A 128,081-nucleotide genomic window follows, 5' to 3' on the forward strand; every position below is an offset into this window, starting at 1 on the left:
TGTCTGAGGCCACATTTGAACCCAGGACTTCGGGTCTCTGGGCCTGGCTCTCAATCCACTGAGCTACCCAGCTGCCCCCTCATCAGGATATCTTGAATAATCAGGAGATCAGTGTCAGAAGATTAAAAAGTACATGATTGGAGGTAAAATGAAAAAAGATTGGAAAGATGAAAGGAGATAGGTTATAAAGAACTTTAAATTCCAAAGCACTTTGTATTTCGTCCTGGAGGCAATAGTGAACCACTAGAGTTTAATAAGTAGAGGTGGTGATATGACTGAACCTCCATTTTAGGAAAGTCTTTTTTTTTTTTAATAAAAACCCTTACCTTCCATCTTGGAGCCAATACTGTGTATTGGCTCCAAGGCAGAAGAGTGGTAAGGGCTAGGCAAAGAGGGTTAAATGACTTGCCCAGGATCACACAACTAAGAAGTGTCTGAGGTCAGATTTGAACCTAGCTCTCACTGAGCCACCCAGATGCCCCAGGAAAGTCATTTGGACAGCAAATGGAGGATGGACTAGAGTAGAAAGACTTGTGGCAGGTAGACCCATCAGTAGGCTACACAATTGTCTGGATATCAGTCTGAGAGTAGTAGCAGTATCCAAGAAGAGAAGAGGAAATATTTGAGAGATGTAGCAAAGGTAAAATCAACAGGTCTTGACAACAAATTAGATTATGGCAGGTAAGAGATAGAGAGGAGTCAAAGATGATACCAATGTTGTGAGCCTAAAGGACTTGGAATGGGGCAGTAGCCTCTATAGTAATAGAGAAGGTGGAGGAGGCAATGGAGATATAGGCAGAAAGGTAAGGAGGTGATATGATAGATAGATAGATAGATAGATAGATAGATAGATAGATAGATAGATAGATAGAGAGAGAGAGAGAGAGACAGACAGACAGACAGACAGAGAGACAGACAGACAGACAGACAGACAGACAGATAAATAGAATAATAGATAACCCTTCAGTTTTTAGTTGTTTGCTACCATAAAAATTGCTATAAATATTTTAGTACAAATAGGTTCTTTACCCTTAGCTTTGATTTCTTTGGGTTACAGACCTAGTAGTGGTATTACTAGGTCAAAGGGCATAGTTTGATGGTTCTTTGGGCATGATTCAAGATTGTTCTACAAAAATCAGAACATAGTTCCACCATATAGATGACCCTTTCTAGGAGTTTAGTCACATAAAGCAGAAAAGATATATCATAGCAGTGATGGAGAGAACAAGAGTTTTTTGATAAGGAGGAGGACATAAGCATGATTCTAGGTATAGAGAAGGGTCTAGTAGACAGAGATATTGTGACTCAATGGGGAAAACAGAAGAGGCACTTTTTTTGAAGGAGACAGGATAGAATGGTACAAGTAGAAGGGTTAGTCTTGGACAGGAGTAAGGCCACCTTTTCGTTTTAGAGAGGGGTAAAGGACAGTAGCAGAAGTTATCTAAATGATATGAAATGAAGAGAGGAAAAGAGAGATCTCTTGTTGAATGAGTTCAAATCTTTCTTTCAACTACAAAGCCACAATCTCAGCTGAGAGGGGAGGGAAAAGGGAACCATGAGAGATTTGACAAGGGATGAAAAGGTCCTAACCTAAAAAATGCTGTGGAGAATGGGATAGCAAGTTGATAAAGAAGTTACAAAAGCATTTTGTAGCAGCAGTAAGGTCTCATTTGAGGCTCTGTACTATAAATATGTAGTAGACCCAATCAGAATGATCATGTGATTTTCCCCCCACATTTGTTCAGCAGCAACTACGTGGGAGTAACGAATGGTGGAAGTGATCCAAGACTGAGGTTTATCAGGGTGAAATCAGTATCATGATAAGGGGGCAAAGAATTCAAGAGAAATCTTGTAGAGCTGAACTGGCTTACAAAGGGGTTACAATGGAGAAAAGAGTAGAGAGTGTCTAGTACAGGGGTAATGTATTAGAGAAGAGAACAATCAAGGGATTGGAGGTCATGGTATTGATCAAGTATAGAGTTTGGTAAGAGAAGGCAGAGAAAGATGGAGAAAGCTAATAGATTATGGTCAGATAAAGGAATTTGGAAATTCTTAAGCACCAAAAGGTGGTGCAATTGTAGGTAATGGCAAGATCAAAGGTATGATAATTTTTGCATTTGGCCAAGGTGAAGTGAAGGAGCAGCTCATGGGACAAAAGTAAATTGAAGAACTGAGTGGCTTGGATGTTTGGGGGGACATTCTAGTATGAAGGCAAAAGTACTGAATTAATTGGGAAAGGCAGGTATTGGACTTGTCAGGTAAGGGACCTAGAGGTCTGTAGACACCAGCTAATCACCAGGAATGTGACCGGGTGACAGACATAAGCAACATGAACCTCAAAGGAGAGCTTACTGAGTGATAGAGGTAGGGGGGAAAGCTGGAAGTAAAAACAGGGAATGAGAAGTGTTCCAACTCACCCATCTTGACTAGTGAGCCAAAGATAATGGGTACAGGTTCAGTCAGGACTGGAAAGGATTGTTCAAGGAGGCTGTGCTGTTGGAGGAATCAGGTCTTGGTAATTGTTAGAAGATGGAAAGGATGGGAGAGGAAATATTTTAGAATGAAGGTAACCATTACCTGTGGAACTGCCTATGCAATGATAGAAAGAATGCTAGGTTGGGAGCTCAGAATAACCTGGGCTTCAATCCTGTCTCTGATGCTTAATAACTCTCTATGACCAAGACACTCAACCTCTCTGAGATTCAACCTTCCAATCTGCAAAATGGAGATAACTATAGTTCCTACATTAGAGGCTCAAATGAAAAAATATATGTAAAATGATTTGTAAAACTCAAAAGTTTTGGGGCAGCTGGGTGGCTCAGTGGATTGAAAATCAGGCCTAGAGATGGGAGGTCCTAGGTTTAAATCTGGCCTCAGACACTTCCCAGCTGTGTGACCCTGGGCAAGTCACTTAAACCCCATTGCCTAGCTCTCACCACTCTTGTGTCTTGGAACCAATACAAAGTATTAACTCCAAGACAGAAAATAAGAGTTTAAAAAAAAAAAACCAAACTCAAAAGTCTGAGAGTTTTTATGGGGAGGTGTGGAGGGAATAAGGAGATCAGACTTGTGATCTCATTGATAAAGTGAACTTTCCCGAGGGAAACTCCTCAGTATGTATTTCAGAGGCTGGTGGCATCAAAATATTAAATAAATATTTGTGAATATTCTATTTTTAATAAATAAACTGTTTTTAATTTTTAAAGGGCAAACCAGTACTTGTTTTAAATTATGTAAACACTTTAGTTTCTTGAATAAATAAATAAAAAGTTAAATGACTTGCTTAGGCCCAGTCAGTTTATGTCAAAGGCAGAATTTGAACCCATGCTATCCCAATACCAAAACTGGCTTTGTGTCCCTTATACCCCAGTTACTGTTACTATTCCAAGAAAATCAGTCCTCAACATTAGGCAGGTTAGGTTGGAAGTTAAGGCAACTTAGTTTCAGTAATGGCAGGTAGGCCTTTTAATGCAATAATTCAAACATGACTAGCATAAACAGAAGACAGTGAGAATGGAGAGGAAAGGATGGAAATGGTAAAGCCACTTCCAAAGATGAATTAACAAGATTTGATGAACCTTTGGATATGGAAAAATAACAAAGTTGAGGCTCTGATAATCAGGTAATTTGGGAAAAGGTGTTGACATTAACAGAAATGGAGATATTGAGAAAAAGAGTTGTTTTGAAAGGGAACGATAAATGCTCATTTTTACCTTGTAGAGAGTCTCAAGTGATAGTAGAACATTTAAGCAGAAATATTCTGTTGGTAGCTAAAAATTTTTAAGTGAAGCTTGGAAAAAAGTGAATAGGACACAAGAAATAGAATTTAAATTTCTTAGCATAAAGGTGAGATTTTTAAGTCATACCTGCCACAGAGAGTGGATAGAAGGAGGAAAGAGAACACCAATTAAGCTTGGAAAATACAGGTAGTGAGTGGGTGGAAGAATTGGAACCAGCAAAAAGAAACACACAGAAAGGAGAGCAATAAGAGAACCAGTATAGTGGAGGAGAAAATATATATATTTTAAAACCCTTAACTTCTGTGTATTGGCTCATAGGTGGAAGAGTGGTAAGGGTGGGCAATGGGGGTCAAGTGACTTGCCTAGGGTCACACAGCTGGGAAGTGTCTGAGGCCTGACCTCCTGTCTCTAGGCCTGACTCTCAATCCACTGGGCTACCCAGCTGCCCCCTTGGAGAAAATATTTTTAAAAGGGAAGAATGATCAATAGAACAGGTGAGTGAAGGAAAATGAGGAGAAAGAGTAAGTCATTGATCTGGCATTGAGTAACTGGTTAACATTAGGAAAATAAATTCATTAAAGGGATGTGGACAGAAATCAATTTGCAGGGATTAAGGGAAGAGTGGTTGGGTAAATGGAGGCAGTAAAAGTGAACTACTCTTTTGAAAAGTTTAACAACAAAAGAAAGAAGAAAAATAGGACAAATGCTGAAGAAAGTTGCAAGATCAAGAGCAGATTTATTCAATATAATATTATAAAATCACAGCTAATATATGATTGCTTGATTTCTCAGTTACAAAATGGCTTCAGTGGCATTTAACATGCCTGATTATAGCACACTCTAATATTGTTTGATTTTTTTTTGAGAGGAGTAAAGGCAAGTTCCATTTATCATAAAATGAGATGAAAACTTCACATTTAAAATCAGCCAGTAACCTCAGGCCACCATTTGTTCTCAAATCTCTCTCCTTTGAAGACAATCAAAGGCTGAACCTCATCTGGTTGACTTTAGCTTTGCATATGTAATAAAAACTTCCCTAATGGGCTTGAGAAATGCCACCTACAGTGTTATGAATAAAAGCCTGAGGTCTGAGTCCCTTCCTGGGACTGGTACATAGGCTTTGAAAGGAATGAGCTATATACAGTACATATCTTTCTGCATGATTTGTTAAGAATGAATTGTGCATATTAAAGTGCCCTTGACTCCACCAAAGTAAGGAATTGAAAAAAAAATTAACAGGTTCCTCATCAGTAAACTATGGTGATCAATGCAATTCTAAAAGCTTAGGTTCTCTTCATGATGCCTTCCCTAGAGTGTGTCTTACTTACAGCAACAGTACTATCTATTGTCCTTCATAATAATACATTTCATTTTCAAAATTATTTTAAATGATACACTTAATGTATATCTCATTTGAATTTTTTTCATTCAAGTGGGCCTTATTAGTATAGTAATTATTAGTATAGTAATTAAATAATTGTAGGAATCAAAAGAATTTTCAGCCCTTTCCTTGCTAGCTATGCCACTAGTGACCTCCAGTCCAGTTTCTTATCCTCTGATACTTATTGCAGGATGGCTCAGAAGTGCTCTTTCCTTTGGAAAGGTGCTCAATAATGTCTCTGTTCCATATTGGCCAAAAAAGAATCCTCTAATTTGGCAGTAATATTTATTTTCCTTTCCCTCTTTTAAATTATTTTAAATTCTGAGCAAATGACAATAAAGCCTTTATAATAATCTGTGAATACCAGAAGATAAATGAATATGGATGGTTAGTGGCTTGGAAAAGGATATAAGATCACAGATTTAGAGCTAAAAAAGAACCTCAGAGGAAATCAAGTCTATGCCTCTCAATTTTACAGGTGAGACACTGAGGTTAAATGACTTGCTCAAGGTCACACAAGTAGTAATGATTAGAAGCAGGATTTGAACTCAGGCAGAACCAGTGCTCTTTCAATTAATCAACAAGCACATATTAATTGTTTGTTATATGTCAAATACTATGCTAAGTGCTAAGGAGGGAGGGAAGGAAGGAAGGATAGATAGATGGATAGATAGTACATTTAAAGATCTTAACCTCTTACTATACCCAAATCAGGAGAGGAATCTTGGCTACGGATTAATAGGTACAGTGCATACTAAGCCTAGGTTCATAAAATCATAATAGAGTATCTCTGACTGTCAAAATTGTACCATATTCCAAAATAGCATCTCCACTGGTACACTAGAACATTGCCTTAAAAAAGACACATATACCATCAACTCTTGAAGTATTATCCATATGATCATTGCAAAAAAGACTAATGCATATTTTTACTACTTGTAGTTTCTACTCCCTTCTGCTTGGTCCCATTGTATTCTCCATGCTTAAAAAGAAGAAAGATATGAGAATCTGCATTGGCAATTCAATTCCTCTGATTTCACCTCTATCCCTAAGGGACCAGGTCCTTAGTTTGATGGAGCCCACTCTGAGTTATGCTGTTACCTAACATAATGTTACAAAAATTCATTACTAAGGAAAATCATAGAGTTTGGGTTATATAGTTTAACATAGTCTAATTACTCAGGAAGACAAAAGAATAGGAGGACCTGGAAAGTAAGCTCAGAAGCTGCTAGGGCTGGGATCCAGAGAATATTTTTGTGGTAAAATGATAGGAAGAGAAGACAATGATGAGGTAGGTTAGGAAACTACACTGAAGAACCTCTAAACTACTCCAGAATTGTAGCTTAATGGGATACAAGCTGAGCATCGCTGCTTTTCAATTCAGGAATTACCACGACTCAGCCGCTTGCTTTGTTTCATGTACTAAGAATAAGAGATAACATGTGGGAGGAAGGAAGGAAACACACATTTGTTAAGCATTTAGTATGTGCCAGGCACTGTAATAAGTTCTGAGGATAAAAATTCAAGGAAAAACATTCCCTGCCTTCAAAGAGATTACCTTCTAATTGGGGCACACACAAAAGATCATTTTAAAAGGATGAGGAAGACTGGATGCACTCATGTAGGAGAATGAGGTTAAAATCCAGAATTCAGGAAAAAGGGCCATGAGGAAAATTTTGGAGCCTGAGGAGAAATTCACCAGTGGAGAGAATTCACCAATGGGAGAAGGGGAAAGGATTTACACAGGGATGTTCCAAGTTGATAAGGACATGGACATAAGGTTAGATGTTTCACTTGTGAGGAAGCCCCAGACACTGAGGAAAACTGATAGGTAAGATAGAATGGTTTAAAACTCCTGGAATCCAGAATTTAGTAAATAAAAGTCAATCTGGTTATAAAGGACAGCCTCAGCCTTTCACTGGTACCCACAACATGGTCAAAGACCCAAAAGAAGACTTACAGAAGGACATAGAAAAGAAATGGCATGAAGAGGGACAACTGGGTTTTGCCCTTCACGGGTGGAAGGAGTGGTCATGTTGATAAGATCACCTATCCATTTAAATATAAGATTCATATCATATTTCTTTTATATGTGTGTGTGTGTGTGAAATATGTAGTTTTACTGAGCTAAAGCAATCTGTGCTTAATAAATGTTTAATGAATTATCTTCTTTACTATTGTGCCTAGGGTTGATCATTCCAGTGGTTTTCCTACTCCTAGCAGAATTAAGCCAAACTGTAATTTTCATTCTTTTGTGTATTTTGTCTCCTCCTTATCTCAAATCACTCAGATGTCTTCCCCCACTATTTCTTCCCTTATCCCTGTCTTGTGTAAAGAGATGACTCTTCTGGTTAAGGCAAGCCTTTTCAAAAAATCACTTTGAATATCCCTAATGTTAAGCACAGGGTCTGACACAGAAAAAGCTTGCAAACAGTAAATGCTCATTGCCTTCCTTTACCAAAACTAATGGGCTAGAATGTGAGAGAGAGAGAGAGAGAGAGAGAGAGAGAGAGAGAGAGAGAGAGAGAGAGAGAGAGAGAGAGAGAGAGAGAGAGAGTATTCCTGAGATAAAAAGCAAAAGGAAAAAGAAAGGGAAAAAAAGAAATCATTTTTCCTGAAAGAGCTTAATGAAGAAATTGATTTGAAGATTTTTTTGCCCCAGGACTCATAAAACCAAGCTTCCTTAACAAGATTTAGCAACAATTCACAGAGGAGAGGACTAATCAGAGATATTTTGTATTATGATTTATTCAATAAGAATCCAAATGTGCATGGGCTATTAGTTATTGAATACATTTATGAAGAGCTGCCCTTCATTTTTACTTTCCTATCAAATATAGGAAAGTGAAATGGAGAGGTAGGTAAAAATTAAGCCTGATGCCATGTAGAGGGGTGACTTTAATTTCTGTGAGTACCATTTGCATTGAAAAAACAAACAAAGGCTATAAATATAAGTAGCCTCTAGAAGCTCTAGAGTTTATGGTTCTATTTAAAGGGAGCCTCAAGTACATCCTAGTTTGTTTCATCAAACCAATGTGTTTATGATATGTAAACTCAACTGGGCCCTCATTTCAGCAAGGTAAAACCATTTATACTTTCCTAATGGATTTGCTATATGACTCACCACAGTGGCTGTTCCAAACCTTTTCATCCTTCCTCCAGCCTATCATGAACCCCTTTTCCCTTACCCTCTCAGGTAAGAACTGAAAAAATTGGGACCATTCACTAGGAACTCCCTTAACTTTCTACTCTTCATCTCACTGCACTCAAATGTCTTCTGGTTTTTTTTTTTCCTTCACATCTCTCACAGGAACAGTTGTCCATTGTCCTTGCTAAGTAAGGTAAGCCCTTATATATGCACCCTAGATTTCATTCTATCCCATCTTCTCTAGCAGATTGCCCCCTCTATCATTCCCCATCCCCTTAATAATTTTCAATATACTGCTATCTACTGGTTGTTTACCTGATGCCTACAAATATATCCATATTTCTCCCACCCTTAAAAAAAGGCCTCTTTTGATTCTACCATTCCTGCTAACTATTTTGCTATATTGTTCTCCTTTTGTAGTTCAATTCTTTGAGAAAGTCAACCATGTTGGGGCCTCCACTTAATCTCCTGTCACTTTCTTCTAAATCTTTTGTATTCTGACCTTATCATTCAACTGATTCCACAATGGATTAGGAAGTTACAAATTATCTCTTAATTGTCAAATCGGTTGGCCTTTCCTCAATCCTCAAAGTTATTAAGCTCTTCATAGTCTTTGATATTGTTGATGACCCTCCTGTCCAAGATATTCTCTTCTCTAGGTTTGTGTAATATTGTTCTAGTGCTTCTGTTCTTTATCTTCCTGATTCTTCTTATTCTCCTTTGCTGCATCTTCATCTGGATCATAGTCACCAATGGTGGATGATGCCCAAGGTTCTGTTTTGGGCACTCTTTTCTTCTCCCTCTCTACCATCTCACTTTAGTAATGTCATCTTCTACCATAGGTTCCATTATTATCTTTGCAGATGATTCCCAGATCTATACAACCAGCCCTAATCTTTCTCCTGAGCCCAAGTTTCACTTCACTAGCTGCCTTTTGGACTCTTAAACTAGAGGCTCCATAGAAATTTCAAAACAGATGTGTTCAAAACAAAACTCATTATATTTCCCAAAAACCTTTCTCCTCTTCCCAAGTTTTATATTACTATCAAGAACATCATCATTCTCCAAGTCACCCATGCTCACAATCTCAGTGTCCTCTGCTCTTTACTGTTACCCACTGTGAAGAGTGAATCAAACTCTCTTTGCCTATCAATCAGGGTCTTTTAAGTTAATCAATCAAAAAAGTTAAGTGCATCTACTTAGTACCTTATAAGTCACTAAGAATGAGAGTTCACAAGTCACTTGCTAGAGTGGATAACAACTCCAGAAGCCACTGTACCCACCCTGGGCAGTGCTAGGCAAATTGAAAGGCTGCGACTGGTTCCCATAAAGTGGGAAAGGGACAGGAAGTGATGTGGAAAAGGGCCTATAAAAAGTCCTAAAATTCCTGTCCAAGGAATTTCTCCTTTGGAGTTCCTCTTCAGAGTCTCTGTTCCTCAGGCCTTCTCCTTTGAACTTCCTTGGAGGTTGGTTCCTTGGGGCTTTTGGACTTCGACTTCGGCTTGGAACTTTGGGGCTTTTGACTAGAGTTTTCAGCTTCAGGACTTCAACTTTCAGCTTTGGAGCTTCTTGGAGTCAGGGACTTTCTTGTTGGATTCACTGCTGCCTCAGTGAGCTTAGCTCACAAAGGATTTTCTGCATTGGGACTTGCCTGGATCCTTCCCAGCTTGCTGAGGAAACAAGGAGATTGGAACTCTGTCACTTCATTTCACCAGATCAGCATTTAGGATAGGATAGGCAGCCTCTTTACCTTTTTCCCTTCCACATTTATCTCATCTTACTAATATTCCAATTAAACAAAATTGTTAAAAGCTGCCAATAGTTTTTCCTGACTGAAGGGATAATAATCGGTGACCACTTTTTATAACTCTCTTATTTAGTCAAAATCCCAATTTAACTATTATACCACCCCACATATCCAGTCTAGTGTAAAATCTTGTTTCTCACTTCACAGTCTCTCTCATATATGTACCCCATCTCTCCACTCACACTCCATTATAGGTCTTCATCACCTCATCCCTGTACTATTGCCATAGCCTCTGAGTTAGTGTACCTACTTCAAGCCTTACCGCACTCCAATCCATCCTTGACTCAGATGCCCAAGTGATCTTCCTAAAGTACAGGTCTGATAGGTTACTCTTCTACTTAGTAGGCTACAATGGCTCCCTATTACCTCAAGAATCAATTATAAAATGTTCTGTTTTGTATTTAAAATCATTAAAATCTTGCCTCTTCCAACATTTCCAGTTTTAATATTTTGCTGTCCTCCATGTAGTCTGTGAACCAATGATAATAGCTTTCTTGGTCCCATTCACATATAATCCATCTCTCATCTTGGTGCCTTTTCTCTTCCTATCCCTTTCTGCACCTGGAATACTATTCCTCCTCATTTCTAACCTCTGGGTACCCTGGCTTTTCTTCAAGTCCCATCTAATGCTCCACCCCCTCCCCACCAATACTTCAACTAGTTAACTAGTACCGTCTAGTACTTTCCCTCTGAAATTGTCTTCCATTAGCACTGTACATATTTTTTATGTATGATTTTTTTTTCAAGTGATCTCCATTAAAACGTGAGCTCATTGAAGGCAATGGTGATGTTCTTGCATTTCTTTGTATTCTCAGCACTTCAAGCCTGGCCCTCATCAATACTTAATGAATGATTATTGATCAACACATTATTTGACCTTTAATTAATTTATACACACAAACACACATATATATTACATATTACATATATAGTGTCTTTCAAGAGTGAATACCTGATTCATCCATTTTACTCAAACGTATTCAATATGGATCCCAGTCCAAGAACTTCTCTTAGTAAATCTTTGCGATTTTTTTTAACATGTTTATTTCCTTAACAAACCTACTGGTAATATCAAAGCCTCTAGTATGTAAAACAAGGAAGTGTAAAAGGATTTTTACGTGAGAATAATTGCTAATTAAAGAACCTTCACTTTGAAAATATAATAGACAGTGCACTTCTCATTGAGCATTTGTGTTCCACTAACCTTTAATTCATTTCCTTATAGGGCTTATTTAAAATAAAACTATCTAAAAGGAAGTAGACATAGTCACTCTGAAAACTGCATGCAGTGTAACCACAAAACATATCCTTTCTCCTTTCCCTACAAAAGTGCTTAGCCAAATCATTCTGTCTCTAAACTAATACAACTTGTCTACATTATCTACAGTTACTCTACATATCATTTCAGTGGTTGTGGAAAGAATTTCTTCTATGTTTAATTTTGACATTGTTGAGATATGATAATGATTACTTATTCCTTAGACCTTATTTTTTCCTCTGCCAGGAAAAACAGGCCATCTTTATGATACCATTCTTGGTGTAGAGCACATATTGCCGGATGGATTGTTTCTCATGTTTGGGGCAGAATATCCTTCATCGGAAGAAATTCTTTGTTGTTTATTTCCCAGAAATCTATGCATGGGTCTAAAGGATGAAGATGTTAGTTGATATGGCCTGTGAGGATCATTTTTTAGGTTAACATCAGAAAGTAAGGGAAATTACATTAGAGAAGATATATTATGACATATTTTGACCCTACACCCTCTAGATCACCAGATCTTTCCATATGTCCTACAGCTGTTAACTGCAATTTGATTTCCCTGAGAGCAGAAACCGTCTTGCTTTTCTATTTGTATCTGGGAATATAGAACAATACTTGGCAAATTCATAACCTTTAAACGTGTAATTTCATTTAACATTATGCTATTAATGCATGATTAACATATTTATTCCTCCCTTTCTACTTTCCTCCCTCTTGCCCTCTGTCCTATCTCCTTTCTTCTCTTCCTTCCTTCTTCCCTTCCTTCTTCCCTCTATGTTTTTAAGGGAGTATTAGTCAGCTTTTTAATTAATCCTATTAACACCCAACATAGTGGGAGACAGTCAAATCACTTATGGTACTAATTCTGAGGATTAGAAAATTAAATTGCTCTGTTTAATTCTTTTCTATACAAATTCAGTTCAAAAATCTACATAATATTGACTTCTTAGCATGGCATCTCCACACTTCCACCATCTCTGCTACTTTTACTAGTTTTCTTTCTCTCATCTGCCAATTTCTAACTTTCATTTCTGGCTATTAGATCCAGTCTATTATCAGTAATTCCAAGAATCTAAGACAAGTTGTTATTAAAAAGAATGTATAGAGTACAGGTGTACAAATTTTTCCAGTTTAACAACTCCACACAGTTAACCCACAAAGTATATAAAGAACTATGCTAGGACCTAGAGATGGAAAGACAAAAATAAAGAAATCTTGTCATCAAAGTGCTTATTTTTCTACTAGAGATATAACATGTATGTAAATGTACAAAAATAAGGTATTTTGAGGTAGAAGAAAACACTGGGAATTCAGAAGAATATTACTTCATGAAGAAGGTGGCACTTGACTTTTTTAACTTTTTAAAACTTTTTTTAATTTTTAATTTTCCAGATTACATGTCTATGCAGTTTTTAATATTTGTTTTCTGACTTTTTGCAATCCATCTTTTCTCTCTCCCTCCCACTCCTCCTCCATCCCCAAGAAGGCAATTAATATGATATAGGTTGTACATATATTCTCACATAGTACATATTTCCCTGCTCATCATGTTGTGAAACAACACTCATATTGCTTATACTATATTTTTTTTGCATTTCTCTAATCAAAAATGATTTAGGGCATTTTTTCATATACTTATAAATAACTTAGATTTCTTCATCTTAAAAATTACCTATATTTTTGACCATTTATCAATTGGGGAATGGTTAGTATTCTCATATATCTGACAAAGTTCTCTATATATTTTAGATAAGAGATCTCTACATAAGAAACTGTATATAATTTTTTTCTCCCAACTTAATGCTTTCCTTTCAATCTTGGCTACATTCATTTTATTTGTACAAATGCTTTTCAATTTAATGTAGTTATAATTTTCCATTTTCCACTTTATAATGCTTTCTATCTCTTCTTTATTCGTAAATTTCTCTCCTATCCATAAATCTGATAGGGATATTTTCCTTGTTCTTCTAATTTGTTTATAATATCTTCCTCTCTATCTAAGTCATGTATCCATTTTGATCTTATCTTGGCAAATAGAAAAAAATATTAATTTATATTTAGTTACTGTTTTCAGTTTTCCCAACAATTTTTGCCTTGGATCTTTATCTTTGCCAAATGAAAGATTACTATAGAGTTTTACAATAGTTTGTTGTATTTCTCTTCTGCATTAACTGTAAAATTTTTGTCTTAATAGATGGTCAATTTCTGTAAAAGTACCATGGACTGCTGAGAAAAAAGTATATTTCAGTTTTCCCCAAAATTTTTGCTTTGGATCTTTATCTTTGTCAAATGCAAGGTTCCTATAGACTTTTACAACTGTTTGTTGTATTTCTATTCTGCATTAGCTATAAAATTTTTGTCTTACTAGATGGTCAATTTCTGTAAAAGTACCATGGACTATTGAGAAAAAAGTATATTTCCTTCCTATACTCATTCAAATCTCTCCATATATCTATCGTATATAGATTAAGATTTTGTTAATTTATTTATCTCCAAAACTTCTTTCTTATTTTTTATTAGATTTATCTGGTTCTGAGCTAAACTTTTAAAGAGATATGATTTTGAGATGAGTAACAATCCTCAAAAGAACACGGAAAAAATCTTGAAAAAGAAAATTTTGAAGAAAAATATGTAACAAGACTAAAGAAATGAAGGCCTAATACAATGAAGAAATATCATAAAGTAAAAGGAAACAAGGAGAAATCTCTATGAGAAAGAAATAACTCTTTAAAAACAGCAACTAGATCTATAGAATTTAGAGACAACTGCAAGGATATTGAGTTTAGTTAATTTAATTAAAGCTCAATAGTTAAAGTTTAATTTAGTTAAAGCTCAATAAAATAATTGATAAAATATAAGGATGGCAATTATGCCTTTTAAAGAAGAATTCTAAAAGATAATGAAGCTAAGCTACTTTGAACAGATGATAGAAAATCTTAATACAGAAATAGATAGGGAAAAAATTAAAAAATTAGAAATTCAGAAATAGGGCAATAAATTATCAGAACAAAATAAGAAGACAACAGTATTCTAAAAGAACTAGATGACTATTGCAGAATGCAAATTATCCCAGAGTCAGATTTGGGATAATCTGAGAGATATCGTCTTTCCAGGGGAACAAAAAAGACATTTAAAAGGGGATTGAGTACCACATTCCAGGAAATCTTTCAAGAAAACTCCTAAAATATCAGAAATAAAGTGCAAAGTATGTATTAATATTATCAAGTGGGTAATTCCCAGTTTAACTCATCCAGACTATATTTTCAAGTTATAGAGTTTCAATTTTAAAGAAAAAATATTACTGTCTAGAGAAAGTAGTTATCATACCAAAGAGCTCCAGAGTACTTTTCTATGGCAATAATAAATCAATTAAGATGTTGGAACAATTCAAAAAAGAAAGGAATAGTCTTGAATTTCCAAATAGCATAACCTACAAAGCAGACCACGTAATTTCCTAATAAAAGATGGATGCTAAAGAGAATCATATATATGTTTAATCTTTTAAGAAAACTATAAAATTAAGGATAGATGGATAGGTAGATGAAAGATCTGGAGAAAAGTGAACATAACAGGTCTGGGTATTCCCTTCCACAAGTAAAGGTTCGAGATGTGAATTGACCAGTAGGAAGGCAGGGTCAGATGTGGCAGCATCTCCAGGGTGAGAAGGCTACTGAGAGGTGGAAAAGTCTGGAGACTCGGATTCAGCTGGTAGAGGGAATAAACAGGACCTTTGCTAAGCACTAGGAATAGAAAGAAAGCAAAAAAAACCCAAAAACCTCTAAGCTCAAGAAACTCACATTCTACTAGGGAGACAACATGAAGTAACAAAGTATGATCAAGAAATACATAAAATAAATGAAGGTGATCTGATGAGGGGAAGAATTAGCTGGCAAAGGCTTCTTACAAGAGATTGGAACTGAATCGATTCTTAAAGAATATTAAGAGGCAGAAATGAGAAGCATAGGAGGTACTCAGGATGAACTGAGATGGGATAGATATTTAGGATATACAGAGAAAGAATGCCATGTTCAAGCATATGCAAGTAGATAAGTGGAACTAGACTAGAGTACTTGTCAGACAGCATATATATAAGGAGGATATACAGGCGACTGGAAAGGTAGGAATGTGGGCAAGTATAGTGCAAAAGGATGCATATCAGCCCTGCAAAGCTTTACTGCAGTTTCTGACAGTTGAAAAGGGTTTAGAATCTTGACGTTAGACAGTTGACCCTGGAGACTCGATGAGAGTAGAAGGGTCAACTGAGCTCTATCTTTGGACTGAAAATATGGCCTATATTCTGCAGCTTTTCTCTTAAAATTTGTTAGCTTAACTATTTCCTTTGGATCTCCCTAACCTTCCCTATTCCCAATCATCATTTTCCTTTCCTGAATTTCTATGAGGTTTTGAAAGGAGGGTGGATCCGGGTGGTAGCTTTCAAACTTGGTAGATTTAGTTTCCCAGTAATCAAATAGGGCTTACCCTTGTTACAAATTATCTCTTGAATCATTGTATCCAACTTTCCTAACCCTATGGGCTACAAAAACCACTTGGGGCTGAGTTAGGCAGGTCCGTTCTCAGTCTCACATTCCTGTCTCCCTCCCCAACCTGAAGCTTTCTCTAGGTGACTGTCAAAGTTACCTTGTATCCCTCCATCCCTTCTGATCAATCCTAAAACTCAATAAACCCTGTTTGTCACTTAATCAAACTTTTGGCTAGTTCATTAGTTGATTGATAAGAGAGGGAGAAGGGGAGAAAGGAATAATATTGTCTCTGGGTCCTGAAGGCAATTGGAGGTGTCCATTTTGGAGGAAGTGTAATCTCAATACTTCCTCTGGACTCTTCCTTTGTGAACCTGAGAAACTGACTAGAAAGCCTTCTAGTCAGTTTCAATCCATTCTTGGCTGGCTCTAACCTTTGTCTGTAGAAGTGCCCTTCCTACTTGAAGGGCTCAGTCTGTTTCCCTTCAGTGTCTTTGTCTCAAACCTGTGTCCCAGTCTGGGTCTCCCAGGCTGTAGCTGCCTGCCCAAAATATCTCATCCTCTCCCTTTCAACTCTTTATACCTCCGTGTTTATATTCCCTAAACTCAGTCATTCCCTTACTTCTCCTACCACCTCAATTTACCACCTTCACCATTGTACCTTCCTTATCCACTTTACTGCCTTAGGGATCCACAAACCTTATCCACAGTGCCTTTTCCCCTATTCACACTACCTTTAGTCCCTTACCTGCCTTATCTGTATTACAACCTTACCTCTGCCTTAATTTCCCTATTACCTTTAGCCTATTCCCTTATTACAACCGGCTTATTACCCCACTAATATTACTCCCCTTATTATACAAGCTACATAGAGTTTTAAATGCCAAACAGGAGACAGTCCATTAAAGTTCTAAAAGATGATTTTGAACAACTGAGTCAAGAAATAACCCTAGAGCTATTATATACAAAGCACACATTTATTTATTCCAACAATGGGTGTGACCTGGATAGAAGTGCCAAAAGAAATTATATTCGAGATTTGAGCAAAAGGAGACCCAAGGAATATGAGTCTGAGCTAAGTGAGGGGTTGGGGTGTGACATGTATGCATTGTTATGTAGAGATGGATGCATGGAATCCCTGCAAAGATACAGGGACAGCCTCACCCAGAATTTCAGGGGACCCCCCTGGAGAACTTTGGGTGAGGGTGCAGTTGAGAAGAGTTGGCAGTTGCTTGGTGGGGGTTGAGGTGAGCAGACTGAGTGCTTACTACTCCAGACTTGGGGGGTTCACCTGAGTGGCCATTGTGGCATAAGCCAGTGTGGTTTCTACTCAGGGGTTAGCCTGTATGTTAGTATTAATCCTCATCAATATCAATATAATAATTATCTAATGATTTAGTGAATTAGATATATAAATTATCTAACAAGAGAGTCAGTTCAGTAGGTGCCTTCACCCCCTTGTGTGAGTGTGTGGGAAGAGCAGCTTCAACCTAATAGATCAGAGTCACCTTTCCTTATTCAAATACCTTCATTAACTACTCTAGTTTTCCTTTTTACTTCTTAATATAAGCTATACCTTCAGAAACTGTGCCTGGAAATTATTTGGGGGAATACTCACAATTCAAGTCTGGACATCTAGTTTGAATCCTGTCAGCTGCCAGTTTTAAGAAGATCATTTATCTCAGTCCTCAACAGTTAGATAACTAGCTTCTACATATTCCTTTATCATGCCTGTGAGGAATATAAATTAAAGAAAGGGAACATCATTGGGGTTCAGCCATAACAGAAACTTACCAGAAGAATCTTAGTCAGTCTCCATTTTCCAACTGAAACATCAACTGTTTAGGGGGAGGGGTTTGAGATCCAGGAGTGACTAACCCCCTCCTTTATCACTGAAACCTGTCAATCAGTGTCTGTGACTTGAAGGTTTACTGGCCCTGACACATTTATCTGCTTCTCCAAATTATCTGTTATTATCATCATAACAGCATGTATATGAAATTATACATGTACTTATATACACATATCCAGATATACACCATATACAGATATTATATATATTGTTTGTAGTTTGTACACTATTGTTTGTTATCTTCTTCATTAGACTTTGAGTTCCTTGAGGTCATAGATTATTTTTGGTCTTTTTTTTACAACACTTACTTTAGTTCCTGGCACATATATGGGAAGAACTTAAATACTTATTAACTAACAGATTGACTAACTAGGAAATTTGTGGCATATGAAAAAAACATAGTAGTTGCACAGAGAACTTATCAACGGAATTTTAATTTTATAGAATTTGTGCAGAAAATAGGAGTAAGGGCAGGTAATGACCACTGTCTTGTAAGAATAGTGTCAGGGGCTCAGAGGTAGCTGTGCTTAGAGAAGAAAGCTGAGGAAAATATAAAGGTTTGTTTGTTTTCTCTTAAGTTACTTTGGGAAAAAAATGAGCAAAGAAGGAATATGTCTGCTGCTCGGAGTTGATGAGATGATGAAAAATGGTAATAGAAAGAAGAAAAAAACTTTAATTATTAATTTTCTTTTCTTTTTTTTCCAAGCCAAATAACCTTTTCACTAGAAGTGACAATAAAATGGATAACAGAGTATCCCCTGGGTTTTGATATCAGAGATAAGTAAGGAATTAGTAAGGTAGAAACTATATGCCCTTGATAAATTAAAGTCACTGAACTTGGATATCTCCAAGAGCTAAACAAACAGGCATATTGGGTTCTTGAACCCCTATCAGTGTAATTTTGAAACAAAATTGCACTCTATGAACTAATTCAAAGTAAAATAAGTAGAAACAGAAAAGCAATATGCACGATGATTAGAAAAATGTAAATGGATAGTACAACAATGATCATAAAAAACCAACAACAACCTGAAACTGAATACTTCATTATGTTAATCAAGCTAGGCCAGGAACAAAAAGTATGAGAAGGGAGGCATGTGCACACCTCTTTACAGAGGTCAAGGATCCTAGGTTTGGAATACTGAACATATAATCAGACTTCTTTTTTTAATAGGCTGATTCGTTTTGTGGAACTTTTTTTTCTTTCTCATCTTTTTATTATTTATGATAAGGAATTAATTTATGACAGTGGATGAAGGAAGGATATAGTAGAAAAATGTAATTTACATAAAAATAGACAGCCATAAATAAAATGTATTTAATAAAAAATCATGGAGGACCAAAGGAGAACAACAATGATCACAGGTTTTTGGTTTGTTTATTTTTAAGGAGAAAATAAAGTCTTCAAACTATCTATCATATATGAGCCTGGACTTAATTTCTGGCAAAATTAAAAATTCTTGAACAGATGGATAAGATTGACACTGAGTTTCTTAAATATGAAAACAATTTTTAAAACTTTAAAAAAAATAATTAAAAAAAAGGCAGGAAAGGGGGGAGAAGAGATTGAAAGGAAAGTTGCTAAAGTTGAAGAAAAAATACAAAAAAGGTTCACCAATGCAGACAAAATAAGAAAAGTGTCAGAAAACAGTTCTTTTATGCTGAATATGTATTCATTCTGGTCTGGTGACCTGAATTTCTCAAAGGCAACCAGGTGTTCTTGTCTTATCTCCATACTTAACTTGGATATCAATCTCTGTTAGCCAGTAAGAAGGAGGGAATGATGGAAAGACATGAAGTCACAATCAGAGAGGAGAAACTCAGAGTTAAAGATCTTGTAGATGGAGTAATTCCAAGTAATGAAAAACTATAAGATTGTTGGTTGGTGACTGAAATGAAATGGAGAAACCACACTGTCATTGAACAGAAGGATCATCATTTCTCAGATGATGGAATCTCAAAAAGGTGAAGCCCTTAGAGGGTAGAAATGGAAGAAAAAAATGTTTAAGAGAGGAAGATTTCAACTTGAAAGAGAAGAAAATAAACATATATGTGATGTCAGATATATATACATATATATCATATATATGTACCATATATTGTGCTGAGTATTTTTTATAAATAGTATCTCATTCAATTATAAAAATTACCTGTGAGGTAAGGGTCAGTATTGTCCTCATTTTACATTTAAGGATACTAAGGCAAACAAGTGAAGTGACTTGTCCAGGGTCACAGTCAGTAAGTATTCAAGGCCAAATTTATGCTCAGTCCCTCTTGATTCTAGGCTCATTACTCTATCCACTGCATCACTAGCTATCTCCACTAGCTTGAAGCTTGATATAAAGAAAAACTTACTAACAATTAGAGATATGCAAAAATGGGCTCCTTTAGGTGGTAATGGCTGCCCTATCACTTGAAATCCTTAAGTAGAAATTCCATAGTCATTTGAGGGGTTAGGAAAACTATACAAGGGATTTCTATTCAAGTACAGTTTGAATTAGATGACTCTGACCCTTTCAATATAAAGATGCTACATACTATATAATACTAAGAAGATGGAAAAAGAAAATGAGATTAAAATAGAATAACTGAAAAAACAAAACATGCTAACATCTGTAGAGAATCATAAGTATATGGCATATAACGCAAATTAAAAGAAAGAGGCAAATAATGGTGGCTGAATAATAATTTGGAAAAGCCAATAGGGAAAGAAGAGTTTATTAATTGTATATATTTGCCCCATCAATCAATCAATGAACATATATTAATCACCTACATGGTACAAGGTACTAGAGATACTAATCCAATGGAAGAAAAAATCTCTGCTCCTAAGAAGCTTATATTCTCCTGAGAAAAACATATATGTAGTTTAAATATAAAGATAATAAATAACAATATGTGCAAAATACAAGGTACTTTGTCAGGAATAACAGTAACAATTGGGAATGGGAGGAGTGATGGAATAAGGAAAGGCTTGAGGCAGAAGATTTGTTTTGAGCAGCATATTAAAGGAAAAGAGATACTCTAACAGTTCACATCTGGCCTCAGGCACTTACTAGCTGACTCTAGCATATTCTCAGAGGAAGTGTCTCACATGAGGTCCTCTCACTTGAATCTTCCATTGGACTTTGGAATCTCTAAGATCTTTTATCTCTTTTCACTAAAGCCAATATCTGTGAGCTGGTTGAGTGGGAAAAATTATCCCTCTAGTTGCCTTCTGCTGTTCCATCTTAATTGCCAAATGTTGTTTCTGTAGCTAGAAAACAAGCTGGGAAAAAAAATGAGAAAGTTCTCTTTCACCTGAAGCCTACCAAATAATCAAAAATATACCTATTTCTATGTGTCTGTACAATAACTATACCCCAATGTCCTAGGATGTTGGACAGGGCACACATGGGAAAAATGCTACAAAGCCATACTCTGCTTTGATCCAATGTTGGCTGGTGGCCTTTTTCCTTTGTGGTAGTAATCACAAGTATTGATGCTCAAGGCATAGGACAGCAGTAAAGCCACATGACCCCAGGACCTCAAAGGAAACACAAACTTACACTTTGTATAATGCCACAGAAAGGAGGCCCAGGGTTTGGTTTTTCACTGCAAATATAAGGGTGGAGTGATTTATTTCCTGAATTCCATCTCACTTAAATTAAATAATAAGATGACCAATCAATAAGTTTCAATAATAATCCTTAAACTAAGTTTGAAAAGTCCTTCAAACTGGAATTTCTTTATTGTTGAAGAATTGTGTTGAATAGGACAAAGAAACTTGGTTTCTTTCCAGTAGTCATCTATAAATTATTGAGAAAAAATCATCTGAGAAATTGGAGCATGTGAGGAAGAACTATCAAAAGGGAAGGGGAGACTTTGGTTTATGCCTTGGCCAGGTCTCTCCCCAGTTCTTTTGAGCATAGAAGGATCTTGCAAGTTTTGCAGAGTTTGAAGAACTTTGGACTTCCCACTGGTGCCATAGCAGCATACTCAGGTCATCTGACAGCCCTATCTGTAGTAGAAACCAAGGACAAATTGAACATAGATTCAATCTCTATAAAGATCCTAGCAAAGAAACTGCACAAAATCTAAGAGGAATTCCTTAAGCACCCATAGGACAAGAGAAAAGGACTTCCAGGAACTAAGGAGCTGTGAGTTAACCCTTTGCCAAATGTATTCCCTAACTAAGCTCACTTTCCTTTGGATTCTATATATAGTTGTGAGAGACCATGTCCAAAGGATGTTTTATACCAATTTGAGAGATATTTTGTACCAATTGTTCTTGCCATACTATCTTAGTAAATTCAATTTTCTAAAAGTTACTTGAGGCTAACTGATGAAATTATTCTTAACTGATAATTTTGAAAAAGTTGATGGGGCTCAAACAATGCCATTAGAGAAAAGACACCCTGATTTCCTAAGAGCATCACAAGATGCCTAAAGAGGGATTATTACCAATTATTGGAAATGTGAAATTTGTCTGGGAATGCAAAAAAAAAAATTAGAGTCAGGATAAAAATGATTAAGGTTTATGTGAGATATATAACTTTATGAAAGTTACTCTTCCTTATGAGGGTGAGAATTGCTATTGTTGCTCTTATGTATATCAAAGTACATGTACATCAAAATAAAACCAAAAATATACAGGAGTGTTCAAGTGGATATTTTATAGTAACACAGGTCATCTTAACACTAGCCTTCATAATGATTCCAATCATTTATATCCTCTAGCATTAATATTTAATTTTTTCATTTTACTAATCTTTTCTGTTCTAGCCCTGAAACTTTTATTAGTCAAAACATTGGATTATAAATGGGTTTGGCATTTTATTGTTTTTGATCCAGCTTAACAATAACTAGAGTACAGGCCACCTCCCACTAACAAATCTCATTATTGATTTTTTTTCCACATCAAGTCTCTTTTCCCTGTCAGGTTTAACTAAACATTTATTTGGACTACCAGAATGGTCTTTGTTGATACTTTAGAGGCCTTTATACTACATGGGAAATGCATTTTGTAGATGCTTGAGGTCTTTTGATGTGTTGTGTTGTCCTCTTATGATAATCCTGGGTTTTTGTAGTATTTAGCACTTATGTGTTCAGGAAGATTAATGAATACCATTAATCAACCCAACTTTGAGCCTGCATCGAGAGAGCCTAGAATAAACACCTTATGTTTCTTTTTTTTTTTTTTTAATCCTTACCTTGTGTCTTAGAATTGATACTGTGTATTGGTTCCAAGGCAGAACAGTGGTAATGGCTAGGCAATGGGAGTTAAGTGACTTGTCCAGGGTCTCCCAGTTAGGAAGTATCTGAGATCAAATTTGAACCTAGGACTTCCCATCTCTGGGGCTGATTCTCAATGCACTGGGCCACCTAGCTGCTCCCTGTTCTGAAGATGGGATTAACTCTACCCTACCCATTTTTAGATTTAATCACCAAAAGTATACACACCCCATTTATCCTCAAGTGGAAGAGGTCTGTGACCCATGTGTACAGTAGTGGGTGATGAATCAGAATCGACTGACTGCCCCCTGGGAAGTCCTAAGCAAAACTTTACCTGTAATTGGTACATGTAAAATGGGAGGAAGGCACAGGAAGTGACAAAAGGAAGAGTCTTTATAAATTTCAAGAACCTCCAGAGAAGAAGGCCTTTTTGCCTTCAATTTGTTCCTAGAGAAGCACTAGCTGAGGACTGAGGACCGCTTTCCCTTAGAACTACCATGTGGGTGAGTGAAAAAGGCTGATTCCCTTCCTTAGCTTCCCTGAGGTACTAGCCTCCAGAGGGGCCCCTCACATGGGAGGAGGCCTTGTGGCTAAAACCCTTGTTAAATTGACCCTAGGTCCTCTGCCTGGGGCTACTGGAGCCTTGTCAGAGTAAGCCAGTGCTTGAGCACATAGTCTAGCTCATTAAGCTAGATCTCTTACTCTGCCCTCTTCTCATTTCTCTACTTTCACTCTATTTTATAAATACATTGCTAATAATCATTTGGAAATAATTAATTTTAATTCTTGGCGACCACACTGATAAATTCAGTCCAACCATAATTTTTACCCTTTTTACACTCTACCTTATGCTTCTTAAAGTAGATATTACAAAGTTCTTTGTGTTTGTTTCCCTCTCAAATTGAGGATATGATGATTCAACTCTGAAGCATGCGGAGCCTTTTTCTCAATGTAATATGATAGTGATTTTTTCCCAATTTAAATGTATTTGTTTGTTATATGATCATGTCAGTGAGTGACAGAAGCTACTTTAGTGATTGTTTGCTTTGCTTTTATTGGACAGAAATTCTACCTATATTTTAGATGGTTTTTGTTTGTTGAAAATATGGATAGAAGTTCTCAATTATCGGAGAGTGAAAATGCTTCCCTAAATGCCCTGAGTTAGCACTAGGTAGTTTAGTGGAAAAACCACTGAGATTTAGAGTCAAAGACCTCTTTTTACTTTTCTTTAATTATGTTTTTCTTTCCCAATTATTTTTAGGGTTTGGTATTGGACAAAATAAATATTAAGGCAAACATTACCTTTGGGAACTTTATCAAACTTTGCTTAGTTGAATTTTTATAACTATGTGTATAATTTTCACACTCACTAAATATGGGAGGTCTGGACCCTCTCCAAAGACTTCATTTTGAGAGTGCTAAGAAGTGTGCCTAAGAAACAATTTCTATTAGCTTCCTCAAATTGATAGAAAGGTATCTGGAATTGAGTCTGTAGTCCATTGTTTCCCAAAGTACTTCAGTCTGATTTGCAAGGAAAGAAAATATTTAATTGGGAAGTGTTAATGTGGAAAAACACAGAAGCACTAAAATGGTCAGAATAACCAAATCTGTAATCAGGTAAGGGACAAGTTAATAATATTTGGCTGCCACAGAGTCAAGTGCTTAAAAACCACAAAAAGCCAAGGGCTCTGGAACTCTGGGAAGTATCTCTGAGAGAATGCACCGCCAAAGATGATTCTTCCAAGACTAACAGAACTTGAGGGTCTTATATACCTTTGGGGGGTACAAGAGCAGGGAAGAATGATTGACTAGCTCTACCTTGGATTCAAGGATGGGAGGAGTCCAGGGCTTGAGTGAAAGGAAAAGGCTGATGCTTTTCACTAACTACAAAAAGATGTTTGCAGCAAGGGGCTTGACTAGCAGGTTAATGTTGATAAACTTTTAAAACTAAACAAAGATACCTAAGAATTGGTTGACTACTAGTCTTATCTAAACTACTAGTCGTATCTAAAGTACCTCAAAGTCTATTGTTCACTTCAGAGGTAGGGTCAGTCAAGTCACTCAGGTCAGTCAGGGGATTCTCCCAAGGAGAGGTCCTTAAGGACAAGTGGCAAAACTTGGGTTTTCCAGAAATAGAGATGACAGAAGAAAGTGGGCTAAGGTCAGAAGAGGGTCTGATCAGTTTAATGCTTTCACACAATCAGTCTAATGAAGCTATAAAGCAAGAGAGTATTCACTAGCACCCTGGTGTGGGGTTAAAAGGAGTCCTTGATGATTCAATAACTGAAATTCAGAGGGTCAGAGTCTTGTCAGAGTAAGAGACTTTCTTTGTGAACTATAAAGACAAGTTGACAGACCGGCTTTCTGTTACTTTCCACAGATCATCCTTCCTACTTCTCCACTTCTCAGATAAACTCCTTGAAAATGCTGTCCACTCACATGGTTTCCAGTTGCTCTGCTCTCATTGTCTTCTAAATCCTCTGTAATTTGACTTCTGACCTCATCACTGAACTGATATGACTCTTTTAACCAGCAAAAATGATCTTTTAATTGTCAGATCTAAAGGCCTTTTCTCATTCTTTGTTATTCTTGACTTCTCTGAAGATTGAGACACTTGTTCAGATTCTTCACCTGTATACTTTATCTCAGGTGTTGTTAATCTGGGCTCTATAGACACTCGAGGAGTTATTGCATAGATTTCATGGGTCCATGAATGTGAATGGGAGAAAAACTACATCTTTATTTCAATATCATTCTATAAAAATGAATTTTGTTTTATACATTTGAAAACATTGTTCTGAAAGTAGTTAGTAGATGGCCCAAAGGGGCCCATGACATGAGAAAAATAAAGAACTTTTATTATATCCTTTCTAGAATTTCATAACCCTATACTTTCTCTGTCTCTGTCTCTGTCTTTGTCTTTCTCTCCTTCTCTCTCCCTCCTTCTCTCTATCCCCCCTCTTCCTTTGTCTGTCACTATCTCTGTCTCTGACTCTCGCTCTCTCTCTCTGTTTTCCTCCTCCTACCTGTCTTACAGAATCTTTTCAATATCCTTTGCTGGATGAACATCCAGTTCGGACACACCAACTATGGGTCTACCCCAGGCTCTGTTGTCTTCTCTTTTCTATCTATAATCTGTCACTTTGTCTTTATTGGCTCCCATAGCTTCAATTATTGTCTCGGTATAAATGATTCCCATATCACCAACTGCCAAATAGACATTTGAAATATGATTATTTCAGTGGTATCTCAAACTCAACACCTTTGAAACATAAATCAATATCTTTCCTCTCAAAACCCACCCCTCTTCCAATTCCCCAATATTATCAAGGTGCCACCATCTTGTCAGTCACCCAGGTTCACAACCTTGGTGTCATCCTTACTCTGTTACTGCATGTATACAATGAGATGCCAATTCTTAATTTGTTTGTCTCCCCAACAGCTCATATACACATTCTTTCTATTCACAAAGTCCCAATCTTAAGCCCTTATCACCTCTTGTCTGTACCATTGCAATAACTTCCTAATTGCTCTCCCTGCTCATAGTCTATTCCCATGCCAAAAGTATTTTTCACACAGCTGCCAAAGTGGTTTTCCTTTAGGACAGGTTTAATCTCCTTGTTCTTACTCCCAACCAGTGAATTCCAGTGGTTCTCCTTTATACCTGGGATTAAATATATATTTCAATTTTTGACCTTTCAAATTCTTTATTACCTGCCTCCCTCCTACTTTCCCAGTCTTTTCATAGATCACTTCTCTCCAATGTACTCTACAATTCATCCATACTAGTCTACTTGTTCCTGAAACAGGAACTTCATCTCTTGTCTTCATACCTTTTTACAGACTCCTCACATGCATAGAGCAGTCTCTCTTTTCTTACGTTTGTCTTTTGGAAAAGCTGATTTTCCTTAATTCTTGGCTCAGTGACCATATTCTACATAACACTTTTCCCACTTCCTCAGCTACTAGTGGTTTTTTCTTAAAGTTATCATTTATCCATTTTATTTGTATTTTTCATATACTTATATATGTGCATATTGTTTCTCCTGTTTGAATATAAACTCTTTTATTTTTTTAATTCTTACTTTCTGTCTTAGAATTAATACTGTGTATTGGTTCCAAGGCAGAAGATCAGTAAGGGCTAGGCAATGGGGGTTAAGTGACTCGCCCAGGGTCACATAGTGAGGAAGTGTCTGAGACCAGATTTGAACGTAGGACCTCTCATTTCTAGGCCTGGCTCTCTATCTACTGAACTACCCAGCTGCCCCCCAAATATAAACTCTTTGAAGGAAGACTTTTACTTTTGTCTTTGAACCCCTAGGACTTATAGCACAGTACCTCATATAGAAGATGTTATAACTCTCTATTTATTGAATGATTTTTATTTCTCAATATCTTCAGGATTTTCTTTTTGCATTTTCCTTAGTGCCTTTTTCAAGAATATAGGAAGAATGTGTAGGGAATTATCATTCTACTCCTGTTCTGAGCATTGTTAATAATATCTCCTACCTGACATTAAGCATTGACCCACCTATTTTGTGGCAACCTTCCTGAATTGCAAAAGTTCTAATCCCCTTCATTATTGGGATCCTTCCTGGCAAACTTACAGTCATCTAATTAACATAGTAGCACCCAGTTCCTTCACACTCTTATCATCAATCAACATACCACCTCCACCCTTTCCTCAGCAAGGCTGATTAAGTATCAGGTCCTGCACAGGGCAAAATCCCTGGTTTAAGGGGCAAAGAAAGAGAACTGCTCAAATCCCGTTCTATCCCCTATATAAATTGTCTTCACACCCCATGTAGCCAAAACTCTGGGACAACTTTTTACTTGAGGGTAACCCAACCCAGTTGTGCTCTTATCCTGCCTCTGCTGTTTCTGGGTATAACTTGTGTGCTGAATAAACTTACTGGCTTGACCTGCTTTGCTTCCTGCCTTCACAATTGTTGTTGTTTCCTTAGCTCCTCCTGGGAATTCTCCTTGACATATTCTCCTGGCTCTGTGTCAGGTAATTCCCCTATCCATTAACTTTCCAAGTAGAGCAAGTGGGACATAGAAGCACATGGAAATCTATTTTGCCAGGGTGACCTAAGAGGGGTCCACCTGAACCCGTAGTTGGTAGCACTCTTTTGTCTTTTTGTTTCCTATACTGAGTGCATCAGAGATTAGAGACCTGAAAGTACTCTTTCCCAGCCCTGGGAAGAAATGGGAGCAGCCTGGGCAGTGATAGAGTGAGTACAGAGGCAAATACATAAATTTCCACTGAGCTTAAGTGGGTAGTTCAGAGATAATGTTCATGAATCTCAAAGTTTTGTGTAGTGAGGGAATAGAATTCTCTAGGTATTGAGATCCAGGAATCTAGCCTTCTAGTGAGGAGAGGAGGAGTTCTTAGATAATAAGAGCTTTGAAGGTTATCTCAAATGTTTTCATTCCTAAATTCGAGAGTTGGAGCATCAACATAGAAGAATAAGCCCTGCACAGTATGCTTCTTGCTGAAGGAATATAATCTATACCATAGCTGGAAGTCTAAAGCCCATTGAGGACAGGAAGCAAGCAAGAGACTTGGACCTTGCCTTCTTCTCCCCCCATTATTATCATGAGTTCCTGGGATAATAAAACTCCAAAAGGAAGCAAATTTCATTTCAGCAGCCATCAAAGTATGTTTGCCTTCAAGAGAAAGTCTAAATCAGAGGGTAGTTCTATGAGTTGAGATGGAATTATATAGAAATTTATGGGGAAAGAGGCACTCATCAAAGTCAAAAGTTTGCCCCTATTTCATTTATTTTCCAGAGAGGGAGTGGATAGGCCTCTCTGCATGCTTAATGTTTTTTTTCTGTATCTTTTATAGGTAGTATAGGGAAGACCTCTGGTATGAGGGCTTGCTAAACTCTTTACTGCTGCCACTCAAGTCTCACCTATGGCCCCAAGAAGCATCCACACTCTGGTAAACCATCTCTGCAGGTGGCCTAAACCGAGTTGAGGGGAGACCTCCAATATGTTGGTGAGTTACAGGGGTATCTACCCCAGGCATGTGAAGATGTCCTCCAGCAGAAGGGGCTGACGAGAATAGAGAAATTTGTTCCAGTGGGCATGAAGGCAGCTGAAGCAGATGCTATGGAGCAGTAAGAACTTGGTTAGACATCAAAGATGCCAAGGTCATCCACTGCATCCCAGCCATCACCAGTCATCCTGACTTTTGTCTTGCCTCTGAACTTTGGTGACTGGAAGAAAGAATGAGGCTGACAACTTTGTGTAACTGTGCCTCACTTAAATCTAATTTATGTAAGAGTCAAAAGATATCACCAGTAGTATCATTTTGGCCTTCCTTGAATATGAAGGACAACAACTAACAAATATTTTATAGGTTCCTCTGAATCCTTTATACTTAATGTATTTTCCAAGAAATGAAATAAAAGATCCTCCATACTTAATCTGTCTGTCACCTTGAACACTTTTATAGAAGCTGGTTTCTTTCACCCATATCTAAGATACATCTAAATACGAGCTATATTTAAATCTTTTCTGAAAGTAACTCTAGTTAGGGCAATTAGTTAAATAGAGAAAATAACTCCTTGAGCCCCCATGATTCAACCCAGTCCATGTGAACCAATCTCTGAGGTAAGGCAATTAGGGAGATAGCTCACAGATTACAACTGAATGAGTTACATATTACATTAGAATGACCATGATAGTCATTGAGACACTGAGGTATAAATGACAGTCATATCTCACTTTTCAAGGCTTTAATTCATCAAATGACCCAATAATGAAGAGAACAGAATAAAGTAATAAGGAAAGGCAACTGCAAAAGCTCAAGTAACTGCTTTGAAAATAAGTCTCTCACATATCATTTCAAACAGCCCAAATAAATAAGTCAGTCAAGAAGCATCTGTTAAGAGCTTATCCCTATGCTAAGAACTGTGCTAAGTGCTATGTATAAAAAAACAAACAAACAAACAAAAAAAACCCAAACCCTGGTCTCTGATCTCAAGAAGTTTGCCTTCTACTGAGGGAGACAATATGCAATCAATTTCAATATATAAAAACTAGGATAAATAGGAAGTAATCAAAAAGTGCTACAAATTCAAATTCATGGTGTCTCCTGATTCATTCATAACAAGGACACCTTGAGAAGCAAAGCAGATAACTGAGTACTGAACTACATAATTTAGGCTCAGACACATCTCTTCTTTAATTATCTGGGTGTTTCCATTGAATTCTGGATTTCAAGAAAAGAGATATAGTCTCACAGTCAGGGAATTTAGTTAAAATAGATTGATAAAGGGTGCAAAAACTACATATGTCATCCTGTGCCTTAGCAACTCAAGTCATTTTTGTTCTAATTAGGAAAATTTCACACCACAAGTAAGGCTTAACCAGCTGCTAACCTTATTATAGAACCATCAGATCTGCTGATGACCTGAGTGGTTCCTTATCATTGTAGTTGACACTCTATTTACTCAGGGTTAAACATCTTTTACCAATAGAACAATTAAGCAAACTCCAACAATATACCACTTAGAAACAAGTCAGATAAGGATGCACAGGGGAATTGAGGTGACTTCTTAACACTTAGTAATTATACCTACAAATTCATAAGTGCTATGACTTAATGTCTTTCTGTCCTCCTTCCTTCCTCCCCCAAGTCTAAACAGACTTCCTCACCTAGGGAATTTTGACATGAATTCCCTCAGTGACCAAAATAGCTCTCTCCTGAGAAAGTGACTGCTACTTGAAAGGAAACTCTAAACTTGGCCAAGAATTTTTAGGGATCCAAAGTAAATGTTGGTTCTCAATTTTTTAATTTAGGAGAAAGAAAAGCAATGGCAATAGATCATGTTGGTACCTCATACTCAATAATCCCAAACCACTCACTGGAAAATGGCCCATCTCTTTAATTCTATTGTTCTCCTGGTGATGTAACACTAAGATTTTTCATATCAAATACCTTTCTTTCTGTTGCCTCAAAAGGTTGGGAAAAAGAATGGGGAAGCAAATGGAAAATCAACCCTGGGGGCAACAAATTCCATCTTCTGTGGGGAAATGATTCTTTTTAATGTTATTTTTTCATCCAACTTTTTTTTTAATTTCTTAAACTTTAACAATAAATTGTCCAGTCTTATGAGTTTAGATCACAAGATTGATGAGACACATAGAGGGAATGAGAGCAATTGAACTAATTGAAGAAAGAGATGTTCTTTCTTTCTTGTTTCACTTTTTGGTGATTTTTGATTACTAGAACTTAGAATATAAATCCTAGCCTGCCAATGAGCCCAGAAAAAGAAAGAGTAAGCCCAGAGCTCAGAGTGGGGCTAGGTATGGACATCTCCAAATGCAACTTTTTAACATTTCATTCAGCTGAGCAACACAGAAGACCCTCCTCACACCCTATTACAAATACAAAATAAATACAAGGTAATTTGAAGGGATTTTAAGAGATGAAGATAAAATTGTATCTGAGATTTACCTACTGTATTTGTCAGTGTGTGCCCTGAAAACTTCATACCAGATGGGCAAAAAGTGATGCTGAAGAAATAGCAAAAAAGTGGGGGAGGGAATGCCAGGTTTCATAGGATAGGAAGGAAAAGATTTTCCCCTTTTTACTTTTTAGCAATAGAAATTAACTTGATAATGAAATAGAGTTAGAGGCTCTATTGGCTGGTGTCCTTATTTTATCACATTCTCCTTGAGGGAAGGGTTTACTTTATATACCATCATAAAGATGCTGGGGGTGAGATTGTGGTCTTTTCCAAAGAATTAATGTCAGGTAATCTCCATGGTGAGGAAACAAGCTTTATTGAGAGATGGAGGAAGGCGATGGAATGTCCCTAGTGATGGGGTGGCCATGTAGATAGTGTAATGCAGGGTTTTTTGCATTGCAATATTAGCCTAGGCAAAGCTGTCAGTTACCCTGGATGGAATCTTGATGATGGCATTCGCCATGGGGAAGGTGCCAACTGGCAGTTGGGCTGAGACTATAAAAGCCCCTGAAAAACCAAACCTGGGTTCTGTTTTCCCCCTGACTTCACCCTATCCACTCATCAACCCCTGGTGGGAGTGGTGAAGGGAGGTGAAGGGAGGTGAAGGGAGGAGGAATCATGGGTAGGAATTTAGGATTGCCTAGACATTAGGACCTTCTTTAAGAGCAACACAACATCATTTATTTTTATTATCAACTAAATTAGCCAGGAGGTCTAATCAACCTTCTTGACCAGAGACAGCTTTGCTATGGCTGAGGGCAGCCAGCCCTTGGCCTGCCAAGACCTGCTTAGGACCTTTGCCAGCATCACCAGCATGACCATAGTAACAGTTTAGTATCACCAAGCCCTCTTACCTTGCCTATTCCTTTCCCAGTTTCAATAAATCCCTTAGCCTTAACCAGAGATTCTTGTGGTTATTCCTTTACCACCAAGGCTAAGGATGGAAGGGAAAGGAGAGAATTCTGAGTGAGGTTGAACCAAACCACCATTGCTGGGGCAGGAAGTTCAAGCACCCACTTCCTGCCGGTCTGCCACCATCCAATAAGAAGCAGTTACCTCAGCAGAGAGGGGCCGGCTGCCTGTCTTCTTAAAGGAGCCTAACAGTTAGCAGTGAAGGTTCACTGGGCACTTAGCTTTCAGGGTTTGGATCCAAACCTCAACCACATTCATTCCCACCTGAGTTTGCTCATCCTCTATAACATCCAACTCAACCTCCTGCTAGACTGGTTACCGGCTCTCGGCCCATTAGTGACCATTACCACCCTCATAACATTTGGCGAGCACAATTAGGCTAAAGACCTACACAGATTAATAACAATTCAAAATAGCTCTGACTAGGATGGTGTTTATTGTCATCAGTTTCTCTCTGCTCCTGTGGTCATTGATGCTGGGAGCCATTGATTTCTGGTTTAAAAAGGTCCCACACGGGGGCAGCTGGGTAGCTCAGTGGATTGAGAGCCAGGCCTAGAGACAGGAGGTCCTAGGTTCAAATCCAGCCTCAGACACTTCCCAGCTGTGTGACTCTGGGCAAGTCACTTGACCCCCATTGCCTACCCTTACCACTCTTCCACCTATGAGTCAATACACAGAAGTTAAGGGTTTAAAAAAAGGTCCCACAATTAATAGGGAATATAACAATAGAAAGGAATGTTGATGGAAAAGCCTGTTGGTGGAAAGACCCTAAGAGGTCCTCAGCAATGCTTTTTATTTTGATTAGTTTCTAAGGAAGGGGTCCTTTATTTGGGCAGTTGTTGCCTGGTTTTTCTAAGGAGCTAATGTCACTTTACCCATGGTTCACTTTGGTCTGGGGGCTTTACCCATGATTCATTCCATTTGCCCAATGGGGGTGGGGGGAAGCAAACCACCATGTAAATGGGATCCTGATGATACATTAAACACCCCAGGGCAATTCTTGGCCAAATTTTGCTTTTTTCTGTGCAGACTCTAAGGAAGGCAGTGAGTGTGGAAATTGAGAATTGTTTGAATGTTGTCCTGTATGACTGGGAAACTGAACCACCTGTACTTGCTATTCAGAGACCCCAACTAAGGACCTAGGTTATGTCTAAAGATTGATGTGAGGATTTATTAGAGAGGTGGCCCCATACTAATCAACTGGTTATTGTTTCTATGTTCTTTTAATTGTTTACAGAAAATTAGCAAGATTTGTGGGACATTTCAGCCTATATCAATAACTATAAAATGTTAAATATATAATAGATTTTTTAAAAACCCTTACCTTTTGTTTTATTATCTATTCTAAGACAGAACAGAAAGGTTCGGCAATTGGGGTTAAGTGACTTATCTAGGATCACACAACTAGGCAGTGTCTAAGGCCAGCTTTGAATCCAAGTCCTCCCAGTCCCACATCTGGCATTCTGCTCTACCCATGGTGCTACTTAGTAGCTCCATATAGTAGATTCTTAATAAAAAATAATAGTTGATATTTATATGAGATAGAGAATTTACAAAGCAATCTATATGCAGCATTCCATTTTATCTTCACAATAATTCTAAAATGCAGAGGCTACCAGGAGTCCCATTTTTCAGATAAGAAAATGGATGCTGAAGTAGGCTTATAATGACTTTCTTGTGGCCATACTTCCTGTTAGTGCCTATGAGAAGATTTGGTATCAGGTCTTTTTGACTTAAAATCACGCTATATGCTAGGCTACCTTACTTGAACTGAATTAAATTACTAATATAGGTGCCTCGCTTCCTAGTTGGATCAAGCTATGATGTTCTGGCATCCATGAATTTTTATATGGTTGCTTGGTTTACATGTTAAACTGAATGAAAAAATTTGATTATAAGATGATTTTAGATCTAACTGATTTGAATATTTTAAGAAAATTGCTTGTATGCAATTATTTTCTTCTTGGATGATTAGAAATACTACCAAAGTGATTTTTTAAAACTTGATTGAAGTTGTGGTTTTATTATTCTGGGTAAAACTAAAATTTTCTTTATTCTATATAATAGTGACATTCAACACATGATCCATTAATTACTGATGACATGGGTCTGGTCTAATATATTTTTAATATTTACAACACGGCAGCAATGTCTCTCTATTTCTGACAAGAAAATAAATTTATGCTCACTTCATTTTTATCATATCAAAAACAATGCCATTCTTTGAATTAATTATAGTAAGGATTAGGCTGTTTTTTTATTGTTTGTGGTAGCAAGAGAGAAAGTAAAATATGTATTATATGAAGATTTTTTGGTCTCATTAAAGTAGTTTGCTGGAAAATACCTTTTAACTATTATAATATGGTAGTTCTCACTCTACCTTCTTAGGCCAAGTCTGTCACATTTTGCTCCACTAAGGGTTTTCAAGTACCCTGAAGGTGTTGAAGAATCTCTCTTCTCTGACACTAGTTCAGACACTCACTGTGCTCCCTCCATTGTGGACCTCAGTTCTATTTAACTATATAATATTGAATTAGCTTTGAAAATGGAATATTTGCTTTATTATATCAGGAAAAAATAGAGAAACATTTTCCCTAGTTCCTCAGAGACATGAACTTTCCTGTGCTATCTCAGTCTGGGGGTTACATTGTGGGGTGGGAATTAAGCTCACAATTTAGCTCAGTTCTTACATAGCATTGGGAAAACCAACCTCCAAGTCCAAAATCTGGAATTGATTTTAGCTTCTGATGGGCTAGAGTGTCAGAAAAAAAAAGACATTCATATCATCTATAAGAGACTTGTCTTGTAACACTTATATTTTAAAGGTTTCTGTCTTTAATTCCTAGTGACCAAAATGACATTTCCAAAAAAAGTAAGTCATTTTCCTTAGGTTATGTTTTCAAAGAATTATAAACTATTCCACCTTTGCTTATTTTGATTTTTCATCTGATAGACAATTTCATAATATGTAACTATACAGTTATTATGCAGGTGTCTTCCTTAATTCCCACTCACTTGCCAGCCAAGGTAAACAATTTTTTCAAAGCCTATTAAGTTCTGGAAGCAGAAAGTCTGGATATATGGGAATCTGCTTTTAGTATTTGATTATCTAGGTAAATCTGTCTCCCTCCACAACTGTTCACATTTTCCACCTTCAATTTCAGTCTTCCATTGCTATACCTGAATTATATGTCATATGGAATTGAAAATTCAAGCCACCCCCACAGGCACCAGATTGCTCCAACTTGATGTGTCAGTGATGCTGTCAGAGTTGGTCCTGGGATCATGATAGAGATAGGCTTTGGGAGCCTGTGCCTCTCTGATGCTCTGAGTAAGTCTGACAGCCAAGTCAATACCAATTGTAGGAAGAGGGCCCTCTACTATTAAAATTCCAATGTGCTTTTCATGACAGCTTGTTAAATCCCCTTCCTCTGATCTCTGAACCTCTTATGACTCAGGGGTCTGGAAAGCCACAAATGACTTTCTCAGTTCTGCAGAACTTGAAAAGTGCATGGGAAACAGAGAAAGCTTATAAACTTCCCCACAGGGATGAAACTAGATTGTTAACTTGCCACCCCTAGAGGTTAAAAAAAAAAAAAAAGCTGCCAGTAAGTTCTTTGTCTGACTTGGCCTTTGATCAAAAAATTGCCTCCTTGGAAGTGGTTGAGGCTTCAGTGAAGTTACTCCTTCTCCAAAGCCAGTAGGAAACCAGAATCAAGGGAAATCCTTTCCTTAACTAGGTTTCTGTTCACATACTCTGCAGGAATCTGTTATTACCGCAGATTCATTCGTTCAATACATTATTGTTTTAAAGTGATCTTTCCAATTGTCCTGGTAAATTCAGAAAAGCTGTAATTATTCTGCTTCATCCAATATTAAACAAATAAACAAAAAATAAGTACCATCAAAACAAAAACATGAAATGATAAAGATATCACAAAAAAAAACCCCAACAATTCACACATTTTACAACTAGTATAACATAAAATTCACTGGAATTATCTGAGATTTCAACCTGGCTTCATCCCCAAATAATTATGTGACTTTTGAGTTTAATATTTTTGCCTTTTCATTTACTAGTCTAAAAAGTGAAGAAAAAAAATTTTTTAAACCATTACCTTCTATCTTAGAATCAGTCCTATGTATTGGTTCCAAGGCAAAAAAGTAGTTAAGGGCTAGGCAATGGAAGTTAAGTGACTTGACCAGGGTCATACAGCTAGGAAGTGTCTGAAGTCAGAAGACAATAATTTTTGTTCTATTTAGTTCACAAAATTGGAGTGAAAATCAAAGAAGATGCTATGAATGAAAATGCCACGGTAAAACAGAGTAAACTTAGTGTTACAAGAAGAAAAAGATCTGAAGTTAATCAAGCAGAACCCAGGGGACATTACATACAGCAACAGAAATATCATTTGAAGAATGACTTGTGTATGTCAACATCCAGAGAAAGAACTGAGAAATAGAAACAAACAAGACATAGTTTTATATATACATATATCTTTTCATCAAATGATGCCTTCTCTAGTGTGAGGAGGGAAGGGAGGAAGAGGGATACCTGGACATTTTAACATAAGAAATAAATTAATTAATTTAAAAGTTAAATAAATACATAAATTATAAACTTCATGTAAAGAAAAAAAGAGCAAAAGAAATTACCATCTAAAAAAGATCTGAGGGCTTTAGTGGATGGCAAACTCAACAGGAGTCAAACACAGGCACAAAAAGCTAATGTGACCTTGAGATATTTAGCTTCTAAAGAATAAGCCAGTAATCTAGAAAGGGAAAAGAGAATAAATATTCGTATAATGTCTAATATGTGCCAGGCACTGTGCTAAAAGTTTTTGCTTTGTTTTTTACAGTTGAAAAAGTTCAGGCATGAAATGAAGAAGGCCTGAAGTAAAGTGGTTCCAGTATCAGAGGAGAAAAAGGAGCCTATTCAAGAGATACTGCAAAGGAAGGTGCAATCAACAGGCCTTAGTCACAGATTGGTGAGAGAGAGTAAAAAGTCAAGGATCGCAATTAGATTGTAAGCCTGAGAGATTGGGAACAAGGTGCTTCTCTCTACCATAATAAGGAAGATGAGTGGGGAGAGAGTTTAGGGAGAAGAAAGTTAATGAGTTTAGTTTTAGACATGTTGAGTTTAAGATGTCTACTTGACATCTAGTTTGAAAAATTTAAAAAGTAATTGAAGATGTGAGATTGGAGGTTGTCAGAGAAGCTGGGGCAAGATAAGTAGATCTGAGAACCATCAGCATAGAGAGAGGGAGCTAATGAAATCACCAAGTAGAGAGAGAAAAGAAATGAAGGATCAGGACAGAACCCTGTGGGACAGCTATGGTTAGAGGGTATGATCTGGAAGAGGAACAATCAACAGCAAAGGAGATGGAGGAGGAGCTAATTAGGTAGGAGGAGAATCAAGAGAGTGTGATATTCTGAAAGTCTAGAAAAAAGAGATTATCAATAAGAAGAGAGGCATCAACAGTGTTAAAGGATGCAGAGAGGTCAAGAAGAATAAAGATTGGGAAAAGGCCATTGTATTTGATAACTAAGAAGTCAATGGTAGCTTTGGAAAAAGCAGTTTCGAGGAATGATACGGTTGGAAGCCAGACTGTAAGGGGTTAAGGAGAGACTGAGAGGAGAGAAAGTTAGGACACTTATTTATAGATAGCCTTTTCAAGGGGTTTAGTCACAAAGCTGAGAGGAGATATAGACACTAGCTAGTGCAGATTTTTCCAAGATGGGGGAAACATAGACATGTTTATAGGCAGTAGGCATGTGTCATTAAACAGGGAGAGATTGAAATAAAATGTTAGAGTAGGGATTACAAAGAGGACAGTCTGTTGGAGAAGACTGGGTAGAATAGGATCACTTGAGCAGAGAGAGGTTTTATTTATCATAAGGAATAAGGCCACCTCAATATGTGAAACAGGAACTAAAGAGGAGATCATGGCAAAAAGCACATGACTGATATGAAATGAAGAAGAGGAGAGAAGAGGGAACTCTTGGTGAATGTCCTCAATTTTTTTTCTATAAAATATAAGGGAAGGATCTCAGTTGAAATGGTGAGGAGAATTAGAGCCATGGGGGGGGGGGGGTGGTTGAGGAGGCATGAAGAGATTTGGAAGGGTCATTCTGGTGAGGGGGATAACAAATTCTTTAGAGTTGTAGAAGGAGTTCCTGGTGCCAGTAAGGGCCCAGTTGAGATTGTGTAACATAAATTTGTAGTGGATCCAGTCAGAAGACTTGTGTGATTTTTCTCTACTCTTGTTCAGTAGCATGTATGTAGGAGTGAAGGTAATAAATGTTGGGATTGCTCCAAGGAAGAAGCTTAGCAGGGCACAACTGGTGAAATGGTATGGGAGCTAAGGATTCAAATGAGAAGGCTAGTGTAGGAATTGAATTGGGTCACCAAAGAGTTAAGATGAGGAAAAGATGAGTGAGTGTCTAATGTAAGGAAGATAGCAGGAGAAAATTGAGGAGTCAAGGGATTGGAAGTTATGATTTAGATGGTGGTGGTAAACCTATGACACATGTACGCATAGCCATTTTCGATGACATGAGGCTGCATGCGGTTGCATACAGAGAATTATGGGGCTGCATGCTGAGGATAAAACATTTGCTGTAGTGTAGTGTAGACACTGTGCACTATAGATGACAATTCTACCTATATTAATTTACCTATTTTGGTTTATTAAATAATTATACTTTTTTGTTATTTAAACTATAAATATTGCAAAATTATGTGTGTTTTTTTCTCGAAGTGACACAACACCTGAGTTATGCCCAGTTTTTTGGTGAATTTTGACACACCAAGCTCAAATGGTTGCCCATCACTGGTTTAGATGAAGAGTAGAATGTGGTAAAGGAAGGCAAAAGGTTAGGTAAATTATAGTCAGATTAGATTTTGGAATTCTTGAACATGGAAAGTGGTACATTTGTGGGTGATGGCAAAATCAAGCATATGACCATCTTTATGCATAGCTGAGATAGGGTAGAGGAGTAGGTCATGGGAAATAAGTAGATGGAAGAACTAAGTGGTTATAGTGTTTAAGGGAGAGTCAATATGCATGTTGAAGTCTCCTAGTATGAAGGTAGGAGTTGAGGAGGAAAAAAAAAAGTGTGAACTATGTATCAGACTCAATGAGGGAAAAAAGAGAGTGACCTAGAGTTCCATAGACAATGGCCACCAGGATTTTGATTGGATGGTAGATATTAATAGCATAATCCTCAAGGGAGGATCAATTAGTGAGTGATGGAGGTAAGGAGAAAAACCTGGAAGAAGAAAGAAGGAGTAAGGAGTATCCCAACTCCTCACCTCAACCAGTGAACCTAGGGGAGTAAATAGAGGTTCCAGTCAGGATTCGAAAGGGTGGACAGGTAGACTATGTCATCAAAGAGGACCCAGTTTTCATTAATATCTGGTAGATGGAAGAAGTGTGAAAGGAAAACATTTAGGATAAAGGGAAGTCTGTTACTTATGGAAAAGGCAAAATGAATAGGGTTGAGTGTCATTTGGTCAGAATTTTGGGGTGTAGGGACTATTGAGAGGGATGAGAATAAGGAACTATATAGTAGCAGGAGGAAATGAGTTTTGGATCATGAGCTATCAGGGTTCCAAATCATTGGAATATTTAGGGTATGACCAGGTGTCAGAATATTCATCATTGTTGTTGATGGTTTTTTGGATTAGTTTTTTTTTTAGGCCCTTACCTTCTGTCTTGGAACCAATATCATGTATTGGTTCCAAGACAGAAGAATAGGAAGGGCTAGGCAATGAGGGTTAATTGATTTGCCCAGGATCACATAGCTAGGAAGTGTCTGAAGCCAGATTTGAACCCAGGACCTCCTGTCTTTCGCCTAGCTCTCAAACCACTGAGTCACCTAGCTGTCCAGAGAATGTTCATCATTGAATGGATTGTGCCACTCCTTTTCCAAAATGAAGCTGGAGCTTGGGCTGGAGACAAGTTCAGTAAGAGATGGAATGCATGGTCAGATGTGAGGTCCTGTTGCATTAATTCTCTTCTCTCCAAAAGGCTGGAGATTAGGCTAGAACTGGACAAAGCAAGAGGTGTGGTTAAACTTGCACAACAAGAGACATTCCCTACTAATTTCTCTCTCTCTCTCTCTCTCTCTCTCTCTCTCTTTATCTCTCTCTCTCTCTCTCTCTCTCTCTCTCTCTCTCTCTCTCTCTCTCTCTCTCTCTCTCTCTCTCTCTCTCTCTCTCTCTCTCGACTGGCATAGCAGGAGATGGGGCACTTAGGTCAAAGGAAAGATTGCTCTTCATCTATGGTTCTCCACATCCCATTTGGAAGACAAAGCTGGCAGCCGGAGGTGGAAGTTGCTTTGTTCTAGTACAGATGAAAGTCATTGCTTTGGGGCAAATGGAAAATAGTTCCTTGCCATGTTTCTTCAGGGGATATGCTGCCCAAGTGGAGATGGAAAATTTTAGATATTCCATGAAGATTTTGTTCCTCTTATCTGAGGAGGCGGGAGATAAGGTGGAGCAGGAAGTAAGACCCTCTGCATAGGGAAAAAGTCACTTTGGGACAGTAGTTCCCAAACTTTTTTGGCCTACTGCCCCCTTTCCAGAAAAAATATTATTTAGCGCCCCCTGTCACATACTATCACCGCCCCCTTACAATTATTCACCACCACAAATGCACCTGTGGCCATCACTGCTTCCCCTGGATGGCTGCAGCACCCACCAGGGGGTGGTGGCACCCACTTTGGGAATTACTGCTTTGGGACAACAAATGTGGAAATGTATTAAATAGCCATTAAGCACCTTCTCAGATTTTAGTCTATGATACTGTGGTCCTACTAAGAAGAATCTTTGATTCTCATCCTACCTATCTTACCTGTGGTTTCTAGAACCTTGGGAACATCACTTATCCTCTGTGACCTTCAATTCCCTTATCTGAAAAAAACTGGATATTATAATACAATACCCACCTACTAAGTTGTTGTAAGAAAAGTGCTTCCTAGAATTTAAAACATGGTATAAATATGAGTTATTATTAACAAGAATGTTCCAAACAGCAGTTTTCTGTTTTTTGTTTTGTTTTGTTTATTCAAGATAATATGACAATGTATAAACAGCTTTGCCAAAAGAACATAATCAAATATGGACTTCTAGGTCATCTAGGTAATTATTAACTTTGATAATAAAACTGTTAAATAATAACTAGCATTTACATAACATATAAGAATTATGGAAAAATTTGAAAAGCACTTCATACATCTTAACTCATTTGATCCTCATAACAGATCTATAAAGGAGGTATTATTATTATCACTATTTTGCAGATGAGGAAACTGAGGCTTAAAGAGATTAAGTGACACAATTACTAAGTGTCACAGGCAAACAGAGGTCTTCTTGATTTCAAGTCCCATACTCTTGTCAGAATCCTAGGAAATTCCATAAGAAACATTCCTCCATCAGCCTCTTCAGGTCTATTTTATTCAGTGGATCCTGAGTCATCTATTCTACAATTTTTTATGTCTATAAAGATAGCATAAGAAATTATGCCAGTGCTTTGCTGAAATCTAGATAAATGATATCTATAGACTTTCCCTTATCTATTAGTCTAGCAGTCCTGTCAAAAAAGGAAATGAGGTTAGTCTGGCTTGACTTGATTGTGATGAAGCTATACATGCTGACTCTTTGTGATAACTGCTGCCCTTTCTACATGTTCCTAAACTATCATTGTAATACATTCTATAATGTTTCTGGGAATCAGAATCAAGCTTCCTAACCTAAAGTCTGTACATGTAACTTTTTCTTTTGTTGAAAACCACGATAACATTTGTCCTCCTGTTTGCCATGACTTTTAAAGGATCATTGACAATGGCTCAACAATCACAATTATTAATTATTTCAGTGCTCTGGATGCATTTTGCCTGGTGTTGGCAACTTAAACCCATGAAGAGTCTCTATTAATCATTTTTGTCCTGACCTTTCTAGCCCCAAAATCACTCACCATGTTAGAAAAAATAAAAGCAATATTAGAACTGAAAAGTTTGGTCTTTTCTCTATATGTCATCTTTGTCCCATTTGCTTGAGCAGGAATACAGTGGAGGACCTATTTCTTTGATCTTCCCCTTGTTTTCTCTAAATAGATAAAATGCTTTTTTGTTGTTGTCCTTTGCATTTCTCACTAACCTCTACTCATATGTGATCTTCAACATACCTGGCATTTTTTTAATTAAACTTGTATATTTCCACAAGACTTTCCACATTTACATGAAGTGCCTTAGAAAGGTTCCTATTTTTATCTCATTGGAATGGTTTCTCATAGACTTTAGAATTTCATTCTCATGGGTTTCCATCTTTCCTAGTGTGATTTACCTTGTAGAGTTTTAGGATAAAGGATCTTACTAAGTCTTTCCCTGGACTTTTTCAAATTTGCTTTTCCCAAATCTGGAGTGCATTTCAAAGTAGACTCACTCAGCTTTCCTTTTCTTCTCTATCATACATTGGGAGATAGAGTAGTCACTTCCTCTAAAGCAGTGGTTCCCAAACTGTTTTGGCCTACCACCCCCTTTCCAGAAAAAACATTACTTAGCTCCCTGGAAATTAAATTTTTTAAAAATTTTAATAGCAATCAATAGGAAAGATAAATGCACCTGTGGCCATCACTACTTCCCCTGGATTGCCGCAGTACCCACCAGGGGGCGGTAGTGCCCATTTTGGGAATCACTGCTCTAAAGGTTCTATTTTTTTTAGCATCATCCAATTTCTTGAAGTTGATAAAAAATAAAGTCCAGAATATTAATTTGTGGTGTCATTTTCACCAACTTTTGAAGGATAAAAGGCTCATTAAGCAAATCAATTTGTATTAGCAACTTTGTTCTGGGAAAAAAAATTCTAACAGATGTCCACAAAATTGAAGTCAACCATTACTGTTCTATCATGTTTCTATACCAGGCTTGTGGTTTAGTACCTCTATTTCTTCCTTTTGTACAAATAGTGTTTAGTATACTTTCATAATAATACCACATTCTATTGATCTTTAACTAAATAGACTCATTATATATATATATTTTACTATTGGTTTTTGGATTTCCTGACATGAACATTTAGTGTCATTTTCCCTGTCACTGCCAACTTATCCTTCTCCACTAAAATATTCACCTCTTCTTCGGGAGACAAAAATCTAGTCATTATTATCATTTCTGCTTCAAAGAACATAACAATCTACTGCTCTGTGACTTCACTCACAATTCCCATAACTGACAAGACTGGTTTTTTTTCTTTGACCACTATTATCTAATGGGTGGGGCAACTAGGTAGTGAAACATATATGGTATTTGGAGTCAGGAAGACCTGAGTTCAAATCTGGCCTCAGATGCTCACTAGATGTGTGACCTGGGATAAGTCACCTATCCCTGTTTTATCTCAGTTTCCTCATTTCTAAAATGAGCTGGAGAAGAAAATGGTAAACCACTCCAGTATCTATGCCAAGAAAACCCCAGATGAGGTCACAAAAAGTCACATACAACTGAGAAATGACTGAATTGAAGTCCAATGGGTGGTATCAGCCTGATAGAGTGTTAGTTCTTTAGGTGAAGGGACCAGATCATTTTTTTTTAAACCCTTGTACTTCGGTGTATTGTCTCATAGGTGGAAGATTGGTAAGGGTGGGCAATGGGGGTCAAGTGACTTGCCCAGGGTCACACAGCTGGGAAGTGGCTGAGGCTGGGTTTGAACCTAGGACCTCCTGTCTCTAGGCCTGACTCTCACTCCACTGAGCTATCCAGCTGTCCCCAGATCATTTTTTTATTGGCATCCTCAGTATATTGCCTGGAAACTAGTAGATGCTTAATAAATTCTGTTTCAATCAATTAATAAACATTTCTGGATTATAGATGATGGTCGATATTATACATATGAAAGTTCTCATGTGAATGTATAAATAATTTTTTTCATATAAAGAATCAAGAATACATGTCCTAGCAGAGTTTGAAAATACTGATTTAAATTCCCTTTTAATGTAGTTAACTACCATGATCAATCAGCAATCTTTCACTGAGCATCATTATGTCTCTGGGATTATGCTAGATACTGTCATATACAAAAACAACAGCAACAATATGACATAATACTAGTCCTCTAGCACCTGAAATCCAATTAGGGAGACAATAATGCATAATAAAATAATAATAATAAAACAAAGAATAAAGAATGACCAAGTACCATTTGATATGTTACACAGAAGTACTCAAAGAGGAAATAGATCCGTGTGGGAAAGAGTAGTTGGGAAACATCTAGAATGTAGTCTGAAATGTACGTTAAAAGATTTCTTGGATTTGAAGAGACAGAGCAAAGGGGAAAGTTGTAAAATGATGGGAAAAATCGTGGGTAAATCCAGAGACATGGAAATTAGTATTTCATGGGAGTTAATGAGGAAAATAATCTACTAGCGAAAAAGGTTATATGTTTTAGATTAGAATCACAGCTTTAGATCTGGGAGAGAAACCAATCCAGCTTTCTAATTTTATAGATGAAGAAACAGACCTAGAGAGGTTAAGTGATTTATTCAAGGTCACACAGGAATTATGACAGATGTGGTCTGGTTATTGAAGACATCTTTTGTGGAAGTAAACATACTAATATTTACTCTTAAATCATTCCTTTAAAAAGTATGGAAACCATCCTCAAAACTTAATTGGTTTAGGAGTTAAAGACTGTGAACATAGATATTATTACTTCAGTATGAAACATCCAAAAAGTTCACTGGCCCCTCTTAGATGCTTTGCTGGAAAACCACCATGGCCAACTCAGACATAGGTGAAATGCTTCTCTATGTCCTCAGCACATCCTTATTGAAAATCCTACACCTTCTTTGCCTAAGCAAGCCTCTTTTTATGAACTGTTGAATGACCTACAAGCACCAGGTTTCATTCCAAAATTAGACCTCATTTTAACTCAAGGGAATGACCTGAGTCAGGCCTAGCCCTAAATAGCTTTAAAAGCTAAGCAGAGACTATTTAGACTTTGATGTTACAGAGCAGACAATAGAAAATCATTGTCGGCTTTTAAATAGGATAACACATGATGAAAGCAATGTTTGTCAAAGATTAATCAAATTGGTGGTGTGTGCATGCTGAATTGTCGACAATCAAAATAAACTGGATATGAGGTGATGTGAACCAGGATCACAGTAGTGACATTTGGAAGGGAGGGAGGAGAAGGGGCAAATCCAGAGAAACTATTATAAGCCCATTAGAATTTTTGCAGAATCTGCAATATTTTTCAGAGCTAAAAAAGGAAGCGTAGAGTCCAAGTTTATAACTATTTCAATGTAACTGATTCCCTTGCTAATATTACATTTTCTATTTTATACATTTAAAAGTATTATTCTGATAAAGGAGTCGCAGGTTGGGACAGCCTGCCAAATGAGACCATGACATAAATATGGTTAAGACCACTTATTCCAGTTTAATTCCCTCATTTTGCAATTGAAGAAACTGAATCATTAGCATTTTATGTAATCTCCAAATCTGACTAGAGCACCAAGTTCAGAAACTAAAATGTCCAAATGCAATGGTGCACATACATATCTTTTAGCTCTTCATTCTGATACTCCTCTTTCCCCTCTTTCCATTCAGTCATTTGGTCTCATTAGGACCTTCCCTGGACATTATAGCCATGGTCTCAGGCCTCCTATTTGGTATTCTCATTCCAAAGCTCTTTCCTAAACCTGCTTAATAGGTGTGTACTTTCTCTTTGTGTGGTTTAGCTTCAGTCCTTCTAAAACTGGTATAGAGATGTGACTTCATGAAGAAGGATTGCCCCAATTTTCAAACACCTTATGTTGCAACACCAGCCAAATTAGTAACTTTTCACTCACACATTTCAAATTCACTTAATCTCTTTATATTAGGAGTAATGGCTTGACCATCTCCAAATCTTCTATCCTTAGTAGGACCTAGTGAAGGGGGTCTCTTTTCCTCATACTTTATACTAAGTTTTTTTTTTTCTCTTTAACTTTAAGACTTAGAATGGAGAAAAAGCTTCCTGTTCCCTGAATCTTATACAGCAACTGGAAGAGGAAATTCCTTGCCCAATTCAAACTAGGAAGGGCAAGGAAGATCAGGTTAAGACATGCAGTTATAGCCTGAGGTACAAGGGAGGGAATTATCTTTGTCATTTCTGTTCTCCTCCCCAATCCCATTACTATTCTAAGGATTTAGAAAGAAAATCTTTCCCTGTTCCATTATTTCTCCTTTTTGCTTAAGCTTTTATAGCTTGCAAGACTGTTGAATGCATAGCCACCTTTTGCTGTTCTGACTCTTCATGACCCTGTGGAAAACTGTATGCCAATGCTGGCAATGGAATTTTCTTGGCAAAGCTACTGGAATGGTCTGTCATTTCCTTTGCTATTGGATTAGATGACTTGCCCAGGGTCACACAGTTTCTAAGTATCTGAGGCTGGATTTGAACTCAGGTCTTCTTGACCTCAGGGCCAGCACTCTATCCACTGAGCCCCCCCCCCTCCACTTGCCTAGTTTTCTATAAGTAACTGCTGTTTCTCACTACATAACTTTAGCTTTTTCAACTGTACTTCACTGTAGTCTGACATTCCCCAACCTGCCCTATAACCTGAAATTTGGTATTTTAGAAATATCAGAAATCCTGGTTAACGAGGTAGCTCTGATGATGCAGTTACTTTGACTCATCATCTTTGCTAACTTTCTCTTTCCTTTTATTTCAATCATTTCTAAAACTACTCCTTAGCAGTCCTGCTATTTGAGTTCTTCTGAGAGAGCCTAGTTTATGCCTTAGGAAAACAGGCCAAGTGATATAGATGAATTAAGTCATACTTCCTCTTCAATTCTCTTTTTCTTCAGCTTTTATGGGATTTTGCATTTGCTATGGCCAAATCCTCTGTGATTGTTAGCCTTTAGAGAATTCCAAGAACAGAAGGGAGATTCTGTTTTTTGGGAGAATGGGCACATTTCATTTCAGGGGCAATCCAAGCCCTAGTGCAGGGGTCGGCAACCTTTTTGGCCGTGAGAGCCATAAACACCAAATTTTTCAAAATGTAATTTCGTGAGAGCCGTACAGTGCTCACAGTGCAGCTCCTGTAACAGCGCCTGAAAAAAAATTGACTTTATGGCTCCTGCAGAAAGAGCCATATCTGGCCCTCAAAAGAGCCAGATATGGCTCGAGAGCCATACGTTTCTGACCCCTGCCCTAGTGTATTAGAAACAAAAATATTGTTTTTGTAATGTAATATTATGTAATGTTACTATTATAATATTACATGTAATAATAACATTTCAAACCAAGGGCTGATCCAGAGTCATTCTGCTTTCACAAAGTATAATGTGATATAAGTGACCATTCACATTTATTTATCATTTTGAGGGTAACAAAATACTCTCACCATAACTTTCTGGGGAGGCAGGTAATATAAGTATTATGTATATTTTTCAGATGAAGAAACTAAGATGCAAAAAGTCTTGGCCTTAGTCAAACAGAAGCAAAGTGTCAGATCTAGAATTTGCACTCAAGTCTTTCTACCACATGAGAGAACCAAGCAAGCCCTCTTCTGAAACTTGGACACTTTCTAAAGCAGGAATTCTTAATCTGGGGTCAATTATACTCAGATTTCAAGAGGTCCAGGAACTTGGAGGACAACTAGGTGACACAGTGGATAGAATGCAGGGCTCAGAGCCAGGAAGATTCTTTTTCCTAAATTCAAATCTGGCCTCAGACACTAGCTTGTGTGACCCCGGACAACTCACTAAATCCTGTTTGCCTCAGTCTCTTCCTCTATAAAATGAACTGGAGAAGGACATGACACACTACTCCAGTGTTCCTACCAAGAAATCCAATGTGGTCGTGAAGAGTTGGATGTGACTGTACAACAACAAATGAATCTGGAACTTTTAATATTGTGATATCTATATTTTGATATAATTCATTCAATTTGGATTTATTTTATGCATTTAAGGAACAATTTGAGATGGAGTCTATATGTTTTATAAGACACCCAGAGAAATCTGTGACAAAAAAAAAAGTCAAGAACCACTGCTATTGACCTGAAGTTCTAAAATAGAGGGAGTGTGTGTGAACCAATTTCCTTCTAAAATTCTGTGATTTCACAGGCACATAAGTGGTTCTAATATAACCAGAGAAATAAACATATTAACACTTTTTTTTTTTGGTCAACAAATACTTTATTGGTTTAAAATGAAACAGGTGGGCAAAGGTAAATGGCTGGGAAGCTTTTCTAATGCCAACACCTGTTAAAAGTACATTGTTTTTAGTGGAAAGGCCCACTGGAGTAACATAGAATTAGCAGATTACTACTTCAAAAGTAAAATATGTTTTCCATTTGCTCTGAGACTAAGAACAAGAAGTAAATTGGGGTTTAGTTTTTAGGATTCAATTGGTTTTACTAAGTGAATTGCAATTAGAAGCCTATCCAAACTTATAAAATGAAAAAGAATGTTTTGTACTTTAGAAAAGAGTCTTTTTACTGCTAGCCTTTGTAGGCAGATTTGTGGAGGAGGCTAATACTAAGGCTTTGAAACACTTGATAGCTTGGAAAATAGGTTATTTGATTTATGAATCCTTTTCCTCATCCTTTTGGTTCAAAAGCTACAAATTCTGTAAGACCTTCAGGATTTTTTTGATTTCATAAAATTGAATCTGATTTTCTGTGTTTTTTTTTTCCTTTTATTTTTAATGTTCACACACACACACACACACACACACACACACACTTCCTTCACCTTCTGTCTTAGTATTAATTCTCAGACAGAAAAGTATTGGGGGCTAGGAAATCTGACTTGCCCAGAGTCACATAGTTAGGAAGTGCTAAGCCTAGATTTGAACCTAAGTCCTCCTAACTCCAGGCCTGAGTTAGTATACTTCATTGCCCCAAATCCTATACACAGTTTCAAAGATGTAAATTTTAATAATAATTAAATGCATAACATTTAGTTTTTATTTTTGTTACCATTATAAAATTCAGCTAATGTTCTATTTATATTTTAACTAGGTCAGTTTATAAAGAATTAAAGGCTATAGACCAGGAGAGATAGAAAGTTGGTAACATGAGACATCTAGGTTGTGTTTGTAGTAGGAAATGGGAGCATTTGGTGAAAAGTCCGACATTTTAAAGTAGAAATATTTGTATTGCTAGCATAATTTTATATTGAAACTTTAAAAAAAAAAACATAAATAACTATCCCAAACAGATAAATAGAAAAACTTTTCTCCCATTCAAATATAATGTATCAAGAAGTTGATCATAGATTTGGAACAGAAATGAGACTTGATGATTTAGGATGATCTCTTCATTTTACATTTGAAGAAACTGAGGTGATTAGAAAGGTTAAGTGACTTACTCAAGGCAACATAGATACTAAGAAGTCAAACTTGGATTTGACACCGGATCCTATTATGTCAAGGATAACAATACATAAGAGCTACAAAGTAAATGTTTTCCTTGGCTCTGATTCTGTAATTTTCTCATTATGAAAATATTTGCTCCTGAAATATAGATCAATAGAGTTAGAAGGGACACTAGAAGTTATCTAGTTTAATCCAATAGCTGGAACAGAATTTATCCCTCAATAACTTGGGCAGCGAGGTGGGTATGGTTAATATTGCACCCAATCTAGAATCAGGAAGTTCTGACTTAAAATCTAGCCTCCAAAACTCACTAGCTGTGTGATCCTAGGCTAGTTATTTAACATTTATTTGCCTTGATTTACTCATATGCAAAATGGAGATAATAATGGCACTTATTTTGAAAGGTTGTTTTGAAGATCAAATGAGGATAATAATTATAAAGTGCTCAGTATAGTGTCTGGCACATAGTTAAGTGCTATTATTATTATAAATGGTTATCCAGCATCTCCTTCAACATTTACAGTGTTATTAATCAATCATCAAGTACTTTAAAATGTATTTTTCTTTTCTTTGCATATTGCCTTCTTTCCTACTATGTTTCTTTCCCTCCCCACCCAGGTAGATATGTTTTATTAAAAAAGAAGAAAAATAAGCCAACCTAACAAACATTTTAATCCAATCTAACAGTTTATTCTCTCTTCCACTTCCATAATCTTCCTTTTCTACAAAGAAAAGAAGGAAGTTCATTTGCATCTCTTCTTCTGAACCAAGCTGGGTCAGCATTGTTTATATTTTTGTTGTTCTTTTTCTCATTTATTTTGTTGTAGCTATTGTATATATTGTTTTCCTGGTTCTTTCAACTTTCCTCTGCATTAGTTCTTAAATCTTCACCTACTTTCTTATATTTATTACATTCATCATTTCTTGTGGAGCAATAATATTTCATTGCATCTGTGTACCACAGGGAAACTAGGTAATACAGGGGATAGAGTGCAGGGCCTGGAGTTAGGAAGGCTCATCTTCCTGCATTCAAATCTAACCTCAGAGTCTTTCTGAGTATGTGACCCAGAGCAAGCAACTTAACTCTGTTTACTTCAGTTTCCTCATCTGTAAAATGATTCTGAGAAGGAAATGGAAAAATTATCTTTCCCAAGAAAATCCCTGAAGTCACGAAGAGGTGGACAAGAGTAAACAACAACAAAATATAGCACAATTTGCTCACCATTGTCCAACAAATGGGTATTTACTTTGGTTCCAGGTCTTTGCTATTACAAAAAAAATTTATATACATATATTGATATATGTAACCCCTTCTTTATTTTCTTCGTTTTATACTTTATATTTATATTATATATATAAATAAATATACATATATATATATATGTATATTTATTTATATTCTACTCCTTGNCAGGGAAACTAGGTAATACAGGGGATAGAGTGCAGGGCCTGGAGTTAGGAAGGCTCATCTTCCTGCATTCAAATCTAACCTCAGAGTCTTTCTGAGTATGTGACCCAGAGCAAGCAACTTACTTCAGTTTCCTCATCTGTAAAATGATTCTGAGAAGGAAATGGAAAAATTATCTTTCCCAAGAAAATCCCTGAAGTCACGAAGAGGTGGACAAGAGTAAACAACAACAAAATATAGCACAATTTGCTCACCATTGTCCAACAAATGGGTATTTACTTTGGTTCCAGGTCTTTGCTATTACAAAAAAAATTTATATACATATATTGATATATGTAACCCCTTCTTTATTTTCTTCGTTTTATACTTTATATTTATATTATATATATAAATAAATATACATATATATATATATGTATATTTATTTATATTCTACTCCTTGGAGTATATACATATCAGTGAGGTCACTAGGTCAAAAGATATGGACAAATCATTCATTTTCTTAGCATAATTCTAAATCACTTTCCAGATTGGTTATTCCAATTATTGGATTTGTGGGGGAAAGGACAGAAGGGAAGGGGAGACTCCAGGATTATCCTATGGGCTGAGAATATAGTTTACCATTACTGAAGAGGCTGCAAAGGAAGGGACCAGGATAGAGCCTGGTTGTATGCTTTATTCGATCTCAGGTTAAATAAAGCAAGACCTAAATTTGGGGATTTATAGGAAATTGATACTAGGGAAATTACTACGAACATGAATTTTATTATTATGAGACCCAGCAAATAGGGAAATCAAAAGAAAGTAAGCAGAAAAAGCATATGCACACACATACAATATATAGATAGATAGTGTTAACCTTGAAAAAACACAGAACTACTAAAGTAGTGAGAAAAACCAAGTCTTTAATCAGGAAAGAGAGAATGTTCAATATTCAGCCACCACACAGAGTCAAAAGCCTAAAACCACACGGAGCCAAAGGCTCTGTCACTCTGGCAACAGTATCTCTGAGAGGATCACCACGCTAGATGATTCTCCAAAGAACAATAGAATTTGGGGAATTAATATACCATTTGGGGAACTAAGAACAGGGAAGTATGATTGATCGATTGACATTACCAAGACTACAAGGAAATGAGAGGTCTAAACTACACTGACAGGATACAAATAGGCTTGGGAGAGGCTGGGGTATCAGGGAGTGGTCTACTTATAATAGATATTAAAAAGTGTTAATAAGAATTTTGTAATCTCTCACTTTTTATTTAGGCGGCAGTATCTGACAGGTTGGGAGTTTTGTAAAATCTCCTTCTGTCTCTTCAAGTGTCAGAGCAGAGAGATTTGCCTTCCTAAGCAGTTAGGAAAACACTCCAATTTCTCTAACTTCTTTGGGAGTAAGGTTGGGGGACAATACTCTCAGACAGAAGATCAGAAAGTTACTTTGAGACAGTTACTTTTGAGAGTTTGGGATACACCTACAAATTTGATTTAATCTGATTCTTGAGACCTTTTCTCCTGGAAGGAGAAGAAGCTGTCAGAGGGGCTTTGTCTGATTTGGAGCAGGACTTGCATCACTGTCTCTCTGTCAAGAGATTCTGACAGTTATATTTGACAGTTTGATTTCATATATTACTTTAAAGAGTTCATTATTGATTTAAGATTCATCGATTAGTTAGTTTAAGATAAATTGCAAAAGTTAGTATAAGTTAGACAGTGTAGGCCAGATTTAGGTCTGCTTTGCAGATAAGAAGATCCTGCCAAGATAGGCAGTTAGAAGTAGGGTTCCTTATAGATTTTTTAGCATAGGATTGGGTTTTAAGATTTTGATAGATATAATTTTTTATTTCCTTCCTCCTATTTCCTATCCCTACCTCTCCTCCAAAGGATGCTGGTTTACCAAACAGCTCTCTGCAACTTCATTGACCTCCACCAATAATACTTATCACCCATAACAGCTTGGCTATAATATTTATTAGCTATAACAAAGGGAAAGATCCAGCCGAGGGCTGGGTTAAAACTGGGAGAGGACTTTGATACAATGGGAGAAACTACCAGGACAGAAGGTTATTTAACATTTGATTTAGATCTAATAGTTCCACCCAAATAGGACCAGTAAGTACCTTAAGGTCTATTATTCAGTCTGAAATGGCTAAGTCTGGGACTTCCCTTAGTGTGAATTCTCAGGGGACAGGGGCAGAATTGGGGTCTCCAGATTTTAAGTTGAAGATAGATAGATAGATAGATAGATAGATAGATAGATAGATAGATAGATAGATAGATAGATATAGCAATACAGCTAGAGAGAGGCTCACCTGCTGGGATGCAAAGAGACAAAACTCAGGAGGCATAGAGACCAGTACAAAGATCTAAGGTTGGGGGGAGAACCTTCAGAATAGGGGTCTGAACAGGAAAGTTTTATACTCTAAAACATGGACTTGACTGAGAACAATAATTAATGCCAGATGTAGGAGGTGGCATTCCTAATCAAATCCAAATGTGGTATGGAAATTCTCAAGGTTATTTATATGAACCATGCTCAGGTAGGGGAAGTTTCCATATTATAGGGATCAATTGGGTGAGGGTTTGATTTATTTATTTGAAGTAGAAGGAAAGGAGAGGCTCAAAAGTCAGTATAGTGGGCTTAGAATCATCCAAGCAGAAGCTATAATTATTAACTGCTAGACACAGGATCAGAATGGGTCAGAGGTAGTGTAAAAGTAACAAACTGTAAGTTATTGCTTTCAGGATCATTTAGCCTAAATGACTTCCTTTTGGAGTCCTGTTCTATCATTATAACTACATCAGATAAGATCTTTTAAAATCATAATTATCACCCCAGGGAAATCACATCAGGAAAGATCTAAGCATTCATTCCATGCCAGCCAGGACATCTCTAACATCTCTTCTGATACCATGATCTCTAAGAAATATATAGCTTGGTTCCTCAAGTTTGATGCAGCTCTGTGGGAGACAGTTTGCTACTGCTGACCCAACTACCCTGCCCTCAAGAGGATGATGGGCACAGGGGTGTTAGGTATGGATAAGTGGCCCATGAAAAGGGATACTATGAAGGCTAAAGGCTGGATTTGGGAGTACATCCCAGACACAGATGAAAAATCAAACATTATTTAGACCTAGAATGGACTAGAAAGGCAAAGGATGGCAGCCTGGAAATCTGCCATAGAAAAGGAAGCAAAACACCCCTATGTTGACATCCAGGGACAAAGTTCCAATTACTTCACTCTGGTTATTGCTATGCCTCTGGGGACCTAGAATACTGTTCAATCCAACCACTTCAGCCTCTGATAGACAGCATTCTTGGTTATTTCTGTTGAGACTAAAAGTGGCAATGACTTTTGCCTAATTGACAGGGAATGGTTCTGAATATTTTTCAGACAATGAATGTTTCTAAGTAAAGGTATTTTATTTCATGAGCTTGTGCTCATTTTATTTATTCTGTAATTCTTTCTTACCCTTTTGAACTGACTGTGTCCACAAAGGAAATCCAAATGAGCCCCTGAAAAAGTGTTGACATTTTTGTTCAAAAAACAATTTTTGAACATTCATAGATCATATTTTTTTAAAAAATCAGGTTCTGATGTATGAATGGATAGAAAAGCATTTATTAAGTGTCATTGATGTACTAAACACTGTGCTAAGCATACACAGAGAAGAAATTGAGAATTTCTACTCTTAAAAAGTTGACATTCTGGCCTCAGACGCTTTTTAGCTGTGTGACCCTGGGCAAGTCACTTAACCCCCATTGCTTAGCCCTTACCACTCTTCTGCCTTGGAACAAATACATAGTATTGACTCCAAGATGGAAGGTAAGGGTTAAAAAAAAAAAAAAAGTTGATATTCTAATCGAAGGAGACAACACATACAGGATGTTCCCAAAATCTTAAAGTTTAAACAGCATTAAGACTTTTAGGACACCCTATATATCAGGTGCAGAATCGATGGCAAGTCCCAGGGGCCCAATGGCAGGTCAGGTGACACTTCCCATAGATTTATTTGGAGGGCATAGCTACAAGGCAGATAGTAAGGTCAGAGGATCTTAGGACATAGAGTGGCAGGGCAGATGGTAAGGTCTAGTGGGCTTCTTTCTTACTGAAATGATTGTAAATGGTGACTCCCAGCTAATGCAGATATAAACAGCCATTTCTATTTTGCAAAGAGACTGAGTTCTAGAAGGGCCACATCATCCACCATCAGAAGGAAGTGGAAAAGAGCTTAAACTCCAGGTTCTTCTTCCCTGGCAGGTAAGGAATGGGAATTAATATCTAGCCTGAAGAGGACAAGGGGATTAGGCAAATGGGAGGAAGAAAAAGAGTTGTCCTCATCTTTTTAAGTCAGGGGATCAGAACTGGAAAGGAAAAAAGGATTCTCCTCCCTTGTTCTCATCTGGCTTCCCCAAGGGGGTCTTAGTGTTATTGGGCACTGTGAAGGGTAAGCAAGGATAAAATATAATCTGCCTTGTTGGTTACCTGGTTGAAAAGTTATTCTTTATTAATCAATTTGCTTCTAATTTATGAAGCTAGTTGTTTTTTATGTGTTTACTTAAGACCAGTATTTTTCAAGATTTTAACTATTAATTTGCTTATTATGAAATAATTCTTCAGTAATTACATTTATAGGTCATATGAAAATTCCAAATTGTCCCAGATGGCATCAGTTCACTGATGTTTTCTTATATGCATTGTTTAAGGCAACAGCAAGGCAACACACATTGATTAAGTGCTTATTATGTACCAGGTACATAGTAAAAATATTTTAAAATTAAAAATATTGAATCTTTTCAGTACAGTACCTTTTATATAGTCTGAATTTAATATTTGTTGGATTGGATTGGAACGCATTTTGGTCTTTCATTCTTCTAATCCTACTTTAAATGCATTCAGGTTATTTTAAAAATCTGCCATTTTCTTCACACTGTTATTTCCTCTACTTTCTTAATCTTTTTTTTCCTAGTAGAATGCTATAATAAGTATGTGTTTTTATAGTTTTATTTGTGTGGCCTTACTAGTTCTTCTTACACTGCAGAAGCTAGTGTGACTTTATCTTCTTTTTCATTATTAATGGGGTACAGTATTCAGTTTACTTTTATAAACCCAGGCAGACTTTCCACTAATGGCTTGACATTTTTCTTTATGATTACTATTCAACATGCCTTTTTGTTGATCTCATACTACATATAATTTGGGTTGGTTCAATAGTATATAGAATGCTCCATATTTCAAATTGTTTTCATCACTTTATAGCTCTTTGAATTGTGTAACCATCCTTACATTATGACCTTTTCATAGAGAACTCCTTAAAAACCAGTCATGCTTGGTTGCAAAGTTTCCTTCCAACAAATTGACATGAAAGACAGTGCCAATTTTCAAAGGACCGATGCTGTCAACATTATAGAAACTGCTTTCACATTAATTTCTGTTTGTATTTCACCATCAGCTCTGTTTATTTTGTTGCTAGTTATAAGAGGTACATTGGGTATTGAGAAAATCAATTAAGCCCTTGTTTATCATTATCTTAATAATAGTGTACAGATTTTGGAGATGTCTACGGCTCAAAAGGGAAGGGCAGGACAGTCCAGGCCCAATTTACACTGCCCTGCCTTGTTTAGCACTGTATCTAAGTTCCATTCACGTTCCTTGTTCTCCAAACAATTTCAACAAACATATATAAAACAATTTTTATGTCTAACATGGATTTGACTCTGGCTCCACTCTCTAAGAGTTTTCCAGTTTCCTCAGGGGTTTGGGAGTCTTTCTTTTCTACTATTAGCTCAAGTTCCCCTCCAATTATGTTCCCTCAATTTTATGATGTTGCATTTAATGATCAGATTAGCTTTTATGAGTAGATGTTTGCTACGAAGATATAGCCCCAAAATCCCAAAACATAAAAAATGTTTCCCTCAATACTTTGGGAACACTATATTAGTCTCTGGGGAGGGGATTAGGCCCACAGTTTAGTTTAGTTCTCCTACATAGCATTTTCTCTATTGAGTTTAAGTCCAAAACTCAGTCTGGACTCCCAGATTCCCAAGTCTTGAAATCAGTCAGAGACTCCACTTCCTCCATTTAGGAAAGGACAAAGGAATTGGTCTTAACTCCAGCCTTGATTCTGAGAGTCACATCATCCAAGGGTGAGGAGGTCCCTCCCTTCTCTTCCTTCTCTCCCCAACCATATGATGTGAATGGATAGTGTTTATAATCTAATAGTATTTATAAAATAATATAATAATGTTTACAATCTAATAGTGAAAGAATGGAGTAAGGTAACAATCCAATGGCTAATAAGGTAAAGTCTACTTATAAACATGCCCTTGACCTATTTAAGAATAAAGTAAAGAAAATTTTGCAGGTGCTGTGATAAGAATGTTCAGATTTTTTAAAAAGTGGCGCTTCATGTCTAAATATGATGAGCTTGTTTTCTAAGGCTAATTGGTCTAGTCTAAAAGTGAGGGATTACTGTGTTCATTTGGTGCCTTTGAAAGGTTGATACTGGATTTGAAGTAGATTGTATTTCCTATTATGTCTGACACCCATCCCAGATGTTAATTCATGAGTTCATGACAAGTCAGATTTCAATTATGTTCAAATTGAGACGAATTTCTCCAGACCTTTTTAACACTGGAGCTCAGAGGTAGCAATTTAAGAGCCTTCTGCCTCGACCTTCAGACTTCACATGAGCTCCAGCCAAGGAAGCTTGGCAATCCTTGTTTAGAATAACACATTCTAATTTCTCCATTCTCAAAGACTTAACATGCTCTAGTTATTTGCCTACAAGAAAATCGCGATTAAGGTCACGAATCATTTTGCGGGGGAAAAATATTTTAAAGCAAGGCTCTAAGCATATCCGTGCAAGAAACGCTCTGAGTCATTCCTAATTCTAGCACCCCAAATTCCTAGCTACTTGAAAGTGCAGATCATTATCTCTGGGCTACAGAGCAATTAACACACTGGGGCAGGCATGCCACACCCCCATCTCCAAACAGGAGGCCGGCACATTTCCAAACCCGGGCGCCAGCTCCGCCCGCTGCGCCCACCTCCTGCGCGTAACCCGGATACACACCCACTCCTCCCCTTTCACCTCTCACTGCTGTTGGCTAACGTGGAAGGGAAAGACCCTGCCGGGCGGTGGGAACTGGACCCAGCTGCACCCCCTTTCCTCCTCTCCCGGCGTGTAGCTGAGACCTGGAATGGGAGCCGGAGGCCGGAGAGGCCGCAGTGGTTGCAGGCACGATTAGCTGTTCCGCTCGGAGTTAGGAGTAGAGAAGAAGCTGCCTTTATTGTGCTTGCTAGAACCGAGAACTCGGGTAGGGTGGGGGGAGAGCAGAGAGGGGACCCCTCCAGTTCCATGTGGGCCCCAGCTCTTGGGAGGCTGTAGCTGCACGGGTCGAGGAGCCCTGCGGGCGCGATGCAACGCTGCTGATTGTCTCCGCGTTCCAAGCCTCCCGGGCGCGATTCTTTCCGTTCCGGCTGCGTCTGGGAGGCAGCTGGGGACCGGCTGCCTTCCCCGGGTCCAGCCATGGCCCCCATGGGCATTCGCCTCTCCCCGCTTGGCGTGGCTGTCTTCTGTCTGCTAGGGCTGGGCGTGCTCTATCATCTCTACTCCGGCTTCTTGGCCGGCCGTTTCGCACTCTTCGTCTTGGGGGGAGACCGAGGCGGTCCCGACGCGCCGGGCTCTCAGGCCGATGGGGGCACGGTGGACCTTCGCGAGTTACTGGCCGTGTCCGTTCTGGCGGCCGTCAGGGGAGGGGAGGAGGTGAAGAGGGTCCGCGAGAGCAATGCTCTCAACGAGAAGGCCAAAGGGAAAACCCGGGAAGGAGCCGAGGAGAAGATGACCAGCGGGGATGTGTTGTCGAACCGCAAAATGTTCTATCTTCTGAAAACCGCCTTCCCCAATGTGCAGGTGAGTGACCCAGTTGTACCTAGTGTGGGGGCAGTGGCAAGCTGGGCTGGATCCTTATTTATTCATTTTTAACTGATAAACCCAGAATGCCTTCTTGTGTTTGGACTGGGCAGAAATGGGATAACCTTAGAACACACCTTTAACTGAAAGTCACCAATAAAAGGGCTGAAACTGAAGGAGTTTTATTTCCAAACACCATACCCCAGGGGTATTCTTAAGGACGTCAAGTTTTATTCTCTCCAGCCTAAAGGCCAAATAGTTTTGGCCCTGTGTAAGACCCCATTGATAGATACTTGGAACAATTAAGTTATGTTTATCCATTACTTCACCTCTGAGTCACTTTTTGACGGTGGTAGAAAATATTATAAAGTTTCTAGAGTAAAATAAGTGACCTTGGGAGGGTGTTTCATCGCGACCCCAATTCTGAAATCTCATTATTCGTTCATCTATTTCTGCCCACATACTTAGATAAAATATCTAGGATAATGATTCCATATTTTCCACCCCGCCCCCATATTTATTCACAGAATGAGAATCAGAGAGGATCCGTACCGTTTTTTAAAATCCAGAATGGCTTTTTTTTTTTTTTTTTTAATATAAGATTAATTGGAAGAAGGGCTGGACTACCAGGCAGGCGGACGGATCAAAGGTTTAATTTTATCATTAACTACATTTTATGGAATACTTTAGGCTTACAAAGTCCTTTCTTTAGACGATATCATTTGAAAACAGTAATGTAGTGTAAGTTTTATTATCCCCATTTTATGTATGAGTACACTGAGGCTCATGGAACATAAGGGATTTGTTCAGAGTGCTGGAAGGAGGAATCCAAGATAGTCTTCCTCCAAGTCTAGTGCTGTTTTCAGTAGTTCATTTGATCTCTCCAGTAATCATTTTACTAGATATGTTGCTACATTACATGATTATTTTATTAATTTTTACAGCAAGACCTCAAGGCAATTACTATAGCACTTTCTTTTAGAGGTTTGTGGCCTGAAATTTAAGAATCCCTTGTAACTTCATATTATTTTAAGATTTACCAAAGTATTTTCTATACCATAGCTCAGTATGATTAAAGTAGCCCCCATTTTGGATGATAGAGCATGGGGCTCTGACAGGTGATATGACTTCTCTGGCCACACAGCTGCAAGTGCCTGAGGTAGGATTTACACTCAGTTCTGCTTTTGCTAGATTCAGGACCAAATAAAAATTATTTACAGAGGAATTTAATAATTGAATGAAAAATGGACTGTAAAGAAACTATTGATTGCTCAAATGTATATGATATTCATGATATCTTGGAAAGAGTACTGCTTTTGTAGAAAGAAAACCTACAATAAAATTCCGAACCTGTGTGATTTGGGGCAAAATCTTCACTTTTCTGAAGCTCTTTTTCCTTGTAAAATAAAGGAGTCAACAAAGGTGATCTCTTAGGGGCTTTCCATTCTCTGGACCTGGAACTTAGAATCAAAAGATCTGGGTTCTGTTTCTTGTTCTTCAGTGCTTATCATGAGCAAATAATTTAAATTCTTGGTTTCCTTTTCTTATCTGTAGAATGGGACTAACTTAAAATAGAAAACATTTGTACAATTTACCTTCTGGGGACCATTGTGAACTACTTTGTAACGGATATTCCCCCTCCTCCCTGTAAAAAAAAATGATAATATAGCTCATATGATAACTAATATCACTATATTTAATAATAAACTTTTTTTTTAAATTTTAAACCCTTAACTTCTGTGTATTGACTTATAGGTGGAAGAGTGGTAAGGGTATAATGGGGGTCAAGTGACTTGCCCAGGGTCACCCAGCTGGGAAGTGTCTGACGCAGGATTTGAACCTAGGACCTCCCGTCTCTAGGCCTGGCTCTCAATACACTGAGCTACCCAGCTGCCCCTAATAATAAACTTTTGACATAGGGTAAAGTAAACTTAATTATTTTGTAGTTGAAGAAACCAAAGATATGTATGTGATTTTTTTCCCCAAGGCTCAAAAAACTACTAGAGACAAAGCAAGGCCTTATAAAAAAGTTCTTGAAGCCTTGTTACTTTGTTATGTTTGTCCATATTTTCATGTCTTTTAAGAGTAGCTAAGTGGTCCAGTAGGTAGACCTCGGAACCTAGAATCTGGTAGACTACTTACAAGTCCATTGCCTTTTACAAAACAAACATTGGGTTTATTCTTATTACTTTCCATATGGCACCTACTTTACAGGATTATGGTGACACTTAAATGAGATAAGGCAGCTAGGGGGTGCAGTAGATAGAACATTGGGCCTGGAAAAAGGAAGAATCTGAGTTCAGATTTGGGCTTCTAATTGTGTGTATGACCCTGGGCAAGTCACTTAAGCTCTGTTTGCTCTAGTTTCCTTCAATTGTAAAATGGGAATAAAACTTGGATCTATTTTACCGAATTGTTGTGAGGATAAAATGAGAAATATGAATGCCTGCAAAGCACTTCAGAGACTTTAAATCCACATAAACTCCTTGATAATCAGTTAGATTATGGTCAGGAGACCTAGTTTCAAATGATACTTTACTAGTGTCATCATGAATGACAGTGTTTCTCTGTAACTTGAAACAAGTATTGCCAAGATTATAAATGTCCTTTTAAGTAAACTTCCTTTGAAATTAAAACAAAAATACCCTCAAATTTCCATTTTAGTCATTTTTATGGCAGACAAAAAAATCACTAATCTTGTGGTTCAATATGGTGATGTGATTTTCCCTTTTCTTTTTATATACCTGTCTCAAAATACCGATGTAAAGCTGGAATTTTCTTATGCATTTGGAATTCTAGTAAAATGTACACAAGTCAAGGTAATGTGCCATTCCAGCATTTCCTTGTCAATATTTTCATTTCTTTTAAGAGCAGCTAGGTGGCCCAGTAGATAAGAGCTCTGAACCTAGAATCAGGTAGACTTGAGTTCAGATTTGACCTCTGATACTTGGTCTGTGAACTTGAGCAATAATAATTAGTAATAAAAAATAATAGCAACGAAAAGAGTCACTTCATTTTTGGCTACCTCTCAGGATTGGCGTGAAGCCTTGTTACTTTGTCCATATTTTCATGTCTTTTAAGTGTAGCTAAGTGGCCCAGTAGGTAGACCTGGGAACCTAGAATCTGGTAGAGCACTTACAAGTCCATTGCCTTTTAAAAAACAAACATTGGGACATTGGGTTTATTATTAGCACATCGTAAGTGGACACTTAATATCTACCACCTCTTCCACCCTTTTTAAGAATACTAATGAAAACAGGTATAGTTTTAAAATTGAGAAAAATTTTAGATACTGAAAAACACCCGTGAGTACCAAAAAGGACAACGAAAGTGACATTTAAGATAATGGGAAAGACTGTTAATAGAGTCTTTCAAAAAAGAATGCTTTTTTTTTTCTTCTACAATTTCCATAACCGTTTTGTTCTTTGGGCGACTTCCACAGGCTGCTACATTTGTTTTCTCACTTGCTAGGGAATGCTAAAGCATTATTAGTTGCCAAGGATAATGATCTGCATTTATTCGGGCACAAACACTGAGCTTTTAAAATTGCAGAAATCGGAGTCTCTCCGTTTGAGCACAAAATCACTTTTTTGTTCTCTTATGAATATGTGAATGTGTGCAACTAAAATGTTTACATTGGATGGGGGTTGGAACACTAGAGAAGGTAATGTTCTTTTACACACTGCCACAATAGGGTTTATGTCTTGTTGAGATAGCTCCCTTTTCTGTTTTTTTTTTTTTTTTTTTTTTTTGAGTACAGGCCAAATGTTTCAGCTCTCCAAGAAGAAATAGAAATCCCCCCTCTCTTTCCTTCACATCTCCCCAACAGACTCTCAGCCTTAGTGGTTGTAGGGTTTGAGTCCCCACTTAGAACTTTGTAGAATGGGGTCCTCTTCTTACTCCTTTGCCCTGGAGGAAATCAGAACTGGGCGGCTCCAAATTCTATTCCTTGAAGCCTTCTCTGTTGGAGGGAATAGTCACTACACCATTATCTACTGCTTCTCCAAAGACCCTCTCTCCTCCCTTCCCCTACCCCTCCATCCCTCCATTAGAACCCGAGGCTTGGTCTAAGCTGTGTGGTGTACATGTCTCCCACTCTAGAACATTTCCTGATCCAATTTTATCTGCCTTGGTTTGGGTTGTAGTAACTGGAGACAGAGTTCCCTTGACAACCTTAGGTTATGGTCAGGACACCTAGTTTCAAATGATAACTCAGACATATACTACTGTGATCATGAGCAAGTCATTTTACAGCTTTCAGTAAAATGGGGATAATAATAGAACATCCTTGTGTTGTTTTGAGGATCCAGTGAGATGCCCTATACTTTGCAAAACTTAAAGCACTATGAAAATATTTATTATCATCATCAATATTATTATTATTAATTCTTTTCAAAGAAGAATTTATTTACAAGCATTTATTAAGCACTTATGCCCCAGGTACTATCCTAGGCACTGGAGATTCAAAGCAAAAAAAAAAAAGTAGTCCCAGACCTCAACAAGCCCTTTGTATAGGGAGGTACTACTTGAATTTCACTTTGAAGGAAGTTAGAGATTCTAAAAAGTGACTGTGAGGCAAATCCTAGGATCAGCTTGTACAAAGTCTCACAAAGTAGTTCAGTGATGGAGATAGAAATAAGAAATGAGGGCCATAGGCCTTAGACCAAAGTATCCTTTTCCTCTTAGGAGCTTCTTCCAGTCTGTCTGTCTTTCTCTCTGTCTGTCTCTCCCTTTCTGTCTCTCTCCCTCTCTTCCTCTCTCTATCTGTCTCTATCTCTGTCTGTCTCCTCCCCTCTTTCTGTCTCTCTCCCTCTCTGGCTCCCTTTCTCCCCCATCTGTCTCTCTACTTCTCTCTCTCTTCCCTCCCCACTCACCATCTCTCTGTCTCTGTCCCTTCCCCCCCCACCACCCCTTTCTCTCTCTCTTTCTTTCTCTCTCTTTCCCTGTCTCTCTTTCTCCCCCATCTCTTTGTCTCTCTAACTCTCTCTTCCTTTCTCCTCCCCTCCCCCTCTTTCTGTCTGTCTGTCTGTCTGTCTCTCTCTCTCTGTCTCTCTCTCTCCCCCCTTCTCCCTCTCCCTCTCTGTCTCTCTACCTTTCTCTCTCTCTTTCAACTCCCAACTCTCCATCTCTCTGTATCTCTCCCTTTCTCCTCCCTCTCTGTCTCTCCCTCTCTGTCTCTCATTCTTCCCCCCATCTCTCTGTCTCTCTTCCTCTCCCTTTCTCTCTTTCTCCCCCCATCTCTTTGTTTCTCTCTCTCTCTATCTCTCTCCATTATAGGGATGCAAATGGTGGACCCCTGGGTTTGGGAAGGAAACCCTTCTCAAGAATGAGAGGACTCCAAGCTTAGCTTAAAAGTAAGAAGAAAGATTTATTAGTAAGATAGGATCAATGGCCAGCTAGACAGCATGAGTGGAACAACCCTGGGGGGGTTGCCCTCCACGACATTGCACAGCAGCACGAGTGGAGCAACTGTCTGGGCTTGCTCCCTTGATGCCCCAATTCTGGGGTTTTTGTATCCTTCTCAAGAGTGTGCCCCTGACTTCTTGCACTCAGGCATTAGGTGGGTGGGGAGGGTCTGTCTGGGATCCTCCAGGCTTAGGCTATCAAGGTGTGGCCTGGAGGTGTATCTCTTTTGTCTTATCTGTACCTAAAGGATGGCCAGGGATGATGGTCTTTGCCTGGGGAGTCACCAGGGCAGGAAGGGGGAAGGGAATTTCCCTGTTCACAGCCTGCCTGAGTTAAGGGGTACAGGGTCCCTGCCATCTCTGCACAATGCCCATGTCATTTCTCCCTCCCTTCTCTCTCTCTCTCCCCCAACTCTCGGTCTCTCTCTCTCCCTCCCTCTCTCTCTCCCTTTCTCCCCTCCTCCCCGTGTCTCTTCACCCCCCCTTCCCCCTTCCCCTACCTCTTGAGCAATGGCGTCCAACTCAGATACAAACGGGCCAAAAAACTGTACATAAGGATCCCTTTGCGCCACATATTTACTTAGAAAGTCACATATTAGTATCATTTGTGCTTTATTACATTTTTATTTTGTTAAATATTTCCCAGTTATATTTTAATCAGATTTGGACTGCACCTAAATGTTTTGAGCCCACATGGAGCCTGTTGGCCACAACTTTGAAACCTCTGTTTTAGACCAAAAATTTGTAACCTTGGGTTCATGAACTATTTTTTTTTAATTTGTGGATAATGGCATTCTAATATAATTTATTTTTCTTAATAATCCTATGTATTTTGTGTATTTAAAAACATTATTTTGAGATGGAGTCCATAGGCTTCACCTGACTGCTAGAGGGTCTGTGACCCCAAAACAGTTACCCCCTCTCTAGACCACCATTGTAGCAGATGCAGAGCTCTATGCCCCTCTTCGAATAGTAATCATGTATTTTGGGGTCTTCCAGTAAGGTCTGAAGCTTGTGGGACTGTACTTCAAAACTAGGAAAAAGCTGAAAGCCTTTCCCCACAGTTCTCTGTGGGTAGGATACAAGGATACCTTGGATGGGCCAACATTTTATTATTTGGAGGTTTGTAATAGCTAGTTTTACCAGTCTCTCTCTATTTTCTATAGCACTTTAAGCCTTGCAGTAATGATAATTAAGCTTTAATAACCTTGTGAGGTAGGGAGTATGAATATTGCAATATATAGTTTATCAGCGAGGAAAGGGAAGCACTATGTGACTTTCTTATGAACACATTAGTGAGTGCCTGCCTGAGTGTCATTGGAAACCAGGTCTCAGTCACTTTACTACCCAGGCCTCTGGATCCACTTATGTTAGAGATTCCAGAGGTTTCAGAGTAAATTTCTGCTTTGCTTCCTGCTTTTCTCTTCTTTGTCCTTGTCTATGAACTTAGAAATACTTTGTTTTTATGTATGTGAGAAAAATAACATTGTGAATCCTTTCTTTGCTGGACTTCCATGATACTTAAATAGATAAGATGATAAATTGTGAAATGACTGATCATATTTTTAGGTGGAACTTTTTAGAGCCCAGTGTGTAGATGAATGACTTGATAGCCCAGAGGGAAGGTTGTTGAAGTACTTCAGGATTCTTTCCATGGACTTGTACTATTAATTTTTATTTTAATCAGTGACATTGGAAACATTGAAGGCATGCTCCAAAATTTACAGATAAGACAGTGCTTAGAGGGATCAGAACTCTCCATAGATACTCAGATGGTCTCAGCAGTCAGGAATGGGATAAATAATGCATTTTACTTTTAGGTTGGAAAAAATTGTATAAGTTGAATGAGTGCTAAATGAGGAACAGAGTTTTCTGTATACTGGTTGATAGCGAGAAAAAAGACATGGGGATTTAAGTGTTTTTCAAGCTTGCTATTCAATACCAATGATGTGATGGAGTTGGTAAAAATAATTATAATAGAATTGCAATTCAGCCTTAAGTTGTATTAATATAAGTTGAATGTTCATATGAGAGGAAGAAATGCTTCCATCCAAGGCATTCTATACTGGTCAGGCAGTATTTTATAGGATCACAGGATTTCAAGGTAAAGGAACACTAAAGGCCCTCTAGTTTACTTTCATTTTTATAGAAGAGAAAACTGAAGTTTACAGAGATTGATGCTAGGCCTCTGTTGGGATCCTAGGCACATCCCAGGTGAGGTAGAACTCCGGTGGCTTATCACTGACCTTCCATCAAACACAGCTTTGTTTCTAGTGGTGTAGACACTGAACTCATTGAGGAAGGAAAATGTCCTAGAAAATGGGAGATAGTAGCCAACAAAGTCTTGATTAGGTGATAAATGTGAATGGAATGAACCACAAAGAAAGAAAGGTTACTGAGCAGTAGTGTAGGTCTCTATAATGGTGGTTCTGCCCTATTTGGACTTCAGCTCATCACCCTGTTGACTTTCTGGTGCCACCATGCATGGAGTGAGCTCAAAGAAAATCAAGAAGTCAACAAGCTGGGTCTTACAAGTTTATGTTATATAATTTCAACTAGGCTCTCATTGTGTCATGGCAATCCTTTTATACTGATTGATTCATTATTCCACTCAGATGTCTTCTCCCATTATTGCCTCCTTCACTTTTCTACTAGCCTCATTTTTTTAAACCCTTACCTTCCATCTTAGAATCAATACTATGTATTGGTACCAAGGATAGGCAATGGGGATTAAGGGACTTGCCCAGGATCACACAGCTAGGAAGTGTCTAGAGGCCAGATTTGGACTTGGAACCTCCCATCATTTCAACTGTAAATGTACTCTCCAAAGAGACTGCAGATGATCTCTTAATTTCCAAATCTAATGGCTGTTTCTCTGCCACCTTCCTTTTTGACCTCTTTGTGGCCTTTGACACTGTAGATAACCCTTTTCTCCTTGTCTCTTTTTTCTAGGATTTTAGGGCAACGCCCTCTCCTGCTTCTCTCACCTAGCTCGCTACTCTTTCCCAGTTTCCTTTGATGGAGCCATTAGTGGTGAGAGCCCTGTCAAGCTCTGCCTTGGCCCTGGCCCCTTTTCTCCCTCTAATTATTTCACATGGTGATCTCATCCACTACCATAGATTTAATTCTCATCGTCATCCTGATGATTTTCAAGTCTACTTATATAGCCCTAATCTCTGTGCCAACCTCTAGTTTTCCCTCTTCAACTGCTCACCTTGAACTAGATGTCCACTAAGCCTCTTAAACTTGGCATGTCCAAAACTAAAATCAGTATCTTTCCTTCTCTCCTAACTATCGATGCTACTCCAGTCCTTCCAGACATCCAGGTTTGTAACTTAGATATCATATTTGACTCCTTTCTCTCTTTCCCCTCCCAAAGAGACTCTGCCATATTGAATTCATTGTCTCTGCTGCCGAATCCTGTTAATTTTTATCTTTGCAAATAACTTTTGAGTATACCCTTTTCTCTCTCCTCTGACACTACTACCATCCATGATGCAGGCCTTCATCACCTCTTACCTGGACTATTTCTTTTCTTTTTTTTTTTTTTTTAAACCTTTACCTATTGGTTCTAAGGCAGAAGAGTGTTAAGGGCTAGGCAATGAGAATCAAGTGACTTGCCCAGAGTCACACAGCTGGGAAGTGGCTGAGGCCACATTTGAACCCAGGACCTCCCATCCCTAGGCCTGGCTCTCAATCTACTGAGCCACCCAGCTGCCCCCTTACCTGGACTATTTCAGTAGTATCCTACTTACCTCAAATCTCTCCCTACTTCAATCCATCCTCAACTGGGCTGGGACCTTGTTCTGGTTATGGCAAGCCTCTTCGCCTCTAATTCAGTGAATTCCAGAGGTTTCCAGGTTCAAATATAAAACCTGTTTGCCGTTTAAATTCCTTCACAGAAATAGGAAATTTAGGAAGTTAAAAAGTTGGGTACCACCCTTAAGGGCAATCTAGGTGGTGCAGTAGATAGAGTGCCAGTCCTGGAGTCAAAATTCATCTTCCTGAGTTCAAATCTGGCCTCAGACACTCTTAGCTATGTGTTCCAGGGTTTCACCCTGTTTACCTCAGTTCCTCATCTGTCAAATGAGCTGGAGAAAGAAATGGCAAACCATTCCACGATCTTTGCCTAGATGGGATCCCAGAGACTCAGGATTGAACACATGTTTCCTAAAGAAAAGCCTTTTTTTCCTTGGCCTTTTAGTCTATGCAAGGGGCTTTTCCAGTGATTTTGGAATGGACCTTTTAGAACTGAGAAATATTGCTTCTTAATGTTTCTAGAGAAACTAAAAAGGAGGAGGTCTTTAATATACTTCCACATCTCATAAATATGGATGTCTTCCAAGACTCTGCCCTTGGCCTTTTTCTCTCAACTGCATTCTTTCCTTTTGTCAGTCTCATCTTTTCCTAATTACCTTGGTGCAGATTACTTCCAAATCAAAATTTCCTATGCTGGCTTCTTTTCCTACATTTTCTTTTTCTCTCCTATCCTCTCCTCCCTTCTCTTCTCCTCCCCTCTACTTCCCTCTCTATTTTCCTCCTCTCCCTTCTCCTTGCCTCCTCTCATTTTGTTTTCCCTTACCTTTTGTCTTAGAATTAATATTATGTGTTGGTTCCAAGGCAGAAGAGCAGTAAGGACTAGGCAGTGGGGATTAAGTGACTTGCCTAGGGTCACATGTCTAGGAAGGGTCTGATTTCAGAGTTGGCTTAATAATATAAAAACTTAATTAAACATATCAATAAGAAAATCACCAAAAAAACCAAAACCAGGATCTCCTGCCTCTGGGTCTGGCTCTCAACCCACTGAGACAACCAACTGCCCCCCTTAATAATGTCTTAATTGGTCACTTGTTCTCTTCTCTAATTCATCCTTTTTCTTCCTACCAGAATTTTATCCCTAAACAAAAGTATAATTATGTCTTTTCCCTGGTTAAGAAAAAAAAACCAAACAACTCTTAAGTGACTTTCCTTGCTTAAGATAATATCCCTTTATCTGACATCAGAGGCTCTCAATCTAATTTCAGACCATCTTGTAGCTTTGTTGAATACTTGGACACTCAACGCAGTCTTTGTTAGAGTAAAATCCAGATTACTTGGTTCTTCAATCTGAGCCACTGTTTCCCCTCTCCAGGGTTTTTGCTGTCTCTTATCTAGGATAAAGATTACCCCATGTCTCTGCCTATTAAAATCCTTGCTACCTTTCAAGGCCCAGCTCAGGAACTCAGTCCCTCGGAATTTTCCTCCTACCTCTTAGCTTTCTCCTGCAATATTTAAGTGGCTTATTTAAGAATTTTTCTTAAATTTCTCTTATCATTCTAGTTTCTCCACTCATATGTTGAATGTCATAGTGGATAGAGCACATCGTCAAAGCCATATGGTTTAGTGAATAGGGTGCTGCACTCAAGAGTCCAGAAGACCTGCCTGGATTTGAGTCTCATCTTTAACATTAGCTGTGTTACCTTGAGCAAGTGACAGGAATTTTTTTTTAATGACTGTATAATACAAATTGATTTTTTTAAAAATTATATTAAAATGGGGAGAAAATACCTGAGGTATACTTGACCATTTGAACAGCTCATTTCTGTGGAGTCAGGATCAGGCTTTACTATGTTCAAATGAGGAAGCACAACATTCTGTTCAAGTCAGTACTCATTGATGGAAGGAAACTTCCTATGTATATTTTGGTGCAAGTGGATTAAAAGAAAAGTATTATGTGCAAAATATTGTTGCAGGCAATTAGGTAATGCAGTGGATAAAGTATTGGACTTAGAATTAAGAAGACTCATCTTTTTGAGTTCAAATCTGACCTTAGATACTTCCTGGGCAAGTCACTTCACCAAGTCTGCCTCAGTTTCTTATCTGTAAAGCAAGTTAGAGAAGGAAATGACAAAGCCTAGAAAACCTCAAAATAGGACCACAAAGAGTTGGACGAGAGTGAAATGACTCAGTGATGCTATTGCATAGAAAAGAAGTTCTGATTAATAATTCCCTTTAAGTAAGTTATTTAATTAACTTTTCTTAGTCATAATTAACATTTTATAATTAATTTAATGATAAATAATAAGAAAATAATGAAAATAAATGAGAAAAAATAAGAAAATAATAAAGAAAAAATTATGAGTAATTTTATCAAATCCAAACCCCCAAACCAAATAATCGTAACATTTAATAATTAACAATTCTTTAAGACCAGTATTCTTTGGTGTCATATAAGTTACTTAAAGGATTTCATCCCTTCACTTAAGCTGGGCTTTTGTTTAATGGAAAGGGCACTGACCTGGGTTGTAACCGTGGGCAAGAGTTTTTTTTTTTTCTTCTGATATAGAAAGGAAGACCAGATAGGGCTGTACTAGTTTGAGATGCTCAGGGGACATCAGCTTGGAAATGTCCAAAACGCAGTCACTGAGGCAGGACTGGAGTACAGGAAGAAAGACCATGGCTAGATAGATAGATCTGGGAGTGATCGGCATAGCAATGGTAGTTGTACCCTTGGGAGTTTCTGATGTCACTTAGAGCGAGTGTAAAGAGAGAATAGATGAGGACAGAGCCCTGAGGAACACCCATCTGCAGAGGAGAGCCTGATGAATGGTCCTGTAGGTACATGGAGAACCAGAAGGGTGGCAGTGTGAATTCCCAGAGTGATGAGTATACAAGACAGAATGGTCAACTGTATAAAATGGTACAGTGAAGTCAAGAAGGCTGAGGGTTGAGAATTGAGGGTTGAATCAGGCAGTGTCAAGATCATTGGTAACTTTGGAGAGGATATTTTTCATTGGTGTCATGAAATGAAAAGCCAAATTGTAAGAAACAGATGTTAGAAAAGGAAAGGAAGTGGAGGCAAAGCATTTAGACTGCTTTTTCTAGTAGGAAAGGGAGGACAGACATAAGACTGCAGTTGAAGGGTTAAGTTTTTGTTTTGTTTTTAGGGGTGGGGAGATCTGGGTATGCCTATAGGCATCAAGGAAGGAGCAAGTAGATGGGAACATTGGACTTATTTTAAAGGCTGAGACAATTATGTGTTCCTTAAGAGATAGGAGGAGAGGGAGAGGAGGGGGATAAGGTTTCAAATAAAGGGTTTGGCTTTAGTGAGAAGGGATGTCCCTTCAATTGGAGTAAAAATGAGTAGATGAATACTATCCAGATTTTTGAGATTTAGAGCAGGGAAAAAAGGGAACTTATTGGTGAATAATCTTCTTTTCTCAGTAAATTGGAGAGGACAGGGGAAGAGGTATGTAGGACTTGAGGGGAGAAAAGGTTTGGAATAGCTGTTTTTGGGAAATTGGATAGATTTCCTGTAGAGTAAAAGAATTTTTATGCTGTTTCAGGGAGGACCTGAGTAAGATCAGATAACATAAATTTGTAGTGGATCCCATTGCCAGAGTTGAGTAATTGTATCCACCACTATTCAGGAGCCCATGAATAAGAGGGGAGAAGGTGAATGATGAGAGTAATACAAGAATGGAGTGTGGTAAGATGTGACAGGAGAAGGAGACAGCCTTGAGATTAGGGGACACTAATGTTGAACTGGGTAAGGAGAGGGTCAGCACTGTCAAGGGAGGAAAGGGAACTATATAGTATAACAAAAGGTGATAGATGGGCTTGGGGGAGTACTGAGTGTCAGGACTCTTGGTGAGAATGAAGAATAGATTTAAATAATAACTAATATTTATATAATGCTTAATATAAGCCAGACACTGTGCTGAACACTTTATAATTATCTTATTTGACCCTCAGTAAGTGCTATTATTATCCCCATTTTACTGATGAAGAACCTGAGGCAAACAGGTTTAATGATTTGTCCAAGGTCATAGAACTAATAAGTATCTGAGGCTGGATTTAACTCAGGTCTTCCTGACTCCAAGCCTTGTGCTCTATCCGCCATACCACCTGGAATGATAGGTTATAGTCAGATCAGGTGCTTTCAGAATATCAACAAAGAAATATTGAGATCTAGGTACATGGATATGAAGGGAGGGGAAGATATAGAACTCTTTTTCTTTTTCTTTTTTTAACAATTTCATGTAATAACAAATTTCCATATAAGTTTTCCAAAGTTATATGATCCAAATTGTCTCCCTTCCTCCCTTTCCTCCTCCCTCCCAGACTGGCAGGCAGTTGATCTGAGCTATACATGTATTATCACGCAAAACATATTTCCATATTGTTCATTTTTATAAGTAAGTAATCTTATAAAACCAAACTCCCCAAACCAAAGCCCAAATAGACAATTGAAAATCATATTCTTTCATCTGCATTCCTATTCCAAAAGTTCTTTCTCTGGAGGTAGATAGCATTCTTTGTTTTAAGTCCCTCAGAATTCTCCTGGATCATTGTATTGCTGAGGGTAGCACAGTTGATCATTTATAGAAATATAAAGAAAAATGACATAGTAGTATCTGGAGAGGGAGAAAGTTTATCTTTTCTTATTTAGAATATTTTTTCCGTGGTTCCAGGATTCATTGATTTTTCCCACCCCTCTTCCCTCCCCACCTCCCAGAGCTGACAAGCAATTCCACTGGGTTTATACGTGTCATTTTTCAAAACCTATTAGAAGTTTATCTTTTCTAAAGAGAAAATATAGGTTTGTTTATTTTCTCAACATAAACAAAGGTTAAATCCAACACTAACAGTACCACTTGGTTGGATGCTGTGAAGATGTCTGGTTCTATCTATCTATAGCTCCTCTTCTCCTTCTTTGGAGGCACTGATTCATGATTTGGGGGAAGGACTTGACACACAGTAATGGGTAGGGGTTGATGTTCTTTAGAAGGTCCTGATTAGGGGATAGGTTTCTTAACAAGTACATTTCATTTCTTCCTGTGCTCTATGCATCATGGAGCCTGGAGTAGGAGGGAAAGTTATGGAACAAAGCCTGAGAAGCAGATCAGGATGATTATCCTTTTTCAGAAGAGGCAGCCAAAATGATACAAGGCAGCTCTTCTAAGGCAGAGAGGATGGATTTGAACTTGGTGTCTGCCTTTCTTGTCTTTTTGGCTGGCCTCCTATGGGGCAGATTCAGTTCAAAAAGACTTTGTTTTTGCTGAAGATGGACCTTGTATCTAAACTTATTCCAGCTGTCCAGCAATGGAATGTCCCCACTATATATTCCACAACCCTTCTAGTTTCTTCATATTATTTTATAATCAAGTATGCTCACTTAACGATTTATTTTTTATTTGCTCTTCAGTCATTACTCCTGACTATAAGAATCTATAGTTTTCCAAGGTCAGGCAACATATTCCTTATAGAATTTGTTACTGTTTTCAATGACATTTAAATAGCTCTCTTTACAGCTTCAAGGAGGGTACTTTGTGGTGGTAGTTTCTAGAGAAAGCATTTGTTAGAGCAGCCTATGGGAGGCAACCCATTTTCTTCCTATTTTTAAAAAACCCTTATCTTCTCTCCAGTTGACAAATGATCAAGGGATATGAATAGGCAGTTTTCAGATGAAGAAATAAAAACTATCAATAATCAAATGAAAAAGTGTTCCAAATCCCTCCTGATTATAGAAATGAAAATCAAAACAACTCCGAGGAACCACTGCACACCTAGCAGTTTGGCCAACATGACAGTAAAGGAAAATAATAAATGTTAGAGGGGATGTGGCAAAATCGGGACACTAATGCATTGCAAGTGGAGTTGTGAATTGATCCAACCATTCTGGAAGGCAATTTGAAATTATGCCCAAAGGGCTTTAAAAGACTGCATGCCCTTTGATCCAGCAATACCACTACTAGGTTTGTACCCCAAAGAGATTAAAAAAAAAACAGTGATGGACCTGTTTTACAGAAGTATTCATAACTGTATTTTTTGTGGTGGCAAAAAATTGGAAAATATGGGGTTGTCCCACAATTGGGGAATGGTTGAACAAATTGTGGTATATGATGGTGATGGAATACATTGTTCTGAAAGGAATGATGAACTGTTTGATTTCTATAAGAACTGGCAAGACCTCCATGAACTGATGTGTGGAGTGAAATGAGCAGAACCAGGAGAACATTATACACCGTAACTGAAACATTGTGGGACAATCAAATGTAATAGACTTTGCTACTAAAAACAATATAATCCCAAGGGATTTATGAGAAAGAATGCTATCCACATCTAGAGAAAGATCTGTGAGAGTAGAAATCCAGAAGAAAGCATATGATTGTCACTAGCTTATTTGGGTATATGATTTGGGGTTCTGATTTTAAAATATTACTTTATTACAAAAAAAGAATAATATGGAAATAGGATTTGAGTGATAATACATATATAACTCAGTGGAATTGCTTGTCAGTTTTGGAAGTGGGGGGAATGAAGAGGGGAAAAGGGAGGGAGACAACATGAATCATGTAACCATGGAAAAAATATTTAAGTAAAAAAAATCTTTAAAAAAAACCTTATCTTCTGTCTTGGTATCAATTCTAAGACAGAGTGGCAAGGGCTAAGCAATCAGCATTAAAGTGACTTGCCCACAGCCACCCAGCTTTAGGAAGTATCTAAGGTCAGGTTTGAACCCAGGGCCTCCCATTTCCAGGTCCAGCTCTCTTCCCACTGAGACACCTAACTGTCTCTTACTCTCTTTCTCTCTTTTTTTTAATATTAACTATATTCCCAACTCTTCACTAGGAAGTGTCCGAGACCAGATTTGAACTCATAACTTCCCATTTCCAGGCCTTTCTCTCTACCCACTGTGCCATCTGGTTGCCCCTACTCTCATTATTTTTAGTATCACCTATATTCCCAACTCTTCACACAGCTAGGAAGTATCTGAGACTATATTTGAACTTAGAACTTCCTATCTCTAGGCCTGGCTCTCTACCCACTGAGCCACCTAACTGTCCCTGACAGTACTATTTTCCACATGACAAACAGAGGAACCAGGTCTTTGGTGAGCATTTGCTGAGTCTTCCTTTGTGAGAACAAGAAGCTCATGAAAAGACAAGGATGCATGAAACGTGAACGGTTTGCATTACCCAAATGGGATTTTGCCCTCTCCCCTGATGGAATCTGTGTTGACACAGTTTCTGTCCCAGAAGAGAAGTCAGGAGACAAAAACAAATAGATTAATTCCAGAAAGCAGAAGTATCACCGTGAGCTGGCCCTTTAGGGTCAGTGATGCTAACCCAGCCGATTCCGTGTTAGTTGTGAATCCCACAGGAGACAGCAAGATGTGTCATGCTGAAAAATTAACAGTAATTAATGGCCTTGCACACTAGGAGCCTCTTAGAGAGCAATGCTGTATAATTTGAAAGTAATGGCACTGAGTATCTGCTACACGGCAGGAACTTGTCCTTTGATTTGGAGTTAAAGTTGTCCTCAAAGACTGATGCTGGCCGGGGCCTCCTCTCTGGGATCTGGGCCCCTGGAGGTCCCTGTTTGATCCAAGCTCATCTCATCCCCAATATTCACTTTGGGGTTGGCCTGCCTGAAGCTTTCTTTTTTCCACAGCTGGGCCTCCCCATTTGAAGTTTTGTTTCTGGACATTCAGAAAATGGTTTTGCCCTTTGTCCCATTTTACTCAGCATTCAAAAGCCTGCAGTGTTGGTACCACAGATTCATCTTTTCATGGTATGGCTGTTTAGGATGATGTCAGCGCTATTTGGATGCTCTGATTGAGAACCTCTTTGCTCAGGATTCTGTTTTCTTTTCTGTTTGTGGGGCCAGATGGAAAGATTTCAGGAACCAGATTGTCTATACCTCTAGTCGCCTTAGAGTTTACAGACTAAAAGGGATTTATGCATGTCCATGTTTAGTCATGAGTTTTAGTTCTATTCAGTGATCCTTTACTGAATACTTTGTGATTTTGCTAGATGATAGGGAAACAGAGATAAAAATGAACCAGCCTTTGGCTTCAAAGAGCTTATAGAAATTAGGGGGAGGAGGGAACATAAAAAAAGACAAGTAAATGCAAAATATGTACAAAGTAAATGCGAAGTAATTTTGATGGGGGAAAGATAGTAGCAACCAGGGAAAATCAAGATACTTCTTATGTAGGAGGTGGCACTTTTGAAGGAAACTGTTGATGTCACATTCCCAGTGCAGACTTCAGAAAACACATTGGAGTAGATTATTTTATTTAGGGCTGCTAGGTGGCAGAGTGAATAGAGTGATGGACCTTGTTCTGAAATCAAATGTGATCTCAAACATTTACTAGCTGTGTAACCCTAGGCAAGTCGCTTAACTTCATTTGCCCCAGTTTCCTCATCTGTAAAATTGAGATAACAATATCTACCTTCCAGAACTGTTGTTATGTGATGCTAATTAAGATAAGAAATGAGCTAATTGCAAAGTTCTTTGCAGTGCCAGCACATAGCACAATATAAATTTTAGCTAATATTATTACGTATTGCACACTTCTCATATATAGTATATTTATAATGTTATTATTAGTAGCCCCATAGATTAATATAAAACCAAGATCTGTTTTTCTTCCTATACTAAGAAGGCTTTGAGCCTAAGCTTGTCCATTCTTACACTAGATTGTTCTTTTTTTGTTTTTTTTGTGATAAGTTGTGTCTGTAAGGGGAAAACTTAAAAGTAAAAAAGTTTTATTTATAAAGTATTATATTTTATTTACATATGTTTTTATTATCTATCTATCTATCTATCTATCTATCTATCTATCTATCTATCTATCTATCTATCTATCTATCTATTGTGTGATAAAATAGATAGAAGTCCTGTCTCTGATAGGTACTAGTTATGCAACCTTAGGCAAATTCTTCAAACAGTGACTCAGGAATCTCAGTAACTATAAATTACAGATGAATTGTAGATCTGTGTTGGTGAAAGAAGCTTGAGTTCCCCAGGCTGATGAAATTACAAATTCAGATCACAAAGGGGGAATATAGTCTGATATCTATAGAGATATCTATATATATCTCAATCTCCAGCTGAGGTGAACCAAAATTGACCACCTTTTAAGTAAGTTGCCTGCTTGATAAAATAGGACGTGTCTTAGCATTTCTGCCCTATCTGATTTTGCTATATATAATTACCTGTTTTAGCATATATTCCTAATGGCATATAACCTACATTTACAAGTGTTTTAAAGTTGGCAGAGCAGTTTAATGTCATTCATTTGAACCTTACAATAGCTTTTGCAGTAGCTACTAAAGGTATTTTACAAGTGATGAAACTGAGGCTCAGAGACATCAGGATATTTGCCTATGAGCACAGAGGTGTAGGAAGTTTCAGGGGAAGAATTTGAACCAAATCTTTCTGATTCTAGGTCAAGCATTTTATCTACCATCATGTTATTTCTTACATAGACCACAAATTATTTTAAAGTTATATGGCTATGCCTTGTTATTAAATTACAAACATTTGCATTTTACAAATTAGAAGAATTTACAAACAATATGCCCATTTTCTGAAAGGTCTTTTGTATAGAGTAAAACTAATAATCATAGGACTTATTTTGGAAGGTCTGCAATATTAAAAGGAAACTATTTATTCTCCCTTCTATCCCCCATCCTAGTGCTGGGAGGGAATAGAAAAGAAAAAAAAATTTTTGTAATAGATATTCATAGTTAAGCAAACAAATTACTCCATTGGTTGTACAGAGAAACCTATTTTATTCCACATCCTAAATCCATTACCTCTGCCATACATATCACATTTCATCATTGGTTTTCTGGAATCATGAGTGATCATTGTATTGATCATAGTTTTTACAGATTTCAAAGTTGTTTATTGTGTAAATTGTTCTGGTTTTGTCATTTCATTTGTCATCAATTTTTTAAAAATCCTTACCTTCTGTCCTTAGAATCAATATTGTGTATTGGTTCTAAGGCAGAAGAGTGGTAAGGGTAGGCAATGGGGGTCAAGTGACTTGCCCAGGGTCACACAGCTGAGAAGTGTCTGATGCCAGATTTGAACCCAGGACCTCCCGTCTCTAGATCTGGCTCTCAATCCACTGAGCTACCCAGCTTCCCCCATCATCAATTTTTAAAAGTCTTCAAAAAATTTCATTTTTATAACATTTATGTTATATTATAAATTGTTTTTCTGGTTCTTCTTGCTTCAGTTTGCATCAGTTCATATAAATCTTTCCATGTGCCTTTGAAATCATCTCTATTTCTTAAAGCATGTGTATACACACACACACACACATGCATGTATATGTGTTTATATAGCTATGGGCAACTAGGTAGTACAATGGATAGAGTACTGGGCTTGGAACCAGGAAGACTCATCTTCCTCAGTTCCAATCTGGCCTCAAGACATTTCCTAGCTATGTGATCCTGGGCAAGTCACTTAATCTCATTTGCCTCAGTTTCCTCATCTGTAAAATGTTCTATAGAAGAAAATAGGAAACTACTCCAGTATCTTAGTCAAGAAAACTCCAAATTGGGTCACAAAGAGTCAGAAATACCTAAACAACAACAAAAATATAGGTATATGCGTATTTATATATTTGTGTGTATATGTGACGGAATATGATATCTATGTGTATACAAACACATATATGGGGCAGCTGGGTAGCTCAGTGGATTGAGAGTCAGGTCTAGAGACAGGAGGCCCTAGGTTCAAATCCGGCCTCAGACACTTCCCAGCTGTGTGACCCTGGGCAAGTCACTTGACCCCCATTGCCTACCCTTACCACTCTTCCACCTATGAGCCAATACACAGAAGTTAAAGGTTTAAAAACAAAACAAACAAACAAAAAAACCACATATAGGTACATCACAGTTTATTCAGCCACTCTATCTCAAGGGTTTTTTTCCTTCTGTCTCATATTAGTATATTCGTCAGTATGTATATTAGAATCTATTAGTCATTGCGGAAAATAACAATTATTCCTTATTAAATGTGCTGTAGATGAGGATTCCCAGCCAGTAAGACCCACTGCACTCCTGATCCTAGCTCTGGCATCTGTCCGAGTCAGAGACAAGTTTTTAGCGAGGATTTAGCATGCAAGTCTGAAGGCAGTGACTAGCTCAGCACTTCTGGCTAGGGCTGTTTTAATTAGCTTACTTACGGAAAACAGACACTAGGGCATTGACTGGTATCTCTTTTGAAGAACTCTCTTTGATGTTCCCATTGAAGAGAGTTTATGTGGAAAGAAAAGGAGGAGGAAGATCTAAGCAAGGTTTGGGGAGGAGAGACTCATCAGTCCCTAACTAGATCTATTCTCTACACATGTATTGTTCTTTAGGAATTGTGCCAGGGAAGTTGTGGTATTAATGCCCTGGGGCTATTGTTTATTTTGTACCCATTTTATACACTGCCCCAGAGCTTGGGGGACGAAATATCCTTTTTTTCCCACCCAAACTCTTAACTTCCATCTTAGAATCAATAGTGTGTATTGGTTCCAAGGCAGAAGAGTGGTAAAGGTTAGGGAATTTGGGGATTGAGTGATTCTAGGCAATTAGATAGGAAGTGTTTTGAGACCATATTTGAACCCAGGACCTCTTAGTTCTAGACTTGGCTCTCAATCCACTGAACCACCTAGCTGTCCCTTGGCTAATATCCTTTTGAAAAGAGAGTCAAATTAAGACCTGATCAGAGAATACCACTGACCCTGCCAGCTTGATATTAATGGAAAGAGTATTGGACTTGTAGTCAGGGGAGACCGGGGCTCAGATTCCTCATAGATTGTCTGTGGCAACACTAGGCTTCTCCCCTTCTGCTCTATGCCTCCATTTCCTCATCATTAGCATGGGAATAATCATATTTCTATACTACCTATTTCACAGGGTTTTAAATACTGGCAGTGTTCTATAACCCATGGCACTTTTATTTCCTACCCCAGACTCTACTCACCCTGGTACAGTGATGGTGAACCTATGGTGCGGGTGCCAAAGAGTGCTCTCTGTGGGCATGGGGCCTCCCCCCCCTTCCCCCAGGGATTTCTAGCAGAGCTGCTCCCCTCCCCCTCTCCACAGTGCCCAACAACATCTTTCCCATCCCCCACCCTTCTGCCCAGCAGCCAATGGGAGTACATAGAAAGTCAGAGGGGTGGCTCATAGATGGCAGAGCTGGAGGAGAGCAGAGCGCTGGGCCACTCCCCTCCCCCTCTATACTGGCTGAGGACATTCCTCACTTTACCCACCCAGTGGCCCAGTGGGAGTGCTTTCTCCTTCCCCTGTGTGGGGTGGGCCATGGCACTGAATAGTTGGAAAATCTTGAACCCCTAAAACTACATTACCCAAACTTCCTTTCTGTATTACCCAGAATGCTTTTCCTTTTGTCTACGTTTACATCAACACATTTGTATATAGTTTGTTGTAACTTCTCTCTTCCTCTCTTTTGCTCTTGTGAGCAGGCTGAAGAGCTAGGTCTCTTACTTTAATTATTACTAATAAACTTTTTAAATATAATACTTGAAATATTGGATATTAATTTTAAAATCCACAGCACTCCATCTCTGAAAGGTTTACCATCACTGCCCTAGTGCAGTTCTGAAAGCTGAGCCCAGGATTATTTTCTCTCCCTGGCTTATTTTTTTTTTTTTTTTTGCTTAGAGTTCTCTTGGAAATCTCCACAATGTTTCATATCTAGGTTCCCTAATATCAGTAAAAGTACCTAGCTCCCATCTCTGCCCATAAGGTGCCAAATGCAAAATTGGTAATGGGGCAGCCCTTATTTCTCTTTAGAAAAATGTGGAACATAAGAAGGAATCCTGGTGGTCCTAAAACATGCAAAAAATGTATGATGTTTATTAGCCCATCAAGCTCTCCCTGGAAGGTAATCAAATTTGGGGTAATTGAATTGGGACAACCTTTTTATATATTACAGTGAGTCCCTTAACTGGGAGAGCTAGGTGGATATAGAGCATGGAGCTTGGAGGCAGAAAGACTCAACTTCCTGACTTCAAGTCTTGTCTTAAGACTAGTTATATGATTCTGGGCAAGTCACTTAATATTGTTTGTCTGTTTTCTCATCTGTAAAATGAGCTAGAGAAGGAAGTGGTAAACCACTCTTAATATCTTGGCCAAAAAAAACCCAAATGGGGTCATGAAGAGTCAGACATGAATGAAATTGAACTGAGTTCCTCTTTCTTTTCTTGAGTTTCTTTCTTTCTTTTTTTTTTTTTTTTGTTGAGTCCTAGAGATTGGTAATATCACCTTATGGTTTAGAAGAAATGATAATAAATACATAATAATAATGGTTTGTGGTTTAAAATAAATTTATAAGTATTAACTGCTTTCCATATGCTAGACACTATACTAAATGTTAACAATACAAATAAAGACAAAAACAGTTCCTGCTAACAGTCTGACTAGACCTGTTTAACCAAAGCTTGTCCTTTTATGATAACTGTTTATTCTTTACCTGTACCTCCACTTTGGGCTAATATGTGGGCTCTTTCAGCTGAGGGGTTGAAGGCCTCAGGCCCAGATAGTTGGACTTAGATACATATTTTTTAAAGTTAATTTTTCTATAAGGACCTACCTTAAATTTTTTTTTTAAACCTTTACCTTTTGCCTTAAGATTGATATTAAGTATTAGTTCTAAGGCAGAAGAGCATTAAGGGTCAGACAATTGAGGGTTAAGTGGCTTGTGCAGTGATGGGCAAACTGTTCTCAGAGGGCCAGATCCAGGTTGTAGTTTGCCCATCACTGCCTTAAGCAATTCCCTAATCATTCTACCCCCAATCCAGATGTAGTGACTAGGGAATTGCTTAAGGCAGTGATGGGCAAACTAGGGCCAGGCCCTCGGGGAATAGTTTGCAGCCAGGAAGTATCTGAGGTCAAATTTGAACACAGGACTTTTTTTCAATTTAAAAAATTTATTTAATTTAGAATATTTTTCAATGGTTATGTGATTCATGTTCTTTCCATCCCACCTCCCTTCCTTCCCCTCCCCCCACCAATCGACATGCAATTCCACTGGGTACATCTATCATCAATCAAGACCTATTTCCCTATTATAATTGCACTAGGGTGATCGCTTAAAGTCTACCTCCCCAATCATATCCCCATCAAACCATGTGTTCAAGCAGTGAACACAGGATTTTTCAACATTAGGCCTGATTCTCTATTCATAAGAGCCTAACTGCCCCTAAATTATGTTTTGTGAAGACTTAGATTTTAAAAAAACATTTTTTTTTTAATGCTTAGCATATAAAAACTTGAGAAAGTGAATTTTTGCTTTTAATGATGTTTGGCTTTTTTTTTTTTTATTCTAAGGTAAAAATAAATACTGTTTGTTATTCCTTCTTTTAAAAGTACTTTTATGAATGATATAGGCAGGTTTAAAGAAAAAGGACATGGTGTTTTTATTTTCTTTACCAATTCCTGAGCCTACAAATGTTTCTATGGTTCACGTTGGGCAGGAAACAATGTTGTGATATTAGAGAATTAAATGTGGTGCGCAGAGTTATTCCACCCCAGTAACTTCAATTTAGAAGCATAGAATGAGTGTATCCACTGGATTTTGAACATTCTTTAAACTTGTTCCTTGTTATATTGATAACGATCACATCTGGGTTTGTTGCTGCTTAGTGTCATTAGGTAAATCATTCAGCCCCTGTACTCACTCCCTTATACCATTATCTTCTGTTATAAAAGATTACTATGTCTCAAAAGATTACAGAATCCAATTTGGGAAGTATAATTTTAGGAAGCAGTGGAATGATTTTTAAATTAAATTTAATTCCATCATTTTTTAGTTTCTCCATTTTCAAGGAAAGTGTGGAGAGATTTGACAGTTTCCTTTTCTTATGGAAAAGAAAGAAAAAACTGGGTTAGAAAATTACTTGTAGTCACTTGTACTTATGCGAGCCTTGAAAATTTGTCTTCCTCCAAACTTGCTGTCTAGAAATTTCACACCTAAATTATTGTCCCTAGCAACATTTTCCAAATACGCTATTGATTGCAGTTCTTTTGTCTGTCTTCTTTGCTTATTTGAAATAAATATCAGTGAAATAGTTTAACTTCTAAGTGGTGAGCTATGGATAGTAACAATAATTCCTCTTTATAGGGCTTTCTAGTGTGATTATTTAATAGCTTTTACATCGATCTTTTCAATGTGATCATCTTTAACCAAAGTAAACTGAAATAGCAAATATTGACCTTTTTTTTTTTTTAAACTATCTGCTTTCCTCACATGCCATTAGGGAACCATCTATTCATGTGTTGCCTTTAGGAACTTAAATTTTGGAATTCTTTCCCACTTCTTCCCTGTTGAATGACTTTAGACAGCAAGTATTGACTGTCCACAGGGAGAATAAACATCAGATTATTAGGCCATCTGCGTATACCAATTAAAAAATAAAAAATGTATCCTGCCTTTGAGACCTGCTATATGCTTATTTTCACTCCTTCATTGACTTGAAGGGGAGTGGAGTGGAGAGAGACAGAGACAGAGACAGAGACAGAGACCCAGACCCAGAGAGGCAGTGGGGAAGAGAGAGAGACCAAGATTGAGACAGAGGAAGAGAGTGTGAAAAGAATGAGAGAGTGAGTGAGTGTTCTCTTGGCTAAAGCTGATGGTGGAAGTCGTGCCATCAGGTGGTCCAACTTCTCATGCTAACTTCCAAGATTTAGGTCAGCTGGCCCTTTCTGTAGTACTTTGCAAGATCTATACTCAAAATCTTTCCAGCATGGATATTGCCTATCAAAGTGTGGCTCTACTAGGAAGCTTGGAGAACCCAGCATTGTCTCACATCATGACAGCTAAGAGTGTGACTGTTGTGTAGATTATGACATAGTGGGGCAAGCCAAACGGACAGACCTTTAATTAGATACAATGTAAGCATATTCAAATGGGCAGCAATTCAAAAGTTTACTGGAGACATCTTTTCTTATACATTTTAAAATTGTAGCTAGTGGCATTCCCTGGCTACTTCCAAGCCACACTGTTGCACTCCGAACATCTTTTGCCCTGGAACCTGTGCTATGCTCTGGGCCCCCTTCACTTCTGGGGGATCCCTTTCTTCTCCAGAACTAGGTCACTTGCTGGCCTTTTCCAAGCCCCCCTCTTCCAAGTTTCCTTCCATTCCATTAAAATGTAAGCTGTAATGGAGGCTCTTTTCTTGCCCATATCCATTTCCCCAGGACTCAGCACAATAACTGGCACCAAATAGGACCTTAAAAATGCCTGGGAGTTCCCCAGTGCAATCTCCTAGGTCCTCTTCTTTTTTCACTTTTATATCATTAGATTTGGTGATCTCATCAACTTCCAAAGATTCAATTTTTATCTCTGTGCTGATGATTCTCAAATCTATCTCTCCAGCCTTCACTTTTCCCCTAACCTCCAGCCTTGTGTTTCCAGTTGCCTGTAGAAAATTTCAAACTGGATGTTCAGGAGACATCTCAAACCCAATATGCCTAAAAATGAATTCATCACATTTTCTCCAAACCCTCCCTTCTTCTTAATTCCCCCATTACCTTTGAGAATATTTCCCTCTTCCTTGTTCCCCAGGCTCTCAACCTTCCTTTACTTACCACCTACATCCAGTCTCTTGCCAAGTCTTGTCATTTCTGCCATTATAACATTTCCTGTATAGAACCCTTGCCCTCCTCCTTGTAATCTCATACCCGGCTACTATAGCAGCCTATTTGTTGGCCTCTGCCTCAATGACCTCCCCATTCTAGTCCATAGTCCACTCAGCTGTCAAAATGATCTTCCTAAAGCACAGGTCTTCTTCCCATGTCACATCTCCATTCAGTAAACTCCAATGGTTTGCTGTTTTCTCAGGATCAAATAAATATAAAATCCTCTGCCTTTCTGGTCTTATATCTTATTCACCCCCCATATAAGCTGGGATCCTTGGAGACACATCCCTTGATATTTTGGAGATCTCAAAGGCTTTTTCTGTAAAAAAGGTTAGAGTTTAACATATGACCTCCAAATTCCCCTATAGTTTTTATTTGGATTCTTATGAAATATTTTAAAATAGCAATCATGTCTTTCCTTTAGTTGTCTCTTTTTTGGCTAAAATATTCCTCTGTTCTTTCAGGCATTTGTTCTATGGCATGATTAATCCTATTACCATACTATGTCCTTCCCTGAATATACTTTGGCTTATCAATGTCTTTCTCAAAATGAGGAATGTATAGCTGAGAAAAGTATTCTAGTCTGTTGTTGTCATTCACTTATATCTGACTCTTTGCAACCCCATTGACCAAACTGTCCATGAGTTTTCTTGTCAAAGATACTGGAGTGGTTTGCCATTTCTAGTGGATTAAGGCAGACAGGGTTAAGTGGCTTGCCCAGGGTCACACAGCTAGAAAAGCTCCAAGGCATGATTTGAACAATTTTTTTTTTTGCTTTGTTCTAAAGATTACATCAAGATTTATAATTCCTATGTTTTTGAAATTATTAAATAAGCCTTTAAAAAGCAGGTTTTAGAACGAAGATAGATATTTAACTTTTGCCCAGAAATATTGGAAAATTATTGAAATATTGAAAAAATTAGTTTTGGTCCCAATTCCATCTGAAGACAACAATCTGGGATAAACCAAATTACATCATAGTAATCAGTCATTCACATTTGAGCTAGTCAGCCCTTTGCTAAACTCTCAACCCTTGACTATAAAATATATACATTGTAGTACAAATAGGGTGCATATCAGCCCTGCAAAGCCTTGTTGCAGAATTTCTGACAGTTGACAAGGCTTTAGAATCTTGAGGAAGTTCAGTTGACCCTGGAGACTCGTGGAGAGTAGAAGGGTCAATCTGAGCTCTTTCTTTGGATTGAAACCTGGCCTATATTTTGCAGCTTTCTCTTAAAAATTGTTAGCTTAATTATTTCCTTTGAATCTCCTTAACCTCCCTTATTCCCCATCTTCAATTTTCCTTCCCTGCCTGAATTTCTGTGATGTTTTGAAAGGAGGGTAGATCTCAGTGTTAGTTTTAAACTTGATAGCTTAAATAGTCAAATAGGGCTTACCCTTGTTACAAATTACATTGTATCCAACTTTCCTAACCTTATTGATTACAAACCACTTGAGAGCTGAGTTAAGGCAGGTCCTTTCTCAGTCTCACACTCCTGTCTCTCCCCCATCTGAAGCTTTCTCTAGGCGGCTGTTAGGGTTTACTTTGTATCCTCTATCCTTTCCAATCAACCCTATAAATCAATAAACCCAGTTTGTCAAGTAATCAAACCTTGGCTATTTCATTAGTTGATTGATAAGAGAGGGAGAAGGGAAGAAATGAATCATATTTTCTCCCAGTCATGAAGGGAGTTGGAGGTGTCCATTTTGGAGGAAGTGCAATCTCAATACTTCCTCTGTGAACCTGAGAAACTGACTAGAAGCCCTCTAGTCAGTTTCAAGCCATTCTTGGCTGGCCCCAACCTTTGTCTGTAGAAGTGCCCTTCCTACTTAATTAAAGGGCTCAGTCTGTTTCCCTTTAGTGTCTCTGTCTCAAACCCTGTGTCCCAGTCAATCTCTCCCAGGCTGTAGTTGTTTGCCCAAAGTATCTCATCCTCTACCTTGCAAACTTTTATATCTCCATGTTGTACTCCCTAAAATCAGCCATTCCCTTAATTCTCCTACCACCTCAATTTACCACCTTTACCATTATACCTTCTTTATTCACTTTACTGCCTTAGGGATCCACAAACCCCTATCCAGAGTGCCTTATCCCCTATTTACTCTACCTTTAATCCCTATTTCAACCATACCTCTGCCTTAATTTCCCTATTACATCCCTGCCATATTCCCTTATTACATCCAGCTACTACCCCTAGCCTAATCCTCTTATTACATTGCCTTATTCCCTTATTACAACATGTAGCACATGTCGTAACACCACAGTGTGTTATTTTACCATTTTATCAGTAATTGCTCATTTTTTAAACACAATGTCATTTGTAGATTAAGCAATGGCTTCCTACCACCTGAAAAGTATGCAGTAGTTTTGAGTTGAGTTAAGCATTGTGACAGGATATATATTTTTAGTAGGTTTTTTTTTTTCCCCTTTCATCTAAGATGTTTAAAGCAATCATTTGTAAGGATTGCATTGTATTGCATCAACATCAGTTAGCAGAGGTAAGACCAAATGCTTGCATACAAAATAATAGTCTTCTTGTCTACAAGCCTGGTTCTCTAGTCACTGAGCTACCTAGCTAATGGGGTACTCTGTAGATTTCTCCAAAAGTTTGAAAAAGGCTGGATATATAACTCTTAGACTAACCTAATTAAGTTAGGAGAGAACTAAACTATTACTAGAGGACTATTTACCAGAGGGATGATTTTTTATTACAGTCACAGACCCTCACAAAGACTATTTATTGAGTTATCATGGAGAGGTTTTGATCAACCAGTCAATAAGCATTTATTAAAAGCTTACTGTTCCAGCTAGTTTTGATGCACTTCATAGAGTGCCAGGCCTGGCATCAGGGAGCCTTGAATTTAAATTCAGCCCCAGAAATTTATCAGCTGTGCGTGATCTTGGACAAGTCATTTAATTCTTTTTGCTCCAGATTTCCTTGTTTGGAAAATGGTCTGGAAAAGGACATGGCAAATCATTTTGCCAAGAAAACTCCAAATGATGTTCTAAAAGAGTTGGGCATGACTAAATAACAGCAAAGACAAAAATGCTTTCTAGAAAATTTGCTAGAGGTAAGCATTGGGAATGCAAATCAAAAGAATGAAATAATCTCAATTCTCAGGGAGCTCTTATTCTTCTATCATGGTTCTTAAAAAGGCAGCATGGAAATAGCATTGGATTTTGGAGTCAGAGGACTTATGTAGACTCAGATTCTGACTCTTCCTACCACTGTGATTTGATTTGATCAGATAACTTAACTTCTCAGGACCTCTGTTCCTCATCTCTAAAGTGGAAGATTGGACTAGATGAGAGGTGTGTTGAATACAAAAGAATTTCAGCCTGCACTCAGTGAAACTGGACCAGATTTAAGATATAATTGGGAGTATGTAACAAAATCAATCAAAATAGAAATAGACTGTAATGTTCATGTGTGGTTTTTCTTAGTCAATATGCAGCCCACAGGGGATCCTTATGTTAGATTTTAATGATTAATTAGTATGAGCTTGACATCACTAGACTAGACCTCCCACCATAAATCTTTGATCCTGTGAATTGCATTGGCTTTGTCACTCCAAGGAAAGTTGTTTATAAGCTTTAAAACAGTAAATAAATGACAATTTTCATATAAATATTTTTTCTCACTATCATGGCTTGCTTCATTTCCCCTACTTTGAATTTAAGCAGTTGGGTTTTTAAAACTATTTTATACTCATCCTTATTAGATTATATCTTCTTAAATTTGGTCCATCTTTCTAGATTGTTTAGATCTTTTGTCTATCTCAGTTCCTAGCATATTAGCAATCCCTCTCAGCTTCTTTTTGGCTCCCAATTTAATAACCTTCTTTAAATCAGAGATTAAAAAAAAATCATGGAACAGAATGAGATCATTCCCCATTCAGCCAGTGAAAAAACTTTGCTTCTTTTTCTGCCTTTTTAGATTTTCAAGTTTCCTTTTCTCCTGTGATCTGTGCAAAAGCATGAACCATAAGCCAAATACCAGAATGGAGTGTTCTTGGAGCTCTCTATTTGTGTTTATTAGATTGTTAAGGTCTTCTGAAGACAGGGATTCTGTTGTTGAATAAAAAACTGCAGAATGCTGACCTAAAGCTCTTAGGTGCCAAAGTCAGGGCTTTATGCCTTGGAGAAGGTAGAGTCTGAGCTCTAATTTTTTAGCCTTGTTCTTGAGTCACCAAATATTGGGGAGTACAAAGTCAAAGAAAACATAATGAATATTTTTCATCTTTATTCCTAGTTCCCTTTGATTCTTGGACTGTGGGCAAGGTCCTTAGTCTCCCAGCCTTGATTTCCCCATATATAAAACTAAACTAATAACATGGTTACCCAAATGCCCAGGACTTGAAAGAGTGAATTAGCTCCTTAAAAGATTATTGGCTATGGGAATTAGGGGTCCTAAGGATGTATTTCAATAGTGCCTTTCATCCTGAGGTCTAAATGGACTTTTATAATGGTGACTGTCTTCAGAGCATCTAGAAAGAAAAGTCTGGGAAGAATACATGCTTACTATGCCCATTTTTGCATAGAAGAGCTGACATTAATAACATGTTGTCTGATGTTACTCATAGTGACATTGCTCAGAAAGGGTGTGTTGAGACTTAGTGGCAAGAGTTATGGATTCAGAATCAGAGAAACTGGATCAAAATCTTGCTTTGTTACTTCCTTGGTGAGTTTAATCAAATTTGTTCCCCACACTGGACTTCACTTACCTCATATATGAAATATGAGGGTCATACTAGACTGTCTCTTTCAAAAATCTATTTCTTCTGTTACTTGGTGTCAAATCAGTACCATAAACTCGTTTTTGTAACTTTCAAACTTGCTAGAAGAAAGTGGTATTCCATGAAAGTTGAGAGACTTTTCTGAAAGCAAATGAATACTTAAAAAAAAATTGATATATCAACGTGGTTATAGCTAGCTTTAGAATATATAGCCATTATCATTTTCCATGATTGCACATGTAATATCAGATTGCTTGCCATCTCAGGGAGGTGACAAGGAATTGGAAGAAGTGAGAAAGGAACGATAGGAAGGTGGGAGAGAATTTGGAACTCAAAATTTAAAGAATATGTAATTGGGGAAATATAAAATATATGTACATATATGTGCACACATATACCCATTATTACATCCATACCCCAAAGTATCCTAGATTAAATTAATGTAAATCTTTTGATGACAACCAAGTTTGGTTTTTGTTTAATAAAACATCTCCAACTTTCTTCATTCAATACTGCTTACTAGGCTTTCAGCCCCAGATTAAGCATTCTAGCTCTAAATACCAGATTGGTCAATTAACCATAGCTAGATCCAACCTGACCCACATTGCTGTTGACTAGCAGCTTTATATAAGGTTGCTATTATCTTCCCTTCTCCCCCTTCTCCCCCACACACTTTTGATCACCTTCAAAGGTAGATCATTGATCTCTTAATGTGAAAGCAAAAGGGCCTTGGTTACTTTTTTCATAACAACAAAAGATTATTTAGATTTTTCCCTTTATGATTATGGCATTTGCTTTCATTGTATTTTCCTAAAGATTATTTAGGAAAAGATTGTGAAGTTCACCATCATAAGAGTTTGTGTTTCAAATGCCAAGTAAGGTTATTTTTTACTGGAATGACCTAAAAGAAGAATTAGTTAAATTAGTAGTGTTATATTATTTTTGATTTTGAAAAAAATGTTTTTTTTTTCATAAAGTCAGATGTTAATAGAATTTCTTTTTAGAGAAAAAGTAACCTTACAGTTCAGTTATTCAGCAAGCAGTAAGGGCCTGTTTTGTTACAGGCACTATCTTAAACAGTGGAAATACAAAGGAAATCTAGGGGAGGGGTATCTAATAGAGGAGACAACATGCAAATAACTATGTATAAAGATATGCACAAGTTAAATTGGTGATTATCCAAATCAGCATTAAGGAGGATCAGGAAAGGCTTTTTCTTTTTCTTTTTTTTTTTCACTAAATAGATTTTATTGCCAACAATCTTTCCAACTAAGTAAAAACGAAAATGTTACAGAACAATATCTTTTAAAAATAAATCCATCCAATAGTTATACACATATCTCTTTGTCTTTTTTAAAACCCTTACCTTTTGTCTTAAAATGAGTGATGAGAATTGGTTCCAAGTGATATGCCTAGGGTCATACAGCTAGCAAGAGCTTGAAGCCATATTTGAACCCAGGACATCCTGTCTCTAGGCTTGGCTCTCATTCCCCATGGACTCACTTAGCTCCCCCTGGGAAAGACATTTTGTAGAAGATAGGATTTCATCTGGAAGCCAGGAGTCAAAGATAAGAAAGCAGAAAATTCCAAGCCTCATTCCCCAACCATACCTTCTTCTATCCAATGACACTGGCCTCCTGGCTCAGTTCACAAATAAGACATTAAATCTCTTGCTCTGGGCATTCTCTCTGGTTCTCTCCCATGCCTGGAGTGTTCTCCCTCCTCCCTTTTAATTTGGCTTCCTTTTAAGTTCCAACTCAAATCCCATATTTTATAGGAAGCTTTCCCCAGCCTCTTTTAATTCCAGTGCCTTTCCTCTATTAATTATTTTCCATTTATCCTATAAATAGCCTGCTTTGTATAGATATGTTTGAATATTTTCTTCCCAGTTAGATTGTAAGCTTCTTGAGGGGAGGGACATCTTTTGCCTTTTCATGTAACCCAAGAACTTAGCACAATGTCTGGTGGTATATAGTAGATACTTAAATAAATGCCTGTGGATTGATTGACTGAAGCCTGGGGAAGAGCAGTGAAATAGAAAAGTGTTGGTGGTAACCCCATCATTTCTCTATTTATGGAAAGAGGATAAGGTGCTTAGATGATTTAATAGCCTTATCTCTTCAGGGGATAGGTTAAGTCAATGTGTTAAATCAGATAGAGGTCCTTCATGTAACCATGGAAAATTTTTCTAAAAAAAATAAAATATTTAAATAAAAAAAGAGATTAGAGGTCCTTTTTGTTCTAAGTTTGGTTATTATATACTCTGCCACATGGTTGCCATCCGAGATGTTATGATAGAAATGGCAGGACTTGGCAAGAGATTAGATATGATGTGGTAAAAGTGTAAGGAATGGAGGAAGATACCTAGTTTGGGGGCAGGTGACTGGGAGGATAGTAGTGCCATTGTTTTGGTTATTACCTTTAATCCATTTCCCCAAGAAAGCCCTTTTGTTCTTTATTTTAATTCATCTAAAGAAAAATATCTGGAAAGGGTTTTTAGACCAGTGAGAATATTATTCCTTAATATTTCTTTTTAAAATTCCTTTATATTTCTAAAGAAATTGAAATGGAGGGTTTTGTTTTTGTTTCTAATATGCTCACGTAAACATCAAAAAAGTCTTAATTAACATTGTTACTAGATTTTCCAAAGTAAGATAATGGTCATTCTTGGTTTTTCTGATTTGACCTTTGTTATTGAAATAGATTAAAATAACTTCTCACATTTATTTTTAATATACATTTTAATGTAATATTTAGACTAAATTATGTATGATATAGTTAATATATAATTTATTATGTTATAATATAATTATTACACATTATCACATATCATATATATATACATACATAAACAACATTTTAAGGTTTTATTTTCCTTAAAACAACACTGAGAATTAGTTAGTCCAGGTATTATTTATTTTTCAGATGAGGAAACAGAAAGTTAAGTGACTAGCCATGGATCAATCACATAGCTAGTAGGTAAATTTTTTAAGCTGGCACAAAAATCCAAAGTAATATAAACACAACCAAAAACCATGGTAGAAGGAGGTGAAATAAAGAACTGTGGTCTATGAGTTCTGAAATGGCAAGCGATGGATACTTAACAGATATTTCATGCATTAGGTTCCATACCCTCTTCCAGTTTGCCAGGGAAAGCAAGCTTCATGTAAGGATTACAATGTCAGGCTCTGTTTAAATGAAGCAATGGCAAAAGGGGGAAATGAAGGAGGATAAAGAGGAAAGGGAGTTTTGTTTTGCAGGTTATTGGGGTTTGGTGTCATGAGGGCCCTAGTGGAAGAGGTGGTTAGGCTCTTGTGCAACCAGAATTTGTGAGAGGCCTGGAGAGCACTGCCTGAGGAAGGATATGATGAAGAGGAGAAATTCTGTGGCAGTCACATATGTTGGAATCTGTTATCACAGTGCTCTAGCCTTTTGTAAGGCCAGCCTGCCCCTTTTGCTTCTGTTCAACCTATTCTTATGTAAAGATCAAGAGAGAAACAGTTCTGGGATACTGGTAGCAATTTTTGCCAAGGAAACAGTTTGGAACTGGCCAACATCATCATCCCTGATGTAGAGGGAGGACCTACCATATGCTAGCACTGTCCTAGGTGCTAGGGATAGAAACAACAATGCAAATCTCTACTTTCAATCAAGGGAATTTAGATTATACAGAAGGTGATAACATAATTTGAAAGTATACAGGAAATAAAATCAAGGAAAAATTTGGATGTAGCCTTGGGAGTGCTGGCAAAGTGCACTGGGATGGATCAGGAAAGGCACGATGCTGTGCCAGAATCAAGATTTTCACCTCAACTTTTGTAAACTAAGTTGATATATTCTGTGAATACCAGCCCTTAATCAATAACAATCTTCCACCCCAGACTTCAGCTAACAGTTTGTTTTTGGACTTCCCTAATACATTTGTCTCAGACAGCCTGGCCTTGTGGATGGAAGGTCAGCTTTGGAGTAGGAGGTCCTGGGTCAAGTTCTGCCTCAGATACATAATTGCTTTGTGACCTTCAGCAAGTCACTTAAATCTTCATGGTCTCCGGGCTAGAGCTCTCCAAGGCCAAGACTCTTAATCTGGGGCCCCTGAATTTGTTTTCTACAATTGGAGTTCCTTTTACCAAAGAAATGACAGTTGTGGACCAAACAAAATACTCACCATGCAATATATATGTAATGGTTATCTGCATTTGTACCTTACCCTTTTAGCAGGGTAAATTCCTTGTGGAGAAGGGACTGTGTCTTATCTGAATTTAGTATATTTAGAATTTAGTATTTGCTCCAGCGAGGGGCACAATGGATAGAGTATGGGGAGTGGAGTCGGGAAGGTTCATCTTTCTGAGTTCAAATCTAATCTCAGACATTTCCTAGTACTGTGACTCCAGGCAACTGACTTAACCCTTTTTGCCTCAGTTTGTTCAACTGCAACGTGAGCTGGAGAAGGAAATAGCAAAGCACCCCACTCTCCCAGTGTCTTTGTCAACAAAACCCCAGATTGGATCATGAAGAGTCAGACTTGACTGAAAGAGTGAATAATAAAAATTTTTTCCATTTCCTTCTTCTGCATATAGCAAATACTTATAAATATTTAATGAATGACCTAGTGTTGTAGTTTTTTTTTTTTTTTTTTAAACCCTTACCTTCCGTCTTAGAGTCAATACTGTGTATTGGTTCCAAGGCAGTAGAATGGTAAGGGTAGGCAATGGGGGTCAAGTGACTCGCCCAGGGTCACACAGCTGGGAAGTGTCTGAGGCCGGATTTGAACCTAGGACCTCCCGTCTCTAGGCCTGACTCTCAATCCACTGAGCTACCCAGCTGCCCCCTGTTGTAGTTCTTTTAAAAAGTATTCATTCTCTTGTTTTTGAATCATTCTAATCCTACAATTTATATGATAGAATGCCAGTTGTTTTTTTTTGAATGCCAAATATTTGCTTAATTCCTCTTAGGTGTCAAGCAACTGATTTTGGTGAACACTTTGCTGTCATACTATTAACTTCTATCAGTTACTGTTTTTTTAAGGCTTAAGGACATGTTTTGCTACTTTCCCCCTACTTCCAGCCCTTTCTATATATTATTATCCCTGATAATAATATACAGGATGTTTTTCAAAATATTAAAATGTAGTTGTGATGTGACCTCTGATTTTTACACGTGTGGGTTGATGGTAACTTGTCTGGTGTTTTCCCCATCTCTGCCCTGATTTCTGTACTGTAAGGGCATGACATCTGGCCATAGAACCACAAGCCATGAGCTGGCTCTGGACTAGCCATAAAGAGGCATTGTTAAGGAGTAGAAAACAAAAAGGTCTGTCACACTAGTTTACTGAAGGGTACTCATGTCCTTGCCTGCCACATTTCTGGGGGTGGTAAAGGATCTTTGATTTTGCATGGAAATGCTTTGATAGAATAAGTAACTAAATTAAATTTATAACCTTAAGTCATTTCTGTGTAGAGAGATAGAGCAAGGGTATGCCTTGTTTTACATAACAATTTGATTCCTTGAAGTGTCACATATAAATCTGATCTCTATAAATTAATTCACATTCTCTGTGTAGTTAGGAAACTTGCTCTTGAAATAATTCTATAGGGAAAAAAAGATTATCTCAATTTTACAGATAAGGAAGCTGAGGTCCAGTAAAGATTGAGTGACTTGCCTGGAGGTCACACAGCTATTAAGTATCTCAAGTGGGCTTAACCCAAGGTCTTCCCCTGAGTCCTAGGCTGGTACTCTATCCACTGTGCCCTTCTTCCTCTCTCATCAGAAATCTATTTCTAGCATTTACTATAATTTTCCCCAAGATACTGTAGCTTATTTGTTTCTTGAGTCACCATTCTTGTAGTGTATTTACCTTTCAATTTGATTTTCTAGTTTTTCATTTCTGTGTTCTTTGAGCCAAAGGTCAGATGTCATTCTCACACTCTTTTTTGTTAGTAACTGTTAGATCTTATACAGCTTTACTTTAAATTGGTATCTCAGCTTTCAAGATCCTAAAGTTGTCCTCTGTTTAACTTAGGTGACACTTTGATATTGTATATAGGTTGTCTTTAAAGTTGGATGTGAGGTTGAGATTCCCTTTCATGACGACAAGTAGGTTAGAAGATATCTTCCACCATATAACTCTTTGTTACTTTGGACAAGTGATGTAAACTTTCTGAACCTCAATTTATACTTCTTTAAAATAATGCCTATCCTTCCATGTATTTCATAAGATTGTTGTATCCATGCATTTAGGAGTCCATTAAAAACCAAAAAACACCTTGCACAAATTTGTTATATTATTATTTTCTTAATGCTAGTTGCAATGCCTGAAATATTTCTCCCCATTTTGTTCTTGATTACACTTCTTAAAGTATTGCTTTTTACCCCAGATCAATACTGAAGAACATGTGGATGCAGCTGACCAGGAAGTTATCTTGTGGGATCACAATATTCCTGAAGATATTTTGAGGGAGATAACCAAACCCAAGGAAGTTCCAGCAGAAAGTGTTACTGTCTGGATTGATCCACTTGATGCTACACAGGAATATACAGGTAATTTTAGATTAGCTGATCATTATAAACTAAAGAATTAAGACAACCACAGTTGTCTTGGTCTAGTGTCAGTCTAAGAGGAAACTTTTTTTTTTTTTAGTGAAACTCTTAAAACAACTTACTGAATGCAGTATAGCATGAGGAATAGATGAACTGTGGGGCCCTCTCTTGCTTTAAACTGTAGTGATCCTAGCATCTCATTCCTGCAACTTTAAAAAGTCAACCTTTATTTTCCCCAGTTAGGTTGAATGTACTGAAATGTCTTGAGCAAGGCAGTGATGTTATTTTCCATCCATAGACATAGATGATTAATATTTGTATTGTGAATGCAGCTAGGTGACTCAGTGAATAGAGCTAGTCCTGGAGATAGGAGGTCTTGGATTCAAATTTGGCCTCAGACACTTCTTAGCTGTGTGACCCTGGTCACTTAACCGTAATTGCCTAGCCCTTACCACTTTTCTGCCTTAGAACTAATTCTTAGAATTGATTCTAATACAAGATATAAGGGTTTATTTTCTATGTTTTAAAATATATGCACATATTTAAATTTTAAGATTTAAATATATATTTACAATTTACAATTTTAAAATTTAAATATAAAATAATATAAAAAATATATAATCCACCTCTCATTTTCTTCATTTCTCAAATGAGCAGGACAAGGAAATTGCAAACCACTTCATTATGTTTGCCAAGAAAACCCCAAATGGGGTCACAGTGAGTTGGACATAACTGAAAACAACTAAACTACAACAAAATTCTGGCTTCATCTCTTTATAGATGAAGAGATGGAAGGCCAGGTTGGTTGAGTGATTTACCTGTGAGCAAATAGGTCTAATTAGTGACTGAATGAAGACTAGAATCTAGCCAACATTTATCTAGAATCTTTTCACAACTACTTCCTTTTTCAACAACACATTGACTTCTGAGGTGGTTTAATCACTTAATCTTTAAGCAGTTTTAGATTTATAGATTTAAGTTAACTGACCCAAGCATAGAGCCTTTTAATAAATAAAAGGATTATACTCAAACCTTTCATGGTCAATCCATTCTCTAACGTTAATCCTTTCTCTAATAACCATGATTTAGTTATTCCCAGGACCCAGATTCATAAGCGCACTGATCAAAAAGCAACCTTATGGATTATCTCTTCCAACCTGTACCCTAACAGGATTCTACTCTAAAACATATATAACATATATAACAGATGCTTATATAGTTCATGCTTGAAGGCTTGAAGCAACAGGGAACTGACTCCTGAAGCAGTTCATTCCATTTTTGGGTAGCCTTAATTATTATGAAGTTTTTCCTTTTTCTGATACCTTGTGAAACAACCTATTCCATTTCCGGTCTGTTTTTCCATATGCTGAAATAAAATATGCTTCTCTATATTTCTACTCATAGAATAGTTATGTAGTGTGGTGGACAGAATGCTTGAGTTAAAATCTTGCCTCAGATACCTACTAGCTGTTTGCCTCAGTTTCCTCATCTGTCAAATGAGCTGGAGAAGGAAATGGCAAACTACTCCAGTTTCTTTGCCAAGAAAACCCCAAAGGGGGTCACAAAGAATCTGAACAACAACTTCCACTGATAATTCCTGTTGTGACTAAGAAGAAATTTAATAATTCTACCACATCTGGAATGTAGTCCCTCTAATTCTTTCTTTTTCTTAGTAATCCCCTTCAAAGAAAAAGAGTCATCATGTCATCCTGTATGGCAGGCTGAGCTTGAATTCAAGAAGACCTAAATTTAGATTCCCTTTGACTAGTAGAAATGTTGTTTAGATGTCTCTTCCTACCCCTTCTGTGTTTGTACAGTTGATTTTTAAAAATTCAAAAAATAGAACTTTATATTTTCTCTATTAAATTTTATCCTATCAGATTTGGTCCTTAGTCAGTTTGTAGTTCCTGATTTTAGTCTTTCAGTTTGTGAGCTGTCTCCTATTTTCATATTTAATATGAAATTTTTATTATTAATAAACATGATCTGTGCCTTTATCCAGTTCAGCAATTAAATTGTCAGAGAGAACAGGTCCAAGGAGAGATCCTTGTTACACTCCACTAGAGACTTCTCAAAATTGATATTGATCCACTAATCAAAACTAATTAATCTCATTATTCATCAGTTCCAGAAATGCTTATTTAGATACTGTTATGCCTTATGAAAATCTAAAGTATGATATGTATACAGTATTTCCCTTTTTAGCCTTTCTGATAACCAATCTTGACCAAAAAAAATGAAATTAGTTTTAGTCTAAGATGACTTTTCGAATAATTCATGCTGTCTCCTAGTTATCACTATTTTCTTTTATAAATGCTTGCAAGCTTACCTATTAATATTATCTTTGACAGTTTTTTCCCTTACTTGAACTCAATTCTATTTGTCTTTTGTTTGAAGAACCCAAATTCTCCCCAATTAAAAAAGAAGTTGGGACAACATTTACCTTTTTCCTATCTTAAAAGTACTTTTCCTATTCTCCACAATTTTTTTTCAAAAATCATTGACAATAACACACAAAAACACCTGAATATTTTTCTGTGCCTTGTGATATAGTTATACAGGTCTGGTGACTTGAACATTTTGTGGGCAAGTCTCTGTTTTCTTAACTTGTCCTGCTCATCTAGATTTTCTTCTTACTGCTAACTGTTTTTGTTTTATCCTTCTCAGTTTGAAGATAATTTTCCTTAGTAAAGGAAATTTTTTAAAAATTGAGTCATTCAACCTTCTCTTTGACTTTTGTCATCATCTTTCCATACTGAGAATGAACCTTCTCTCTTTGATTTATTTTTCCTACAAACATGACTAAAAAAGTCATTTTGTTGTCCTTAACATTCAATTCACTGTGAGCATTAGTTCCTTACACTGTCTTTATAGGACTATGCCACATACATATTAGCTTTTTTCATCAGAATTTTATTCTATTACTACACTCTTTATCACCCTGAACTTACTCATTAATACATAGGGTTTTTTCTGCCTCTCTGAATTTCTTTAAACTCTATCGTATTCCCTTTCTGCAAAATAAGAATGCAAGTCATACTATATATGACTTTCCCTTCATAATATATCAGAAATCCTTAAAGTTTCTCCGAGATCACTCTGAGATTGCTTCAATCCATGCTTCCCATTTCAAAAAATTTTCTTAATGTTTTTTCTTTTTATTACATTTCAGCATTTACCCTCTTTGTCCTTCTCTTGTGACAAAGAAAAGGAAATAAGTAAAAATATCCAATATAGTGGAGATTGATTTGATTTAATTTATTCTCATGGTTTTGCTTATTTCAGTCTGTCATTCATATGCCATTCCATTCATCTGCCATAAGTTTTTGGTTTTGTTTTTTTAACTTTTTCTCACTTAATGGACACCAACTTTCTTTCTTGTTCTTTGCTAATACATACAGTTTTATTGTGAAGAATAATAGCATTTGCATTCCAGAGTGGTTGTGAAGATAAAATGAGATAATAATTATAAAGTTCTTAGCACAGAACCCAGGATAGAGTAATTTCTTTTAAAATGTCATTATTATTATTATTGTTATCATCACCATCATCATCATCAAATATAATGGACCTTTGTTTCTGACTTAAGCATATGCCCAATGGTGAGATCTTTAGGTCAAAGGGTAGTTTCTTGCTATGCCAATTTTGGAAACTATTTTCTCCTTCTTGGTTAGAATACCAGTTCCTCCACTGAAGAAAATACTCCATACCCTAGGCCCAGTTGTTAAAACCAATTCTTTAAGAAGGTGGAGAAAGCTTCAGGAGAGGAATTATTTATCAAGAATTATACTTTTAGGAGAAGAGAATTCCAACATATTACTAATAGAGCTTGTCTTGTTCCTTTTTGTAATTTGTTTCTTTGTTTGTAATTTGTTTTGTAATTTGTTTTGTATTTTGTTTGTAATTTGTTTCTTTTTGCATGTGATGGCTACTGCCATTTCTTCTGAGAGTTTGAGGCCTCTTTCATAGTTTTGAGCTGTAGTTGGGATAAATCAGCCCAGGTTAGATCAAAGCTTCTGTGCCCAACAGCCTATGGGATCAGTCCTGGAAGTAGCCATTGCACTCCCTACCTGGGTTAGGATAGGGAGACCTAGTCTCCCACCCCCCCAAAACTCAGTTCCTTGATTTTGATGTCTGTTTCCTCTTCCTGATTTGGTGATCTTTAGTATACTCCTGGTTGATTTTTCCCTCCATTGGTCATCATCTGATTGTTCTTTACCACCCTTTTCCTTAATAGATTTCCTTACCTGAATCAATCTTCCCAATATTCAGTGCTTTTCCATTATACCTTTTATCTACGTTGTCCTTTCTGAATAAATATACCCCTTAACAGCCATAGTCCCCCAATTTTATAAATATTTACTAAATGATTTTTACTTCTTTTGAATTATATCCTTAATTACAGAACCCAACTAAATACACCTTCAGTTGACTAGAAGATGTTTTTGTTGTCCTTTGCTTTCAGGGAAAAGAAGTAGGTCCAGGAAAACAAAAGTATTAGGGATTGACTAAAAATCAGAGTTAGTTTAATCTCGTGGAACTTTTTACAAAGCCAGTATACCCAATACAAGGAGATTTGATATTCAGAATGATGACCTTCATGCTCTGGCTCTGCTACGTAAGTGCCATGAGCAAATCATATTCCTTCTTCTGGCCTCAGTTTCCTCATCTGTAAAATGAAAGTTTGAGCTCTTAGAAATAACCTCCAAAGATACTTTTAACTAACTGTAAGACTCTAACATTCTGAATCATCAAAAAGATTAAATTCTATTAAACATGCCTATTTAATGTCATGTTTATTGATATACTGATCTCTTAATCAAAAGTGTAGAGATTATGCACATTCTAGTTTCTAAACAAATCGTTTTCTGATTTGACAAGAAAATTCAATTCAATGCAGTACTCCATTCCCTTACATTTCCTTTGAATCCAGGATTTATCTCATATACATTTGTGACCTTGGTGATGCACAGGATGATTCATGATAGAAGCTTTGAAACGTTTGACCTTCCAGTCACTTTGCAAGTTGGGACACAAAAAGAATATATTTATCTGGATGAAGTACATTGGACATAGACATGATGAAACAAATAATCTTCCATAGGAGTGGACTAATGAAAAATAGCATTTACTTTGTATTTGCAAAGGGCATCTCCTGGGGTAAGAACATATAGCCTGATTTATCAAGGAAGCTACATGTATTTTAGGGCAGACTTGCCCCACTGAACCATTTCCTATCACCTTAAAAATTATGTTTAAAATAAAGCAGAAAGGAACCTTTTGTTATAAAAGCTGACCTGGATTAATCTGGATTTATATTTTGTGACTTTAACCATTACTTTTGTTTTGTTTTCCCTCTAGAGGATCTTCGGAAGTATGTCACTACAATGGTGTGCGTAGCCGTCAATGGTAAACCTGTGCTGGGAGTCATTCATAAGCCATTCTCTGCTTATACAGGTATCCTTTTGTCCTGCTTCACTGTCTTGTTCTCTTAGCCTAACTGTGAATCTGATGTTCGTAGTGGTTGAGCTCATACCAAACTGCCATCAGATGCCCAGAAAACATTGAGCTTAAAGCTTAATTTATCACCACAAAGATCCCGTTTTCCAGATTGGACTGTGGCTACTGACAGAGGGTCTAAGAGCAGGAGTATGAATGTCTGAGGCTCTAAGTGTGTATTAAACTGAATGTGTCTCCTGCTATTTCCAAACCAACTCAGAATTACATTTGGTTAATTTTTTACCCCTTCTCTTCTCTTTTATTGCAAATAACTTAAAATTGCCCATGATTGATAATTAGGTAAATATAATGTTTTAACAACGCTACACCCTGAGTATTTCTGTCTATTACAGAACACCTAACTGACCTTGTAGCTATTTTTCCATCAGAATATCAGCTTTCCTTTTAGGGGTTAATGTATATGTTTGGTTTGGTATCTCCTACCAGTAATGCAGTTGCATAATCCAGGCTGCAGGGCACATGCATGTCTTGAATATTCCTTGTAAGAACCCTGTGAGGGTCAAAGATTGAACATAGAAAGGTGGAATAATGTTATCCAAAGATACAGCAAATTTTAGTTTGACTAATGTATTTTGTTTTTGTCTCCTCTGTTAGGAATTTTGCTCCTTGAGCTCCACTTTTTTCTAGAACCCTCCTTTCCAACACAAACTAATAAGCTTAAAAATTTTTTTTCCCCTTTCTCCCTCCTCTCCAAGAAAGGAAAGTTTGTACATAGGCTGTACATAATACTATCATATAATAACATATTTCCCTGACCATCACATTGTGAAACAAGACATATATTGCTTAGAGAAAAATTCATGGAGGGGGAAAAAAGTGAAGAATGATGTATTACAGTCTGCATTTGGACTTCATCTGCCTCTTCTGTGGCAGTGGATACTTATATAATATAATAATTGTAATAAATAATATTATTATGTGTATTTATTTATACTGCTTATACTTTTTAATTTACTTATACTCCTATATTTGTTTGTTTGTTACATTAAAATTCCCAAGTGTTGTCTCCCTTCTGCACTAGAGAAGGCATCATTTAACAAAAAGATGTATGCATACATATAAAACTATGTCTTGCTTGTTCCTTTTTATCATTTATGTCTCTGAAGGTCGGCATACAAATCATTCTTTTTTTTTAAATTTTTTTTTTATTTTAAACCCTTAACTTCTGTGCGTTGACTCATAGGTGGAAGAGTGGTAAGGGCAGGCAATGGGGGTCAAGTGACTTGCCCAGGGTCACACAGCTGGGCAAATCATTCTTTAAACAATATTTCTGTTGTAGCATATAATGTTCTCTTGGTTCTGTTCATTTCATTCTTCATAATTTCACGCGTGTCTTTCTACGATTTTTTTTTAATTAGTCTGCTTTTCATTTCTTATGGCAAGGCAATATTCCATCATAGTCATGTGCCACAACTTGTTTAGCCATTCCACAGTCTCCTCAATTTCCAGGTCCTTTGAGTACATGGGGAACAAATCACAACATAGTTAATCTTGCACATACCAGGCATTATTATTGTTAAAATTGTTTAAAATTCAGGAATCATGATTGATTTAGTCAGAGCTATTATGAGTTAAGTGCTTAACTTGGAATAATGGAAGAGAAGCCTCATTTGTCCTAATGAAAAAATTGCTTTCAAAAACACAGTTTCCTTACTTTCAAATATTATTCCTCCCTTAATAAAATATTTTTAAAGCAGATCTTGACTAAAAAAATGTCATTTGTCACATTTTTAGTGACTTCTTATAAAGACAAATAGTTTTTATTAGGAAAAATTATCTTCTGAATTTGATACTTTAAAATGGAGTCTACCTTTCATTCTGACTCAAATTCCTACTTAAATGCAAAGTAATATATTAGTGCAAAGTGTGGTTACAAAAACAAATCCTTTCTTTAATGAGATTACATTCCAAAAGCCAGATATATCATATGTACATATAAGTGACTATAAGGTAATTTGAGTAGGGAGACTGCATTAGCACTAGGTTTTGGAAGGGGAGAATGATGAAAGTTTTTATGGAAGCAGGAGCACATCAGGGTGTCCAGAGAGTGAAGAACCAAGGATGATTCCAAGGTTGCAACTTGAATGTCTGTAAGAATTGTGATCCCTCCACAGAAATAGGCAAGTAGGGAAGAGGTTTCTTTCTTTCTTTTTCTTCTTCTTCTTCTTCTTTTTTTTTGGTTAAACCCTTAACTTCTCTTTAAGAATCAGTATTGGTTCCAAAGCAGATGAGCACTGAGGGCTAGGCAATGGGGGTTAAATGACTTGCTAGGGTCACATAGCTAGGAAGTATCAGATGTCAGATTTGAACCCAGGTCCTCCTATCTCTCAGACTGGCACTCAACCCAGATAGTCTCCTAGCTGCCCCAGAAGTGTGGTTTTTAAGGGAAGGTATAACAAATTTTGTCAGATATGATGACATCTAGTTGGAGATGTTGAAAGAAAGGGGAAAAAGACAGTAGTGAGAAAGGATTAAATTAATAATATGTGCTAAATGCTTTACAAATATCTCATTTGATCTTCACAACAACCCTGGGAGATAGGTGCTATTAGTACTTCTATTTTAGAGTTGAAAAAACTGATACACTCAAGTAACTTGATCAGGGTCACATTGAAGAAGTGTCTGAGGTTGGATTTGAACTCATCTTCTTGACTCCAGTTCCTGACTCTTTATCCACTGTACCACTTGTCAGAGGGCAGGTGATGATGTGGAACTGGAGACCAGGAGAGAGCCCAGATCTAGTCTCTGGGAGTTAAACGCATAGACATTATAATTAACAGATGGAAGCTGATGAGATGTCTGAAAGAGATAAAGTGAAAGATAGAGCTTTGGGATATACACCACAGTTAGGGCATGGAGTATGGAGGATTCTAGATTTGGGGGTTGGTGCGGATTCATTTTAGAAGGAGGAGAGAAAACTCTTAAAGAACTGGAGGCTAGTTAATATTCAGAGTTCTTTTGGGTGGGAAAAGAGGCTTTAGGCTGTCATTGCTAGTCTTTTGACAGTGCCTCAACTTTTCTGTTGGATTTTGGGGGGAGAAGGGGACTGGTTTCCTCAGGTCTTCTTCATTCAATGGGTTGGGGAGGATACTGTATTCCTTACAATAAAGTAGCAAGAGATTAAAGGACAGAGATCAGTGTCCAGTTAAACTGGCAAACTAGAAGATGAAGTCTATTAAGGAAGGGGGGAAGGAGAATAAAAAAGGGAGTGATTGAACAGGAAATACAAAGAAGAGCTTCAGTGAAAATAAAGAAGTATAGAATGAAGCACAGGGAGTATTGGCAGGATTGGAGGTTATACCCAGAGGAATTTCTGGGTTCCAGATCAGAGAGGAACGGTTATGGGATAAATGAGATCCAAGATAAAAATATTCCTCTGGCTAGTTAAGATGGAGTGAGAAGGCCATTTGAAAGTCAATTAACTAGATCAGAATGTTGTTGAAGACCCTACATAAGAGTACAGATTTTAGAGAAGATGACTTTGAGCCTGAAACTAAAAGGAAGAAATAATCTGTAAACCAGTAAATATGTGACAAAAATCTGGAATGGATGAATGAAAGGAAGTACAGAGTAGTGGTTAGGGAGGGATAGGGTTCAGAAGAGGTATTTTCAAAGTGACAAAATAAAAAGATCAGACTTCTGGCACACCATTTCTGAAGGTACAAGAGTTCTAGAGATGGTGGCATGAAAAAGCCCAAAGATGCATGGTCCTTCAAAAACAGATCTATGCTCTATAGAAGTCGCAGAGATCTATAGATCTGACCTTTATCTTTTTAACTCTAGACTATTATTACCAACTTATAGGTATCTTTAATTCATCTAATTCTCTTTTTCCCACACCATGATCTTTCATCTTTGGCTCTTCACCCTCCCTCTCTTCACCTCACCAGCCAGTTACTACATCTTGCAAATTCTGCCTTGGCAGCATCTCTTTGATCTCTCATTGGCTATCCTTTGAGTTCAGACCATTATCATTACCTTTCAGACAATTTCCTCATAATTGGTCCCCATGACTTAACTCTCTTCCATACTTCATCAGTCTACCTCATAGTTACCAAAGTGATTTATCTAAATCATAATCTGACTCTGCCACACCTCTACTTATAAATTCCAGTGGTTCCCTGCTGCTGCTATGATAAAATATAGACTTCTTATTGTCATTAGCCCTCCCCATGCATGGCATTCCATCTTTTCACTTCTGCAACTTTGCCCTTTTGCCTTTTTTGTTGTTCACTTGTCTCAGTTGTATCTGACTCTTTGTGACCCCATTTGGGATTTTCTTGGCAAAGATAATGGTTTACCATTTCCTTTTCCAGCTTGTTTGACAGATGAGGAAACTGAGGCAAACTGGGTTTGGTGACTTGTCCAGGGTCCCACAGCTAGTGAGTATCTGAGGCCAGATTTGAACTCGATCTTCCTGACTCCAAAACAGAGCTATCTAAAGCTAGCTTAAGATTCCTAAGGAGTGAGGCAATGGTTCACTGCACTGCAGCCAACTGAAGAGATACCTTTGATTACACCCTGAACACATACTGGTTCTATAGACACAAGTTATAGATATTTTGGTTGAAGGAGAGTTTTTGCACCAGAAGTTTCTCTTAAAAGTAAAAGCACAGGTAGGAACAAATACCAGAATGACCTTTGAGATTCCTTCTCATTCTTAGATGTTGTATCATGCTGGTGAATTTTTTCAGATCCTAAATCTGTTCTCTGACTTAACTGTCCTTGCCATCTTTGCATCATCTTCATATTTCAAAAGTAAGTCATCTAAGCCTTCATCCAAGTCATTGATGAAAGTGTTTAACAGGAGAGAGCCAAGCCCAGATCTCTAGGACATTCCACTTGGGACCTCATTCTGAAATGACATGATCCTTTTATGCTACCTCTTAGGGGCTGATCATTAGCCACTTCTGAACATACATAACTACACTATATTTTATTTATTTATTTGCTTCTTTATCTGTTTTATTTATCCTGTATGCTTTTTTTTTCTGTACTATATTTTAGACAAATAGTTCTAACACTTTTTGGTCTTAGGATCCCCTTCACACCCTTAAAATTTATATAAGGTCTACACTCTCCTTGCAAAAAGTTTCTATTCATAATAGCTTAAATCTATTCAATCTATACCATTATTAGAAGAAGTTAAGGTGTCTTAGTATTATGATGAAAATAGTTTTGACCTTACAGACCCATGAAAAGTCCTAGGGCTCCCTGGATACTTGGTCTGTAACTTTCCCCTCCTGTGAGATACAACAAACTTTTATGGTGGTTTCATAGCACCTAGGTAGTATAATGCAGTGAACAGAGCCCTATTTCTGGAGTCAGGAAAACCCAAGTTTTAGATAACTTACTAGCTGTACGGCCCTGGGCAAGTAGGTTAGCTTGTGCCTGCCTCAGTTTCCTCATCTGTAAACTGGAAGTAATGATAGTGTCTATTTTGCCTTGGTTTCCTCACCTATAAAAAGGGGATGATAATAGCATCTATTTCCCAAGTTGATTTTGAGGATTGAATGAGATGATATTCATAAAGTACTTTGCAAACCTTTAGAGTGCTATATAAATGCTAGCTATTATCGTTATTACTGTTAAATCAATGCTGAGCCAATTTAATGTCCCTTTGTGATAGTAACAAGACACATAGATGAAAGGGTAGAATGAATCTACTATCTTGATTTCAGTAAGTCTTTGACTTGGTCCCACATGTGACATTCTTGATTTCAGGAGCATAGACTTAAGAGTTGGAAAAGAATAGGCAAAGCCACTTAAGTCAAATGGGATTTTTAAGGCAATGGAGTACAAAAATAATACAAATTTAAAATGACTCTTAAAATTGTCATTTTTTAAACTCTTAACTTTTTTCTTTGAATCAATATTGTGTATTGTTTCCAAGGCAGAACAGAGGTAAGGGCTGTGTACCGGGGGTTTAAATGACTTTCCCAGGGTCACAGAGCTAGGAAGTATCTCAGGTCAGATTTGAACCTAGGATTTCCAGTTTCTAACCCTGACTTTCAATCCACTGAGCCACCTAGCTGCCTTCTAAAACTTATTTTTAAAAATATTTTTATATGGAGTAGTATTGTGCTATAAGGAATGATGAACAGGATGATTTCAGAAAGAACTAGAAAGAACTATGCGAACTGATTCAGAATAAAGTAAGTAGAACTAGGAGAACATTATACACAGTAACTGAAATGTTGCAGAACAATCCAATATGGTATACTTTGTTACTAATAGCAATGCAGTGATCCAGGACAATCCCAAGAAATTTATGAGAAAGAATGCTATCCACATCAAGAGAAAGAACTGTGGGAGGACAAATGCAGATTAAAGCATATATTCTATCACTTGTTTATTTGGGTGTATGATATGAGGTTTTGGTTTTATAAGATTATTCACTTACAAAAATGAATAATCTGGAAATATGCTTTGCGTGATAATACATGTAAAACCCAGATTAAATTTCTTGTCAGCTCTTGGAGGGAAAGGGAAGAAGGGAGGGAGACAACATGAATCATATAACTTTGTAAAAACTTATGTGGAAATTTGTTATTAAAATAAAATAAAGATAAAACACAAAAGGCAAAAATATTTTTATAGAATGAAATGTAATTAGATAGAAGTGATAACATTTAAACATAAAAATATCTGTTCTAAGAACACAGGATACATGCCTATGACCTTGTACATGAATGAGCAACAGTACAAATAAAAGATAATTAGAAATAAGTATTCAGAAAAAAAGATGACTTTGTGGGTCCCTGGTGATCCCAAGCCAAATATGCCAAGGAGTCATTGATACTCAAAGATTAGAAGCTAGTCCTTTTATGGCACATAAAATCAGTTACCATGGGACTTGTGATTTATTTTATATTTGTTTATTTCTCCTTTGCACTTGTGTCCTGGTCCGAGATGTGCTAGCCTTTTGAGCCCTGGACAAGTTATATAATCTGTCATTGCCTCATAGTTGTCTCTTTCAGGCAGGAAGTTATAAACAGAGGCATGGGGGAGGCAGGGATGTGGAGGGGAGAGGATTCCTCAAACCATTTTGAAATCATATGTCCTCTGCTCACCTTATGAGGTCAGAAGATCCCTTGAGTGCATCAGTTTCACACTCTAATCCCACAAATGAATGTCTAAACTCTCTGTATCAGGGAACTCTCCTCTTGAGTGCCTCCAAGAACATAAGCTATACGAATGCTCTTTTCAACATTTAAATGAACTGAGAGATAATGTTCTTAAACCAAAGAAGCACAAAGTAAATATCTATCCTCTTTAATTGAAGCCCTTTTCCTGCCCTTCAGACCTATTAACTCATTTATTCATGATGCATTTGTAACTTTTCCCCCCCTTTTAAGATAGCACTATACTACAATAAAACCTTAGTGAATTAAAACTCCACCAATAAGGAATTTCTGGTTGTTCAAACTTGATCTACTTTTATATTCTCTGAAAAAAGAGAACCTCCTGAGAAATATTGTAAATAGGATGCTGAGGGAATCTAGGTCACAGACGTAATGGTCTATAAGTTAATCGAGGTGTTTTGAAACTCTTACAAGCACTACATAAATTATAGTTGTTACTGTAAATATCATCTTTTTGTCATTTATTAGACAATGTGTGCTTTTAGTACAAAGTTTGAACTGTTAAGTATTTTTTTCACAAAGCCCTAATATATTTAGAGAAAGCTTCCTTTACACTTCTCTCCCAGCCAGTCCTGGGTGCTTTCAGCTTTTGCTTCTGGATTTCATTTTCTAACCCATTAATCATTTTTGCCACTCTCTGAATCTTTTCTCTGTAGTCTTGTTTTAAGCCTGGTGACCAAACCAGAAAGATTAGAGCATTGTAAGAGGAGTCTAAAAAATGTAGTATATAGCAAAAGAATATATAAAATCTTCCATGGTCAAGTATAGGTATTTAAATAGATAAATAAATGCAAGGTAATTCTATATAAAGCCAAATTGTGTGCCTAGTGGATGTGTTTAGTTGAGTTTCTCATGTATAAAACAATATACCTATTTTTTTTCCTCTAGCAAAACATTTTTCAAAAACCTATAAAGCTAAAAGTATGTTTTGTAGCAACTATTTCCATCATCGTCATATTATGAGTTTCATATTTATTAAGTGCCCTATGGTGGCTAATCTTACCATTACCCTCTAAAATTTTAAGCTGCTTTCTTGTGTAATACATAGGTGATTTAAAAAATAGATCTATACTTTTAAAATATTACGTGTATTTGTTTAAACATACAGTTTTCATAAATTGAAAGTATCAGATTTATGATTTGAAATATTCCTTTGTAGAATACCTAGTACCAAAATAAACATTTTCTTTCCCTGGTACAATACTGACCTCTAGAGAGACTATATTGCAAATTCTTTTCTTAGTAAAGAAAACAAGTTATAACTGAAGCATATTTTCTAAAGGAGTGCAGAGATTTTGTTTTGTTTTGTTATTCCTTTTTTTTCTCACCAAGATATAGTCACTGTAGAAACAAATGTTTGCTATTAAGTTTTTGCTTTAAATTGCTTCGTGTTTAGAATGTTTCTTCAAAATTCTTTTAATGTCTTTATGTTTGGGAATTTGTTGTACACTCACCATCTTTTCATCCAGGAATTACATGAGAAATAGATTTCTTCCTCCCACAGCTATAATTGTTACCTGATTGGCTTATTCAAGAACCATTTAATTAATATACTTAGTTGTAATTTGTGGGAGAAACAATGTGTTGTAGAGATAGAGATAGAGAGGGCCACCTCGTCTCAGACCAGAAATCTGCTCATTTAGATTTGATATTTGGACAAAATGAGGCATTCATAGATCATTAAACAGTTCACAAAAGGAGGTTTACTTTACTGTAGTATAGAAAGAATATTCAATAAGAAAATATTAGGAATTCATTGGATTAGATTTCCCCCCCTCCCCAAACACATGCACTCACTCTTACCTCTTTATGAAAATGTATCTGGTTAGTGGGGAATAGTGTGATGGCTACCCATATCTTGGGAAAGAGCTCAAATTGGAACTTCAGAGGGAAATTAGGTCCCAAAATAGCTTTGTGCCACATAATCCATGTATAATCCATGTTTAGGTTGGTAATGGAGAAGGGAGAACTCTGGTAGATATTGGTTTTCTCACAACCCCCAAAGACAGACTCTCTCAAGAGATCCCTGGTTAGAGTTCTATGTTTATATGGTTTTTATGCTTATTTTCAAAAGGGAAAACAAAAGCAATATGTCATCCAGACAACTCTTTGATTATGTAAATGTATTTAAAGTTAGTATAGAATTGTTCTGCTTAGCCACAGATTATGTGGTAGGACTGCCACTTTTGCCCCAGTAGCAGCATTTCAGAGGGAAAGATAAATACAGATGTTTACACACAAATACATAAACACATATGTATGCACATATATAAGCACATATATAATGCATACATGTGTGTATTTTTGTTGTGTTTCAATCGTGTCCAACTCTTCATAACCCCATTTGGGATTTTCTTGGCAAAGACACTGGAGTGCTTTGCCATTTCCTTCTCCAGATCATTTTTACATACACATATATAATTTGAATTATCTTTGGGTGGAAAACAATTTCACTTGCGTTTCGGAAAGTTACCTTTTGACAGTCCTTGATTGGAGGAGAAATTATAGAAATTAAGTTACATATTCTAAAATTATAGCATAACTTAGCTACTAGGAATTGTACCATAAATTGGCTATAGTTACAAAATGCAAATCAAGAATGAAGATAAATATCAATTTTGTAAATTAATCATATGCAATTGTTTTTGCTTATTTTAGTTAAATATAATTGCAGAAGATTCTTTTCTGAAAGGGAAAGGTTTTTTAATCATTTAAATATGTGTGTGAAACTAAAGAATAACTTCTGGTTTCAAAGGTCTGGGAGTCTTCCAGAGTTACTAATGGATGATAAATTTCCTTTCTAGCTTGGGCAATGGTGGATGGTGGCTCCAATGTGAAAGCTCGTACTTCTTACAATGAGAAGACCCCAAGGATCATTGTGTCTCGCTCCCATTCAGGCACAGTTAAACAGGTGGCTCTTCAGACATTTGGAAACCAGACTACAATCATACCTGCGGGTGGTGCCGGTATGTGACTGTTGCCTGCTTTCGTTGAGATCTATCATGATTACACAGAGATTTATCTCAGGCAGGAGGACCCCCATCAGTCATTTAGTTTAACCCACAACTGAGCAAAAATCCCCTTCCCAGTACTCCAGAAATGGTTATCCAGTGGTGGTTTGAAGACTTAAGAGTGGGGAGAATTGTACTACTGTCTGTCACTCTGAAGTGTTCTCATTGTTTGGAAGGTTTTCCTTTCCCTGAGCCAAAATCTTACACCTTGCAGATATGAAAAGTGGAAATAAGTTCCTGGAGAATTTATATATATACATATCCCCAGTACTACTGGAACTCTTTGGGGCCAAAAACTGCATCTAAAATTTTTCTGTGTCCTTATATTACCCTGCATGTAGTAGACGACTCAAGAATGTTTTTATCTGCTTTTTAAAATTTTTCTTTATCCTTAAATGAGATTCACTGTCTCCAAAGAGCAATGGTTTTTGACCATAAAATGAAGATGTTGGATGAAATAGTCTATGATTATAATTTGAAGCCATTAAGAAAAGTTACTTTTGAAAAAAATTGATAGGAAGTCATCTTTGTGATGCAAAACCATAACAGCTGTAATAATCAAATCTTGTGCCAGGAGATCAATATAGACTTTTTCTTGTATCTGGGAAATGGGGATAGTATTAAAGGTGAATATTCTTATTCTCTTCCTTTTAAGCTAATCAAGTTCAATTAGTGCAAATAGCAAGTCCTCTGAAGTGATTGAAACTTACTTAGATTTGTACTTCATATTTCCTTTGGGTTTGAACCAGTTATCATAACTGAATAATTATCATTTTGAATAGTTTGAATTTGAATACATGTGAACCCTTTAGGGGACTTGTTATTTGCACTGTTAGAGAATTAGCTATGCTTTTAAAAATTATACCTTAAGTGAGGATCAGAAATTAAAGAAGATATAGAAAGAAAGTGGGGTTTAATTCTTGAATCATGGATATACATTTTTTTCTACTTTAAATTTGGTTTTTTAAATATATACAATAATGCTTATTTGGAGATTAGACTTCAGACATTCTCAACTTATTAATAAAACTTCAATTTAAAACGTCTGAGCAGTAGCTAAACATGATTCAGCTTGGCCTATTGGAAAGACAATGGAGTCAGGGGACCTAAATTTGTGACTGGCTTTGATATAACCTGTAAGAAAATAGGGCTAAAAAATTTCATTTTTCTGCCTTATCAGTTTCATCTATAAAATGAGATGAGAGATGTTAAATTTTCAATAGTTGTTGTTTAGTTGTCTCTTATTCTCTGTGATCCCATTTGGGGTTTGTCATATCCTTTTCCATCTCATTTTATGGATTAGGAAACTGAGGCAAACAGGGTTAATTGATTTGCCCAAGGTCACGTAGCTAGTGGTGTCCAAGGCCAAATTCAAACTTGGAAAGATGCACCTTCCTGACTCCAAATCTGGCGTTTTTTTCACTGCACTACCTATGGATATTTAGATCACTTATGTTCCAACACTGTGATTTATGTTTACAAAGCACTTGACAGAATCTCTTTTGATCATCACATCAATCCTTTGAGCTTATCTTCTTTTTTGAGGATGGGGAAACCGAGTCACAAGTTCTATGATATGCACTAAGTTATAGGCATGCTACATATTCTATAGTAGAGCGTGGATCCTCTGTCTGACAGGGCCTAAGGGGAGATAGAGATTGGTCTAAGAACCTTGGGAATATGGGAAAGTGGATCAGTTAGTAATTAATAACAGAATTGCTCATCAGTAATGAGAATCAGCTGAGTTTGGTTGCAGATCATACCTCTCTAATTGATAGAATGATGTAAATTTCATGACTTTTTCCAATAGTGTACAGGAGCAGAAAAAGCAACTACCCAGCACTGAGTATTAGCAAGACAGGAGGAAAGACAGGGGAGTGGTGGATTCTTGGAAGTTAATGAGTGGATCGTTGAAACAACTAACCTTTCCTGGCATTCAAGCTGAGTAAGGAATAATAGAATTAAAACTGGCATTATGAACTAGAATGAAAATTAAGATTAAAAAAAGAAACTTAACTTTTAAGTAAAATTTTCCAGAGTTTTTGAGTGAAAATTGTGGGTAACAATTTACTTAGTTCTAGCCTTAGTCCACATGAATATACCATTCCACTGAAAATAACGGGCAAAGAAAAAAATATTTTAAAAACAGAACTACAGGTGTCAAGTCATAATTTAGACTTTAAATTACATAAAGCATAATTATCAGTATTTATTATCAAAGTTCTGTCCTATTATTTAGTAGTAGTATTAGCCACTTGTAAGAAACAATAACCTCAATTCTTTGTGTTTTATTCTTCAGGTTACAAAGTTTTATCTCTCTTGGATGTGCCTGATGAGAACCAAGAAAAAGCTGATATCTATATCCACGTGACATATATTAAAAAATGGGATATTTGTGCTGGCAATGCCCTCCTTAAAGCTCTTGGGGGCCATATGACCACCTTGAGTGGTGAAGAGATAAGTTACACTGGCTCGGATGGCAATGAAGGAGGACTCCTAGCCAGCATCAACATGAACCATCAGGCACTGGTCAGAAAACTCCCAGATCTTGAGAAGACATCACACAAATGAACCTAAGGTCTGCAAGGAAACGCCTCTCCTTCTCAGAGCTGCAAAGGGTCAGCCTGAAGGGCCCTGGGCTACAGACAATCTGTAGAAGACTATGCATGATCAAGGCCATCCAGTTTTCTTGAGACGAAAGAAAGCAGAAGGGATTCTCCCCACTCCCTACTCCCTTCCCTTTAAGATGCAAGATTGAAGAGGATGGGTCGCTTTTTATCTCATTCACCATCTTTATTTTGAAGACTGTTTTCATACAGTTGTCATACTCACGGTGCATAAATGTGGTTGAAATCTAGAACTGAACAGACCTTATTTGAGTGACTTGTCACAGCAGCATCGTTAAACTTATTAACCTTTCACAAAGAATCAGGCAGAAATCAAGGAATTAATTTTGAAAGTTCATTTGGCATTACTTTATAATATACCTTGCTGAAAATGAGGTCCTATCAAGGATTTCTCCCCAGTTCCATTTGGATGGAAAGCACAAGGAGCCAAACACCCATCTATATGCAAGAAATAAATAACTATTCATCTGTGACAGAACATTTCTGACTGATTAAAAATAACAGAAGAGTTTGATTTTGTTTTTTTTTTTTCCAGAACTTTTAAAAGTTGGTTGTCCAGCTGGTAGAAAATATTGAATTTTTGATTATTTGTAAATCATGGTAACCATTATTTCTGTGTATTTTAAAAGAAAATTGTGTTTCTTGACATAGCTTTAATGTCTTGCCGTTGATTTTCACTTTCCCTGTGGAAGATGCATGACTCACTGGGTGCTCCCCCAACTCCCTTCCCTGTCCTAATTATTGATTCTTCTACTTGTAAGTTTTATTCTGGAGTTTCAGCATTGGCCCTAGGAATTTTACTATACCTTTTCACTATCTATTTTCAATGAAAAGACTGTTGGAGCCCTAAGGTACAGAAAGAGGGATCACAAAAATAGAAATGAATTGTTGGTCATTGAAGTTGAATGTGTTGATAAGACCAGAATTGAGCTAGCCTTTTTACCTCAAAAAAAGATACTCAAATTATCTCTGATTTGGAAAAAAAAAAAAGTGTTGTTTTGTTTATATTTAAAAGATCTTATCTTCATTGTAATAAGTTCATCTAGAAGGAGTTACTGCTGCTCTCACTGTCTCAGAAGAATTGCATTTCCCTAGACTACTAGTGGTCTTTGGGGTATCACATAAATCCACTGAGGCTTAGAGTTCATTCCGATGAGAATTATCTTCTGATTAAGCTTCAGAACCTCCTTCACAAAGGAAGGATGAAACATTTACCTTGTGGCCTGTTTCGTTCTGGCTGTAAGGATTGCTTACTTTGAGTTCTCATCCTAAAGTGGTTTCTCTCTGGGTGACACTATTGATTCCATACCTTAACACCTCAAGTACACTAACCAATGCCATTCTTTTTTTAAAAATCTCTTTAAGTGTTCCATTGTTGTGTGGAACAGTGGCAAAGAAGGGATCCTACTGAAAGAGAGGTTAAATGAAATTTAACCTTTTAAACTTAATTTCATATTATTTTCTTTTAGTAACATGGCTTAATATTTCTGTACCATCTTTACTGTGAAGGTAAAGCCTGCTAGAATGGATAATCTGGTCATGGATTTCTTGTGATGCAGACCATGTTGAGGGCACCATTTCTAGGGCCCTTTGTCATGGAAGATGGCGACTGGAATACCTAGGGTGTGCCTAAAGGCTGCTGATACCATTTCAATGACCAGAGGACAAAACTGCTAAAAAAAAAACAACAAAGATGTGAAGGAGATAGGAATGTCATGGTCAGGGGGAAAAAAGTGGACTCTTCATAGTAATGAGAGGTCACTCCGTATCATCCATTCATATATTTTTAATGTAGTCCTCTACACTGACAGTACATGGCTGGCAAGAGTGTTGGCCAACATCATGTGGGAGCAGTAGTGAGGAACAAAGGTTCTCTTGGCTCATCTTCACGAATCTGGTTGTTTTCTGTGCCCACAGCCATTTAATATTCTTTTGTTGAACAATGCCTATTTTTTGGCCATTCTAATGGTTAGGATATTTGTAATTTATGCAATTAAATAAGAATTCTGTATACAGTGTTGAGAGTTTGAAAATCTTTAGTTATTTGGTTAGCATTTATAGTTAAAAAGAACCTTTTACTGGTATGGTAAAAGGAGCAAGGAAGGTATATCACTGCTGACTCAACTTGAATCTTCTAGCAGTATATTTGGAAGTGGCATTTGTTTTCATTCAGTCAGCTTTTATCAGAGGCCTAGTTTGTGCAAAGCTCTGTTCTGAGGGCTGAGAGGGATACAGAGGTATGTGAGGCATAATCTTAACCAGCACATATTTTTAGCTGGTATTCACCAGTAAATATATACCAGCAAACAACTGTTTTATACCAGCAAATTTGGTGAAAGTCACATATTTACCAATTTGGCCTCAATACTAAGAGCAAGTGTGTTAGGAGGAGAAATGTAGCCAATATATCCTTTCCTGCCTACATGGGACATAGGACCAGGTTGGGAAATTCCAATTCAGAGAGGGCAAAGTCCCTTCTGTGATGTTGTTAAAAATTTTTCTCTTTTGTATTTCTCCTTGGCTACCACGTCCATTCAGCAGTGTATTAGGCATTAATTGGTAGTTATATGACTTCATTGATATGACAGTGAATTGTGTATTTGGCATTTTGAATTTTAGGGTGGCTTTGTGTTTTCCCCCAGTATTGCATAGTTAATTATGAGCCTTAAAATAATGTTTTTCTCTTCTCCTAAGATAATTTAAAATAAATTATTTTGAAACGGTCAAAGCTGCTAATTTTTTGTTAATGTCATTTCTTCTTCCTTTGGAATATTGGCAAATATGTTTTAGGAAAAAATGGTGCTTGTCTTAATTGTAAATGCCCATATTTTGTGGGAAAAGGGAGAATACTTGAACAAGGGGATGGAACTGAATTAGTTGTTTTTTTTTTTCCTTGCAATAAGAGATTTTTCTATCAAGCAGAAAAAGATTCCAAAGCATAATTTTGCTGTTTGTTTTTAATAGGTCTTTGTGAAGTATCTGTGTGTGTACAAAAAAAAAAGGTATTGGCTAGCAATTAAATGCATTCTTTCTCTTAACTTATTTGGCACTATTAAGTAAGATGTGCATGGCTGATTTTTTTTGGGAAGTGAGTATGCAGCATATTAATTATTTTAAAAGGTTTTTCTCTTTGTCTCCAAAAGCCATATACATTATTTCTCATTGTGTGAAAAATGAAAAATTGTCACTGGATTAAGGTAATATTTTTACTTCAACAAGGAAATCTATTTTCCTCCCCTTGCCCACTTTCAATAAGCAGAAACAGTTGTATCACATTAACAGAGCTTAAAATATATGGAAGCACAAAATACAATTTTTTTAGATTGTAGATTTTCAAATATATATTAATGGATGATTTGGGGCAAAAGGAGGAAGTTGGCAAAGTCATTTTTTGGCACATTCTGCCCTTAATCCTTTGAATCTTCTGTTTTCAGAGAGTATTACAAATTATTTGGCCTTTCCCCCAACATTTTAAGGTATTAGTGACAACAGATCTATTCATTCCAAACAGTCACTGTTGAACCCTTCCATATGCTGTGAATCTCAACATAACATGCATTTTAGTACCACTGACACTTGTCACCTCCCTTCTGTATTTTTTTTCTCCCTTATCTTGCCCTCTTCTTTCTACTAAACTGCCTTTTCCATCATTTTTTCTCTATTTCTCTTTTCTTTCCCTAGTCTCTCTTCCCCTCATGTTTTTCTCCATTATCAATTTATTGCTTCAGAAAAATGCCGTGATGTGAGAAAGCTGGACTAGACTATAGGACCTTTTAAGTCTTTCTAGCTCTAAATCGAATTTCTAAAAGAGATGGATGTGGTGGTGTTAAATAAACTATAGGGAGAAGCAAATCAAACCTGTCTTGAAAATCCCCAAATTAAATGTTTTCACCAACCACCTTTTAGAAATAGAGAGAAAAAATAAAACTTTGAACTGCCTAAATTTTGTGGTTATTAGACTTAACTCAAAGCTTCTTCACTCCAAAATATTCCTTCCTCTTTAACCCCCAAGTCAAGTATAAATGTAGGAAAACATAAAGGTAAAGCGGTAAGACCTTTGGTAAAATTGGCTTTGGGAGTCATTTCCATATTTGTGCCCAGTTTTAGAACATAAAGGGCAGTCACTATGTCTGTGGCCTTTATTGCATGTACAATTGTGCCATGATTATTTCTTTTATTTCAAAAATATTTTTCTTGAATGAATAAGTTATGGTAACAAAATGTTGGGAAGACACATAGACATTCGCTTTAATTCATATTGTTCCAGAATGTCTTCTTGTTTATACATGCCACATACCCTTTGATTCAAATTGTTGCCCAATGTCTACATGTTCCCTTTGGCATAGGGAAGGAGGAAGGAAACAGTGGTAAAGAGAAACTTAGAAAAAAAAGGAAGAGCTGCCATAAAGATGAAGGGCTGTGTGTGGAATGGAGTGTGGAGCTACGGAAGGTGATATAAAGAAGAAACACAGTGTGTAACAAGAAGGGTTGAAAGCACACATGCTCTCTCATCATAATGTTTTCTCTTGAAACCTTGTTTCTTCCAAGCTGGTAGCTACATCATAGAATAACTGAATGCTGATTGGGGAAAGATGGAGAGGAGGAGGACCCACATTAGCTTCATTTTTCCTTAGCTTTGGGGAGTCCACTATTCCTGTTTTGCCCAGAAAAATAATTAATAAAGGGAATTTCCAGCCAAGTTGAAAATGGGGAAGTAATGAAAAACACCAAATTTTGGATCTTCCCATTTATTTAGCTTAGCAAATCTGTGCCTTACCTCTACTAGGGCATTGTGTGTTAATGGAAGAGGAAGACTTTTTAGTGGGATGGGGAAAATAGGTACTTCATGGAAAAAACGAGCAATTTCAGTGTTTTTAATATTAATTCTGGAAGAGACTTCATTAAGTGAATGAATGATACAAAATATTTTTGCATACTCTAGCAAGTATAGTACACTTTTATATGAAACTGGTATGAAACAGTGTTTATAGGTCTGAAATGATACCTCATGTTTTTATTTTTAATTTAACTTCATTATCACATTGTAAATCTACAGAAGGTAGGACGTTTTAAAACAACATTTTAAACAGCCCAATTTTGAGCATAGAATTAAAACTGTTGCCCTAGTTCCCCTTGAGTCAATTGTTGCTACAAATTACCTATTTATGCATTATAAATTAGCTACATATATATGTATCATTTCAATGTTAAAAATTGTCTATGTCCATAGGTTTATAGATAGTTTTGATTATTTGTAAATAATTTCACCTAGGAGATGGGAAGAATTGAATTTTGTATTTTCCAGAATTTGCTTTGGTTTTAGGGAGTGATGGTGTGAGAAGGTTTTTCTTTTAGAAAAAAAAAAATCTGGTCAAACCTGGCAGGTATGTGCAGTTCTAATTTGCCACTGGTGAAGGTTTATAAATATAAAAACAGTTGACAGGAAAGCTTTTTAGAAGTTGGGTGGTGAATTAATCATGTGTGGGAAAATTAGATTTATAAGTAGTTTTCCATTTGGGATGAAAATCAGAAATGCAAGCCAAGTTGGCTTTATGTCCTGTCAGAAGAAAAAAGTGATGAATTACATTAAAACAACTTGTTCTATATTGTGTGCTTAGAAGGGTTCCCCAAAGTATTTGTACCATAAACGTCATCTGTGTAAATTGGCAAAGCAGAAATGGGTGTTCATTTAGTAGTGTTTTCCATTAAAGTTCTGTGTGTGGTTTGTATGTATTACACACATGGTAAATTTTCCATCAGAACAGAAATGCTCAACATATGTGTTGATACTAGGGGAGTTGGTGGGAAGGGCAGGGATGAAGTCCACCTGGATGTAGCTCCATCAGTCATTAGAAAGATCAGTTAAACCATAAACAGAAGAGTTTACTACTTCTCTTTCTATACCAGCATCACTTAGTCCTACCAGCCAGCCAGCTCTGAATGAAGGACAGAAAGGATCAGGCAACTTATTTTGCCTATATAGTTATTATCTGCCTTTGGCAACAGGGAAGAGTAGAGGGCTTCATTCTCTAAGAACCCTTCTACCATCATAGAAAATATTTCCTGTGTCCTCTGGGTATCTAGCCACATGCAAAAGACTCAGTCCACACTCAAACATCTGTACTTCATCATTTTTTAAACCATCCTGTCTAGTTTCTCACAGTCTCCTTTGCAATTATATTCTTTTTTTTTTTTTTTTTTTTTTTTTTTGCAATTATATTCTATCCTCAACTGCCTTTCAGAAGAGTATTTATATAGTCCACTATAGAAGAGCTACAGATGGTCTCCTAACCCTTGTAGATGTAGTGGAAAGAATAAACAAAGATCATCATGCCTATTGGAAAGGATAAACAAAGATAAGAGAATATGGCATTAGATGCCATGATACGCTAATTTCAGAAACTGGAAATTCAATTCCCTCTTTCGATGATATATCCATCTAAGATTGTACTTCTAGAATTAGCCATTAGTATTTCTTATACTTCATTTTTGCTTGCTTTGTAGAGATACTTGACCACCTAAGGAATTACACATAATATTCCACAGTATTTCCTAAGTCCTGTAAATTGATGACTTTGTTTCCTTAACTATTCTTGTTTTATCTTGTTTTGTGTTTTAAGAAACTTTAAGGAAATTGCCCTTCTCCCACTCCACCCTTTCTGAGCACTGCTCAGTAATTAGTGAGTGCTAGTAAATTTGAGAATGTTTCATTTGAAATGATCTGTTGTCTGGACTCAGCAATTTGTATGTGACCTGCCTCTGGCTGATTTGCCAAACTAAGTCTAAATTCTCAAAATAAACTACAGTGATGTCTGAAGACTGAGTGTGGCAAGCTAATTTTGTGAAGGAAATGGGATCAAGGGATGGTAGAAAAGGAGGTGAAAAAGTATAAAGAGGAATGTGAGATATTTGAGTTAAGGAATGGTAGATAAAGAGTGAGAAAAAAAAGTGGTATGGAAGTGGAAAAAATCCAAACTAGAGAAAGGGTGGTGGTAAATAGATCAAAGTAGTGAAAACGTCATGTAAATTAGTGAAGAAAGATATTTAAAAGTTAGAATTAAATATGAATTTCATTTCCCATCACATGCTCTGTGATTTGTTTCAAATTTGGTGGCTCAGGTGGCTTCCCTGCCCCTTTTTAGCTTGCTTTTGTGCATTATCTTCCTCCATTAGATTATAAATTCCTTGAGAGCAAGAGCTACCTTTCTTTTTCTTATTTGTATCTTCACATCAGCGCTTAGCATAGTGGCTGTCACATTGTAGATTCTAAAATATTTATTGTCTGATGATTGATTGAAGATCTGGGCAAAGAGGTTAAAGGGAATGGGGAGGAAGTCAGGAAGTAACTACAAATGAGAGAAATTTGGAAGAAACCACTGAATGGGAACCTAATGATAGACTGAAAAGCCTAGGAACAGTTAAGTCCTCAAGACAACCCAGGAATCAGAGTAATGAAACATTCAGTGGGATAATCTTAATTTGGACATAGATGCTTTTGTGAGCTCCCCAGAGTAGGCGATTATCAAGTTACCTAAAGAAAGTGGAAACAGGCTCAGGTTGGACATGGAGCTAGTCAAAGCCCATCAAAGCTAATCCCCAGTAGAATGGGCTTCCAACCAGGGTAAAATGGGGAGAGCCTGTCTAATAATAATGACAACAATAATAATCAGGAGGAGAAAATTTGACCTATTAAGACCAAATGTAATATAATTTGAGAATTAAAGCTTCAGAAGATTGATCTTTAAGTTTGTTTTGTAAATGGAAAATGTATAGTGAGGGTCATGAATTATTGATAGGAAATTATGAAAATAAAAGGGGAAGAAATGAAGGGTCAGAGCAAGTGGTAGAAGTAAAGGAAAGGACAAGATGAGTGAAATGATATTGACATTTATTGAGGAAGTTAGCATTGAAATAAAAAAACCTTTATTGCCATGCAAAACACATCTATATTGGTCATTGTTATAAGAGCACGCTCATACATAACCACAACTGCCAAATAAAACCAAAGATACACATGTGAAAGACAACTCCAACAGTTCTTTCTCTGGAGGTGGATAGCATCCCCCCTCATAAGTCTTTCAGGATTGTCCCAGATCATTGCACTGCTGAGTATAGCCAAGTTTTCACAGCTAGTCATCATCTATTATTGCTGTTATTGTGTACAATGTTCTCCCAGTTCTGCTTATTTAACTCTGCAACAGTTCCCACAGATCTTTCCAGGTTTTTTTCTGAAATTATCCTGTTTATCATTTCTTATAGCATAATAGTATTCCATTACCAACATGTGCCACAATTTGTTCATCATTCCCCAATTGATGGACATCCCCTCAGTTTCCAATTCTTGCCAGCACAAAAAGAGCAGCTATAAATATTTTTGTACAAGTAGGTCCTTTCCCCTTTTTTATTAAAGAGGGTGAAATCTTGAAAGAGAAGGGAGAGAATGAAGATGGAAGATTAGGAATGAAGGGAGAGACACTTGGCAAAAACTAGAGTGAAAAAAATGAGATGAAATAATGAGGAATTGAAAAGAAAAACACAGATTGAAGAAAAGAGAGCAAATTGAATAGACCAGAAAAAGTTTATAAGTAAATGATCTTAAGAAATCTGAGGTTAGAAAAAGGGGATAACCCTCAGCTAACACTCTACTATTAGGCTGAATCAAGTTATGGGATGAGATGTTTAGTTTGCAAGAAAAGTTGCTAAGTGACAACTGAAACCTGGCTGTAAACTACCTACAAAAAATGAAGGAATAATTAGAGGAAGAGGAAGGATTGAAGGATAAGATTGAAGATAGTAGAAAGGGAAGAATCCAGGATACTAAACATTCGCTGGATAGATGGTGCTTTCAACAGAAATAGAGAAAGGTATAAGGAGAGGAAACTGAGTTCAGTTTTAACATATTGAATTTAATGTCTTCAAGGCATCTAGTTTGAAAAGTCCATAATAGGTAATTGGTATTCAGGATCCGAACTTGGTGATATTAGATAGAGAATTTTCAGTTCTGAGATCAGTTCAAAAACCAGACTTCAAAGAGTTGAGAAATAAGAAAGAGGAAAAGAAATGGAAGCAGCAACTGTAGATAACTTTTTTTTTTTAAACCCTTAACTTCGGTGTATTGTCTCATAGGTGGAAGAGTGGTAAGGGCGGGCAATGGGGGTCAAGTGACTTGCCCAGGGTCACACAGCTGGGAAGTGGCTGAGGCCGGGTTTGAACCTAGGACCTCCTGTCTCTAGGCCTGACTCTCACTCCACTGAGCTACCCAGCTGCCCCCTATAGATAACTTTTTAAAGGAGTTCATATATCTGCTCATTCTGGTCTGGGATGGCTATAGTGAGGAACTTAAAAATTTTTGCCCTAAGTCCACATCTTCATCTATTTTCTCCAAGGATCAGTACATATCTAAGAGATGTGTCAGTATGATATTTAGAAAGGTAACTCAGGTACTCTGGTTCTCCACCATTTCTATTATAGCTAGGAATTCTACTTCAATCTGATTAGGGTGAAGTCAATATTTTGTAAGGGCATCGACATGATTTTTTTACTCTATATTCATTGATATCTCAGTTATATTTGGAAGTGGCCCCAGATCACATCTGCCAGAAATCTACCATACTTTCTTTTCATCTCCAATTAAGGACTTTGCCTCCTGTTCTTTTCACTTACCTTGATTGCCATGATTTTATAGATTAAAAGTATAAACACTGAACGAAAATTTGAAGAGCAAAAATCACTTCAAAATTCTAGATAGGAGTACATTTTCCAAGGGCATTATTTCTATTTTAGTTATTTGACAATACTATTCATAGGTAACTAAATGACTACAATCTTCAGTAGACTATTGGAAACTAGACAAAGGGACTAAATAATTTGGGATTAGGCCAAAACTTCTTGGAGATCCTCACTGGAGGCATTTTTACATTTATCCTAGGAAAGGGTAACTGCAAAATGAACAGAACTTTTCCCCTCTAATTACAGTAAGACACTCATTTTTATGCTATGCCAGTGGAGGGAGGTGCTAGAAAATTTAGAGGAATCTGTAGATCAGCCCTGACAGAACTTATTGTCCTTATGTTGGCCTTTCCAACATGTGAGAACAGGCAGGGGACAAAGACAAGTTCTGACTCACAGGGAAAGAAACTTGTCAAGTCACTGAGATTGTTAGAGATTTCATTATCTCTTAGACTACAAAGAACTTTGCTTGGATTTCTCCTGTGCATTTACCCTGTGTTATTTTGTAATGTAGTTCTAACAGTTTCTTGGAAGGTTTGTGGATAACATTTCCCATTTTCTTTCTTTTTTTTTTTTAATATCCCCAACATTTTACTCAGGGCCATGATACAAGATACTCCATGTTGGCTCTGTCCCCTTCCCAGGGGAAATTGCCTTAAAAACAGCTGTTAACAAATCTCTAAGACTTTTTTGGGGGCTAAATCATGTAATTTAATTGGATTAGAAAATGTACCATCAAGAAGTAGAGGTACATCAACCACATCATTTCCCAAAAGCACCTCCTCTCACACCTTGTACACTAGGGTTGAGGAAATACAGATCCCAGCACAGTATCATATCACAGGCAGCACCAGGACTGGGGAGAATTGTAGAGAGTTTATTCTCTCAGTGATTATTCCTCAGTGAAAATTAGGACATCAGGGTAAAGACACTGGCTTTTTTTTTTCTGATTAAAGCCTTCCTTCTTAGTCATCTAAACCTACTATCCTGCCTTCTTCCCCATTTCCTCTCCTCCAACCCCCATATCCTAACCAGGATCTCTTCATAATTTCCTTGTAGAATATTCCTTTTTTTTTTTTTTTTGCAAAGAATACAGAAGAAATTTATTGAAGCACAAAGTACAGACTGGCCTTTCTACAATCTCAACAGTAAATAGTGGGGCTACAGGAAGATACAAAGTTTGTTATAAAATAGTTTTAATTCAATCCTTTTCACATTACAAGCATTCTAGTATATAGGAAAGATAGCCTCACAGGACTGCCAGTATAAGACTATATTTGAGTGCTATGTTTGGCATAGAAAGAAGAGAGGGTTAATTACTATACTCCCAAGCCAGATGAAAAAAGGTTTACAGCCCCATCCTCCACTGCCACCCCCAAGCAAGGCAACCATTTTTTTTTACCATGTCTTCTTCCCAGAACTCCTTTTCAAATTCCCCCCAACCCTGAAACGTCATCATATTTTATTCTGTAAGGGTTAAAATAGGGGTTTTGACAAAATAAGAGAGCAGCTTTTAATAATTTAAGTTTTAATGAAAATATGGTTGTAAATTAATTTGTTGTTTTAAATTAATATTATCCCTTAAAGGCAGAGAAAAGAAAACTTTTTTAGCAGCTTTTAACAATTAACAATTTAGTTTAACTAAAATAGAGACAGTAAAAGAATATAGTAAAGGAGGAAAAGATCGAAAAGAGGAAAGAGAGATTACTAATCTTATACCATATATATACATATATATGTATGTACCTAAAATTCCTAATACTACCTAAAATTTCTAACAACTAACTCTGTCTTCTGAGGACAGCTTCTTCTTGCCTGGCAAACACCAGGTCTATCCAGTCTACACTATCTTTAAATGATTCACTAACTACCTAACTCCCTAAAATAATGGATAGCCACCACTCACTCACTCCTTCAATCAGTTTTCTATAGCAGCCCAACTGTCAGTAGTCAGCTGAGAGCAGATCCTTGCCTATAAGACAGACCTCCTGCTCTCTAGAGATCCCAGAGGCAAAAAGTCCTTTAAAGGCTAAAGCCAAAAATCCTCTCAGTAAGCTCAGGCCTGCCTTTATATTCCAGGAACTAATCACCAACCCACTCTACTAGCAACCAAACCCCAATGACCAATTCCCACCCAGCAGCCAACTTCCCTGCATCTGCCAGCCCTTACTGTCAATGACTGACAGCCTGCTATTGACTCTGGCTCATCAGGGGGCTCCCTGGTTCCTACTTCCTGTCACTATGGGCTGCTTAATCCCTTCACATCTCTATGGTAAGAGCATCTCCAGGTCCCCCCGTTAAATTAAAGAAATTAAAAAAATTCCTTTTTATAATCCCAAAGTCATTTTGAAGCTGAAATCTAGAGTTCTTATACCATTATTTTTATAAGTATTATATATCCCTAGGTTCAAAATAATAAAATGTAGTTTAAGGATAACGACTCTCAGTACCATTTTAATTTATAAATCATCTTTTCTACCTCAAAACTGATAATTGGTTGGTTGGTGAGTACAATAATTTAGTTTTAGATTTTTTCATTTGTACATCATACTTTCAGAATTAGAAAGGATCTCAATGATCATATAGACCAATCTGAGAGGGAAATCACTCCAAAACATCCCTAATAAATGATTATCAAGCCTCCAATGGATGCCTTCTAGTTATGGAGAAAATGTTACTTCCTAAATAAGTTTATTTAATTTTTTCTTAGCTCTAATTGTTCATTTTTTCTTTATAAAAACTGCAAAATCTGCTTCTCTGTAACCTTGAGGGAAACTTTTTTTGAGGACCAGAAAAAATTCTAATATTTCTCATAAAAATCCTTCAAATACTGTATTTAAAAACAACTCTGTGTGCTTAAATTATGTATTATAAATTCCTTCCTCCAAGTCTTCTTCTCTAGGTTAAATATTCCAAATTTCTTCAGAAAATTCTTTCACATGATAATTATGTTGGTAAATACCTCATTATTTTTGGTTTCCCTTACTGGAATACATCCAAAGTAGTCCATTTATTTCCTAAATTGTAAAGCTCATATCTCAATAAAATACTCCAAATGAATCTGACAAGGAAAGATTGAGGTGGCACTATGAACTCCCTTTTTCTGTATTCATAGATATGTTGGTGAAATTTGGATTGCACTAATATGGGTAATTTATCAGATTGTAATCTCATCATGCCTTCTCATACTCTATAATTCTTGTCCTTATTGATCCATAGATTCTTCTAAAGGGTCCCCCCAATGTTTTAGAAATCTCTATTCTGGTTCTTTTAATAGATATGAGCATTTAAGGCTGACCATATGCTATTTTTCAGTCTTGATACATGACCAGCCAAACTTCTCCAGTCATAGATGTCATTGACAATGGCTTTTGTTATTATGGAAGAGATATTGTTAGGAAAAATTTCAACCAACTTACACATATAGCATATATGAGCCTACTGGATAGAAAACTGGGCATGGAGTTTGGAAGAAAAGTTTAAATCTAGCCTAAAACACTGTGTCCCTGGCCAAATTATTTAAACTCTGCTTTAGTTTCTATTATGTAAAAATGGATAATAATAGCACCTACATACTAGGGTTGTTGTGAAGATCAAATAAAATATTCTTAAAGCATTTTTCAAAACTAAATTTGCTATGTAAATGCTAACTTTATGTCTTTCCATTTCCTTTTGGGTAAGGTGTGATTTTGATTCTTCAGAGAATGTTGTTCCATGATTTGCAGCCATATTAAATCCCTAGGATTCTATATTGATGTTAAAGAGATAAGTTTTTATGTCAACAAGTGGTTTCACATTATTAAAAGTACTGCTATTTCCCAAATTCAATCAATCTTAGCAACTTCCTCTTGTTGTCTTCTGGGCTCAGGTTCTTGCTTCTTGCTCATTTCCAGAAGGTGTGTGTGTGTGTGTGTGTGTGTGTGTGTGTGTGTGTGTGTGTGTGTGTGTGTGTGTGTGTGTGTGTGT

General features: G+C 37.1%; 1 protein-coding gene across 1 annotated transcript; it reads left to right on the forward strand.

The window, feature by feature from the left end:
• The first annotated feature begins 58,339 nt into the window (after nucleotides 1–58,339).
• BPNT2 (3'(2'), 5'-bisphosphate nucleotidase 2) lies at nucleotides 58,340–117,222 on the forward strand. The gene is made up of 5 exons (XM_044657999.1): nucleotides 58,340–58,969; nucleotides 95,921–96,083; nucleotides 101,445–101,540; nucleotides 111,553–111,714; nucleotides 114,059–117,222. The coding sequence occupies exons 1-5, from the start codon at nucleotides 58,586–58,588 to the stop codon at nucleotides 114,328–114,330; spliced, it is 1,077 nt and encodes a 358-aa protein (XP_044513934.1). The 5' UTR covers nucleotides 58,340–58,585; the 3' UTR covers nucleotides 114,331–117,222.
• Nucleotides 117,223–128,081: the final 10,859 nt, after the last annotated feature.

Source organism: Gracilinanus agilis, chromosome 1 (assembly GCF_016433145.1).
Source record: "Gracilinanus agilis isolate LMUSP501 chromosome 1, AgileGrace, whole genome shotgun sequence".
In the NCBI taxonomy this organism is placed as follows: Eukaryota; Metazoa; Chordata; class Mammalia; order Didelphimorphia; family Didelphidae; genus Gracilinanus; species Gracilinanus agilis.

What these genes read in the sequence shown, in the direction of transcription:
- BPNT2 (XM_044657999.1), top strand. Translation starts at nt 58,586, where the DNA reads ATGGCCCCCATGGGCATTCGCCTCTCCCCGCTTGGCGTGGCTGTCTTC. An exon ending in TGCTACACAGGAATATACAG is followed by an intron (nt 96,084 to 101,444) that starts GTAATTTTAGAT and finishes TTTTCCCTCTAG; the next exon opens with AGGATCTTCGGAAGTATGTC. An exon ending in CATACCTGCGGGTGGTGCCG is followed by an intron (nt 111,715 to 114,058) that starts GTATGTGACTGT and finishes TTTATTCTTCAG; the next exon opens with GTTACAAAGTTTTATCTCTC.